Raw genomic sequence first — 144179 nt, 5'->3', positions numbered from 1 at the left:
TTATAAAGCCCAAACACACGGCTGCACGCACACATCACGACACTACAAGCAAGACGCCATGCTGCTACGCTGCTACTGTTGCCGGATTAAAACTGACTACTGTCACCAAGTCTAGCACGCGTCTCAGGAGCTGGCAACCTCGGTGCCTAGCAACGTGGCGGCGCTCTTGCGGTTCCCGATTTCAATGCATGGGCCCTATGGGTAGCTTGGCTTCTAGAGTCAGTATAGTAACTCTATGCGCACGATACCTTTCAAAATAGAACCCGCAGCAGCGAGTGAATTCACCTTCGTGCTAGCTCTCGCTTCAACGCGACCGAAGCGGCGAGAACGCAGCGCTCACGAAGCTCTCAGTTCATGCCGCACTATGCTCTTTTCGCAGATCACTTTCAAGATATGTGTACGCGCGTTTGTTTTCAAAGCGAAGTAAATGGTGAGAACACAGCGCGTGAAGTTTTGAGCAGTGGGCACACTCTGTCCACATTGCAGTTCGCTTTCGAGATACGGTTCGCGCGGCCGTGCCACAAGCAGCCGCCGCCGCCGGAGAACGGTTGATAATGGTTCGACGCGGATGAGAAGTGCTAAAGAGCGATAACGGCTCAAAACGAACGGAACGTCACCAGCGCACCTGGCCCCGCCACCTGCAGTACTTTGCTTGCGCCATTCACTTGGCGCCGCCGACCACAGCAGTTCGTGTCGCCGCAGCGCTGTCGCTTATACTCGTCGGATCAGGTCTCATAACATTGATAAAGACATGGACTGCGTGTAGATGAGGAAGAGTCACAATGCTTACGCATACTCAGACAAATCCCAGAGGAGCTCCTGTGTGATTTTTTTTATCGGAAATGTGCAGTCAGTGGTGATCCAGAGTTGACAATGCATGTAAGACGGGTGCCAAGCTTTTCTTTTTATGAGAGTCTTGCCCAGCTCCCAAAGATCTGCTCAAGCTAAGACTTGCTGATGGCTGTATGTGTTTTTTTTTTTATTGTCGCATGGCCTCGAACAGCCATGAATCCTACTGTGTAATGACATAGAGCAGCATTCACGTCCAAAAGGAAATGCAGCCGGTATATGGCTGCCTAAGGTATGCGGCCCGGCGGCAGCTGCCCTCCCCTCCCCCGTTTCCGTTGACAAGTTAGGGGGAGGGGTCTAGAGCAATCTTACACACCCCCTCCCCACAGTGGCGTAGCCAGAAAATTTTTCGTGCGATGGGGGGGCAATTGACCGTGGAGGGGGAAGAAGCGGGGCCATTGCCATTGCAGCAAAACATTTACTGTTAGTGAGCGTGACAAGTGCCCGGCGTGCCCCACTTGGCTACGCCGCTACTCCCCCTCCCCCCCCCCCCCCCCGCAATCGACGCAAATCGAGCTATCAAAACGTGCATGACACGCATGCATGACATAACATGAATGACAAGCCACGAAGCTGGCATGGATGTCGTCACATCATCATCAGCTTATTTTGATGTCCATCGCAGGACGAAAGTTTCTCCAGCGATCACCAATACCCCTGTCTTGTGCTAACTGGTTCCACGTGTCTTCAAGTTTCCTAATTCCATCATGTCCACATTATTCTCTGCCGTCCTCGACTGTGCTTCCCTTCCCTTAGCACCCATTCTGCAACTCCAATAGACCAGCAGTTCTCTCTCTTACGCATTGCAATGTCTGCCCAGCACGACTTCTTCATCTTTATGTCAACCAGAATATCAGCTATCCCCGTTCGCTCTCTAATCCACATCGCTGTCTTCCAGTCTATTATCATCATGCCTAATATTTTTCATTCCATCGCTCGTTGCGCGGTCCTCAACGAATTCCCAAGCTTCTTTGGTAACTTCCAAGTTTCGGCCCCATACGTTAGTAACGGTAGAAAGCAATGATTAGCAGTAAGCTCCCTTGTCATGATTTACTAATGCCTGCGGTAAGCTCTCCAGCTAATTTTTATTTTTGTTAATTTCCTTGATCAGAGGCCCCTGCGAGTAATTAACCTCAATAAACGTATTTCTGCGCAGGTTCTAGAGGCTGACTGCCGACCATGACATTCGTTCTCTCACCAGGCTGCGGAACATTACTTTTCTCTTCTGCATACTAACTTTCAATCAGACTCTTACACTTTCTTCGCCAAGGTCCTCAAGCGTTTGTTGCAAATAGTCTGCAGCGTTGCTGAGTATGCCAATGTCATGTACAAACCGTAAGTTGGTGAGCTATTTACCGTTAGCCCTCACTCCTAACCATTCCCAGTCTAACTGGTTGCACACCTTTAAGTATTCAGTGATATCATTGTAAATATTTTGCCATTGACCATATGAAGCCTTTTGCAGATATCTGGCTATGCAAAGTCTGCGCGTTAGTGTCATCCATTCGATATCAACATTCGTGGGAAACTTCATTTTTGACCGCTGTTCGGAGTCTGTACGCTGCTGCCTAGATGCCCCGATCTAATCATTCCAGCTACCTGATTCAAGCGCAGGTAGCGCGCGTTTCATGTATAGCCAATATCAACGCGTTAACTGGCAATGTTCATTTATCATATACTGTAAGCTTGTTCCCTTACTCCCTTAGAATTAGAAAGACTGGGGTGTTTCACGGGTGTTTTCTTGTTGAACACCCTTTTCCGTTAAAAAAGGGTGTTTCAAGGGTGTTTACAAGGGTGAAAATATAGATACACCCGCATTACACCCATAAGGGTGTGAAAATTTTAAGAGTGTAGTATGGAGTGATTTAGCATTGAAGCTACATACCTATCGACAGCAGCTCCTGAATCGCTTGAGTGCTAGCTAATCGGCTGACGGAAATGCGCTTCGATATACCTTGGCGACTGCTGCTCGTGTTATGAAGGAATAAAGAAGTGATAATCTTTACTAATGGTGTTTGAATGCGTGCTGCGCGGACGAGGTTAGGATAGAGGACACTGTACATACCTATTGTTTGTTAAGCAGCGCAAGCTGCCTGGAGCGTCGCGAAATGAGGAAAGGAAGGAGCACTGCGCAGGCGCAATAAGCAGGTGAAAGCGCTGTTTCCTCCGCGTTGGCTGCTACGGCACCGAAAGCATTTTACGTTACTAAGCGAAATTCACGCATATGCAACGCACTCACTCACGGATGCGCGTCAACGCAGCCGACAAAAACATATATCCAGCCTCCACTATAACATCGGGATCGTTGCAAGCCCTGCCGTGCGTGACGATATTACCGCGTGATGTCACTCCAGGCAAGACTTATGAAATTAACTACAGAGTGAAATTAATATTGACGAAAATAGGGAGAAAAGAGGGAGGACGCTTAATCTTCGCTTTTAAGAGTGGAACGCGATAGCATTCAAAGATCCCTGACTGCTTCTCACGCTTCCTGGCAACTGGAGCACATGTAACCGTAATATTTGTCGGGAAACGCTGGCCGGGAACGCTATGCACGAAGGCGGGCTTTTTTGTAGAAACGCGGCCTCTTGTGTGGGCCGCGAGGGATGAATGAATGCTATGAGCGTCCCCTTTTAAAAAAAAGAAGTAAATTAGGGGGTTTTACGTGCCAAAACCACTTTCTGATTTTGAGGCACGCCCTAGTGGGGGACTCCGGAAATTTGGACCACCTGGGGTTCTTTAACGTGCATCTAAATCTCAGTACACGGGTGTTTTCGCATTTCGCCCCCATCGAAATGCGGCCGCCGTGGGCGGCATTCCATCCCGCGACCTCGTGCTTAGCAGCCCCACACAAGAGCCAATAAGCAACCACAGCGGGTTCGCGTCCCCTTTGGAACGGGGCGGTGACTTGCCCCCAAAATCTCTTATTATATTGTTTAATGTCTTACCTATGGTAAAAAGAAAAAAAAATGAGAAAAAAGCCCACGATGAATTTCCTTAACCAAACTTTCTGAAGCCCCTATTGTGAACTTCGTTTTTGCACGCCGCCGTTGTTTGTCGTTTCCCTACTTTTCTTCCTCCAATATCCCATTCGCCGCCAACTAATCTCTACTGCGGACATCCTTACTTTGCCCCTGCTCTCGCCGAACCCAAGGGCTTAAAGGAGGCCAGAGGTGCCTAAATCGACCGCTGGGCAGATATCTTCACATTCTAATAAAACATGCTCCATCATTTCCCTAGCTTTACCGCAGCAAGCACGTGCTTCTTGCTTCTTATATCTCGCTTTATAAGTGCGTGTTCTAAGGCATCCTGATTTCGCTTGGAAAAGTAATGAGCTTCCCTTTGAGTTAAATATAAATAGTTTCTTTCCTGATTTTGTATTTTCCTCTTAAGAGTTATTCATAGCAGGTTTCTTTTCCATTTCCGCCTCCCACGAGGTTATCTCAGCCTCTCTGACTTTCCGCTTCACGTCTTTTGTTGCCATTTTGCTCACCATACAGGTCGCATACTTGCTGAAAAGCTTCCCAGTTATTTTCCTCCACTGTGAATCAATGTCTTTCCCGTAGAAATGCTTGAAAACTCTCCCAGCCCATTTACTTACTTCTATGTTAAGAACGCTTATAGTGTCCCTGTGCATCCTCCCACACGCACTCAGTGCTCACTCTCTCACTCTTTTCCTCTTTCTGTTCCCCTTCTGGGGGTTTGCTACCCCCCAGTGTGGGGTAGCGAACCGGGTGCTCGTCTGGTTGACCTCCCTGCCTTTCCTGTCCTTGCTCTCTCTATCTCTCCTCAGTCGCTCTTCATAGTCAATTTTACTGTGAGCTTCTCTCACTTCAAAGCTCCAGACGGCGAGTGCCATCTGGAAGTATTGGAAGGATCCGGGCGCGCCACTCTGTGGCCCCCAAGATACTCACGCCCCGGTGCGCACATGGCGTACGCCATGGCTGGTCTATGCATTGTAGAAAAGCATGAAAAGGGGTTTCTTTGTGCTTTCGCGTAACAGAATTATGTTTTCTCGGATAGTCAAATCCGACCCTATCATGTCTGTAAGGTGTGTGTAAGTGGTACTTTATTTTTATGCGTATTTTAGCTTGAGAAATTCCATTAGTTCAGTAGCTTACTTGCATCACATGGAGAGCATCCGACGTCCGACGCTAGTCGTGAGACGCCGACACGGGGCTCCGACGCCGGATTTTCTGCGCCACGGGGTCCTTAACGCTGTCGCGTTGAGCAGAGGTAGAAGAGAACCAACATTCTCGTCTGCACCACGCGCCAGGTCGCAAACGCCCGCCGATGGAGCGGCGCCGACGCTGGCACTTTCATATTGAGCACGACTGTACGACGTGCGTTTTCCATGCCTTTCCAGACGCGCAGTCCACGGCAACAAGCTTTAAGTGCTTCGCTTTTCTTCTTATTGTTGTTGCAGTTCTTTAAATGCAACTGTCGAGGGTTGGCGACGACGCATATCGATACCTCTTCGGAGCAGCAGACGCCGTTCAGCAATGTGGATTCGCAAAGAAAAAAAAGTACTTCATGGACAAAAGCGAAATGATAGACATAACCTTAAAAGAAAGCGCAATGCAGCAGATGGGACGTACAGTGTTGCAATTTTTTTATAATATCGCGCGAGAGTCTATCGCACGGCGGCAGTAACGGGATAGGCGACAGTATATGCGCTGGCGCGAAGCGTTCGAATTCATTCTGCTGCATTGTTCGCTTCACGAGCGCCCATCATGCTACAAGGCTGGTGATACTCCGTGCAATCGACACTCGCGCTATATTAATTAAATATTGCGTGGGTGTATATGCCCAAGCTGTAGGGGTCGGTATGTATACAGGGTATATAAAATATGAAAGAAAACACTTAACCAGTGTACTGGAGCAGCGATAACTGCAGCTGCAGTGTGCGTGTTTGAACAGGACTTGCTGTCAGTATCGGAGTATCCGAGTCTCGCGTCGCGGAATATGCCCTCTGATGCGTTTTTATTTTTTGAGCGAGAACTCTACAATTCCCGTTTACATTTGCCGACGTACAATTTCATCCTTTAGTAAACGTATCCAGCTTTCCTGGACATCATGGTTTAGTTCGCGTGAGTGCCAGCACGTGGCGTAGTGACCTTAAACTTTTCACACTTCCCGCGGTCACGTGTGATAAGCGTCAGCAAAACAAAACTAAAAGAATTAAAAGCTATCCCTGCGCACTGAACTTCACCGCAATCCTTGTACCACCGGCGTTATCAGTGTTCTTGATAAAGCGTAGCCGCTCGTCGGCTGGAAATGACTTCTCGTCCTAAGAGCCTTTAGTGGCGACGAGCCATGATTCATTCTGGGTTTTTGAGAGGCTTCCCGAAAGGCAGCCGCGATTTCCTTTATGCTACGGAGTAAGAGGGCTAGGGTAATCGTCGGAAGCACCACGGCAGCTTTTCTTCAGTCGGCAAACATTTTTAGCGTCAGAGTCTCGCATAAAGTTCCACAAGAGACGCCATCGTGGACGGCTTTTGATATTGAGCTATCGATTTCGTTACGGTGCCCCCAATTATTCCCCTAGCGACATGGGCTGCCGCAGCAGCTGCAAATTGAGATGTACTTTACTGAGATGGATATAGACCCGTTTTTTCGTAGGCGCCGCCATATTGTGAACGCAGTGGCGCCGCCTATGAGCAGCGCCATACTGGCTTGGGTGAAAGCGGTCTTTTGCACGGCAGGTATACGCTCGGCGGTAGGTTCTGGCGTTTCTTTTCGCGGTCGTACGGTCTGTTTAGTATAACGTGCGTCTTCTACGTGGTAAACAGTCCTGTGAGACATGATGAAGTGGTTTAAGGTGTCATGGCCGGAATTTCTGCTGGCGTTGAGGTGGACGGAACACGCAGCGCGATGTGTGCGCGTATATTTGAGCCTACAATCAGCCTCGGAGATCAATTGTGTATTTCTGAATGTTCCAATCACTAATGTGACCTTATTTCAGTATTATCCTCTATTTCTAGGCTGGGGTTTAGGAGCCATGACACATACGCGACGATCGTAACAGCGTGGATACCGTTCTGCTACGATAGGAGCTGTGCTGTTATACTTTCACAAGCATTCAAACTGTTCGCTGCAGGTTACACTGCGTGACTACTTGGTTCGATGGATGAGGTTTGCACCTATGAATAAAAGTTTTGCCTAGTAATAGCATCATACCTTATTGTCTGAATTAAGCTTGTCCAGCAAAGCAACCGTTTACTAACTGCGCGAGCGTCCTAAGCAGTAGTAGGTGCTGAATTACAGATATCTTTGTTCTATATAGCGCATGGTCCAAGCATACGGCATCAGCGGTTATATATTTATAAACGTTGTGCGGCGTTAGCCCGTTTTCTCTTGCTTTTTAGAGAAAGAGGATGATAACCGAATTTTTTTTTGCGGTTGTGTTCGTTCAGTTCTCTACGACGCACTCACATGTATTAGGGAAATCTTGCGCTCAAACATAGCCATCGCATTCTTTTTATGCGAACCCTCTCATATATTATATGGCTGTATACACTCCAAAAGGGCAATGCCGAAGCACAGCTTATATATATATGTATCGTGCTGGCTCACCAACCGCAGTGATCGCTGTGTTGAGCAGCGCCATGGGCCACACGCAGCAAGGCTAGCGTAGACATATGGTAATTTCAAGCATACTAGACTTGAAATGCGTGAGAACGATGCCAGTGTATCACAAATATTTGATAGCGCTTGCCGCTCACATATTTCGTGGTTGCCTTAGGTTGGCCGTGCACAGCACGCGCTCTTATGTTTTACTCCCTACGCCAATCGATCAGACAATGAGCTGATTTACCATTTAATGCTAGGAATACAGACACGCCGGTTTCCTTTGTTGATTTAAAATCGATATAAGCAAAATAGTAAAGAACACATACACGCACAGCGACTGATAATGTGCGTACACCGCGGCTGATTATGCGCGTCACATTTTTGCGCCCCCAAGATATAATTCCGCCTATAGTAGTTACCGATGCACCGAAAGGCTTCCCTGACGACCTTATATGAACGAACATGGCGTAAATTTCACAAAGTAAGATCTAAAACATCTCGAAATCGTTCCGCAGCACGCGACAGCAATACTTTCAAGCAGCGCCGCGCCGGATCGCCCAAGCCAGAGAGGAGGAAAGGCTCTCCGCGCGCCCTATCCTCCTCGCCCGATGAAACGGTCTATATGGATAAGTTGGTTTTGCACCTTTAGCCAGAAGGCACGACACAAGAATTGTGCAAACTGTGTCTGTGTCGTCGTACGTTAGCATGCTATGGCCGAAGCTGCTCACAATAATACGTCGCATTTACTAGCCACCGGGCCAGGTACACGTTTGGGCATGACATATAAAGTACTTGCAGTTAGTAGTCGAAGTACTGTCCTGGCACGGTTATCCACGTGCGTGAAAGAAGACCGCTATTTAAGGTTATTGTACCGTAATACACGCGGTATTTGTCTGTTCTTCATATTGTCTACCATCTTGCCGTTCTATCTTTTCTAATATAGTCGCGGTGTAGACTAACTGGTATCGAACGCCAGAATGGCTGGCCGCATACACAAAGGCCTTGCACGCAATTCCTCACACTTAGTTGTGTTCAAGGGTTGTGCGACTGTCAAGGACATTATTAAGAAATGTTGGCAGTTCGAGGAAGGTGACAGTCGGCACATGAGATAATTTGCTCGCATTACCATTGCACGCGAATCGGTACCAGCCGTCGAAGGATGACACTGTAAAGTGCATTGTATTTAACGTAATGGAGTGCGTCTCCCAAATAACAGACCCGACTCACCAAGTACCGACTGACAACCAGGCATCTCAATTATATGTGCAGTTGCACGACAGTTCGCGGGCGCTGCCGTTGGCTTCAACACTTGCCGACAATTCTCACATTATTACGCGCCATCAGGCATCAGCTGAACTAGTCCTACAGACCATTTATTCGTCTCGAAATTTGGCCACCCTGTCAACGTTGTGATTTTTTTATCTTTAACTTATCTTTTGTGTATTTAAGTGACTGCTCTCCTGAAATTTATAGCGGTTTCACCTTTGCCAAAATGCACGCACTATAATTCGTAGGCATTCTTTGGCGAGTACTCCAGCAAAATATGTCACGCGAAATGTGTAATGTCTTTTATCTGCACAAATCAGCGTAATTTGAGAAGTTAAGACATTTGAATGGTATAATAGTGTGAGTATGTATTATTGGTGGCATTATAAGCGATAAGGAACAACCTTAACAAAAGAAATTGATCAGAGAGAATACCCAAATGACTGCATTTATGCATATCCTTAAGTATACACAGGGCTCCATAGAAAATACATGGGAAAGCCTGGGTCAACTAAATTTTGTGGCTGGGCCAACTTGAAATTTGGGAGTGGGCCAAGTAAAATGTCGAGGTGGGCCAATAGAAATTTGAGGGTGAGCCAACTGAAAATTTCGGCGTAAGCCAACTTAAATTTGAGGCTGGGCCAACTTGAAATTTGGGGTTTAGCAAACTTAAATTTGGGGATCGCCTAACTTGAAGTTTAGGGGTGGACGAACTGGAAATTTCGAATTTGAGGGTGGGTCAAGTTGAAATTGGGGGGTCTGCTAACTGAAATGAGAAAACTTCATTGGATTTACAGCATACTTTTGGTCCGCCTTTGTTCATATTTTGGGGAATTTTCGAAAGACGTCGTAACCATAGCACGCCACCTGATCATGCTGCTGAACAAATAATTTTATTTACATGAGGCCTTCTGCAAGCTTCTGCCTTCCTGCAGTTCATCAGCTTCCTGAATTCACTATCAATTGTCGCCCATTTTGAAACTACGATACCACCGAACTCCGGAACAATGCAACGGCCATGGGATTGAAGGCGTTTAAATTGACTTTACCGGGGACACGGCAGCCGCTTTTTGGCACTTGTAATGAAACTATTCCATTAATGAGCGCGATTCTTAAGTATTTAAATCACTTCACAATTAAAAAAAATTGTCTTTATTTCTTGGCATACAGTCGCGCGTGGTCATGGTGTCATCGCGTCTTTGCGGGATCACATGATTGCGAGAGCGAACTTGGCCGACTGTGCCACTTGGTTCTCTGCCTTCAGGAGTAACCTTACCCTTTTGCCAACACGCCAATGGTCTATCAAATTCACTACAGACATGCAAGGCTGTGTTTCTTCAGCCTGTTCATTATTTCCGTCTTCCACAGCTATACTGCGAAGGTGCTTCCCTTTTTCTACACTGTACTAATATGTGCGCTTGCCTTCGAATTCTATTCCTTTAATAATGTTGTATCCTTCTATCATGGTCGCACATAATGTGCACAGAATACTCGGGCACCCTCAAATGAAATGCTTTAACTTTCCTGAGCAAGCCCGCCATTGTGATGCAAATAAACGTAACTTGAACTCATTTTCTCCGAACTAAAGGCTGAATTAAACGCTTACGCAATCCGGAACAAGGTCAATAAGGGCCGTAGTACTCGATCTTTTAATTCCTCTATTCGCAATCTTATGTTTTTTTTCTTCAGGATGTCAGCTTGTACCGCAGAAACGTCCCCATGATGTATCTCATGTTTTTGTTGTTATTCTCAAGCACACAATATAAACAGTCGTGCGCAGCTCCATGACGCCCTGGGGTCAGGCCATTATGTCGTGTCACACAAGTATGACCACATTGATTAATTTGGGTTGGCATATACCATTTTGGTGCATCGTTACGTCGCCACATATAAACACAGCCAGAGCTTGAAAAGCCGTCCATCTAACCTGTCTCTCTTCTTCAGTCTCTTGATATACCAGACGAGTTCTTTCATTCATCTAATTTTCAACATACTCGCCCCTTTCCCTCTGTTTAATTGCCAAAAGTTTGTGTCTATCGCTGTGGTTACCAAATACGCCCAACGGTAACCTACCACCTAAGCCTTACTGGCCACCTAAGCAACTGATGTCATAGGCTTTCTCCAACACGGAGTTGATGTTCATTATGGCGATCCTCAAGAACTTCTCGCACACTTAGCTCACCGCTTTCTCACCGATGCCATCGCTGACACTACTAGCGCGTGCTAGACACTACACGAACACGCATCGACCTTAATGAAGTATGAGTTGCATGCTAGTTGACATGCTGCCGAGGTACATTTCTGCTGATCACCGGGATAAGAACGTGGCCCTGTCTTTGACGACATTCGACAACCTCGTTCTACAATACCGCTTGTTATTCATCACTTTTCTTTCTCGACAGGAGTAAACTGTATTTCCTCTGAAATACTTTCGGCTTTAGATGCGACCTCAGAGAAGACTAGATGCTCGTGGTGATGTGCCCTGACTGATCACACAAGCGAACTCACTCGTACCCACTTTTCCGCTTAACAGCAGGACCAAAATGTTTTATGTGGCAGCCACTCCTCGATCGCCTGCTATCACCAGAACCAGTTGTGCCTGTCAGTTGACCTAGTTGCGACCTGCATCTACGTTCGTGTTGTGAGCCTGGGGCCTTACTTACGTACTTGACCCCTACATCGAACGAATACAATACATAACTTCCTTGGGTTTTTGTCGTTTAGCACCTCTCTATTGCCGACAATTGCACTTTTATATACTGCAAAAAACAAAAAAGATAGACATCTGATTTTCAAGCGTACAAACGGATGCGCACTACAGGGCCCTCTTTTTCCTCTTTTCGTTCGTTTTTTTACCGGTGTAAATAACTCGAGTGTAACATAGAGATTGCCGGAGGTGTCTTTCTTCCAGAAGCCTCCGGTCCAAGTAGTGATGACTTTTTCAGTATAGTGAAGCAATAATATACAGCTCATACGCAATAAACTTACAAATGATTATTAAAATCTTCCAAAATTAATATATTATACTGCGATTTCAACAATAATGCTGGCGTCCGGCAGGACGCTGATTTTAGCACGCCAATTATAATGCTATACCTAAAGGCTTATAAGGACCGTCATAATGCTAAAATTTGTTGCCGGAATTCCAACGTGTACCATATGCACAAAACAGCAGTGCACTTTGTCCCAACTTCAACGCCAGGCTTTCCTGTGCCACGTTGGCGACGTTACACTTGTTCACAGATACAGTGCTCACGGAATGCAATGCGTCAATTTAGGGCTAACTAATGCCCATACTTTCGTGTCCACCGGCTGCAGTTCGTGTCACATCGACGTAACTTAGGTGCATACACTTAGACCGGAGTCCAAGTCACCTTTAGTGACCAGATTCATAGCGACATGACATGGTACTCTCGAGTTCTCTGCACATATGCTGGGTTCTACCAAATACTCGCTGTCGCGTTTCATTCTGTGAGCACTGTACATTCTTTACCAGAGAAGAAACTGGGGAAACGCGGTCGACATGGAATCTACAGTGCAGTCTACATTGTGCAGGGAATCTTGTTGTGCTTCCTGCATGATTGCATTCGTATTTACAAGTTTTTCCATATATTCTTCTTTTTTCTATGCCGTAAGGCAGCCCTCCTCGCTATAAAACAAAAGTGCGAACTAGATTCGAAAGAAGCGATTTTTTACTTCCGCGTTGGAGGAGGTCACCGGCAGTGTAATCCCATTATACTGCACGGAGAGCAGGTGACAATGCAAAGAAAAGAAACGAAAGCCGCGTTATATTTGTGTTATAAATCCGAATAAACTGCGAGGCGCCCTTCTGAGGCCATACACCTCGCAATAAATATCCCGTTATATTCGCATAAATACGGTAATATAGCATTGCGATTTAAGCAAAACCTGCAGTTGCGTGAACGCCTTTTTGGAACTACCTGCAACACATACGAAATATTCACTACGGTTTCCCCACATGACCACAACCATGTGACAGCGCTCACGCATGATGAAATCCTGGCACCATTTAGTCAAATGTTCAAGGACGGTAAGTGTATTCAGTTTTTATGCAAGGGGTCTTATAATCTTTCACGCAAATTAGTGGACAAACAGCGCTGAATGTTCCTTAAGGACTCACATCACACAAGCTTGGTTTGTATGGAGAGACCGTTCATAATATAACCAAGCGAGGAAGTGCGATTGGCGAAGCGTCCCGCCGATACCGCGTTCTCAAAGTCGGCGGCAATCAATAGGCGCAGGAGTATTTTTTTTCGACATTAGCGACACACATCAGCGGACTGATATGCTTCTTCAACCGGTTTAATTTTATTTTTCATCGCCGAACCGCAAACGCAGGAAGCGCCGCGCGTATACCATGGCCACATAATGCTGGAGGCGCGCTCTCTTTTTCATCTAGCAATATGGCCGCCGGCGGCTTCACTCGCTCTTCTAGGTGGCGGCTGGGACTGCCACTGAAGAAGTTTAGTTTAAGTATACATTATAACCGCCTTGCATAGAAACGACAGCATGGTTGCTAATAGATTGTGTTGGGTTGGATATGTTTGGCACGAGGCCGAAGACGGCACCCGGCCTTCTTACGCGTTCCTACGTCTGCGTTCGCGTACATTAAACTTTGTCTTGAAGGGATGCGCACCGTAACATGCTGCAAAGGTGCTTACTTTGAGCGTATATAAGGCGACAAACTCTATTCTAAACTGTCCGTTGCCTTCCTTGTGCAGTAAATCCATGTTCATAGTATTCCAGCAATCGGAAGAGTCACGACTATGGCCACTGTAACAGCAATAGTCACGGTGTGGCCTTAAGGTGTCGCTACAGCGCAGTTGTAATCCAAGGAGCTTGCAACTAAAGAATACGCGATGAGGTATGGCCAATAAATATGTAATTGCCAATATTGGTAATAATAATAATAATAATAATAATAATAATAATAATAATAACAACAACAGCAATAAAAAAACCTGGTTATTCCCACTGCAGGGCAAAAGCTTCTATACTTCTTCAACTATCCAGGTCATGCACTAATTGTGGTCATGTTGTCCCTGCAAACTTCTTAATCTCATCCGCCCACCTAACTTTCTGCCGCCCCCTGCTACGCTTCCCTTCCCTTGGAATCCAGTCCGCAACCATTAATGACCATCGGTTATCTTCCTCTTCATTACATGTCCTGCCCATGCCCATTCATTTTTCTTGATTTCAACTAAGATGTCATTAACTCGCGTTTGTTCCCTCACCCAATCTCCTCTTTTCGTATCCCTTAACGTTAGACCCATCATTCTTCTTTCATTAGCTCGTTGCGTCGTCCTCAATTTAAATAGAACCCTTTTCGTAAGCCTCCAGGTTTCTGCCCCATACGTGAGCACTGGTAAAACACAGCTGTTATACACATTTCTCTTGAGGGATAATGGCAACCTGCTCTTCATGATCTGCGAATGCCTGCCAAACGCACCCCAGCCAATTCTTATTCTTCTGATTATTTAAGTTTCATGATCCGGATCCGCGGTCACTACCTGCCCTAAGTAGATGTACTCCCTTACCACTTCCAGTGCCTCGCTACCTATCATAAACTGTTGTTCTCTTCCGTGGCTGGTAAACATTACTTTAGTTTTCTGCAGATTATTTTTAAACCAGCCTTCTGCTTTGCCTATCCAGGTCAGTGTGCATGCATTGCAATTTGTCCCCTGAGTTACCAAGCAAGACAATATCATCAGCGAATCGCAAGTTAAGGTACTCTCCATTAACCCTTATTCCAAATTCTTCCCAATCCAGGTCTCTGAATATCTCCTGTAAACAAGCTGTGAATATAATTGGAGAGATCGTATCTCCCTGCCTGACGCCTTTCTTTATTGGGATTTTGTTGCTTTCCTTATGGAGAACTACGGTGGCTGTGGAGCCGCTATAGATATTGTTACGTGTAGAAAGACACAGATGAAGGAGACTATTTACAGGCTATTTACACTGGAGCCAGAGCGCCAGGCAGACAATAGCTCGCGCCAAGGGCACAGACCCATTTTCGTCTCTTGAGCATCTCGCGATAATATCGTAATACTACTCCCCCCCCCCGGCGGCAAAAGCGCCGTCACGGTGCTGTTAAATATCCAAGGCGCGTGGAGAGGTGTAGGGCTTGAGTCGGGCGACGTGCACAATGTCACTGGTGGTCACAGCGGAGGACGTAGTGGGCGTGACTAGAACGATTTCATACGTGACATCGGTCCCTTGGCGGAGCACGCGATCGGGGCCTGTGTAACAGGGAGCAGTTTTTCACAAAGGCCAACTTTACGCGAAGGTGACCAAAGGGCACGTGGGTACCGGGCGCAACATGGACATCACGGTGACGGAGGTTGTAGCGTTGCTTCTGTTTGTCTTGAGACACTTGTACACGAGCGAGCGCAAGTTGGCGAGCATGGTCAGCATGGGCGATTGCATCACGGTTATAATCGCTAGTTGAAGATGTGGTGGACGGAAGCACAGTGTCCAGTGGAAGCGTCGGTTCTCGGCCATACAAAAGGTAAAACTGCGAAAAGCCAGCAGTTTCGAGACGGAAAGAGTTGTACGCAAAGGTAATGTAAGGTAGAGCCTGGTTCCAGTCACGGTGGTCGTCTTAAAGGTATTTGGGTAGCATGTCTTCAAGGGTGCGGTTCAAACGCTCAGTGAGGCCGTTCGTTTGAGGGTGGTAGGAGGTGGTGAATTTATGCTGTATTGAGCAGGCACGCATGATGTCGTCAATGACTTTGGCTAAAAACGCACGGCCACGGTCTGTTAGCGATTGACACGGAGCACCATGTATCAAAATGATGTCATGTAAGAGCAAGTCCGCAACATCAGTTGCGCAGCTGGTCGGAAGAGCACGGGTTACGGCGTAGCGAGTTGCGTAGTCCGCCGCGACTGCAACCCGCTTGTTTCCTGATGTAGATTCCAGAAATGGGCCGAGAAGGTCCAAGCCGACACGATGGAAGGGCTCGGCAGGGATGTCGAGCGGCTGCAGGTAACCAGCGGGGAGCTGGGAAGGCTTCTTGCGTAGTTGGCAAAGTTCACAAGCGGCGACGTAACGTCGTACGGAATGGGCAAGGCCCGGCCAGAAAAAACGGCGACGTACACGGTCATAGGTTTGAGATATGCCGAGATGGCCTGCCGTTGGTGCGTCGTGAAGCTCTTAGCTCTTCTAGAACGGTGTAGCGGAGGTGTTTAGGTATGACAAGTAGGAACTCAGAGCCGTCCGGATTAAGGTTACGACGGTACAGAGTACCGTCGCGTAGGACGAAGAGGCGTAGAGTAGCATTGGCCGGAGAGTGTTCAAAACGGTTGGTGAGTGCTCTGATGTAGGCGTCACGACGTTGCTAGCCGGCGAAATGGAGCAGCTGTGATACAGAGAATACACAAGCAGCACTGGTAATATTGGAGGAGTCAGAGTCGTCAACAGGCTAACGCGACAGGCTGTCAGCGTCTTGGTCCAGGCGGTCAGACTTGTACATCACGGAATATGAAAATTCTTGTAGCCTCAAAGCCCATCGACCAAGCCGGCCTGCAGGATGTTTTAGAGATGAGAGCCAGTAGAGAGCATGATGGTCAGTGACTACGGAAAAGGGCGACCGTAAAGGTAAGAACGGAACTTCGCAACCACGCAGACAACACAAAGGCATTCTCGTTCCGTAATGGAATAGTTGCACTCCGATGGTGCTAGGGGGCGGCTCACTTAAGCAAGAACGCGATCTTGGCCACGCTGACGCTGGTCTAAGACGGCACATACGCCATTACCTCTGGCATCTGTACGCAATTCTGTAAGGGCATCAGGGTCGACGTGGGTGAGAATGGGTGGCGAGGTAAGAAAAGTGACGAGACGAGAGAAGGCGGCGGCTTCCGAAGTACCCCAAGAGAATTTTACGCCTTTCTTCAAAATATTAGTGAGCGGTCTAGCAATTGCCGCAAAATCTTGAACAAAACGGCGAAAGTACGAGCATAGCGCTACAAAACTTCGAACGTCTGCGGCTGCCTTCGGAACCGGAAAGTCTCGGACAGCGCGTGTTTTGCTGGGATCAGGCTGTACTCCGGCAGCGTCAACGAGATGACCCAGAAGAGTAATTTGGCGGTGGCCAAAACGACACTTGGACGAGTTAAGTAGCAGCTTCGCCTTTCGAAATACATCAAGTATAGTTGTTAGAATCTCAAGATGAGTGTGGAGCGTTGGCGAGAAGACGATGACGTCGTCGAGGTAGCAGATGCATGTGGACCATTTGAAACCTTGGAGCAAGGAGTCCATCATACGCTCGAAGGTGGCAGGGGCGTTGTATAATCCGAACGGCATTGCTTTAAATTGGTATAGGCCATCAGGTGTGATGAACGCGGTTTTTTCTCTGTCCATATCGTCAACAGCAATCTGCCAGTATCCGGAACGAAGATAAATAGAAGAGAAATAGTTGGAACCGTGCAGGCAGTCAAGGGCGTCGTCTATACGTGGGAGCGGGTAGACGTCTTTCTTAGTAATGTTGTTCAGATGACGGTAGTCTACACAGAAGCGCCACGTGCCGTCCTTCTTCTTAACCAACAACACAGGTGACGCCCGGGGACACGAAGAAGGCTCAATGATGTTTTTATCTAGCATTTTGTTTAGTTCACCTTGAATTACTCGGCATTCCCACGCAGAAACTCGATACGGTCGTCGGTGAATAGGCGTAGCATCGCCAGTAAGAATCCGATGCTTGACCGTGAGCGTCTGGCCTAAAGGGCGATTGTCGAAGTCGAAAATATCTAGGTAGGACAATAATACTTGGCAAAGGTGTTCAGTCTGCAAGGAGGACAGGTACGTCGTAACCATTTTCTTTATGTTGGGATCGGCGCCCAAGGCTGGTGCGGGGGGCCTGCTGAGCTCGCAAGAACCATCGGTCGATAACGCTGCCACGTGATGGTCGTCGAGATAATCAACGTTGGCAAGGTAAATACCTTGCGGTAGAATTTGCTTTGCCAACCCAAAGTTAAAGATAGGCATGCGAGTGCGGTTCGCAGCAATAGTAAGTATACTGTAAGGAACGGTAACGTCAAACTGCAGTGGAATGTGGGCAGAGGAGTGACGAAGTACTCGCCATCAGGAACTGGTGGGGAAGACAACAGTTAAATATAGGCTATTGACTTTGGCGGCAGGCGAAGAAAGACGGTAGGGCATAAGCGGCACTGGGGTGCCGCAGAAGGTTCTGCGGGAATCGGTAACTCAAGGCAAAGGGTACTGGCAGAGCAGTCAATAAGAGGAGAATGCGCGGAAAGAAAATCAAGGCAGAGAATTAGGTCGTGGGACAATGAGCAATCACGGTGAAGAGCACAGGAGTGTGGCGGCCGGCGATGCTGACACGTGCCGTACCATTTCCGATGATAGGCACAGCACCGCCATCCGCAACGCGGACGACGCGTGCCGACAGAGGGGTGAGGTTTTCGTCGGAAGGGAAAACTCATAATAGAAAGCTGTGCTCCGGTATCGATGAGTGCCGTGATAGGATAGCCGTCAACGTCAACATCAAGAAGGTTTTGGTTCGTAGGTAACGTGAGCAGAGAATTTGAGTGCAGGGTCGACAACGCAGCTTCACCTCCAGAAGCTGCAGTGCCTAGTTTTCCGGCTGGATCCAGGAGGCGATAGGCGGCGAAGAGAAGCGACGGGCTTGGGCTGAACGAGACTTATGGCGTCGAAGTGAGGGCGAGCGGCTGTAGCGAATGTTCGGAGCAGGAGCATCAGCGGCACTGGGTTCATGGCGGATAGTATAGGGAACAAAAGGTCCAAAGGTGCGGGAATAAACGGCGGCGTATGTCCGAGGAGGTGGTGGCCATCGGTTGCGGCAGTGCCGAGGGACGTGGCCGATGCGACAGCAGTGGAAGCAGATCGGCCTGTCATCAGGGGTACGCCATTCGGACTGGTTGGGGCGAGATGTGGCAGAAAAAGACTGCCGGGGACGAGGAGGGCCGCTAGAGAACTGGGGAACGCTGGGCTGAGAAGTTAAACACACGGAGTTCAAACCCATGTTCTCAAATTCCTATCTGACGACGGCCTGAATCATCGCAATTGTGGTTGCTGGTGGATCGGGAGGCGTCGCTGAGAAAGCTGGCGAAAAGGCGGCCTCGAGTTCGAGCGAGCAATACGGTTTACTACGTCACAGGTGGTAGTCTGACGCGGTCGACCCTCACATGTCGACGTAGCAGCAGTGTTGGGTAGCCGCGTGATGTGGTGTGAGATACGGCGGCTCTTAGCTTGTTCAAGGCGACGGCATTCTTTATGATGGCGTCGATAGTAGCGACTTTGCCGAAAACAAGCAAATTGAAAGCGTCGTCGGCGATGCCTTTTAGCACATGCGCCACTTTATCTGCTTCAGGCATAGCATGGTCAGCTTTGCGGCGTAGAGCCAAGACGTCGGTAACCGTGCAGTAACCATAGCTTTTCTTTGAAACTGTCCCAACTGGTTATCTCGATCGTCGTCATGCGTTTGGTGCCACACGCGTGGGGTGCCGCCGAGATAAAAGATGACATTGGCGAGCATGATCGTTGGGTCCCACCTGTTATTAGCGCTGGCATGTTCATAGAGCTTGATCCAGTCGTCAAGATCCTGTCCCTCTAGGCCAGAGAACACACCAGGGTCGCGATGTTGGGCAAGCGTGACGATTGGAGCAGTCGGACAAGCCGAAGCCGTTGCAGATACGGGCTTGTCACCGGGAGGCTTGGGGACAAGCTCGATGTACCGACCACTTCGGAGTTCCGTGGTGAGGACGGGGATCGCTCACCTCCACCAGAATGTTACGTGACGAAAGACACAGACGAAAGAGACTATTTACAGGCTATTTACACTGGAGCCAGAGCGCCAGGCGGACAATCTCTCGCGCCAAGGGCACAGACCCACTTCGTTGTTCTCGCGGCGGCTCGTCTCTTGAGCATCTCGCGATAATATCGTAATAATATATTTCAGTAATTTTACATACAGCTCAACTACACCCTGATTCCGTAATGCATCCATGACTGCTGAGGTTTCGACTGAATCAAACGCTTTCTCGTAATCAATGAAAGCTATATATAAGGGTTGGTTATATTCTGCACATTTCTGTATCACCTGGTTGATAGTGTGAATATGGTCTATTGCTGAGTAGCCTTTACGAAATCCCGCCTGGTCCTTTGGTTGACAGAAGTCTAAGGTGTTCCTGTTTCCATTTGCGATTACCTTAGTAAATACTTTGTAGGCAACGGACAGTAAGCTGATCGGTCAATAATTGTTCAAGTCTTTGGCGTCCCCGTTCTTATGGATTAGGATTATGTTAGTGTTCTTCCAAGATTCCGGTACACTCGAAGTCATGAGGCATTGCGTATACAGGGTGGCCAGTTTTTCTAGAACAATCCGCCCACCATCCTTCAACAAATCTGCTGTTATCTGATCCTCCCCAGCTGCCTTCCCCCTTTGCATAGACGCCCAAGGCTTTCTTTACTTCTTCCTGCGTTACTTGTGGGATTTCAAGTTCCTCTAGACTATTCTCTCTTCCATTATGGTCGTGGGTGCCACTGGTACTGTGTAAATCTATATAGAACTCCTCAGCCACTTGAACTTTCTCATCGATATTAGTAATGATATTGCCGGCTTTGTCTCTTAACGCATACATCTGATTCTTGTCAATTCCTAGTTTCTTCTTCACTGCTTTTAGGCTTCCTCCGTTCCTGAGAGTATGTTCAATTCTATCCATATTATACTTCCTTATGTCAGCTGTCTTACGCTTGTTGATTAATTTGGAAAGTTCTGCCAGTTCTATTCTAGTTGTAGGGTTAGAGCCTTGCATATATTGCCGTTTCTTGATCAGATCTTTCCTTTCGTCTCCTGCGATAGCTTCTTTGTATGCTGTCTAACGGAGTTACCACCGGCTTCTGTTGGACACTCCTTAATGATGTCCATAATATTGTCGTTCATATCTTCAACACTAAGGTCCTCTTCCTGAGTTAAAGCGGAATACCTGGCCTGTAGCTTGATCCGGAATTCCTGTATTTTCCCTCTGACCGCTAACTCATTAATCGGCTTCTTATGTACGAGTTTCTTCCGTTCCCTCCTCAAGTCTAGGCTCATTCGAGTTCTTACCATCCTATGGTCACTGCAGCGCACCTTGCCGAGCACGTCCACATCTTGTGTGATGCCAGGGTTAGCGCAGAGTATAAAGTCTATTTCATTTCTAGTCTCGCCATTCGGGCTCCTCCACGTCCACTTTCGGCTATCCCGCTTGCGGCAGAAGGTATTCATTTTCCGCATATTATTCTGTTTTGCAAAGTCTACTAATAACTCTCCCCTGCTATTCCTAGTGCCTGCCTATGCCATATTCTCCCGCTGCCTTGTCTCCAGCCTGCTTCTTGCCTACCCTGGCATTGAAGTTGCCCATCAGTATAGTGTATTTTGTTTTGACTTTACCCATCGCCGATTCCACGTCGTTATAGAAGCTTCCGACTTCCTGATCATCATGACTGGACGTAGATGCGTAGACCTGTACGACCTTCAATTTGTACCTCTTATAAAGTTTCACAACAAGACCTGCCGCCCTCTCGTTAATGCTATAGAATTCCTTATGTTACCAGCTGTATTCTTATTAATCAGGAATCCTACTCGTAGTTCTCGTCTCTCCGCTAAGCCCCGGTAGTAGAGGACGTGCCCGCTTTTCAGCACTGTACATGCTTCTTTCGTCCTCCTAACTTCACTGAGCCCTATTATATCCCATTTACTGCCCTCTAATTCCTCCAATAGCACTGCTAGACTCGCCTCACTAGATAACGTTCTATTGTTAAACCTCGCCAGGTTCAGGTTCCCATAGCGGCCTATTCGGACCCAGGTATTGTTAGCACTCTCTGCTGCGTCACAGGTCTGACCACCGCCGTGGTCAGTTGCCTCGCAGCTGCTGGGGACTGAGGGCCGGGGTTTGATTGTTGTATTCATGTAGGAGGTATTGGTATTCAGGAAACATTTATTACCAAGAACAGCGGGCGCCTATTCCCCTGCGAAGGACGCATGCTGGGCGGTGACTCCAATCATTTGCTCGCCACACCACACATCTTCACTGCAATTCAAGTGGTTTCACAAACACTCGCTTATGTTCTTTCGACCATAAACTGTGACTTTGCCTGCCACCAGGATTCCAGATTTCCCTCTTTTTGTCTCCCGCTCCTTTCCCAATGTGCTGAGACATGCTTCCACACATGATTGCACCTCCTTTTCCTCAATAAATGAAGTCATTCTTGATCCATTCCTAAATTGCCGCCGAAGATACCGGGTATTCATTTCCATAACCACCCCCTCTCCCACCTGGACTCTCCCGTCGCAAAACAATCGTGCTGTGTTGCAAATGGCTGGGCGTCATACGTACAATTTCCTAGGTATGCCCAGCAGCGCGGCGCCCAATTTTCGATCGGTGACGAGACGGTAAAGAGCGCTTTTTTCGCGTCTTCCACACTGAGCGCACTGCTCCGTGAGCTACTATTAGCTGTTTAATCGGCAAATCACTCTCAGAGAAAAAAAATATCGCGGGAATTTGGCCTAAGCATTATTCGATGCACAAGGCCACAAGAGATCAACTGTGCTTCTTGAAAGTGCCTGCACTGTGTGTACTGCAGTGTTCACTCTCGCTACCTCTTCATCCTCTTTCTTATCTGATTTTATTTTAATGCGTAGCATTAGGATCGTCAAAGTGGAAAAAAGTAAGCGTGTGAAGTTTGCCAAGCTGGTCACGTGGAAAAGGTAGCGAGGGGATGAGCCCGCTTAGAAGAGTATTTATATATATATATATATATATATACTTACACATACACAGGGTGTCGCACCTAACTTGAGCCAAAATTTAAAAGTGAAATGCGCGTCGGAAGCCAATTGAATCGAATGCATACTGTTCGCAATTAGCTATATAGTAACTCATACATTTTTGTTTTCCCCAAACGTCACTAATTAATTACGTTTAATCACCCAACCTTTTATTTACTGTCTGAGGACCCCAAGTATGATACGCCGATTTGTAGAGCATCTTCACAAACCACCGATCGGGTTGTTTCCTTTACGATTCCGTCTCACGCAGTCCTTTTTTCCGGGTTGCAAAGAAAGCCCGCGAAATATGAAAAATGGCACGTGACGGAGCGTTCGCGCAGTGGTATTGTGCTGCTCTCAAGCGTGCGTTCGGTGAACAGGGTGCGTTGCATCGTGAATGGCGACGGTGAAGTGACAGGGCGTTCTTTATTTCATCGGCAATAGTCGGCCAGCAGCATGCATTTTCGCCGTCATCCGGCGGTAGCTGCTCTTGTAGTCATGCCGGTGCCATCGTGACGAAATCTGGGGCGGCGATTTTCACGACTCGGGCGGTGTTTGTTGTTGCCTTGATTTCGCTTTCAGAAAGAAATAATGCTATAAATGCAGTGTCATTCATTCTTGTCTCATAGAATTAAATATGGGCTTAAACTCTATATCCCATTCATCCCCGAGAGTAGGCCGTAAGCGGGGAAGTGCTCTCTCTCTCACTCTCTCAGAGAGAGAGAAAGAGAGAGCGAGATAGGACACATGTTCGCCCGCATTCACATTTACACGCGCCCACGCATGCGCTTTTACGATCGGCCTGCAGGTGTACTGCTCTGCAAAGCTATCTCAGCCCGCTGCAGTTGATTCGATCGATCCGCGGTGGTGGCGCCCTTCAGAGAACCGGCGAAGACGACAGCGCTAACCGACCATGAACTTCCTTCGGAGAACTGGAGACCACGACAGCGTTAATCCACCATGAGCATCGGCGACGGCAGCAGGGCTGGCCACGTTTGGCGGACCGTATATTGTTTGTTGATTTACCGTGGCCTTCATGGTCTATTTGCAGCAAGAGAGCTCCTCTAACAAAAGGGTGTTTTGCGGTGCGTTGCTCGGGCCCCAGGATTCGTCACAGTCTGCTGATACTCGTGGCGACTACCGAAGAAAGTCAGCTCTGGAATTAAGAGGCACCGGCTGGGGTGAAGCTTGACAATCTGGCTACGAGGACCCGCTCAACCCGGTGGGTTCTGGGAACCCAAAGTGCGTACGTGTGTGTATGAGCCTACCCCCTCAAAGGCGGGTCGACTACGCCCAAACGACTGTGGACGGTCCGATTGGACGAAGGTTGGACAGCAGTTTTCCCTCCCCTAGGGATCTAGTGAGGACAGAGGCGTTTTAAGCAGCAGTTTGTCGGCTGCTAGGAGTGTGCTCGTGGTCGAGAAGCAGTGTGCTTGGAGCTGCGTGCTGTATGCTTCGTCTTGCGTGCTCTATTTGGGAGTCACGCGAAACTGTCGAATGTATCTTGTTTTAATGTAAATATGTAAATAAATCTTGTACGCCTAGTTCCTGACGAAGAGCCTGGTCCTCCCTACAACCCCGACCAGAAACCTTACAGCGCACACGCACAAAAATGTACGCACGCACGCACGCGGGATTCCACGTACACACAAACGCGCGTATGCTCGTACACGCATACACGCACTCATGCGCACGCATATTCAAACACGGAAACACAAACACGCGCGCACACGCAAATGCGAGTACACACGCATGCGCACTCAGACCTGTACACGTATATACACGCTCTCCTTCCCTGCTGCCTCACAAAAACATCCGCGTGCAGACTGAATGCCACTCGCTCTGCAATTACCGTTCTAACTCCATCTGTAACAAAACGCGTTATGGTTTAAATTTGGCGCTTCTTCCGGCCAGTGTGCCCTCTGCCGAGAGGGTGCGAAACCACTTGCTCCTATCGTGTGACATAACCGCCCATCCCCGACCGAAACGCTGCTTTAACGCACCACCAATCTTCCGGCCAAATGCCATAAATGCATATGTTGTTACAAGGGGCTACCCTCTCAGCGCAGTCAGCTGAAACTTGATAATCGGCCGTTGTATTAAAATGGAATTGTCTAATATTTTGCCCATTCAGTTACGGATGTACATTGTCGTGATTTTCCGCAGAACGGTGAAGGTGCAACTGGCGAGTGGTGGGCTCTGGGTCCTTTATGCGTAAGCACGCGCGCAGTCTTGTCCATACCTTGAATATGCCAGCGTATGTCAGAACATTATAAATTCCACTTACAACACAAGAGATCTTTGGCCTCGTTTTATTGACTTCCGTTTCCGAAAACAAAGATTTTCGCATAACTTGTATGATACACGCTCAGAAAATGAACTAAAGTGAAAAATGCATGACAGGTACATGACTACTAATTAAGACAAAAGCTCACATACAGTGAAATAATAAACAATAAATAAATAAAACTCAAGAAAACGCGAAGGCCGTTTTATGTACACATATAAGAAATTATTTTTATATAATGCCCCAAGGACCACAGTGTAGAAGAGCTGATATGTGCACTGAGAACTTCTGATATACTCGCTGAGATATTGCACAAAAGTGGACGACGCGTATCACAATTTAAAGTCGTGACAACTACAGAAAAGGAAAATTCGCTGGTAATGCCAAAGCAATGACACGCAAAATAACTAAAAAATAGAATAAAATGCTAAGATTGTTTTATTGAGAGCCATACCAAAAAGAACAAGAGGAGGAGATGCAAATGAGAGAAAGGCAGGGAGGTTAACCAGACTTAAAACGTCCGGTTTGCTACCCTGCACTAGGGGAAGAGAAAAGGGCAAGTAAAGACGGAAAGAACAAGAACTTACTTATATACCTGCGCAGAAGTATAAGAAATGCGTGGCATGGTCATGACTACTGAACAATATGAAAAAGCATGGCAGAACAAAAATAGTATTGTACTAAAATCGGAAATACACATTATCATATTTTGCGCATGGCCACAACTTGAGTATCAGTGGCAAGGAGGAGCAGAAGGTAGGGAACTTTTGCAGCAGCACATGGAAAGATTCGCAGCAAGGCCTATTTCTCAAAGAGCAGGTAAAATAAGCCAACAACACGAATTTTCTTTCACCATGAATGCAATGCTTAGCAGTAAAATTACATCAGTTAAGGCGCTAAGTCATACCTACTGGGCACTCCTTTGTGTAATAAACACGAAGTGCAAAAATCTGCATATAGGACACTTGCAATGCTCATGCTTTCCAGAATAAAAAAGCATATCATGCCTGCACATGAAGCTATTGTTCGCGCGGTTTTCTCATCAGCCATTACTGAGATAATACATGAACACGAGCAGTAATTTTTCAGCTGTTAGTACGTTTGTACCACGATGACACAGAAAAAGCACTGAAGGCGGAATTGAAAGCTGGGCGAGTTACTGAAGTTGCAGAATGAGACTCAATTGGCACAGAACACCACAAGTCATAGATCAGGTGACATTGAGGAGGAACATCTATTTGTCAGCTTTCTCTACCGGTGAGAGGGAAGTGTAGCACAATCAAGGCGCAACGACGTCCGGAGACTCATGGAGCACACACGTGGACAGGGCCCTGTTCGTGTTCATGCGCCTTCTGATGTCCTTGGGTCTGCGCGCTCATTTGTTGCCTTTAGGCCGCCTGAAGGACCTTGCAGGGCTTGTTTTAGAGGTATTCGTGTACCACTCCACGATGCACGAGCGGTGCGAGTCGTGAAACGGGTGAAACATCGTGGAGCACAAGCACACAGCTATCGATGACCACGAAACCGACGACCAGGGCAAGAAAACAAAAATAACAAAACAAATGTTATCACATATTATTGTGTCATAATTACCATAATGTCCAGCTGATAATCTTTGACAATTTTCGTCGCCCATTTTTGTGCCTTCTCATAGCCGAACCAGTGACGCCAGTTTCAGTACAATAAACTCGCTGCACGGAGTCCTTCAACCAGTATGACTTCAGTTGAAACGCTCCTGTGCGAACTGTATGACGTCACCCATTTCTCTCTCTCCGGTACGCAGTCGGATAGTCACATATACAATGACACCTGTAATGTCATGGATGTCGTGACGCGTTTTCGGTTGTCTCAGTCATTTCTAGCACCAAATACCATGGTCCTCGTAATTCTCTATATAGGTAATCGTCCCTGGGGGTGATATCGGGACACCACCTTCCGTCGTACGAAGGGCGCAAATGCATTTCCTTTAAGATTTGTTAATCCTCTTACTCAGAAGGAGCTGCTTGGGCCTGTCGAATTATCCATCCATGACAGTCCAGTACTGCCCGAAACGCTGGTTTCAGCCAACAAGCGCTGCATATGAAAGCTCTCGGGCAGTCCTGGGCAGCCCAGGATAAGTCGAATAGGCCTACTAACTATATCGCAGGGATGATATATTTTCATCTCTGAATTTACTTTCGGAACTTCCAAGACACAAATGCATGGCTTTCAAGATCTGGCGTTTGCGGCTGTTGCTTCGAGGGGGCCATCGGGGGGAGTGTGATTAGGACACTATCTACTCCAATTACCACCGCCAAAAGTAGCCAGGGAGTAGCCAAATCGCCAAGCCCGATTTCCGGTAGCCAGTAGCCTCTAAAAGTAGCCAGTTTAGCGAGAAATCGCGAAACCTGGCAACCCTACGGCCCACGCCGGTCAACGTACAGCAGTATACGCTTCCCGATAGCAGCAGATAAGGAAGCATGAAACTTTATGTAGCGGACTAAGGTGGCGCCGGGCCGGCGGGCGCGCGCGGAGACAGTCGAAGGTGATGCGGTTGCGAGAGAGTTGTGAGGGAGGGCAAAGGAAGAGGAGTTGAAAGGGGGGAGGGGGGCAAAGGGCCTCCTGGATCGGCGCGCGCGGACAGGCCGTGCAAGGGAAGCGGATTTACTTTCCCGCCCTCCTGATGGATGGCGCCAATTACCTCTGCCATCGAAGCGGCGGAGATTCCAAAGCCGGTCCGGACTACAGACGGTGTAGCGGCTATTACGATAGCAGCCGCAGTTTCATCACAGCTACCGGTTTTGTTTCCAAAATCTAATACAAATTTGAGTCTCTTCCATAGGCTTCCAATGCTGAATCTTTAACCGCTCTGGGGACAAAATTCTATCTTGCCACAGCGTTGTCACTGCATTTGGCTCGTGTGGACTGTCTTCTACAATATTTGTTTCACCTGCCTTTTTGAAATATCGACCTGCAGCTTTAATTATTCGCGAAAAACCCGTTCGTTCCATTGAAAACACGCTAGCTTCGTGCGTCTTGTGCGTCGTGCGTGCTTCGTGTTGCTCTACAGGCCCTCGAAACTAGGCATGAGGAATTTGGCGCCGATCGATCAAATACCGATCAAATTACACACGAGTGCCGGCCAGCCGATCCCCAGAGTGGACACTATAAGAATCCTGGGGCTGCTAATTGAGGCTAAATGCGGCAACACACAAACGGTCATGAGACTCACGTCAAAAACGGAGAACATGCTCCGGGTGATCCTCAGGGTGACGAACCGCAGGGGAGGGCTCAGCGAGAGCAATCTCATCAGACTTTACCACGCCTTCCTCATGACTCGTGTAAATTACGTAGCCTCGGCGCTAAAATGGACCAAGGGAGACGCAGCCAAGATAGACACTTCAATAAAACTTGGTGCTGGGCTAGTTGGTGATGCATTCGTCTTTTCATCGTGTGTCCGTCCTTTTTAGCGCTACCATCAGTTTTAAAGAAAGATAGACCCACTCATGCGCAAGAGCATCAAAAGGGTGCTAGGTCTTCCGATCACTACAAGCACGGAGCGGCTCGATCGGTTAGGGGTCCACAATTCGCTAGCAGAAATCATCGAAGCACAGACCAATGCACAGGTCGTGCGGCTGTCGACCACCATGCAGGGCCGGCAGACGCATCCTAGGAGAAGCAGGCATAAATGCAGAGGCAGAGTGCAACGCACGTAAGGTCGCGCTCAGCGCGGCGGTCAGGGGCACTTTAAAGGTAGAACCGCTTCCGAGAAACGTCCACCAGCAATTCAACGACGGGCGCCGAAAGGCGAGGGCCCGAGCACTGATGAAATCGACCGCCAACTGCCCGGGACTGGCGGCATTTGTAGACGCGGCCCAGTACGGGCGCAGCGACCGGTACGCGGCCGTCTCGATACGCTGGGATGGTACGGTCATTAACGCAGCATCGATCAAGGGGGTAACGTCCGAGGTGTGGCAATAGCCATGGCAACGAGGGACCCTGAACGTCCTTACGTGTACACGGATTCGCGATCAGCGGCCAGAGCATTCGCCTCGGGCTCGATATCGCGGGAAGCGGCGGCCGTGCTCGGCAGCGAGGGAGCCGCGGGTCATCACATGGTTTCCAGCCCACACGGGGGCCGATGTGCACCCCGAATTTCCCAACGCCAACGAGCTGGCGCACGGACGCGCGCGAGGACTCACGCACCGCGGCGATCGTGGCGAGCGAAGTGGCGGGGAGGGAGGGGAGCACCGAGACCCGCTACTCACCTTCAACGAAATAACAACGCACTATCAGCTGTCAAGGAGGACCTTCCCGCTCCCCCACGCTAAACTCACTAGACCACAGTCTTCTATATTAAGAATGCTTCAGACAGGGTCGTTCCCCTCGAGAGGCAGACTGAGCGTTTATTCACCAGAAGTAGAACCGCATTGTCCGGATTGTGGCGAATCGTACTGCTCGTTAGCGCACATGCTCTGGCAATGCTCCGCGTTAAGCGGCACGATGTTCAGTAAAGAAGAAGACTCGGTGGACGCCCTGCGAAGCGACGACCGCCAGACCCAGCTCCGGGCCGTTTAGAGTGCTCGCGAAAGGACGGAGGCTCACGAGCTTCCCGTCCCAACGTGGGTGCGGCCCGCGACCCCTGCCGACCACTAAACCAAGAGTGGGTGGGGAGGGGTCTCTCAGGACTCAATAAAGTTATTTTCTCCTCCTCCGCCTTCGTGCGGCGGCCGCTTGGAGCGCTAGGTGGTGCGCGTCTAGAAAAGCTCGATATGCGTAAGCTATTGCGTAAGACGTTCATATTCAATACAGGATATTCGGGGAGTTCGCAGTCAATGAAGAAGACTGTTCTGATCCTGTATGTTTCGTGCAGAAAAGTTTGAACGATGCGGCAATCGCGCGCGAGACCTCTGCGTCAACGTTTCCCCTGTTGATTATATCCGCTGCTACAATCTAATTTCGTCTCATACTGCACGTGCGCGCCAGATTCCAAGTGTGCATTGAAATATGTGCGAGAAATCACACCAAAGTGAAATTCCCGGAGGGAATGTCCGGAACGATGGCTTACATGGGATACCAATTTGTTATGACGAAACTGGCTCATCAAAGGAAGCGCGAGGTCTAAATGTTTTCGAAAAGCAGCTTTCATAAAAAGCCGCCGGTTTCGTGACCATATAAACGAAGATTACCTACGAGACATGTCGAAAATCCTCAAACTGGTAAATACCAGTGTTTTTCGTTGGGGAGCGGGAACCTCCTAAACTGTTTCGTGGATCTAAATTCGCTCATTTGTATTTACGCTTGCTTGAGTGGGTCACACACGAAACTATTATCTATAAAACGTTTATGCCATTTCCACATATCTCCAATTTTATGAAAAATGTGAGCAATATATTAGCTCTACGCCAGTTCCGCAGAAAGCGAAACTTTCTATGCGCCATTCGCATACCATTGGTGTTATTCTCTCGGATTGTCACTAACCATTCAGCGTCGATGATATAATCACAATAACTTCGAATTAACAGCCCAAAAGGACGATCTCTTGCGCTCCTATGCGCATCGCTTCATTGTTTACAAACGTGTACAGCTTGGTCACAATGGTGGCACGCAACTGGCTCTGTGCGCAGTGTCTGTAAACTCCGGAAACTACTTCCGCCGATTCGTACAGAATCTGGCTTCTCAATGATTGGTCGCTACTCGTGGACATCTTACATAAGCAGCAGCTGTACCTATTACAACTGTGGATGTACTAAGCAGCGGTTAGTGTTCTGCTGATACGTACGCGCGCTAATTGCGTGCGATTCACGCATTAATTTATGTTTGGATCTCGTGTGCTTACCTCCAGGCGTGAACTGACATCATTCTCCGTTATGTTACTGAGCCATACGTTTCTCACGTACGTGGTCATGTCATGCATCAACGCTCTGCGCATGTCTGAACGTGCAGCACAATGCCACTTACTGCAATATTGTCTAAATTTTTGTTATGCAACAAGATCTAGTTGCTGCCACTTGCAACCACCATTACAGCAGTCTCAATTAGAGCATGAAGTTTTTAAAGCAATCCTCATCGTCATCCATATATATTGCGATGGTATATTTTGCCTGGAGTATAGCCAAAGGCGAATCTTTAAGCATAAAATGCGAGACCCCGCGGTTCATAAAAGTCGAATAACGTGTGGCAAGGCCAAGCCTCAGTCCGGGAGGAACAGGTGCTTTATTTTCAAGTGAAGTGGTTGCAAGTCAGCATTTAGGCTCAGGCCACGCCAGTGAAAGCACCGTATAAAACAGATGATTCTTGTAAATAGAGATCACACACACAAAAAGCGAAAGGCATGCGTCACTAGACTTCAATGTAGCAGGTATCAAACTAATGCCCTCTATCAGAACGCAGCGAAAATGTTAAAACGATATTCTGATAACATAACCAAGACGAAGTTTCCGCCTGGTTAGCCGCCGGTTTAGCTGAGATGGTAGAGCGGCTGCCCCGGAAAGGCGGTGGTCCCGATTTCGAGTACCGGATGAGGACGAATTTTTCTTCAACTGCGAGGATTCTACCTAAAAACATGTATGGGTTTCTTTTGTAGCAATTAGCTACGCCTGGGTGGATGTCTCATTTTCCCTTTATTAGCTCTAATGGGGTTAGCGGTTTAATAATCAAGGGCGTGCTTTTATACAGAGTAAATAAACGACACGCGAGGCCTGCAATTACGCTCATTATATAGCCTATTACGCCAGCTGAATGACTGATACGCGTATAGCGTATAGTGGTCTATTAGTGTCTGAGGTAAAAATGGTCTAGAGAGCGCGCTTGTGAGCCATGACAAGCGCTGCTTGGATTAACACCGTCGCACCCTGTCGAGGAGTTCGACGAGGACCTCGTTGCAGATGTCGGGGTAGCGTACGAATCCGTAGTGCGATCCATCCTTCAGCTCGATTGCTTTTACTACGTCGGAACCACCTGCAGGTGGGCACGAAATCGGTGATGTCACCAAGGCATGATTATGGGACAAATACTGTCATGTACTTGGGCCTAAAGCTGTTTTTTTTTTTTAATGCAACTTCAAAGAGCACCGCAGGAGATGGAGAATCGTAAAAGTGTTGTCTGCGCGACTTTCGAAGACAAGAAAGTTCCAAAACTGTACTTGGATATATGTTGAGGCGCGCATTATTTGAGTCGTCAATTAGGCATGCAAACACTTCTGTTTGCATGTGACTTCTAGCGCTGTCGTGCACGGAAAAAAACCAAAGAAAACGAAGGTGTCAGTGCAGGCATCCTTACCCCTCCGGAGGAGATGCCCGCCCGAGCCGTATAACCAGGTCCGCTTGGGGTCGCTGCCCAACCTCCGCAGCAATGTGTGGTTGTCTTCGTCTGACAGGACTTTGTCGTTGTTGCTGAACACCACGAGGGTGGGCATCGAGCGGTGCCGAATTGTGGCCAACTGCTTCTCAACCTGCGAGGATGGCGCCAGTGGTGTTGGCTGATCGAATGATATAGGGCGCCACGGAGTTGCACGTCAGCTACGCACATGGCAGGCGAGGTAATGCGGGGCTCTGAATTGATTTTGCGAATGCTCGGATAGCGAATCAATTTGTATTTTCAGGTTTGCATACGTTTTATGGCCAGTGTTTTATTTTTATTTTCCACTCTGACAGGCTGCACGCCTACGGTTCTTGTCACGCCTACTGTATAAGTATGCAAGCTTTGTTGCATTTCATGCGATCCTCTCAAATCTGAAATAAATGAAAGAATTTTTGCGTGCGCTAGCTCTACCTCATTGGACTGCGGCCAGGATTCAAGTGCGTCAACTTGCGCCGCAGTAACCACCGGGCTCCGTATACTGCCATCTCTTGCAACGCAGGTAAAGCTTCAAGAACTATGAGAGACGTTATCGTACACAAAGGTGATTACAATGACAACATTCGTGGCCTAACAGTCTTTTACGAAAGCTTTGCTACAAGTTTTGGCCTGCTTTCGGTAGATTCCAACAGGTTTCTTTTCTTTCGCTTTTTTTGCATTTTTTTCATCTTCGCTTTTAAGAATGGAACGTGATAGCATTCAAGGACTCCTGCCTGCTTCTCACGCTTCCTGGCAACTGGAGCGTATGTAACCGTAATGTTTGTCGGGAAACGCTGGCCACGAACACTATGCACGAAGGCGAGCTTTTTCGTAGGAACCCGGCCTCTTGCATGGGCCGCGAAGGATGAATGAATGCTATGAGCGTCCCCTTTAAAAAAAGTAAATTAGGGGGTTTTACGTGCCAAAACCACGTTCTGATTTTCAGGCACGCCGTAATGGAGGACTCCGGAAATTTCGACCACCTGGGATTCTTTAACGTGCGCTTAAACCTAAGTACACGGGTGTTTTCGCATTTCGCCTCCATAGAAATGGGGCCGCCGCGGCCGGGATTCGATCCCGCGACCTCCTGCTCCGCAGCCCAACACCATAGCCACTGATCAACCACGGCGGGTGCTTCTTTTCTAATACGAGTTTGTGGACCTCATAAAATTTAAATTCCAACAGTCCTGGTAACAAAATACAATTACTATCCGGGGTTCAGCAGTGCGCTAAAACGCTTAAACAATAACAAACAAGAAAGCTTGTTTCGTGCTGCCATGTCGGTGAATTCCAGTGCTGCTTTGAAAAATTACTTTGCCGCTGCTAAAGACTAAGACATTGAGGCCTCACCTGAAAATTTTAAACCTTTCGTTAATACGCTGCCATATGACGCCGCAGAGTAACCTTAAAACGCTTTTGGTAGGCCATTAATCTTGCAGAAGATTAGTTCAAGCTGGTTGGCCAGTCATAATTGAAATAAATTCACGGTGCAACCTATACGACGACAGAACACAACGACAGGACGGGCGTCTATAATTTGCGCGGTTAACTTCTTTGAAGCATTAATATTGCTCAGTCAAACACTCCTGTTGCACGCGCACTTTTGAAGATACTTGAAACCACATACTAGTAAAATCCACGAATCGTATTGGCTCATTTGCGGAAGCTGACGGAAGGGATCCAATTGGAGTAGCAGATTTCACTCGTCTTCGGTTGAACGCTCTCCGAATGCGTAAGTGTGTTGGTCGTTTTACATGGCTTTCATTGGAAAGCCTTCCAGTTCGTGTCCGACTCCGGATGTCCTGAACATTGAGTTATGTTCCACTTTTTTTTTTGCAAATGGCCTTGCTGTACCCTTCTAGACTTTCACTAGTTTAACGAATTAGTCATGAACGGTACTACATTCGTCCCACCTGGTATTGCTAAAGTTATCGGCACACTGAAAAACTAATCTTCAATAGCTACTGATGGAATTGATTCCAGTGGGGTAAAATATACTAAATACACCTGAAGTACAATTTCGTCACTTATATTCCAGCCATTCATAAGCGGCAATGTTCCTTTCGAATAGCTCTTTTATTTTTTTCCTAGATTTCTCACAACGGCCAGTCGCATGTAATAGAACGCGCGCGAGAGAGCTGGAGACCGCAGCGTACTTTAGACAGGCCCTTTTTCCGGCTATCGGGATCATCGTGCTCTACAATAAGAATATTACACTCTCGGGTCTATTCTAATAAGCCTCGTACAGAGACTGCATCTTGAAGGGTGTTAATGACTGTATTCGCGAAGACATTCGAGTCGACTGTCCTTTACCTGTTGGAACCTCACCGCCAAATTAGTTTTTTTTTCTCCCATTGGTTAAGTGTTGCATTTTGAAATGGGGCGGTGACACCACACTCCAGCATACTATTCAAGGTTTTATGCAACTGTGATGTCACTAGATGCTTCACTTTGCACTCGTTATTGTCTACGATGAGCGCGCGGTTGCATTACATTGCGGCCACGTGTAGCAATTTTCGTCGTCACCCTTTCTCTCAAGTTACACAGGCGGCACTAACCTTCCAAAAGTCTCTTGCGGGCGTTCGCCGCGCCGATGTTTAGTCTTTCTTTAGAGGCTATATGGAGGTTCATGGTCACGGCGAACATATGTATCTACTTCTAGGTGTAAAATCTGGCATTCTAACAGGATATCTGCAATTGTCTCGGCAGCTTCTTGCATGCTGCGTGCAAGTCACGGTTACATCTGTACTGTATGGTTGGTTGGTTGGTCGGCTGCTTGCATAGAATTGCCTATACCGTTTAGCACAAATCTACTTATTGAGCTGGAATGCTGAAAGAGGCATACATTACATAAATTCTAAATACACAAATGACTATACGCAAATAACTACTTAACAACAAAATTTCCCTTTTAAGCTAATTACTTTAGCTTGCATATTGCAATATACGAATTGAAACCGGTGTTTTCACAAGGCACATGCACTTGAAACTAACTCTGAAACTAGCACCAGTTTTAACATAAACGCAGTAAAACTTGCCATGAAATACACTGTTTTTCCACTTACCTTACTGGCAAATGCCTTTTTATGCATTCAAGCTCAAAAGTTACTGGAACACCAACGCAAGTTCGTTGAAAGCTTTGGGAACACATACCTTGCTACTGGTGTCACCCTTAATTCGTTCCAATCGGACACGACTTCAATTTCACCTGCTACAATTCGTAAATTGCAACATGTGGCGTAAAGTAATTAGTTTAAAAGGTAATTAGGAAGATTGTTATTCAAAACTGCACTTACATTTTTTTACATGTAATGTCTGCCCTGAGAGTAATCAATCTGAAGAAGTAGAATTGTGCTAGATGTGATGGTTAATTTTTCAAGCAATGGTAACGACAAAATAAAACACCCTGTATATGCAGGTAGACGCTGTTTGCTTGGTTACTCCTCTATTCAAAAAAGCACTTGCGAAGTTTTTGCGAAGGCGACGCCGTTCTGTGATGCCGCCTTGTTAACAAAGTGTGTGTGTGCGACAGACCGAAAAAAGAATGACTGCTTATTCGCAAACCCGATGTTCCTCGTATCCGATGCACGAGTGGTAGGCGAAGAATACGTCGTGCGCCCGGCCCCTGGTTGGGTGCTTGCTCAACGACGTGACCGCTTGGAAGAACGGCTTGACGATGGACGCTCCGCGTCGACTCTTCATCGCCCATCTGACTGCAGCATTGAAGAGCAGAGGGTTGCGGGAGCCCCTGCGTATAGGTGAACCGCGGAGTCGGCTCGTTGACTTACGCCGACTGCGAACTGTCTTGCACAAATGTTATGAAAATAGGGAGGCATAAATCATCCACTAGCTTTCGCTTTGCGAAAATGGAAATGTGTTAAATTGGTAGATTGCTATGCGAGTTGCTAATGTCTTTTGCTCTATAACAGGCAAGTCCCCCGCAACGAGTTTGGATACACGGTGTAAAGCCTTCGCAAACGGCCCGCCCTTTCTTTCGAGCTGCCAGCTCAAAGGTCAACATATCCACTGCTACCCGGTCAGTGCGCGTAGTAAGTTGAACGCATGGTCATCGTGCTCTCAGCTTGAAGAAATACTCAAGAATTGTAGCAAGTTGGGCGAGCTGAAAGACCGCACGTGTACATACAGCGCGAACGCTATTCTACAATACTAGAAATAGAGTTGCAGTCGTGAAGAATTTCGCCTACACAGGCGCACGCTTGAAGCTCGCAAACAAGCAGGATTGCCGTATCCGACTAAATGCGCTCACCTGAAGTGTCGGGTTGCGACGGGCATCAGCAGGGCCAAGGACTTCACATTAATCTCGGTTTCCTCGGCCACCAGCTGCACCGCGGGAGTACTTCCGGAGCTGTGGCTGACCAGCATGTCGATGCTGCACAAGAGCGCCCCACGAACTTGCATGCGCGGATTCAGCAAACGTCAACAGCTCCAGTTCCCGGAAAGAAAAACTGCGGAGATTTTCACTTGAATTTAGCAAACACAAAATATTTATTAATAACTTATTGCGGTGTTTCGAGAGGCTGTCAATAAGCAACCCCGGTGTTCTTTGTCAGCACAGATAAAAGAGCTCATCGCTGTCGATAGTACTCACTTCTTGATGTGAAGTTTCTTGAGGAAATCGACGAGTAGACTGGTTTTCTCGTCGCAGCTATGCCACCAGTAGCCGGTCTCCAAGCTGAACGCGAAGTCTGGCACGAAAAAAGAATGAAAAGGCTAGGTATTAAGTAGAGTCGCAAGCGTCAACTTGAGAGTGTTCAAACGAGTCGGTTGTTTACCTACCACGCACACTATAGTCGCCACGAACAATAGGGAAAAGGTAAACAAATGTGTAAGCGCTCGAGTGCTTTATAGAGCAACATAGAAATATAGCTAAGAGACGACACCGGACATAAAGCATGTTTTTCCGTTCAAGTGACCACAAAACATGAACAGCGCAGACGACAGGACATTGGGTATACAAACAGGACAGATACATTGCTTGTACGTCTCCTTGCTCTTTCGTCTGCGCTGTCAAACAGACTAGGCTATCTTGAAGCTCTTGCGCCAATTTTTTTTGTTCTTTTTTTTAAGCCTATTAAAGCCGTCCTCCCTAATCGTTTCAGACGTTTTATATATCTGTGTACAGGGTGTCTGCCAAGTTGAGATTTCCAAATTCCCCGAGTTTTCCCGTAGTGCCTTTGCAAAATTTCCTGAATGAGACAACGTTGTTATATGTCAAGACGGGCAGACCATGTTTGCCGATGGTGTTACTCTCTAGTACGCATGTTGAAACAAAAAATGAGTTAATGGAGTGTGAATAGTAAGGTGTAATGTTTATTTTATTCAAAAAGAAAAGAGAAGCAAGGTGTTAGTAAAATGCACAACGAATAAAATATATTTGAAAAAAAAAAAGCAAACCCCATTCCAAATCGAGTCCAACATTTCCACATACGAATGAAAAGTAGGTGCACACAGAAGCAAATATTTCCGAATAAGAGCTATTTCTAGCAACTGATAGCAAGCTCATTAGTATGAGGCCCGAACTTTGTCACAACTAAGATTCTCTCTCAGCTGCTGAAAAGTCAACTTCAAATGCCCTGACATACTCTCAGCCCAGACACAACACCTTAGTGTTGGGTTGCACTGCTTTAAAGTTTATTTTGGTTAGGATGAGGGATACCTGCATCTCGGCGGCAGCCAACACTGTTTTTTGAGTTCAAGCTTCTTCAAAGAGGCGGCAGCACGCTTCCTTTCCCGCTCATTCCTCAATGCATGGATCCTTGCTGTTTTCGTCCCCCTTCTACCACGCGTTCGCCCCACAGACCATTTGAAGCATCCTCTTGGTCAGTTGTAGAGTCAACGTCCAATTTTTCTGACTCCCTAAGGGCCGCGAAAACGTCCGAAAAATCGGGCAGTTTGAAAAAATTATTGGATGTCTTTTACTGCCCTAATGGCTCTGGAGGCCAGCCAATAAACTTATTAGGTATATCGGCGCTCATAGTGCGACAGGAGTGGGGCATGCACGCATGTAAATTAAGGAATGCATACTATGTCCCGTGACAGTTGCCCCTGCCCAAGCTTGTTAAGCTTCCACGCCTAAGAATGCTCCAATGAGGCGAAGCTGACTTTCAAAAATAGCTGCCTTTCGAGCGTAGAGCGCCTTCGAAAGAGCCTCCGGAAGTGTCTCGTGATACATTTTTGTATGCCTACGCGAAGCTGCATTCGTTGCTAGATCTACAGACTTTGTTCCAAAAAAACTTCTCGAGTTTTACGTGTCAAAACCACGTTCTGATTAGGAGGAAAGTCGTGGGGGGGAGTCCGGAATAATTGTGACCACCTGGAATTCTTCAACGTGCACCCAATGCAGGGTACACGAGCGTTTTTGGATTTAGTCCCCATGGAAATGCGGCCGCCGCAGCAGGGATTGCCTCCCGTGACATCATGCGCAGCGGCGCAAGAACAAAGCCACTAAACAACGACGACGGGCTTCTATGTTGTAAATGTTTCTGTTAGACGTACCGAAGTGATTTACCTTGGTGTGGCGGGAGTTTCTGCTGCCGGTGAGGTGGACGGAGCTCCCAGAGCGATGTGTGCGCGCGCGTGTTAGAGCCTACTATCAGCCTCGGAGATCTGTTGCGTATTTCTTAAAATTCTTTTCACCAATGTGCCCCTGCTGTAACATTCTCCCTGTAATTCTAAGCGGTAATATAGCAACACGAGTAGTTAACAATGCACGACGATCGCAACAGCGTGTATGTCGTTCAGGTACGGAGTGAGTTGCGCTATTTACTTTTACCAGCGTTCAAATCGTTATCTGTACATACATTGCCAAATTTTCTCGTTTGTTCGACATGATTTCGGTCCACGAATGAAGCAGTTTTGGTTTGTAGTAAAAAGATACCGAACAGTCTCAACTACACTCGTCCAGTTGTCGAGCAGCCGGCGTACTGCGCGAGCGTCCGTAGCAGTGGTAGCTACTGGATTATAAATCCGTTTGTTCTATAGCGATCTCTGTTCTATAGGTCGAGCATACGGCTCACAATGTGCGTGTTCTTATTGCAGCATTAGCCCTTTGTTTTTGTTTTTCTCGAATGAAGGAGACTAAATCGGCCAATTGACCACTCAAGACAAGTGTGATTCAAGCTTTACAAGCCGGAAGAGGATGAAAACTTTTTGTTCGCGCTCGTTCGGGCCGTCCTCTTCGGCGCACTTACCCATGTTACAGAAATTGTGTCCCCGGAAACAGCCGTCACGTTTTTCTTTATGCGATCGCCTTTGGGTATTACTGATGTACAGGGAAAAGAGGAAAATGCCCAAGCACAAAGCTTATGTATCATTCTGTCTCAACCACCACACTGGCCGCTTTGTTGAGCCACGCCATCGGTCTCATACACGAGGCTAACGTAGGCCACAACCTTAGGCACCAGCACAAAACGATGTTATGCTGGTGCCTGACGCAAATATTCTAACGCTTGGAGCTTAGATATTACCGGGTTGCAACGGGCTAGTTGGACCCTAGCACTACCTTTCATTTCGCACACCAAGCGATCAGATTAAAAGATTTTCCAATTCACGCTGGCAATTCACAAACGCCGTTGCTCTTCGTCGAGCGGAAAACGATGCAGACAGAATGGTTCACACAGACACTATTTCTGATGCATTTTCTGCGGTGCCCAAGGGCTACACAGTGGTTTCCCGACGAAATTGTATGGACTGACATCACGTAAATGTTTTGGAGAACGAGCTAAAACCTTTAAATCTTTCCGCGGCACGCGACGTGAACACATTTATTAAGCAGCGACGCGCCGGCTTGCACAAGCCAGACAGGACGAAAGTCTCGCAACCTTTCTTTCTCGCCAGATGAAAAGGCCTACAGTCGGAAAGAGTGGGTTGCTTTGAGTAGGACATGCTACTCCGAAATCAACTGAATTTGGCGTTATCTTTTTTTTTTTGCACGTGTCATCATCCCGATTCACTGCGTAATGCAGGAACCGTAGTGCACTAAACACAGAACGCAATCCTGGCACTTGCACATAAAACAAGTTTTAGTTAATGTGGCTCAGAGCTTGAAGTTCGTTCTGTGATTGCACGTTTGCACAAAGTTGTCAGGAGGGTCCGTGAATGACGAGGGGTCCATGAGGGTTTGTGACGGTTGAATGTTCCACTGTTTCAGCTGCGTTCTTGCTGTTAATTCCACTCGCTATGCCTCAGCCGCAATCCAGGCGCTCACCTAATGCTTCTTATGTCATCGCAGACGGACGCACGATTCACTGTTAACCTCCCTCAACTTAGATTCCAGCTTCAAGCGACAAATTTTTGTAAAAGGAACGGTGTCCAACACGAAAACACAAAATATATGGAACAGCGCTTAATATCCTAACATTTAACTTCCTTAATTCTCATTATAAATATGCGGAACTATGCTACAGTGCGATAGCCATCTTTATCCGGAACGCTTTTCCACGGACCTGTATCTATTATCTGTAATATTCTTCTACATAAATGTAACTGGAACCACGCGTTTACGCATCGTCCCACATACGCTTTGGATACTTAACCATGGGACGATCCGCATCACGAGCGGTCGTTGGGGAGGTGGCAGTTAGGGCCTGAGTGCGGTGTAGACCAAAGAGGAGCATTATAAGACGGTCGTTTCTTTCGCGCAGATCAAGGACTGAAAGCAGCGTGGTCAAATCTTTGTAACACCACGCCCTGCAGCTGCAGGTGGTTTGTATACGCACGGAGCCGTGTGGCGTACGATGCACGTAGCCACAGAAGATGGAAATCAGTCTTTTTCTTTTTTTTCTTTTTACAGCGAAGCTGTTCATGCGGACATTGTGCCGTCATTGTTGGACTTCGCTATGAAGGGACCACGTGACCTAGCGGGAGAGGAAAACAAGACCTCAACAAGGGAAAGGGGTTAGAGAGACCCCTTTCCCCCCATGAGAATGCTCTCTTAAACGCGAATCATATACGGTTGTAACACACTGCATGTTCGTCGATCGAGCCAGATCGGCATCAAATAATAAGAGCGCGTGGCTGCCGGCATTTCTTGCGCCAGCAAGAATTGCTGGCAGCCGCGTCAATCGTCAAACCGATCCAACCAATCGTCAAAGCGATTGCAGCACCCGCATCTCCAGTGGTGGGCCTTGCGCCCAATATAAAGCGCTTTGGATTAGTGGTTCCGCACATTCCATCCCAGCTACAACTACGGGACGACCACGAGTAGTGCGTATTCCTGAGGAAAGCTGCCTATACCGTGAACGTGAGCGAGAGTTGGTTCGTAAACGTGGTCGCAGGGCCTGCCTCACGCGAAAAAAAAAAAAAAGAACACAGAAGCGCAAAAAAAGCACTCCTACAGCATGCTCACCACGCGAAGCACGAAAAAGCGAAAAGGTGAAAGAGTGGTTAAACAAAAGATTTACAATATAGACTGCTTGCGAAGTTTGTCTTGCATGGTGTAACACTCGGCGTAACTAACACAGCTTCACTGTTCGACAATCTTCACGGATTGGAAGGGGCGGTGATTTTTTAGTTTATTTCTTCCCTCGTGCACTATTTCTTCCCTCGTGCACCAGGCCCCGTAGCTAACTTTGGTTATACGCTGGAAGTTGTTACGTGTCCTCGAGGGAGCATTCCGCCGCAAACATTTTACAAATCGGTTAAATTAATAGCTGAGATAGAAAGCTTTCAGTGCCGAGAACCCATGATTTCGGCAGGCGGGCTCTACTGCCAAGCAAGACGCTCTCTCCACTCGCCCCGTCTAGCCTTCGCAAACAAAATTCCTTCCATGCGTTCTACCATACCTGCCCTCGAGGATCGCATGATACATACGTCATTTTTTTTTCTCCTCGCTTTTTTTTTCACCTGCGTTACGCATTTTGGCTGTTGCCTCGCGAGCTGTTGAACGCGAGCTGCTGTCTCGTTCGCGCAGCGCACGGTTTTGCCCGCTGTGCACAAGGAAACATGACTAGCGGTATAATTCAGTGCTACACGAATACTGAGGCAGAACAGGCGGATCGCAAAGCGTGATCACGCGCTTGAACACGGTAGAATATGGCAGTTTCGGTACCTGAGCACGTGACCGCACGACTGTGGGAATAAGCAGACGAAGCGGAAGTACATCTCTCTTGCTTCGGTGCGAAGTAAAACAAAAACACGCAGACATTCAGTTTGTGTCTTATTACTTCTCTAAACTTCAATTCGTCCATTCAAGCAACAGAACACACAGATAACAGATGTCTTGAATAATTCTCGAAGTAACGTGTCACCGCGAGCGACGTCACACTGCGGACCCGATTACGTAGGCGCAGGAACCCGACTACTCACCGTCCCTCTCCGGGCGGATTCGCCGCGAGTGAAGAGGGAAACGGCGTTCGGATTGAAATTTCAGGCCTTTCCGCGGCGCGTAGCGATGCAATTCTTTGAAAACACGATCGTTCGCGCGCATTGCACGCTGCGTACCTGCAAGATGGCCAGAGAAGATCTGCGGTCGTACCTTATTGAAGGTTTCGCCGTTAAATGCACAGTTCGTCCCGTACAATGTTAAAGATATGCTCTTCCGATGTCCAAGCATAAGCGCTCTACACGTCTGGAGCACACATGCACAATTTCTTGTGCATATTACTCTTAAACAGATCTTAAATGTAGTGATTAGCTCCACAACGGTTGTTGGTAGGTGAGACATCCTAACGAGGCGGGCAACTACGGCTTGCCGCTCTCTTTCTTGCCCGCTGAATCCAGCAGTATAGCAGCAGAAACGGGAAGCGTTCCAATGTCACTGCTTTGTCAAACGGTGAACAGGCTTACCGGGCCAGTTGAAGCAAAGAACGTCCACGCCATTCTGGTCGAGGAAAGGGATGTTGTAGCTGTAGCCCTGGTACTGTCCCGGTGCTCCCGTGAGCAGCAAGCACAGCGGTCGCTCTGTCCGGTCTCCGCGCTCTATGCGGTCCAGCCCAGTGTGGATGTACACAACCGGCACTCGAGCGCCCGTATCGGGTGCCCCCTGGTAGCCGTGGCGACCCTCGGCGCGCCATTTCTGCGTCGCGGAATATGCAAGCTGTTGTGGCTCTATCTATGGAGGACTAACTACTAGGAGGAAGCATATAATAACAGCGCGCAAAAATAAAAAAAGAACGAGGTACGAACATAAACTAGACATAACAGTGTTGTATACGCTGTGTACATGAGGGAGCATTGCGTAAGGCAGCAAGTCTTCGCAAGCCAACTCTCAGTGAAGGTATACCCCTAGCCTTCTCTCTCTAAAAACGTCGGCCATACTCTGCTCGGCGGAATCGGCCTATGTGTTCTTGGTTCCCGGTAGTCTTTAATTGACGCGCACTTGTTAGGCTATTCTGCCAACACCCCTCTTTGTAAGTATCCTGCCGATGCGCTTGTGCAACTTTGGTTGTTTATTACAACGTGTACATTTACCGTCTTCGTTGCAGCGTGCGAGTACGGCAGTCGCAGCCGTTGTCTTTTGGAAAGAGCGCGCACTGAGCGTGGCTATCGGGGCGGCGGAAGACACTTAAAGCTTACCGCGACATGATCACGTGTTGGGCCGACTCGTAGTTTCAAAGGGGCTGCCCAATGCTCATCTCGTATAGTTATTTTCTTCCGCCATGGCCAAAGACTATGTGGAAGACACCGATGTTGTAAAAAAAATTCGGCGGGCCCAAAGCATGTCCCGCTTACAGCCATAGTTCACATGAACTCGGGGCATGTGACGTGGATGCACTTGTGACTTGCAGTTAATGCGATGTCTTGCGAGCGGGGCAGACAACGAAATCTCGGCTATATTCAAGAAACGTTTTAATGCTAGAATACTAAAGATGAGAGGAAGAGGATGGATGACGCCAAGTCTCTGTCTCGGGAGGATTCTTACGATGGCACCCACTTACGCACGCACACGTATCCGCTTCGGAAATTACATTTTGCCTTCCCTACGCGCCCTGCTATATTGCGATACTGCACTAGTGTCTCCATGTGCGCTTTTTATGAAAGTAGTGTTCATCTACGTTTTAATACGAACGACTATTCACCGAATAGTGCAAAGTCAAAAAAGCAACTTAGCTAAAAATAGGTATATTTGGAGAGTACTTATGTAAAGCAGCAAAGTAATCACTCCGATTACCTTTAGCTTCACGTATTCCGAACACAGAGAAGCAGGTTCAAGAGGAAAAGCGAGGGTAGGCAAGGTAGGGAGGCCAACCAGACGAGCGTCAAGTTTGCTACCCAACTCTTGATGAGGAAGAGGACAGCAGAAAAAAAAAAGTGATAACTATCTTCGGAGAGAGTGTTCACTGGAAAGCTCCCGGTTTTCTCCGATGTGCGTCTGGGAGAGGCCTTTAACCCCGCTTTAGGCTAGTTGCAGCCGAACAGTTCCGATCAATTACAAGCTCCATTATGATGTTATGGCACGTGGCAAACCAAGAACACAAAGAAATAGAACTTGAAAAGGTGGTCCTCGATACGTTGAAAAAGGAGTCAGGTGGTCCCATATCGCCAACTTCCCATCAAGTGATTGTCCTTCTGAACATCTGCAACTACCGTAGTGGTCGAGCACAGAACCGGGAGAGCACTTTTACCTATCTTACCAGTAGGCACCCGGCGCCATACTTGAAACTTCCGTATAGACATCGTAAAGGGGTACAGTGTCAAAAATACAAGGGGGACAGAAGAGCGGGCACAACAAGCACTGTCAACGTACATATTGTAAGACTTTTTTTGCGTTGTACTATTCATCACGAGTATGTATCAACCTCCGAAACTTTCCACCTTATAGCTTGCGTAGACAGTAGAGTGCGCCATCGTTCCCTAGTAGTTTTTGCAGGAAACACTGATACGAACATGGCCTCCGAGACTAGATCTCGGAGGCCGCGGTACAAGCAGCCAAATGCGGCTATCTTTTGCAAACATACTAGCCTTGTAGAGGTCACCACACGTGGCGATCTCAATGCGCCGTTCCTTGTAACGAAGCAGAGGCGCGTCACGCATAAGCTGTCGAATGCTCCTCGCAGTGGGCTTAGCAGCGCCAGTCTGATGAACGCACCGCTGGTGACGCGAGCGCGGATCCCGAGCCACGGAATTGGAGCCCAAGCCATTGCTTTTCGCCAAGGCAGCGGGAAGCCAGGCCGCCGCAGAGTGCCGGAGGCGCACTGCGTGTTGTACAGAGCGCTGGAGGAGGGCCTGCTGGCGTGGTGTGAACACAGCGACCCGCACTAGACGGAACGGCACAACGCCTGCGTCACGAGACAGGCACGTTAGAGCACTTTAAACCCGAAGTCAGAGCATAACTTGGCGTGGTTCACGAATCGGTATAGAGCCTGCTCAAGTATAAGGGAAAGGTGCAACTCTTTCCAACCAAAGAATTCAGCACAAGCTCCGCCCACAAAACCGTACTGCACTTACCCAACCTGGCATCTGCGCCTCCCTGTTCCGAAACGTAGCACTCTCAAAACACTCCCTCCCCGTGATCATTCATGTGAAGTCAAACCAATCAGTTGTCGTACATCTGTACGACATCTGTTTTGTTGTGGCACTTACACCCTGTAATAATGCAGCTTTATTCTTTTGTTATTGTTTATTTTTTGTAGAAGTGAACAACCTTTGCAGCGCATGACCCTTACTCGCAGCGGCACCCTAGTAGCTATGTCGTTGAGCTTCTGAGCTTGTAGTCCCGGGTTCGACGCCGGCCTCATTCGATGAGGCGTAATGGAAAAACGGTCGTGTACTTAGATTTAGGTGCACATCAGAGAACTCCGGGCGTTCAACATTAATTCAGAGGCCCCACTTCGCTGTGTCTCATAAGGTCGTGATTTAGGAAGGTAGGGTCCCATATTTATTTTTTTTTGACAGCAAAGCTGTTAGCTTCTCGGTAGTCGCCATTCTTCGTGTCCATCCGTGAGCAAAAATTACCAGCAGCAATGGCTCATACCTCCCTAAGCAAGAAAAAATACAATGGCTCCTCCTCCACGTAATGCAGAGGCTACATGCACTCAGCAACGTGAACAGTGCATATATTCATTGGAATCATGAATAAAACGTACAGAACCTACGTTTCAATAAACAACAAGCATCTATCGTCATTAGCAGCAATGGCTCATACCCCCATAAGCAAGAAAAAAAAACTACTTGCCGCACGTGGGAAACGATCCCACGTCTTCGCATTACGCGCGTAATGCGAAGACGTTGGATCTTTCGCCACCTGCTACAAGTTGCTTTTTCATCCACTTTAATTGCCAATAATGGGGTTCTTATAATAGGATTAATAAAACCCGGCCGCTCGGTTAAACTCATTCTAGTTCGTATGATTTCCCTTGAAATTTGGGATACACTTTATTAATAATTCAATCATCATCACCAGCCTGATTACGCCCACTGCAGGGCAAAGGCCTCTCCCACACTTCTCCAACTACCCCGGTCATGTACTAATTGTGGCCATGTTGTCCCTGCAAACTTCGTAATCTCATCCGCCCACCTAACTTTCTGCCGCTCCCTGCTACGCTTCCCTTCCCTTGGAATCCAGTCCCCAACGCTTAATGACCATCGGTTATCTTCCGTCCTCATTACATGTCCTGCCCACGCCCATTTCTCCAGGTTTCTGCCCCGTACGTGAGTACTGGTAAGACACAGCTGTTATACACTTTTCTCTTGAGGGATAATGACAACCTGCTGTTTATGATCTGAGAATGCCTTCCAAACGCACCGCAGCCCATTCTTATTCTTCTGATTATTTCAGTCTTATCATCTGGATCCGCAGTCAATACCTGTCCTAAGTAGGTGTATTCCCTTACCACTTCCAGTGCCTCGATACCTATCGTAAACTGCTGTTCTCTTCCGAGACTGTTAAACATTACGTGAGTTTTCTGCAGATTATTTTTTAGACCCACCCTTCTGCTTTGCCTCTCCAGGTCAGTGAGCATGCTTTGCAGTTTGTCCCCTGAGTTACTAAGCAAGGCAATATCATCAGCGAATCGGAAGTTACTAAGGTATTCTCCATTAACTCTTATCTACAATTCTTCCCAATCCAGGTCTATTACAATAATATCGTAATTTTTATTTTTTTATTGTCTTCAGTGGCCATCTTGTACCGCGTTAACTCGCGGTTCCTTCCTCTTTGGCTTATCCTTAGCGAAGTACAGGCGCCACCTGTAGTCAATCGTGACAGTGAGGACGACAGCCTCTGACACTTCCAGCAACTGCACCGTGGAGTTGCAGTGGCCATCTTAAACGGCTCGATGCAGCCACAATTTTGAGAAGCATTGTGAATTTGGATCACGACGCGTTGGAAAGCACATTTACAGACAACATACTCGTGTAGTGGCTATTGGAGGTGCATGTTCTAATCCAGGCAGGGAGGAGGGGGAAAAGTGGAGGATGCATTCGTGTACGCTTGCATGTGACGAATGCCTCTTACAGCGGGTTGTATATGCGGGCCAGACACCGGTGGGGATGTGGCAACGCTTGTGTCACTCAGGGCATGGAAGTCAGGTGTATGAACCCTAGTTGGGCTAAATCTGTTGCGCAGCTGAAAGTATACAAGACACAGCTCGGCCGTGTCTGCTGTGATGCTCGGAGGCACTACGCGACGCAGGAGGGGGTAATTTGGACGGCAGAAGGTGCGGGCTCTCGTATACCCATTGAGCTTGTTTCCCTCATGAGAAAAGCCTCTCCGCAACGAAATATAAGTGGGCGCCAGAAAGAAATTCTAAGATTTTCGTGTTTATTCTAGAAATATGTGAGCTCCACTTTCAGTAAGTTTTGTTGCACGCCTGAAAATGTATGCATGCCACTTTTTCTTCACACAGTAATTATGCCACAACTTGTGCCGAATTGCAGCCCCGCTCTTTTCTCGTGTCGTAACGCTCGTGTGGAACCTCAATTGCTTTGAAGAGAGTAATACTTTGTGAAGGAATCCTCACCTGGCGGCAGCATCTTGCTACGAAGTACTGTGAGATATGTCTGCGTTTTCCAGTCTCGTGGATGTTGCTAGGCAGTGCGACACTGTCCGAGAATTACGCCTCCGACGTCCTCTTCATTGGACACGACCCCACACCAGGGACAAAATGCACGCAGTCCAGTTCTGTGAAAAAAAAAAAATAACCATACACATTTTTGGCACGTAAAATCATTAAAGGCATTCTGAAGGCAAGATAAAGTGATCGATAAATGAAGCAGTACATTGAAATCGTCATTTTTTTTATCGGAACGCCACATGTGAAACCTTCGTCTTCCTGATGCAGCGCACGCTCAGAAGTAGCATCTGAACGCCATGGACAGAGCCACTGCGGCAGGTCCGGTGGGTCAGGTATGCCAGTTCACGACAGCAGCGCCAGCGACACGTCGTCGATATACGTCTGCAGGGAAGGATCGCCAGCCTTGTTAGCCAGAAGAGTCATTAAATTTAAAGGGGACGGTGGTTTATCAGAAGACCTACCAAGCCAATTCCTGTTGAAGATTCAGCAAAATAAATTCAATATCTTGGTGGCGCCTTCGAAAACACTTCTGTATATACAGGCGAAGATTTGCGAGAGAGCCTCTGGGACGTGGGCCACCTCTGCAGACATTCGCATTTTCAAAACGAAAGTTGCAAAAAGTTCCATGTGCCTGGTTTTGTCGGAATACGAGACGAGAGAGCCAGGTTACACACTGTCCTCCCCTTCCGTTGAAGAGGCCGCTTCCTCTAAAGAGGGAATGCAAGAGGGGCACGGGTAGGCAACTAGCTAAGCGTGTTAACCGGAAAAAAACTACGCGGAAAACAAGACAGGAAAGAACACAAGCGGCAAGTGTTATGCTACGTGCGCCACAGTGACACGGACCACCCGCTGACGACAAAGAACTGGCGCCCTGCCATTGCGGACTACGTGTCGGCCATAATCTTGAGTCATCCTAAGGTTCATAACAGCGCAGCACGAGACACGGACAAAAGGAAGGTAAACTTATCCAACTTACCGCTTTGATAGTATTGAGTACTGGATGGGCTGTATATTGAATCCACAGATTACTGTGCGTTTTTTTTTCTACTATAAAGCACAAGGATGCAGCGCTCTATAGGCAGCCGTGACAGAGGCTGTGCGTGTGTGACCACTTGGTCTCCGGTTATAGCATTATCTGCGGTGTTTAAAATATTGTGCGTCATTTAACAGTCGTTCAGATCGCCATGAATCATAGCGCATCAGTGCACGGTTGCATGGAACAGGGCATGTGACGCACGTGACAGCTGCCACGTGGCAAGCATTTGTTCTGTTCGCTCCATGGACTATCTTGCTGCCTTTTTCTGTATAGAACGTCTTCTAGCGTTTTGTGTCTGCAAGCGCGTGTGGCTATAACGTTTTTGATGATGGTGATGACTATAGCGTTCAGCGGCGTAAGGCTCATGTATGGCCAAAGAGCCTCTAATGTATTTATACGTAGGTTGTTCAATACAGATTCAGACTGGCACTCTGAAATCTTTATCCCTGAAAATTAAAATTCGGCACGTGTAGGCCTTTGTATATGACTCCCCAGTAAGTGAAATGCCCGCGTCTCACCGTTTACACCACGCCTAGATCGCATAAGTAATCTTTTGACGCCTACTTAGAGTTCGCCTCCACGGCATTTCTACGCCTGATTCCTCTCGTATTCCACGTCAAAGCAACGTTTCTTTTTTCTAACAGTTCCACAAAGAACCGCAACAGCTCACTTACCCGTTTTACAGACCATTTGTGGCACTATCGAACTTGTTTAGGTACCGCAAGGTACAAAGAGATATTTCCATGGGACCGCAACACTAGAATGTTTAGAGTCGCGGCAGCAGTGGTAAACCACACGGGAGAACCAATTAGCTGCGCGACCCTGAGAAACTGCACGGTAACGGAGGGGGAGGAAGTCGCCGTAGCTCTAGCGGCGGTTGATGGTTACCGCAGGAACAAATCTCTGGTAATTCTAACGGACTCCAAAGCTACATGCAGGAACTACACACAAGGCAGAGTTAGTAAGGAAGCACTGAGAATCCTCCTCAAAACAGAGCCTCCTAACAAAAAGATAAAACATAGGATCTTCTGGATACCGGCACACACCGGGATAGAGGGCAACTCAAGGGTGGACCGCCTAGTTCGCGAACTCACGCACCGAGCAGGGCAGTCGGAAACCCTAGAGGCCCCCTTAACGGTGGAGCCGACGTATGCAGAAATACTTAACTACTACAGAGGAAGGAGACTTAAATACCCCCCACCCCACACATCGCTCACACAACATGAGGCAGTAAGCTGGCGAAGACTGCAAGCAGGTACGTTCTTCAACCTGCACACATTACACAAAATGTTCCCTACCCAGTACAGGGATACATGTCCGTGGTGCGGAACAACCCCCACGTTATACCACATCACGTGGGAATGCAAGCGTAATTTCGCATTCCATAAAGTAAATAACCCAAGTGCGGAACAATGGGAGGGTCTGCTCACCAGCAGCGAGCTCGCAGCCCAACGGGCAATTGTGCAGCACGCCTGCGAGGCAGCAAGACTCAGCGGTGCCCTGGAATAGGGGCGCCGACCTTGTGAAGCGGCCAGGACTCCAAACATGAAGACACCGGCCCACCGCTAATCTCTCTGAGATATAGAGAAATAAAGTTTTTCCATTCCATTCGTTGCAAAACACGGCATAGTCGAAACATTGAAGGCGATTTTGAAGTATAGGTATCCAAACATGGCTTGACTCACGCTATCCAAGATTGGTAGAGACGGCGGGAGGCGTCCACTTCCCTTACTGGAGGATCATAAACAAGGAGATAAAAGTGCCGATGAACAATTTTCAGAATATTTCGGAGCAGCCGCCTCAGTCTTTATTGAAGAACCCTCGTATTATGCTTATTATGTGAATGTTGCTCCGATTCAAAAATTATTTTTTTTATGTGACGCCCCCCTTACCCTCATACCCAATGCCTCATACGAGACATGCGAGACATTTAGAAATAAAATAGATAAATATGCATTCAGCACAAGAACACAGGGTTGCCACTAAAGCGTAATCTGCATGCATACTATTCAAGAGTATACTGCCTATCTCTCGTCAAGTGCAAAAAGTGTAGCAAGAATGCAGATACCTGTGTTTATGCGAGTTCGCTGAAACACTACGTTCTGTCGGCATTGCATATGCTTTCCTTAAAAAATAATGCTAGAGTGAGCGTTCCAGTACCACGATCTGATCTTGAGGCGAGTCCTGGGGGGGCATTTCGGAATAATTTTGACCACCTGGGGTTTCTTTACCGCGCACATAAATACAAGTACACGAGCGCTCTTGAATTTCGCCCCCCATCGAAACGCGACCGCCGCAGCCGAGGTATCGAACCTGCGACCTCGAGCTCGGCAACGTGACGCCATCGCCACTGGACGACCGCGGCGGGTGCACACAGTTTCCCCGTTTTCACACGCAGTGCGCTCAGAGTTGACGTGGGCGGCACTGTGCCGTCGGAAGCGTGAATCGTAGGTTAAATGTTAAAAGAAAAAAAAAAAAAGGAGATACACGGGCGCCACGAGCTCTTCAATGACTTTTCTTAATTTTCTTTTGCACTTGAAGTCGAACCGCGGCCGCAACAGAAGAAACAACTCTAAGAACTTTATGTTGCGCTACAGCGATAACTAAGCACAACTGAAACATCGAACACGAAGTGCGCAAGAGCGTCGGTCCACTCCACTGACCGCATCACATGGTGCTTTCTTTTTTTTCTTTCTTTTTAAAAAAGTTTAGTCAGTGAGCCTACCTTAATTAATACCAAAGGACAGCGATGGTATAGTGTTAAACTTAACGCGTTACAAGACAGATTTATGCGGGACTGAAAGTGGGTGGAGCGAGAATGGCTACAAATCAGTTAGGGCACGTAAAAGCTATTGTGTACAATAAGCTAAAGCTTTCAGCTATTTTAGTGCAACGCAACGTGTCACGAAAAAACAATTAGCCCCCCCCCCCCCCCCCCAAAAAAAAAGAAAACAGCTGTTTCAGCTTTACAAGCTCAAACAGCTGTCTTATGGCGCCATAACGACACGCAGAACTAATTGTGTCCAAGAATGGCTGAAAAAACAGAAACATAATTTAGAGTGGCATCGGGAAAAAGTGGTAAGCATTACTTGTCGGCGCGCATTCTGTGATCTAAGTTCGAGAAGAAACGTGACTTACGGGAATATAGTCCGCTGATAGCTCGCGTACGAGCCACCCGCTGCAGCGCTGAAGCTCTGGATGATCGGCCCCCTTTTGCAGTCATCTGGTTACCTCGCGAGCAGTTCGACTGCAGCGCCACTGGTAGTTGCAACAAGTATGTTGAGACACGTGGCACCGTTTTTTTTTTCCCACGTAATAGTGCAGCAATTCAGAGCAGGTGGAATGACGTCACGGCGGCGCGAACTTCAAGCAGGCTAAAACGTTAAAACAGGCTAAACAGGCCAGTTGATTTTATGAAATTAATTAAGCGACTCGACGCGCAACCACTTGAAGAGAGACGCAACTCTTCAGGTAGTTCCGCGGCGAGTCGCTGGCGTTTGGACGCGTTCTCCTGGTTCCGAACCTCGGGATCAGCGCGGACACGACGTCTGGCTTCCGTCTCATTGATGTGATGGATACGCGTTGTCGACGGATCCGGATCCGTTGTCGACGGATACATGGGATCTTATCGTGTCAGACGCCCGTGACCGTTCATAAATCACATGGGCCTATGCAACTTAACGAAATGTATCTTCATTCAACTTCAACATTCAAGAAATACCATCCTAAACAAGTAATGAAATCACATAATCACATCGGGTCGCTCAGCATTTCTTGGGTTCGGTGCGCGGTCGTTCGCTTTGTACTTTGATTCAGTTTGCATTGGGGGAAAGCTTAAGCGTTAAACCTACTTTCTTTAAGAAAAGGGCTTTGATATTTGCTTGTGCGCGTGATACAACGTCGATACGGCCCCTATAGTAGGCAATTTTACTGTTTACAAACAGGTACCCTGGAAAACTACCAGTTTGAAATATTCCGCTGGGGGGATCGAGGATGGGGAGGAGAGGGGGCAGGAATGAAATGACGAACCGTCGTAGTGTGCCAGAACGGAAGCCAGCAGATTTTCAGCACTTTTCCGCGGCCACTATGTCGCAATTTTACAAATGAATTTCGTGGTAATTTCCAAGAAAGTTATACATATCTACACTGTAGGCATGTGGCACACTTGCATTTACCGTGACATCTCCGATCGCTTGTCGTGAGTGTCCGAGACCTGGAAATATCCAAGCGCGCATGCTCAACATGTGTGTGATCGACATTAGAAGCTCGGTCACTCCTGAGCTTCAGCTCGGCAGAACTCGGTGCCATCAGAAAAAAAAGATAGCAGGATTCAACAGCAAGAAGATGACTTAATTGCGATTCCATGGCGGCGTATACCTCTTTTGGCTGGTTAGTTCGTGACATGCAACGGCAACGTTATCTGTCCCTTCTCTCACATCCTCTCCCACTGCGCTGTTTCTTCTTCTTAGTTACGATACTTTGCACGGCTTCTCACTGAAGCCTAAGGGGAGTTGAGGTCTCGAGTCACTGTAGGGCGCGTGGAGCACACTCATCCAGCATTGCCTTCTTCAAGTATAAGGACCCGAATACTCTATAGCGTCGGACGTGTACGACTCCTCTCGCATTCTAAAAAATGCAAAACGCTGCACCGCCCTTGATACAAGCTTACTGTCTTTGCACGTCCGCAGTTTACTAAAGTGAGACGTTAATTTCGAGATAAAGTGTTCGTCATTTGCTTGACCGCCTTACTCTAAAACGCAGAAAGAAAAACCCTATCCACCCTGTGACTGAAAGATAGAAGGTACAACTACTTCAATAGTTTTGGTCGCACCATTTAGTATTTCGTAGAAATAAAGTCTACCGGTTGCAAAGGCAGGCCGGAAAGGTGTTAGTACGACAAACAAACACACAAACAAGCAAACAAGCAGAAACAGAAAAGAAAGAGAAGCCATCGAATCGAGAAACCTTGAAATTGTAGCCAGAGGTCCAATCACCTGAAGGGCTTCTCTGAAATTGAGACTCCGGGTGGACAGCTGGGGTAATTTGGGTATCTAGCAAATAGCGTCACCGTGTTTCTGTTGGCCAATGGAAAATCAATGAGATGTCGCATAGTTGGCTCTATCTTCTGAACCTACGAATAACTGAATTGAAATCACGGAAAAGTGCGTCGAAAAGAAATGTTTCATCGCATTTTCTCTTTTTGGCGTAGTTTTTGTGTTTGGTCGCTTCATTCGTTGCGCCAACGGGCGGCGCTATTGGAATTATCGTTGCTAGACTTCAATCAATTCGGCTGCTATATTCTCTTCGTCTGCTCCTGGCGCTCTGTGCACACGTGCACGCCTTTGTCGTCTACTGCGTGCTGCAAGATTTTGTTTCTGTGTCGGCCAGTGTTCCATCAAACTAAAGAAAACAGAAGAAAGGCCGCAAGCTGTTATGCGCGGCTCTATAGTGGGCCAACCCCGGGAGAGACAGCAGAGCCACGTTTCTCCGCTTCCAAGAAAATAAAAGATAAGCACGCTTTTGATGCAATCGTTATGTAGCGAATAGCCGCTGGCCTTATCGAAAGTATGGGTCTTCCGTACGCGTTACTATTGTCTGTGGTGTGTAAATGCATAGAATAAAGCCCCTGCATCAGCTCACGCGGCGGTAGTAGTATGAAGTGGTTCAGCATTGAAGCTATATACCTATCGACAGCAGCTCCTGAATCGCTTGAGTGCTAGCTAATCGGTTGACGGAAATGCGCTTCGATATATCTTGGCGATTGCTGCTCGTTTTATCAAGGAATAAAGAAGTGATAATCTTTACTAATGACGTTTTAATGCGTGCTGCGCGGACGAGGTTAGGTTAGAGGACCCGGTTTGCTACCCCACACTGGGGGTGAGAGGAAGGAGAACAGAAAGAAAAAAGAGTGAGAGAGCGAGCACTGAGTGCGTCGGGGAGGATGCACAGGGTCACTATAAAGGCCCATTCACACTACTACAAAAATTCGGTGAGCGAAGCGAATTCGCTCACCGGAAGAAAGAGAGCGTGTTCTCATCTGTTGGTGCGTGCATCGGCGGATCCGCCGCCGCTTCAAGCCTTTCCGCGACGACAGCGAGATCTCGCGGCAGTTTCTTTTTTGGTTTCGTGACTTCGCGAACGAGACGAGAGTCCACGTGTGTGCATCTCGTTCGCGGGCTTTTGTTGCGTCTGCTTGTATTGCGCCGTTTCCACGGAGAAGGCCGGTCGCTCAGACATGCTGGCTGCCATGTTGAGATTAGACGGGTTGTGACGTCAAAAGGCAACTTCCGGCGGCGACGAAAGCGGAAAAAATGGGTCCTGGACCGATTACCTTCACCGCGCCGCTTTCCGCCCTCCTCGGCGTCAAAAGCGGCCGAATCCGCTTCGCTCGCCGGATATTTCGTGTAGTGTGAACGGGCCTTAAGCGTTGTTAATATGGAAGAAAGTAAATGAGCTGGGAGAGTTTTTAAGCATTTCTACGGGAAAGACATTGATTCACAGTGGAGGAAAAGAACTAGGAAGCTTACCAGCAAGTATGCGGTCTGTAGGGTAGGGAACACAGCAACAAAGAACGTCAAGCGGAAAGTCAGAGAGGCTGAGGTAACCTCGTAGGAGGCGGCAATGGAAAAGCAACCTAGGGCCAGATCCCACTGCGGTTCCGTTCGAGAACCAGTTCCTTTCGGCTCCTGTCATTGGCCGACCGTCGCCACATCCGGCGTGACGAAAAACGGCAGCTCCGCAGTTTTCGCCTACGTCACGGGGCGCTGCCACGGCGCCGAAAGGAACCGTTTCGCCGTCCGGCACAAGAACCGCACCGAGTAGGCCCACTTCGCGGGAACTACTGTAAACAAACATGGCGGCGCCCATGACTCCGTATGTTTTCGCGGCTCTTTGCGGCCGCACTGGGCAGAGAAGACCTAGAAACAGGGAAGATGCCTTCGATCTGCCGGAGGAGGATTTCCGCCGCCATTTCAGGATGAGTAAAGCGGGAGACACATGGTGCGATTTTCCGTGCGATCTGTCGCACGGCGCGTCGTGTGCGACTTGCCGCATGCGGCGATTCGGGACACATGGTACGAATGACCGAGCGGCGGGTAGCTCCGCCCAGAACCGGCGCCCCTGCGTGGAAGCTCGGAATGCTGCGTAACTTCGAACGGAAAGGGAAAGCAAACGTATTTGCACAGCTCTCTTGTTTGAAACAAACGATGACAATATAAACACGCCTATGCAAGCACTGTAGACGTGTTTCCGCAAGGCCGCGTCAGCAGTAACGGCTCCTTTGACAGCCGCCGATGGCTACAGGAGCCGGCAGGCACAGCTCGCTCGGCCATCGAATCCGACACCGGTGGCGCTTGTGACACGATCGCTTGCAGCTCGTATAACGAAGCGTCTATGTTAGTCGGCACAACGTGTACACAGTTATCGTACGCTTAATTTGCAGCACATTTGATTTCATTGGCGCCGACGGAAGCGAACGAGCATGCCAGGCGAGCTTGCGATCGCTGGGAGACTGTGTAGGCCTAGCTCGCCGGCCGGCTATCCGAGGACGAGGGCCCATGCCGATGCGTCCGCAGCTCGTAATAAAGCGCCTAAATTCATCAGCACAATCAATGCCTGAACATTTATGTTTCTCTTAAGTGAAAATACGGTTAGTTTTCTCGGTGCCGTTAGTAGCGATGAGTAAACACGCCAGTCAGGCGAGCCGCTTCGTATAGGGAGTATGCACTGAAACTCGGCCGCAATGTGGCGCTGCGGTTCCCCGAGCCCGGCGCCATGTTTGTGGTTGTGCCGCAGCAGCCGACGCATGCTTGCAGCTGTGTTCCGTAAGTGTTGTGTGGTGTTCCCTAGCATTTAGGTTTCTCGTGTGTTGCATGTGGCGTTGGTTGTTTGCAATACTGCTGCGTTGGAAGCTTCCTCTACGGATACACGCTGTAAAGACTTGGAAAAGTGCCCACACCGGAGCACGTTGTTGCGCGACAAAAAGCTGCTGTGTACGTCTCATTCGGCGCGACTGCAGTGTAACATGCAACTCAGCGACTACGCAAAGTCGCTGCCTGACCCCGAGCGCAGCAGATACATCATCAAAATCGCGAAATGCGGCGGAGATGACCCGTTGGCGCTGTCCGATGACCACTTTACGAACGATGTTGCTTTTTATCCAAGTGTCGACCGTGCGGACATCAGAGACTATCTAGTCCACGGGACGAGCTTCGTGACGCGGGATCAGCTAAAGAGCTATAAATCCCTGGAGGCTCATAATTACGTCACCAGTGGTCTCGTGGAGCCACCAAGAGTGAAAGTTCGTGATGGCAACGTCGTCGTCGTTGGAAAGGTAGGCTGTACTTATATAATGTACCGCATGTCAGCGGCTTGGGGCATTTTTTCAGTCGTCCAGAAATATAGCGATGGAGCAAGCAATGTATGTGGCGCCCAGTCCGTCGCACTTGTCGCTAGATCGTCGGTGAAGTTGCTGTAATGTTGTTCGTGCTTCATACGCCTGATTTCGTGTTCACAGTGTCTAATCGCGTAAGCTAAACACTGTGATGTATCTTTTCTCCCTGCGCAGGTCCGCCACTCTCAGGCGTTCAGAGATAAGCTGCTGCTGCCGTGGCTGTTGATTAAAGCTGACGGGGAAGTTTTGTGCGCGCACTGTACGTGCATGGCCGGCCTCGGGGAGGCGTGCTCACACGTTGGTGCAGTGCTCTTTTGTTTGGAGGCTGTTGTGACACGCCGGGATGGTCAATCATGCACAGATGGGCAAAATGCATGGCTACCGCCTCATCTCGTCAGTCTGGAATGCCGACCGGTGGCAGAGATGGACTTCGCGTCTTCCGCAATGAAAAAACGCCGCCTGGACGACACTGAGGCTGCCCCCCGCGACCCACCAAGTGTTGAAATGCCCAAGCCGAGAGAGGACGAGATGTTAAAGTTTTTCTCGTCATTGAGTAAATCTGAGGGTAGGCCAGCACTTCTCTCGCTTGCCCAAAAATTTGCTGACCCCTACATTCCCTTGGGCTTGAAGTACCCTAAGCTCCTCCTCCGCAATCTGCAAAGGAAGCAGTGCCCAATTTCCTTGGAGGATGTACAGGCAGAATGCCGTAATGTCTTGCAGGACCTCTCAATTGAGCCTGATGTAAGTTTCTTCGTCTCTTTGTAGCTTGCTTACAGCCATACCTTGCCAAAAAAACTAATTGTGCAGGTTGTTGTTGTAATGTGCCGTGCATCCATGTGTCAGCATCTGTTCACAATTATAATTTATGCTAAACCTGCACATGCTGCCTGGGCACTTTTCAAATGTATGCAATATTGTCATGAATCTACAACATCCTTAAAGCATTACAGCAAAACTAAAAAACAATCGAAAGGATAAATATTTGTGTTTGTTTGCACATGAATTGCAATTTCCTGCAGGTGTGTGTACTGATCGAGAAGCAGACAAAGGCCCAATCTGCATCCGAGAAGTGGCATTTATTTCGGACTGGACGCATCACAGCTTCAAATGCAGGAGCGGTATTTGCAACTTCATTGACCAAGCCTTCAAAGAGCCTGCTGAAGAGACTGTGCTACCCAGAGGACTGCAAATTCCAGACTGCAGCAACTCAGTGGGGAAAGAAGAAAGAAGCTGCTGGGAGGGCAGCTTACATAGAGGCGATGCAGAAGCACCATCTAGGCTTTAAGTGTGAAATGTCTGGCCTCCACATAAGCATAGAGCGACCATTTCTGGCTGCAACTCCTGATGGCCTTGTACATTGCAATTGTTGTGGAGACGGCCTTCTGGAGATAAAATGTCCATACTCTGCAAAAGATGCACTTATTTGCGAAATTCCAGAGCGGCAACGATCTTATCTTGTAGTTGATGGCAATGATGCAAAGTTATTGAGAAACCATCATTACTTCAAGCAAGTAATGATGCAGATGTTTGTCTGCAAAAGAAACTACTGCGATTTTGTAGTATGGACACAGAAAGATATTTTTATTGAAAGAGTAATGTTTGATAAGGAGTTCTGCAACGAAATTGTGGATAAGTGTGCATTGTATTTTGAACGAGTTCTCCTGCCTGAACTTTGTTTCCGTTATTGGACCACTGCTGCTGAAGAAGTAGTAGTGGAGCAAAGTGCAGGCAGTCAGGATGATAAATATTGCCACTGTCAGCAGCCAGAATATGGAGACATGATTAGGTGTGATGGGAAGCATTGCAGTCGACAATGGTTTCACTTTCAGTGTGTTAATTTGAAGAGGGCACCTAAATCGCGGAAATGGTTTTGTAATGACTGCAAGAAGTCGTAAAAAAAGTATTCTTATTATCTTATTATGGGGTTTTACGTGCCAAAACCACTTTCTGATTATGAGGCACGCTGTAGTGGAGGACTCCGGAAATTTCGACCACCTGGGGTTCTTTAACGTGCACCTAAATCTAAGCACACGGGTGTTTTCGCATTTCGCCCCCATCGAAATGCGGCCGCCGTGGCCGGGATTCGATCCCGCGACCTTGTGCTCAGCAGCCTAACACCATAGCCACTGGGCAACCACGGCGGGTGTAAAAAAAGTACTGTACATTTACTAGATGCTTTGCACTAAGGACACATGTCAGTCAAATGGTACAACAGAGTCGCACAGGTTGGTAAGTGCGGCACACACAAATACAACCTTGTCAAGTGCGCTGACTTTTATGCCGTTAAGCACCTTCGGCTCCAAAAATTCAGTGGGAAGAGTGCTTTTGAGAATGGAGTACTTGTTCCTGACTAACCCAATAACTCTTTCAACATGAATCCTAACATTTGCTAGCCTACGTGTTGCCTCAACAGAGTATGCAGTAAGCTGCGGCTTCCCTTTAGTGAAGGCTGGGATTTCCAGCTTCGCTCCACACATGCCCACGGCATCAGAGATCAAGAAACCCCTGTCAGCCAGCACAGAGTCGCCAGGTAGCAGGTTGCTAAGAATGCCACACGATTCTGTCAGCATTTTGTCACTGGTACGCCCACCCCACCCTCTTGATATGTACGTAATTACACCTTGTGGAGCGATGCCAATTAAGTACTTCACGGTGTTTGCATGCTTGTACGTAGACCATGTTAATGATCTAGGTTCCATGGCTGAAGGTCTGTCCACAAAGACTTCAAAACAATCCAGAATCACAGCTACTTTCTTGCCAAATGTTTCTTGGAATGCCATTGGCATCGTTCTTTGAAGATCTTCACGTTCTGGCCATTTGATCAGACTGCTGAGCCTAATGTAAGCAGCATCAAGCCACCTTTCTACTGTCCTCGTTACGGTTGACTGGTGAATGCCAAACCTGTAAGATAAAACTGCTGAGTTGTTATGTGCTTTAGTAAGTGTTATTGAAGCTAATGCAATAAAGTTCACCAGCACAAAATGGCTATTGCATGCTCAACTGCAGTTCTGCGTAGTGCAGGAACCTTAATGTTACAAATGAATATAGGTATGGCTGTTGCCCAGAATAAAATACCTGTATGCAAGATCTTGTAACGGGACGTTAAGCCGCAACCTCATTAGGAAAACGACCATTTCCTGAAATTTGCTCAGGCGGTTTCGTAATGTATGCCTTACATGAGGCTCAACTAAGATGTAAACAGCCTCCAAAACTGCATAATTTGGCAGCCCTGTGTAAAAAACAACCATGTCTGGGTTGCTGCGGAGCACATCCCTGTCTCCAGGGGCTGCCTTTGCCAGGCGACTGCGTGCAATATCCAGGTCATGCTGAAGGCGGTGGTTTTCTTCCTCCAGTGAAGAGATGTGGGCTGACAGCAGGTCAGCTGTCACCTCTTTGTCTATCATGCCTGCATGATAAATTGAATGTGTGATGACCATATGAAGGGAAAGCACTGGTGTCAACACAATGTATAATGATGTTACTTGTTTCAGCACCTTTACATGAGGATTTTTATTATTGTAATAAATAATGACCTTGAATCTGCCTGTCAGACTGAACTGTTTGTTATACGATTAGCTTTCAGTGCAAAAGAAACCGCATCCCTAATTTTCAGACCCATAATGGTCAGATTGTACTGCACATATCGCACCTACACCAACAATAAGCAAAACGAGAACAAGATGAAAGCCGGAGCCAATGTGCCGACATGTGGACTTGCCTTTCTAAAAGTGACATGTTGCCTTGAAGAAGACAAGTCCACTTGTCGAAATGGCTCCTGATTTCATCCTGTTTTGTTCATCGTGTTGAATTTCCATCTCCCGCATTCCCTGTGTTTTTTCCACACCAACAATATAATTTTTGTTAAATATTTGAAACATTTCCAGCTTAAAGGATTGTGTTTTAATCAAGTACATTAAAGACTTTACGTCTGCTCACACCGCTTCGGCCAAAATCAGGACATGCAGGAACACAGGATTTGCAAGCCCTAGAAACAAAACTGTGCGATACTTGCATGCAGAAGCTTGGTTATTCTGCAGATCCGCTTGCAGGTGGCACTGAGCTGTGGCTAGATTTTCTTGTAGAACTGGACATTCCAAGCATGAAGGCTCCTCGGGAGCTGCAAAATGAAAGCACGCAGAAAGGAAACAAACTAGTTGAAAAAAAGCAGTCTTCAGTGGAACCTTCGCAACAAAACACTTTGCTTGCGTGCGCAAGTCTTAACGGGCTGACTAAATGGTTTCTCCATTTACAAATTATTTTGTGTTGCATCTGCATGCACCGTTACTGTTAACAGCTTCAAACGCAGTATTCGATCAGCTGTGAGAATTCAAAGACAAACGTCCTTGCGCACATAACACAGAAGCCTAAATGAGCAATTGCCATGCTCCAGAGCTCCATACTCTCTTAAGTACGAATGCATAAATGTTTACTTAGCTTACATGCATGGCCTACAAGGTGTTGCATTGCAGTTTGTTCTGATGAGGGGGATTCTTCGTCACCTGCACAAGAAATGAACACTGTAATTTATGTGAAAGCAAGAGCGTAAACTGGACGTTGCCCCCGGCACCCTCGCCCCCCCCCTTTTTTTTTTTAATGTTGTGCACTGCAGTAAATGCGTGCTGGCTCGCGTATATTAAATTACACAGACGCAGTACACAAGGTTCAATAATGGACAGCTTAAGGTTGGTCCAGTGCAATATGCAAATTAAAGTAGAAGAATGTAAGTGTGAAGTGACGCCTTCGTACTGAAAGAAATCTCCTCGGCCGCCGTTCCTGCAGCGATGGGCGCCGCGTTCGTGCTCGCGCTCTCCGGTCGCTGCCTTAATTCAAAGGCGTTGGCTGCAGAACTCGCGCGCCTTCGTTGCTTGAGTCGCATATACCTGTAAAAAATTAGTTCGATTAGTTCATAATCACTTGTTTGACTGCGTACAAAATTAATTTGCACCTGTCGCTTGCGCTTCTTCCAGCGTGCGTCGTGGACTTGTAGCCGAGATTGAGGCTCGGCGCCCAGTCGGGATTAGCCTCATCCATCAAATAAGCTGGTCGTCCTGAAAAATATAGCCCACTGGTACGTTACAGAGCTGCATGCAAAGAATTGCGCTAAAAAACTAAGCTTTAATGCCGCTGCCGTGCTTACCTGTGATGAAATGCGCCCCGCAAACTCGGTAATGCGTCGCCAATTCGTCCAGGTCTTTGCGACGAATTCTGCTCAGCCACAGAGCTCTGCGCCTTGAAGACAGCTCAGCTGTCCTAAGACACTGTCCTTCTTTGACTTTGGGCACGACATAGAAGCCCAGCGGTTGAAAGTTCTCATCGTTGGGTTTGTTTTTTGACCGGTTGGAACAACCGTAGACGGCGCAGTTCACCATTGCGGCTCGGCGCGCAACAACGTGCTCCGGTGTGGGCACTTTTCCAAGTCTTTACAGCGTGTATCCGTAGAGGAAGCTTCCAACGCAGCAGTATTGCAAACAACCAACGCCACATGCAACACACGAGAAACCTAAATGCTAGGGAACACCACACAACACTTACGGAACACAGCTGCAAGCATGCGTCGGCTGCTGCGGCACAACCACAAACATGGCGCCGGGCTCGGGGAACCGCAGCGCCACATTGCGGCCGAGTTTCAGTGCATACTCCCTATACAGACGATTGCTGGCGCGTCTGCGCTTACAGCGTCCGATTACAAATCACGCCAACTGTTTACTATATCGCAATAACGTTTTATAACATGCACTCTTTCGAGGCCACTTTATTCTATCAGTTATTTCGTGTCAGAAACAAATTGCAGCTTATTTATGTGCCGCCGTCACCGGCGAGAAAGGCCTTCGTTTCGACCAGGGAGAAAAAAAAAAACAGACATGATCGGAGCGGCGAGGCGCTTGCTCGCCGGCCCCGCCCCGTCGGGTCTACGTGGCCGTGACGTTCGCGCTACCGGCGCTGTCATTGGCTGCGGTCGCCCGACCGATGCGGCAGTCGCACGACAATATTCAGCGAGTTGGTCGCATGCGGGGCGTGCAATTCGGCGCCGCGTGCGGCGGAGTTGGTTGAGAACCTGTTGAGTGCGGCTGCCGGTGCGAATGGTCGTACGACCGATCGCACCCAAAATCGCACCATGTGTCTCCCGCTTAAAGCGGGAGACACATGGTGCGATTTTCCGTGCGATCTGTCGTACGGCGCGTCGTGTGCGACTTGCCGCATGCGGCGATTCGGGACACATGGTACGAATGACCGAGCGGCGGTTAGCTCCGCCCAGAACCGGCGCCCCTGCGTGGAAGCTCGGAATGCTGCCTAACTTCGAACGGAAAGTGAAAGCAAACGTATTTGCACAGCTCTCTTGTTTGAAACAAACGATGGCAATATAAACACGCCTATGCAAGCACTGTAGACGTGTTTCCGCAAGGCCGCGTCAGCAGTAACGGCTCCTTTGACAGCCGCCGATGGCTATAGGAGCCGGCAGGCACAGCTCGCTCGGCCATCGAATCCGACACCGGTGGCGCTTGTGACACGATCGCTTGCAGCTCGTATAACGAAGCGTCTATGTTAGTCGGCACAACGTGTACACAGTTATCGTACGCTTAATTTGCAGCACATTTGATTTCATTGGCGCCGACGGAAGCGAACGAGCATGCCAGGCGAGCTTGCGATCGCTGGGAGACTGTGTAGGCCTAGCTCGCCGGCCGGCTATCCGAGGACGAGGGCCCATGCCGATGCGTCCGCAGCTCGTAATAAAGCGCCTAAATTCATCAGCACAATCAATGCCTGAACATTTATGGTTCTCTTAAGTGAAAATACGGTTAGTTTTCTCGGTGCCGTTAGTAGCGATGAGTAAACACGCCAGTCAGGCGAGCCGCTTCGTATAGACGATTGCTGGCGCATCTGCGCTGACCGCGTCCGATTGCAAATCACGCCAACTATTTATTATATCGCACAACGTTTTATAACATGCACTCTTTCGAGGCCACTTTATTCTATCAGTTATTTCGTGTCAGAAACAAATTGCAGCTTGTTTATGTGCCGCCGTCACCGGCGAAAAAGGCCTTCGTTTCGACCAGGGAGAAAAAGAAAACAGACATGATCGGAGCGGCGAGGCGCTTGCTCGCCGGCCCCGCCCCGTCGGGTCTACGTGGCCGTGACGTTTGCGCTACCGGCGCTGTCATTGGCTGCGGCCGCCCGACCGATGCGGCAGTCGCACGACAATATTCAGCGAGTTGGTCGCTGCGGGGCGTGCGATTCGGCGCCGCGTGCGGCGGATTTGGTTGAAAACCTGTTGAGTGCGGCTGCCGATGCGAATGGTCGTACGACCGATCGCACCCAAAATCGCACCATGTGTCTCCCGCTTAAGGCGCTGGTGCGTAGCCTGTGTGCTGATCTTGAGGGTGAAATCGGGATGAAGGGGCCGACCGGACTGCCGACAGAAGCGAAAGTTCTCTGTGCGCTTCGGTTTTTTGCGACCGGGAGCTTTCAGACTTCTGTCGGCAGTGAGGTGACCATCCAACTCTCGCAATCCTCAATGAGCCGCTGCATCAGCGCAGTAGCACTAGCTATAACTCGCGTAGGCAAGCAAAGAGGGTGGGTAATCTTTCCGTCCACGCCAGCGGAAAAGCAGCAGGCAGCGGCAGAATTTTTGCACCGCGGCCGAATTCCTGGTGTTGTTGGCTGTATCGATGAAACCCTCGTTGCCATCAGTCAGCCCAAAGGCCTGAGCCCCGGTTAAACGCAGGCATTCATAACCAGAAAGGGCTACTACGCCCTAAACACGATGTTGGTAAGTACAAGTCTGTCCACTCGTTAAAAGAAAATCATAAATCGCGTATTTCAGCCGCCTACGTGGATTGCGTGCATTTGTATGCTTAAATTTGAATGCACTCAAAATCGGAATGAGGAGACGTCATTGACATTGTCTGGTAACATGTTAACGATACTTATGAGAAACAAATTCTGCCGAGGTTTCCGCATTACTTTAATATATTGCATTCTGCGTCGCAATGCGGTTATTGTGGCCCTACATGAAAGACGTTAAAATTAATGTATATAACAGGGATGCTCGGCAAGGCAACATATAGAATGTCACCTTCACTATCTTTACAAACACTTAACATGAATAGTTACTAAAATTATGCCCATATCATGTTCCAACAATGTGCTGCTTTTATGGAAATTAAAGAGTGCATTACAGCCGTGGCTTTTTTTTCTACCCATTAGTTTGTCTCCAGCATGTGTGAATGTTTACACTACCTTTGTATATTTGCAGGTCTCAGATTGAAGACTGAGAATCCTCGCTATTGATCCGCGGCGACCAGGATCCACTCACGACGCCTTTGGCTGGAAACACTCATTCCTGCGGAGGAGAATCGCCAAACAAGGGCTACTTCGTCCTGGGGAGTTTCCGCTTGGTGAGCCGTCTTATTCGAAGCAGGCAAATGCAGAGACTGAGCACGGTTTTATTTTTATTTTTGCCCAGGTGACAGTGGCTACCCAATTGAGCCCTGGCTGATGACCCCTGTGCCTGGCCATCCAAGCCTCCAGACACCAGAGGGGCTTACAATCATGCACACTCTTCAATGAGGACCGCTGTGGAGCGCTGCATTGCGGTGTTGAAAAACAGATTTCGGTGCCTTCAACGGTATCGAACTCTGCATTACAGCCCCAAGCGTTCAGCTACCATTATTGCAGCATGTGCAGCGCTCCACAACCTGTGCCTTGAAGAAAGTGATCCTTTTGACGGCTCATGTAGCAGTGACGACAACAGCGACAGCGAAGATAGTGAGCAGGAGGATGACACTGCTGCACAAAATGCACCGCCATCTTCCACTCACTCTACACTAACGAAAGCTAAGGCAGTGCGGTGCCGCATTGTACATTTCTTCTCCATACCACGCCTTCAGCACACTGCTTATTTGAGGAGAGTGCGTCAGTGTGTGATAAGGCAGCTCGCCAGGCAGAGACAACACACCTCACAGTGATGCATGCACTACGGTGACCCAGATCTGTACTCACACGCAAAAGTAGTGATTTTTGGAAGTCTTGTGCTATGTGTTTGCAGCTGGTAAGGAAATAGTAAAGAAGGCAGGCCGTTCAATTTTGATATCCTGTGATATGTCATGATAAACAATATCAGGTGGCTTTCCAATACACTATAGCATATATGGTTTGACTCAGATTGGTGGGTTGAACTTCCCCAAACAATTCAGTCTTTGAGAGATGCCATACTGAAGGGCTCCACTAAATGTTTTTTAACGTGCACTGACATCTCGTGCAGTGCATGGACCTGAAACATTCCACTTCCATCGAAATGCGATCTTTGTGGGCACGTTCAAACCCACGCCTTCCACATTAGCTGCCGAGCACCGTAACCACTGAGCGTGCGCAGCGGTGATAATTTATATAAAATGCATATAATTGAATACCATATTTGTAAGGTGCTGTTGTTTTGCTGTTAGCTCTTTTATTTATTTTCATTCCCTCATTTTCTTTACGAAGCAGTCAAAGTGACATCAGCTTTTCCCAAGAATGTCCGGCTTATGCATATGTTGTCGTGTGAGAGTATCGGCAATGTTCTGTTCAGTAACAATTTATACTGCACCTATATTGCAATTCGTATTGTTGTTGTCTTCTTTATTTGTTTAGATCTTTGAGTGCTTATTACTGTTGTATTTTTCCATATTTAATTTGTATCCTTGAGTGTAGAACACAGTTTCATCTGTACCGCACTGTTTCCCCTGTGCACATGTTGTATGGGGCCCTGAACTTAGTCAGGTGCAAGGCTGCACCTTTTGTTCGGGGTCCTTTAATTTCTGTATAAGGAAACAGAATAAACTTCAACAACTTCAATCTCAACTTTCAGCACTATGATTGTTGTTTCTGGTCCTGTTTTCCTTTTGCATATGAGTTACACCATTGTAGTAATAGCTGCTGTTAGAAGACCTAGCACAAGTGCCTAGTTTGGTATGAATAATTGACACTGAAAATAAAATCTTGCTTGCGGCTACTTATGATGCACTGAGCCTCTTCATCAGTGGTCATCTTCGGCACAATCTTGGTAGAAATGAATAGCACTGCTACAAAATGTGCTCGACTGAATTATTAAGACGAGAGCATTCTTTCTAGCCAAATTATATGATATCACATGGTGCTTCTTGATGACCTTGCTACTTATACAAAAAATCACAGCGGAACTTGTCTCTACGCAATGCCTACAGCAAGAAGCTGTGGCCAAATGTACGCACTACTGCCATAACATCACAGAGTATTTCGCTGAGATAGGATAACACTGCAAAAGAGAATGGTATAGTGAGCTAAAATTACAAATTGCAGTTATTATTGGTTGCACACTGCCCAGAGGCTATTACAGCTGACAGGATTAACTGTGCCATAACATCACAGAGTATTTGGCTGAGATAGGATAACACTGCGAAAGAGAATGGTATTGTGAGCTAAAATAACAAATTGCAGTTAATATTGGTTGCACACTGCCCAGAGTCTATCACAGCTGACAGGATTAATAATGTAAAATAAGGGTAGTAACAAGAAATGTGCACAAAGTAATCTAGGCTATTTTGGGTAATATGACATAACAAAGTGATGCAAACAGAAATGAATGAAAGGCAAATATTCTTGCCTACACACAAAATGAAACTATTGTCTGGAGTAGGTGGTTTGGATAATATAGCAAAATAAAAAGATGTAAACCAAAATGAATAAAATTGAAAAAACTTTGTCTACACACAAAACCTCAGTTGTCTGGACTAGCATAATAAAGTAGGACGGCAATAGTAACATTTAAAAAGAACCTTTAGAACTTGTAATGACAGAAGTGGAATAAAATAAAATATCCATGACGCTATTTCGCTGGAGGTTCAGCACTGATAGGGGCGACGGTGGACAGCCACTGCACTTGCTGCAGTATCAACTGCCCTGTAATTGCTAGCCGCTCCACTGCAACAACAATACGAGCCTGGTACGCAGATTCGTTGGCCAGTGTGTTTTCTTGAACAGCTGCCATCCGCTCCAGTGCTGTGGCCTGGCGTGCTTGCGAGTCAGTCAGTGCCTCTGTAACAGCAGCCAGGCGATTCAGGGTAGCTGATTGGCCCAGCAGCGTCTCTGCCTCTCGCTGAAAGGTTGTCGCAACTGCGCCCACCACGTCTTTAAGCTGCTGCAGTTCCTGTTTGTAGAATAGCACTGACTGTTATATTACTCGTTCTTGCTAACAACCATGCAGCAAATGGAATATGTACATACAGATTTGATTTCAGCTCCCAAGTCTAAAGACTGTTCATAGCCAGCAGCAATTTCTGGCAGGAAATCTTCAGCAGCTGGCCTGCGCGATGGTGTGCACCGCTCCTGTTGCTGGCTTGTCCGTGAGGATACCCACAGAAAAGACATTGTTTCAGCGCTTCACCTATGCAGTCTAGATCTGATCATCAGATAGCGGTTCATAGAATGGTATGCAATAGGGAAGCTTGATATCACTGGTGACGAATCGTGTGCATTGCTGAACTTACGTGACAAGCCACTCGTACCGGGTTGATCTCCAACAGAAACACGTGATGTATATCGTCGCCCTCGTGGAGTGGCTTGGTCAGCAGGAGCTGTGACGGGCTGCACAGCAGTTGTTGGAGTGAGCTGGGGGCTTGGAGCACGCACATCCAGGGATTGTGCAGAAGACGGCAGGGTGCTATCCTGAGCACACAAGGCCACCACAATAACCTCAATAACCTCAGCTTGAATAACCTCAATAATTAATATATAATTGTAGCAAAGTGTAAAATGAATGAAAACCAAATAGGCTACGTTTAAGTAAATTTTTTACCTCTTCCTACTCTCGTAGCAAAGAGTGCTCCAAGCTTTCTTCAGCTGTCGTCGTTTCTCCTCTTCCATCAGGGTAGGACGCCATAGACGTTTGCGTTTAGAGAAAAGACTTTATGTACACAATATTTACATCGACAGCTATTTATAGTGGGTCTGACGTATCAACTCAACATAGCCGATAGTGCATAACACCGTTCGTACGTCATGACCCTTCGGTTACACTGGGACCGGCGCCTTAACTCGGCAGAGCCGAAAGTGCAGAGCACCTTTCCTGCGCCCGGCACCCCGTGAGAGGTCGGTAGCCAGGTTTTAACCCTTCAGTTGCTCCTCTCAAATCCCCTCACGGCAAATCACGACACCCCAGCGACCTGATTGGGTCAACTGGGCTTTCACTAATTGGACACTCTCTCTCTCATTCTCCCTGCGTTCCTCGGAACGTTCAGAGAGATAGAGAGAGAGAAAGGAACCACCAAACGACAAATAAACAAATAACATCCCAAACATCCTGCTCTGCGACATGTATGGGAAAGTCTCCCAACACTTTGAAGAACCGATGAATACTTTGTTTAGCGCAAAGCGACAAACACAAGAAAGACGACAGGACAAGGCGCTACTCTCAACTTGAGAGTAGCGCCTTGTCCTGTCGTCTTTCTTGTGTTTGTCGTTTTGCGCTGAACAAAGTATTCATGGATTCGCACCAACTAGCCCACCAACGCATTGTGCTGAACTTTGAAGAACACTTACGGGGAATGAACATCTGCGTCGCCCCTTCCTAGCACCTTAATTAAAACCATCGCGCACTGCGTGCCGCAAAGGGCACCCCTGCCGAAGCGCACGCACCGATTCACCATGCCGTCTCGTGCATGGTTCGTCTCCACCGGCGGGCCCATAAAGCTAAGTGCAGAGATGGATTGTGTCTCCGGTGCCAGCCTGCATTTCAAGAGACCGCGCATCGGGTCACCGATACCTCTGGCTTTAAGTTACCCCTTTGTACTCCAGGCATGCCCATTGACGCCCTAATGACGCTTTGCCCGTGGTCCGTCCCAGGCAGGGCGCCTCCGTCCACGCTTCCGGGCCAAAGGGCCCCCAACGTCGCACCCTTTCCTACGTTTCAAGACCGCACGTGCGACAGGTTAAGATGTCCCGAGGTGGCGGCGCGGGCTATCTGCCGCCAAAGAGCGCCTCCCGACTCATTACCAAAGCGCCCGGCTGGTTTACTCTCGGCGAAGCCCGAAAATGGCGATCTCCCACAATTCTGGGGCGAAATTACCTCTCAGCGTCCATGCCGTTTGTCAACATCCTTTACAGTTGAGAACAAAATATATTTTTTTAACATGGCACTCGACACAACATTTTGAAAATGCTTGCAGTTGAATTTTTGCAAACTCAAACTGGATCAATTGGACTCTGCATAATTACCCTGCAACGTTGGTCTGCATAAATAGTCTCCCAAAAATACATGTGCGCTGTTGTATATATACAGTGTTCAATTATAATGCATTGGGAACTTTGTACCTGACTATATGTTTATTACTACTCCAAACAAAGGTGCATTCACAGTAAACAGAAAATTACTATTAACTAACGGGTGTTCTTTTTTTTTCAAATGACGTAAAATGGACCGAGAGAAGTAACGCTGAAAGCATACCGTCAGTTCACCAAATAGTTAAAACGTAGTCCCTAGTCTAAGGATCGCGATTCTTTGCAACCACCTCCACTTTTGAAATTACTTCTGTTAGGAAATATGCAGTTCATGTCAAACATACCTCTTCGAAAAATCCGTCACACACGCCTACTGCACTTGAGTGGCCGACAAGATCGAGGATGCGGCCCCGCAGCCCGCACAGACGGCCGCCGCCGGTACCCCTAAGGAGTAAACGAGCTGCTTGTTGCGCAAAAGCAAACGTGCACTCTGGATCATTGCACTCACCTGTGTTCAGCGGCCACGACGGCTGCGTCGTGGCGGGAGTTATAGACTTCTTTTTTCCAGAACTGCCGCCACTGGTCCGCTGTTTTCGTTGCTTGCCCCTCTGCATTTAAAAGCTCTGCGAGCTCACGCCACAACCGCGCTTTGCTTGCTTCTGTAACTTCTGGCGTCAAAACAGATGACCCTTTCACGAGCCACGGGTGTTGCTCCATGAACTCTATAAGCAAAGTACGCTGTCGCGGCGAAACATCGGGGCCAAGAGGCCGGCGAGTCGCTGCTTGTGCCATTGCGAATCTTTGTGTCAGAAACGGAACCAAAGATCAGACGAAACTTCAACGCGCGCGCCAAAGAGCCCACAATTTCCCAGATGGCACCGCGCGCGCGCGTATGCGACACCGTCTACCGACAGAAACGAGAAACATGTATCAAAAGAAACGTCAAAATAGTTCTTTACTGCACTCTCTCGCACGTACGGTGACTTCTTATTAAATAATATGTATTACCATTTATTTGTGATATTTGATTTCTTTTTAAAACAACCTATCTTTTAGTGTACGGCCCCCGAAAAGCCAGGCAGTCATGGGCCGGGCTCCCGCGAGGTCGGGCGCTCACCGATTGGCCGTTCGCTTCCCCTTCTTTCTCCTCGCGTTCTCTGCTGTCGTCATTTTGAGGTCACTCCGAAAAGGAACGGTTCGGAGACGGAACCGAAGTGGAATCTGGCCCCTGCTATGAGTAACTCTTAAGAGGAAAAAACAAAATCAGGAAAGAAAAAATTCACGATAACTCAAAGGGAAGCTCACTACTTTTTGAAGCGTGATCAGGATGCCTTAGAACACGCACTTATAAAGCGACATATAAGAAGGAAGGAGCGCGTGTTTGCTGCGGTAAAGCTAGGGAAATGATGGAGCACGTTTTATTAGAATGTGAAGACATCTGCCCAGTGGTCGATTTCGGCACCTCTGGCCTCCTTGAAGCCCTGGGGAAAGTAAGCATGTCCACAGTAAACTTTAGTAAGCGGCGATTGGGAGATTGGTGGAAGAAAAGTAGGGAAACGACAAACAACGGAGGCGTGCAGAAACAAAGCTCACTATAGGGTTTAAGAAAGTTTGGTTATGGGAATTCATCGTTTTTTTTTCATTTTTCTTTCTTTGTAACATAGGTCGGACATTAGGCAATGTAATAACAATCTTTTGCCTCCAGGTGCAAATCCAACTTGTTCATTTGTCCATCCTAATACATAGGCACATCTTTCCTCGGTTTGCAACTGCTGCGGCAGTCCATGAGTGCGGATAGAAAAATTGCTAGGGAAATAATTGGAGCACCTTAACGAAACGGATAGGTCAAAACCGTCCACGACGGCGTCTTTCGTAGATGCTGTGAGATGTTCGGACGCTGAGAATGTGTTCCGACAGAAGAGCTGCCGCGGAGTGCTTCCGACGATTATCCTAGACTGCTGACTCTGTAGCATTAAAAAAAAAAGAAAAGAAAACGTGGCTACCTTTCGCGAAGCCTCGAAAAATCCGAAATCAACAATCGTTGGGTTTGCCTCGCCGCGTATAAACGCTCTTAGGATAAGTCATTTTCAGCCGACGAGCGGCTACTCTATCAAGAAAACTGATAACGCCGGCGGGACAAGTTTTGTGGAGTTCAGCGCGCAGAACTAACTTTTAGTTGTTTTATTTTTGTTTCGATGACATCATCACTACGTAAGCGCGGGAAGTTTGAAAAGTTTAAGGTCACTACGCCACGGGGTGGTATTCCCGCGAAATAAACCCTGACGTGCGGAAAAGCCAGATACGGGCAGCGTTGTGCCTGATAAGAGCGCTGAATGGGAGCCTCATCTAAATACCTACGTCTCATATTAGTCCAGACTTTCGTGCTCAAATTAGGGTTGTATATATTTGTGTAGCTGCAGTTTCAGTGTTTTTCTCTGGCAGTTGTGGACTGAAAAGTCTTCGTTTTGTGACCTACTTCGTTGCTTCTTTTTGTGTAGTGTGGAGCAAATAGATTCGCGCCATTGATCGAATTATCGGGTGGGCCACATTAAAAAGAATAAAAAGCCTCTGGACACACCATTTCTTCATTTGGCAGTGTTTGCCCGATTCTAACGAGTCCTCAAATCAAATGCACGTCCAGTTTTTATGGGTTAATCATACAAAACAATGTGCACGCAAGTCTAACGCGCACCAGATTTTGTAAAACAAAAATTTCACCTAATGTCCATCATCGTCAACCTCAAACAGGTTTTTATTGCTATATACGGACTAAAACGTGTCCCCGTGCAGTTCACTGCATTTGGTATTCCGCAGAGTGACTCAACAACTATCGCGAACGGGATGGCCTATATATGCGTTTTGACTAACCGCTTAGTCACTTCGTTCTGCGATGCGTACAAGAAGTCTCCGGAGCGCCGAAAACACTTGACGGGACTCTGTTGCCTTCGTAATCAAAGCCTGAAAGCAGCATGTCGTCATCATCTTACGTGAAAACTTGTTCTGCCGCCATTTTGCGCTGATAATGGCTCCAACCATTACCATTGCAAACTACGCGACAGTGATATCGGGTTCATATGCGATTGCAACACGCAGGCAATTTGCGCACCACTTGGAAAAAAGCGCCCATTAGAATCGGGTAGACAACCGCGGTAACCGATTTTGAGCGACCATTTTCGCTCGAACTCTGCCGAAGGTTGGGCCGAAAATCGACGTTATCCGCAGGAGATGTCTCTTTTTTTAAATATTGCGGAAAGCAAAAGAAAGAGATGTAGTCACTATATAATGCTTACGACCCGCCGTGGTTGCTCAGTGGCTATGGTGTTGGGCTGCTGAGCAGAAGGTCGCGGGATCAAATCCCGGCCACGGCGGACGCATTTCAGTGGGGGCGAAATGCAAAAAACCTGTGTGCAAATTTAGGTGCACGTAAAAGAACCCCAGGTGGTCGAAATTTCCGCAGTCCTCCACGGCGTGCCTCATAATCAGAAAGTAGTTTTCGCGCGTAAAACCCCATAATCTTACATAATGCTTGCTACATTTACCAGGCCATCGGTACTGACGCCAAGGGGGAAATAGATCTGGCAAGAGTTTCGGCCTCCCAGCCAAAGCCAAGCGAAGCCAAGCATATGAGCTTTACCGGGGGCACCGCGCGGTGGCGTTGCGGTGCCGGTCGCCGAAAGGTGGCCGGCACTGCAATGCCCCCGTTTCTTGCCACTGGTGAAAGCAGTGGAAAAAACCTTAAAAAATAGACGAATACCAGACAGTTGGCGACAAAGTAGAATGAATTTATTTATAAAGGTAAGGGGGAGAAAGATAGAATTCACTGGTATGTATAGACTGTTGAACATTACATAGGTAATATACAGGCTAGCAATGCAGGCAATCAATTAAAGTTTCAATCATGGGCAGAGAAAAATGGTATTTTGGGAGAACTTCAGAATGGATTCAGAATAGGTAGGCGTTTAGATGATAACTTATTTGTTGTTACTCAGTGTACTGAAATATCGAAAGTAGTAAGCAGACCGTTATATGTGGCCTTTTTAGACATTAAAACGTAGACCGCAACATTTGTGGGATATTCTGGAAGGGGAAGGCTTAGGTGACGATTGTCTACAGCTTTTGAGAGAGATTTACCCAGAAAACACCGTTTGCGTTGAATGGGAAGGGGCGAGGGGAAAGTTCATATCCACAAGGGACTAAGGCAGGGGTGTGCCCTTTATCCCCACTGCTGTTTATGATGTACATGGTGAGGATGGAGAGGGCGCTAGAGGGAACTAATATCGGGTTTAATCTCTCAAACAAACAGGTGGGTACAGTTAGTAGAGAAGCAGCTTTCAGGTTTATCATATGCAGACGACATTGTGTTGCTAGCTAACAAGCAAAGTGATTTGCAACGTCTGGCTAATATCTGTGGACAGGAAGGCAACAATTTAGGTTTGAAATTTAGTGTTAGAAAATCAGGTGTTATGGCATTCAATGAAAACAGCGAACAGACACTGGCGATACAGGGCCAGGAAATACCTCGGGCAACAGAATATTGTTACGGAAGGATAAAAGAATACAGAGGAAGAAGAAGATCGCGAGACGCTGGCTGCTGCGAGTTGTTGGTGGTCAGCCATCTTGTGTACGCTGACTCATCCTATATATATATATATATATATATATATATATATATATATATATATATATATATATATATACTGTAAATACAGTCTTTATGTACCTTTAACATCCTCCTAACATATTGGTGGAGGTGCGGGGTACCCCGGCTAGAAACGGAGCTCCGCAGTGGACGTCGCATCACCGTCCGCACCATGAATGACGGTGAGCACGCGGGATCAACGTCGTTGCCTCCTCCAACGTCACCGTCGCCACCTACGTCGCTGTCGCCTTCGGTTGTGGTTGTGCAACCCAAAGATCCTGGAACTTTCTGCGGGACCAATGGCACCGACGTTGAAGAGTGGGTGGCTATGTATGAACGCGTGAGTGGAATCAACATATGGGACCCTACGCTTATGCTAGCCAACCTGTTGTTCTACTTAAGATGCACGGCAAAGGTGTGGTACGAAAACCACGAAGAGGAGCTCACCAGCTATGACCAATGCAAAGAGAAGTTGACAGAGTTGTTTGGCAAACCAGCTGGTCGTAAAATTGCCGCAAAGCAGGAACTGGCCTCCCGTGTCCAATCCCTCACGGAGTCCTGTCTCGTACATCCAGGACGTGCTGGCACTTCGTCGTAAAGCCGAACGCGACACGACAGAAGCTGAAAAGGTCGGGCACGGGCTTAAGGGCATTGCTGACGACGCCTTTAATCTGCTCCTGTGCAAAACCTGTTCTGCAGTTGATGCCCTCATTAAAGAGTGCCGACAATTCAAGCAGGCAAAAAGCCGACGCGTCTTGCAACCATTCGCCAGACTTCCCAATACTGCCGCAACGTCAACGTATGAAGATCAACAAGCACAGCAGCATGCGTCGCTATCAGAGGGGGTGGTGCGAATCGTTCGACGTGAACTGGATGCGATGGCGCCCGCAGCTTTCCGTTCGTGTAGTCCTGATGCTACCACTTTTTCGGTTCCCCTCGTACAAGCCATCATTCGCCAGGAACTTGAAAACATTTGATTACATTCTGTCTGTGCTGTCGCCAATCCTAGAGCTAACGAACGCCCTTCTACTATTTTCGCTCAACCCCGACGCTTCTCTCCGCGTTATCGCAACCCGACTGAGTGGAGAACAGCGGACGACCAGCCAATATGTTTCATCTGTCGCCGCATTGGTCATGTCACCCGATACTGTCGCAACTCGTGGCCTTTAACACCTCAAACGCCGACTAACCTGAGCCGTTTTAATGGAAATGCCCGCAATGTTTCGCCCACCGCCGAGTTCAACAGCGCCGACAACTCTGCTAGGAACACGTTGTACAGTCGCTCATCATCGCCGTTCGGACACCAGTCGCGCTCACCGCAAACACGTCGCCGATCTTCTTGTTCGCCGCAGCCACGTCGCCTTTCGTCCCCTGTGGCTGGCCGCAACTTTTCGGAAAACTAAGAAATGCAGCCCCCGGAGGTGGGGCTGCATTGCCTACTACTGCAGCAAATCCTCTGTCTGTGTCACAAGGAGAAGCGTAATTGACGTTAAAATAGGCGGCGTACCTGTCCAAGCACTCCTCGACACTGGAGCCTATGTTTATGTGATGAGTGCTAGCTTACGTAATCGTTTAAAGAAGGTCATAACCCAAGCAGATGCCCGAGTGCTTCGTGTGGCCGACGGCGGAGTGCTGGTTGTTCTTGGAATGTGTACTGGGCGTTTAAGTATAGCCGGCCGCCCTACTTCTGTTCTGTTTGCTGTAATCGACAACTGCCCTCTTCACGTTATCCTTGGATTGGACTTTTTGTCCACTCATTCCACTCTCATCGACAGCGCCACCGGCGTTCTTCAGTTAGAACTGCCTCAACTCGCCGATGCTCCGAGCACCGCCCCACCGCACTTGTGCTCGGTTCACGATGTGCGTCTGGCACCCGCGGCAGTTACTTACGTCACTTTGAACGCTCAGCCACAGGTTCCTGACGGTGAATATGTGCTTCACCCTATCGTCGACGTGCTTTTGAACCGGAACGTTGCTGTTCCGCATACGGTGGTCACGGTTTCTAATAACGACGTCGTTCTACCACTTCTGAATTTCAGCTTGTGCCCTCAAGTGATCCCTGCCGGCATGTTCTTGAACAGCGTTTCTAGTGGCTCCGAATTTGACATTGAGAGTCTGAATGCCGAGAGTAGTTTCTTGGCGCGAAATGCAGCTCCCAGCTCGTACAGTGACATCTTTGATTTCGGCGACAGGCCTTTAGGCCAAACATCTGTTGTTCACCACCGTATAAACACCGGAGACACGAATCCTATTCGTCGGCGTCCCTATCGTTTATCGCATGCTGAACGTCGAGTAATCCAATCAGAAGTGGACAAAATGTTCCGCAATGAGGTCATCGAACCACTACCCAGCCCTTGGGCTTCGCCTGTCGTCCTTGAGAACAAAAAAGATGGTACCTGGCGTTATTGCGTCGATTATCGCCACTTAAACACGATAATGCCAAAAGACGCTTACCCACTACCACGCATCGATGACGCCTTGGACTGCTTGCACGGAGCTAAATACTTCTCGTCCATCGATCTTCGATCCGGCTACTGGCAGATTTCAGTTGATGAAATGGACCGCTAGAAGACGGCCTGCATCACGCCGGATGGCTTATATCAGTTCAAAGTCATGTCCTTTGGCCTATGCGATGCTCCTGCGACATTTGAACGTATGATGTACTCTCTTCTACGAGGCTACAAATGGAGCACCTGTCCTTGTTACCTTGACGACGTTATTGTTTTTTCTCCCACGTTCGGCAGCCACATTACCCGACTCGCTGCCATTCTTGCGGTCTTCCGAAAAGCCGGCCTCCAACTGAACTCCACGAAGTGTCAATTCGGGCGCCGTCAGATTACCGTGTTGGGACACCTGGTTGACGCATCCGTTGTCAACCAGACCCGGAAAAAGTTCGCGCCGTACGCAGTTTCCCTGTGCCACGTTCTGCTTCGGACGTGCGCTGCTTCGTCGGCCTGTGTTCTTACTTTCGCCGTTTCGTCAAGAACTTCCCCGACGTTGCTCGGCCTTTGACAGATCTTCTAAAGAAGAACAAGCCATTCTCATGGGGACCGGAGCAGGCTCATGCGTTCGCCGCCCACATCGGGTTTCTGACCACCCCTCCCACACTTGACCACTTTGATCCATCTGCACCAACTTAAATCCACACTGACGCAAGCGGCCATGGCATCGGCACTGTTCTCGTCCAACAACAGAATAGTACCGAGTGTGTGATAGCCTGCGCCAGCCGCCTGTAGTCACCTGCCGAGAGGGATTACTCGATCACCGAGCGGGAGTGCTTGGAGTGGGAGTGCGTTAGTACTGTCGCTAAGTTCCGGCCATATTTGTACGGCCGCACATTTTCGGTTGTTACAGACCACTATGCACTCTGCTGACTGTCTTCTCTCTGGGACCCGACAGGACGGCTTGGTCGCTGGGCTTTGCGGCTCCAGGAATTTTCATTTATTGTCAGTTACAAGACTGGACGCCTCCACAAGGACGCTGACTGCCTCTCTCGTCACCCTGTGGATCCTCCTGATCCTGCTGCGCATGATCCGGTGACCTGCGTGATGGCTCTTACTGACATGACCGACATGCGCACTGAACAACAACGCGACGAATCTTTACAGTCCATAATCGCCGGAGTGCAATCCGGCAGTACTGACGGCACATACCGCATGTTCGTGCTGCACGACGGCATCCTCTACCGCCACAATATGAACCCTGACGGCCCTGAGTTGATTCTTGTCCTTCCTCGTCATCTGCGATCCATCGCTCTCGAACAACTTCACGATGCGGCGACGGCGGGACACCTTAGAGGTTTCCGTACATACGACCGCGTGCGACGCCGGTTCTTCTGGCCGGGTCTCTACCGCTCCGTGTGTCGCTATGTCGCAACTTGCAAATTGTGTCAGCGCCGGAAGAAACCACCCCTGCCACCTGTCTGACGACTCCATCGAATTGAAGTTCCCTCTGAACCATTCTTTCGCGTAGGCCTTGACCTGCTTGGCCCTTTTCCGACGACGACTAGAGGGAATAAGTGGATCGCCGTCGCTCCTGATTATGCGACACGCTACGCGATAATAAAGGCGTTGCCGACTAGTTGCGCAACCGACGTCGCCAATTTTCTCCTTCATGACGTTAATCTCCAGCATGGTGCGCCTCGACAGTTACGGACTGCGGCCGCTCGTTCTTGTCTCGAGCTGTCGACGACCTCCTCCGCTCTTGTGCCACTGAGCACAAGATGTCCACCGCCTACCGCCCACAAACGTACGGTCTTACGGAACGTCTCAACCCAACAATCACATAGATGCTGTCGATGTACGTCTCCAACGATCACCGTGACTAAGACGTCACGCTGGCCTACGTGACGTTCGCGTGCAACTCGTCCAGACATGACACCGCAGGATATTCACCCCTTTATCTTTTGTATGGTCGTGACCCTACATTGCCGTTTGACACCATCCTGCCTTCTGTGCCACCTGTTGCAACTGAGTACACTCGTGAAGTCATCCATCGCGCTCACATGGCATGTCAAGTCGCCCGATCTCGTTTATTAGCCTCGCAGCATATACAAAAACAGCTTTATGACCGGTGCCATCGCGATGTCAAGTTCGCGCCACGTACTTGGGTGCTCCTTTGGTCACCACGCATGCATGTCGTCGGGTTAGCCTGTCCCGGAAGCTTCTCTCTCGCTACAAGGACCTTATGAAGTCCTACGTCAAGTTAACGACGTAAATTACGAGATTGCACCGCTACAGTTTGATGCATCCTCAGGTCCGATGCCTGTTGACGTCGTGCACGTTTCGCGGCTGAAGCCATACTTCGCTCGCAATTCTTCGCCTACCATGCGCCGAGACGGCGCTTTACCACCCGATGGTCCTGTTACGGAAGGATGAAAGAAGACAGAGGAAGAGGAAGATAGCGAGACGCTGGCTGCTGCGTGTTGTTGGTGGTCAGCCAACCTGTCTACGCTGACTCATCCTGTATATCTATTGTAAATACAGTCTTTACATACTCCTAACATCCCCGTAACAATATAAATACTTTGGTATATGGATAAGCGAAGGCAATAGATATATTGCGTTTGCTCTGCTTGATATCTTGATCTTGATATCTTGATCTTGATTGATATATTGCTCTGCTTTTTTTAGCTTTTAGATAACCTTCTGTCATACGTAAATGAAAGCGGCTATCTGCTTATACTGGGCGGGGATTTCAACATTGACATGATGACTAATTCAACACCTACTGCGCAATTTGTATCTATCCTAGAGTGCAATGACTTCTGCAGCATCATCAGATCCCCGACACGTGCAACCGTCACTACATCATCATTACTAGACACTTTCATAATAATTTCGACTATCGATAGCACGACATAGGGAGTCATAAGTTGTGATATCAGCGATCATATGCCTATATACCTTTTTCCAGAGCGTAAAGGCACCGTTAAAAGCACGTGCACTGAAAAGACAACGTACCGCAAGATATCGGCTCAAACACTAGATAAATTCAGAGAAGCCGTGCGCGAAATGAAATGGAGCGATATTTATGCCATTGAAGATGCCAACGAGTCATAAGATAAGTTTATGAGGAAACTCAAAACGCTGTACTTCAAATGATTTCCGCTTGAAAACTATCGGAGTCGAAGAAAGTCGCGCAAGCCATGGATTTCGAAAGAAATCATTTGGCAAATGAACCGAAAAAATAAGCTTTATCAGTCGTTTATCAAGTCGAAGGACTTGTCAAAGTGCAAAGAACATAAACAGTTTCGGAATAAATTGAACAAAGAAAAAGAAAAGGCGAAAAATGACTACTACAGCCTTATATTTAACGATTGCATGCGCAGAAGTGACAAAGTATGGAAAAAAATAAACGAACCACTAAATCGGAAGTCAGTCGATGCACGAACAGATACGTTGAACATTGATGGCACTTTTGTAGGTGGTAGAGAACTTGCGAACCATTTTAACAATTTTTTTGTTAAAGTAGGATGCGTAGATCACGACATTCAAGATACAATGCATGCAGATTCATTAAGAGAATGTTTATTCCTAAAGCCTACTAGCATCCCTCAGGTGATTACAACATTTTCATCCTTAAAAAATAGCCACAGTCGAGACGTAGATGATGTAGAAATTAGGCCAATTAAGTACGTGATAGACTTACTTGCACCTGCAGTAATGCACATTTTTAGTATTTCCCTGTCAACCGGAGTTTTCCCGCGTAATATGCAGGTAGCGAGAGCAATCGTTGTTCACAAAGGAGGTGACAAAAATAATATTGGCAATTATCGGCCTGTATCTATACTTCCTGTGCTATCAAAGGGACTAGAAAAAATTGTCAACTTTCGTATTGATAATTTTTCCCTAACCGACTGTCAACACGGGGTTAAGAAAAAGCGGTCTACGGAAACTGCTTTAAGTACACAGAAGGAGCTTATTTTAGAGAACATCGACAAAAAAATGTCTGACTTTAGGGTTACACTTAGACTTCGGCAAAGCCTTTGATAGGGTGAACCAGAAATTGCTGCTGATAAAGCTGGAAAAATATGGCTTCCGAGGAATAACACTTCAACTTATCCGATCTTATTTAGAAAGCCGACATCAGTTTGTTGAAATTAATGAGTACAGGTCGCAGATAAAACCTTTCACAGCGGGTGTGCCCCAAGATAGCATCCTTGGCCCGAAACTTTTCCTATATTACATTAATGATATTGTACAAGTGAGCGATATGTGTAAATTTGTCGCGTATGCAGATGATTGCTCTGTTTTCTTTACAGGTAAAGATTTAAAAGAAATAACGCCAATAGCAAGCTCCATTTGTTATGGACTTCGAGCATGGTCTAAGACAAACGGCCTCATCCTCAATGAAACCAAAACAAAATGCGTTATTTTTCATGCTCCGGTAAGTTCTACTACATTGCCAGATAATATTGTGTTGGGTCCGTATAAAATTAACATTACGCCATCCATAAAAACCCTAGGCGTAATATTCACAGCGCATATGTCCTGGAATGAACACGTTAGTCATGTTTGATCAAAGGTACGAAAAGTTGTTGGTGTGTTAAATCGGAATCAAAGTGCACTACCTTTTAAACTTAAGCGTCTTATTTATCATGCTCTTTTCCATTCACACGTCAGTTACTGTTCACTTATATGGGGTAGCACTACAGCGCAAAATATTCAAATGCTGGAAATACTTCAAAAGAAAGCAATTCGGGCGATAGCGAACGTTTCTTTTTTCGAGCATACGCAAGAGCTTTTCTAACAAAACAGAATAATCAGAGCCCGTGACATATATAAATTCAAAACGTTACTAAGCTATAGAAATGCTATGCTGGAAAAACTCGACTCATTCCTAACGCTGGCAACTCTACAACAAAATAGAAGTGCATATTCATATCGTCACCAGGCACCATGGCAGATCCCTTTCTCACGTACTAATTATGGCTGCCAACGCCTTAGACATACACTACCTTCCCTACTTAACTATTTCAACCAACTAAATATTGATGTGTTATCTCTAAACAAAACTAAAATATTGGATTTCTTCTTATAGACGTGTATTGTTAACTGCTCTAACAGTTCCGCAGAACTTATCATGTACTCTCGTTGTGTTTATACGTTCACACTTGTAACTATTATTCCTAGAATCCAGGATTCCGCGGCAGTGATTGTGCCCGGACCTCGTGCCAGGGTTTGGGTTGTAAACTGGATGCTGCAAAGGGCGTCTTCGCGTTTGCGAAAATTCGAGGATGTGACGACGTCCTGGGCTACGGCCGAGGTGTCTGTCGCGAAAGCAGCAGTCTATATGCAGACAGACAGACAGACAGACAGACAGACAGACAGACAGACAGACAGACAGACAGACAGACAGACAGACAGACAGACAACGAACTTTATTTAGTCTATATGCAGATATTCTTTTTTTTTGTTTTTTGACATGGATGCACATATGTATTTGCAAGTATGTAAAATAATTTCTAAAAAGAAAAGAACGTTTCCTGATGGTAACTTGTGTTTATTGTACACTTCTGTGAGATTGGTTATATATATTATGCGAAGCATATTAACGTAGGTTTCAGGCCTTCGCGCGACGCCCGGCGGTGGCCACCATTGACCCTGAAGTGGGGTCACGTGACATGACGTCACGTGATGACGTCACACCGGCTGCAGATGGGGCCTCATATCGCGCCGTCGGTCGCCTCCCGGCGGTGGCCACCATTGACCCTGAAGTGAGATCACATGATGTGACGTCACGTGATGACGTCACACCGGCTGCAGATGGGGCCTCATATCGCGCCGTCGGACGTCGCCCGGCGGAGGCCTCCACGCTTCGGTTCGCGCCGTCGCGCGCGACGCGGCGGCGGCGCGTTGCCGATGCCGATGCAGCGAGGAGAAGCTCTCTGCGTAGAGATCCCGGCTCTCGACTTGGTCGTCGCGCCCCAAACGAGCAACCAAGATGCAATCAACATCATGGCAGACGGACTGCCGCCGCGCACCGACAAAAGAATGTTAGTCTGCACGGGAAACTTCAATAAGGACCCGGTGAGAGACAGGACATTTCTGCAGGCCGTCGAAGAAAGATATGCCCTCGGCTTGTGTCAACTACAGCCAAAGTCCACGACTCAGTGGGGAAACAGTTTAGACTTGGTGTTGTGTAGAAATGCTCAAAGACAATACAGAATAAGTGACGTGCAAACCAAGAGTCATGCATTTACGGACCATAAGAGTGTGTTTGTCCGGCTGCAAAGAATAAAGTACGACGATTAACCTAAAACCACGTCTCCGTTACTTAGCCCCATCCACACTGAGGCAGCTGCTTAACATGCTTCGCATCCACTGGGCTTAACCTTGATAAGCCTCCAATTTTATATATATATATATATATATATATATATATATATATATATAGTTGAACAAACGAAGGAGCACACTTACGAAAATTCCATTTTAATGTTGTAACGTTTCGGCCGTGGCACGGCCTTCGTCAGAATACACGTCAGAATCAGTGTATTCTGACGAAGGCCGTGCCACGGCCGAAACGTTACAACATTAAAATGGAATTTTCGTAAGTGTGCTCCTTCGTTTGTTCAACTATCTATGCACCGGACCTACAGAACTTTTCCTTGAGATATATATATACATATATATATATATATATATATATATATATATATATATATATATATATATATATATATATATATATATATATATATATATACATTGCTTTTGCATTCTGATGATATACGCGACTGAGTCTGTGTTAAATGCTAAAATGCAAGATAACAGATTGTAATTGTATACTGGGAGTTATTTGACACAAGTGTATTATAACTAGTTTCTATGTAATAACACGAAAATGTCTATGTATTTGTGTTTCAAAATACTCTTATATCCACACTTTATGAGTGATTGTATTGCTACACCAGCCGCTACCGTGCCTGTCTGTGAGACCGGAGCTTTGTCAAGCCGAAGAATTCTCGGCTTTTTTTCCGGCTTTCCCTTTTTCATCTTGTATCGAGTGGTGAAAATAAAAAAGCATCATGATGATGATGATATGGAAACACAGGAAAAAAGACAATAACAGTGAAGGGGAAGAGAAATGTAGCCATAATGAAGCACAGAGCGCTATGGGGATACAATAGGTACGAGGGGCTCCGAGGTATGTGGAAATGTGTAATGGTTCCAGGACTTACTGTTGGAAATGCGGTTGTTTGCTTTAAATGAGGGGTAGAATCCGGACTCGATGGGAACTAAAGGTCAGTGGGTCGCCTCGCATTGGGCGCTCACGGGAAGACTACAAATGAAGCTGTGCAGGGTGATGTGGGCTGGACTAGTTTTGAAGGGAGGGAAGCTCGCAGTAAAATTGAGTATGAAGAATGACTGAGGAATATGGAAGAAAGTGAATGGGCTGGGAGAGTGTTGAGGTATCTTTACAGGAAAAACATTGATTCACAGTGGAGGAAAAGAACTAGGAAGCTTACCAGCAAGTATGCGGCCTGTAGGGTAGGCAACACAGCAACAAAGAACGTCAAGCGGAAAGTCAGAGAGGCTGAAATAATCTCAACGGTGGCGGCAATGGAAAAGAAACCTGCCATGAGTAACTTCTTAAGAAGAAAAAACGAAATCAGGAAAGAAACAATTTATAACTCAAAGGGAAGCTCATTACTTTTCGAAGCGAGATCGGGATGCCTTAGAACACGTACCTATAAAGCGAGATATATGAAGGAAGAAGAAACATGGTGCTTGCTGCAGTAAAGCTAGGGAAACTATGGAGCATGTTTCATTAGAATGTGAAGACGTCTACCCAGCGGTCGAGGCACCAGTGGCCTCCTTGAAGTCCTTGGGTTCAGCGAGAGCAGGGGGCAAGTAAAGATGTCCGCAATAGGGATTAGTAAGAGGCGATTGGAGGATAGGCGGGAGAAAAGTAGGGAAATGGCAAAAAACGGAGACGTACAAAAGCACAGTTCACAATAGGGGATCAGAAATTTTGGCTGTGGGAGTCCATAGTGTTCTTTTTTATTTGTTTATTGTTTAACCTAGGTAGGACGTTAGGCAGTATAATAGCAAGAGCTTGGTGGGGCAATCCACCGCGCCGTTCCAAAGGGGACGCTCATAACATCCATCCATCCAACTGACGCCCCCTGCAGCAAAAACAATTTACAACGACGGGGTACATCGCGCGTTCCTCTGCTTGCTGCACTGGGCAAGCACGATTTTCTGCGCGCACCGACCTGCGTTCGTGATCTCTAAGGCAACCGTTTGCCCCAAGTGCTTGGTGTTCGCAGTATGTGTAAATTCACAGTAGCAACAAGAGTTGCATAAGGGCCGTCATGGAGTGTTTGAGGAGCACCGGACTAGACTCGAGTCTTTAAGGAAACCGCTGTGTTACGTGGTTATTGTATATACGCATCCCTAACTCCTGCTCTCATCATAATATTTAATCACTCTCTGGTCTGCCCCTTTCCTTCTCCTGTGCAGAGTAGCAGGCCAGAGCGTACTAGCTGAGGACGACCTTCTTTGCTTTTCTGCTAATAAAATATCTCTCTATTCTTTTCGAATAATAGTAACAACAACAATAAAAAAATACATTGTATAGGATAAGAAGAAACAACGTCATAGGGTCGAACACGCCTAAAGCATACAGTCTTATAGACACACGAACATACAGATATAAGACGCGAGGACAAGTTTTGCGACACCGAGTCCCTTCATACACACGCACGCAGAGTTCCAAGCACATATACACCCGTATGAGATGCAGTATGAGATGAGTAGGTAATATACGCATTCACTCTCCTATAAGAGTCTTCAAGACAAACGCTGCCGTTATTGGGGTCACAACTATGTTCACCATTTGGGTCAGACGCGTACGTGCTGGCCAGCGAAGTTTGAATTATGCGGTGAAGACCTATCTCAGAATTGAAATGACGAAAGTTCGGACCAATAGAAACGTACGGTCATGATCAAATGCAAATGGGAATCGAATTAACGAAAGCCTACTCTACCGTTAACCAGAACTTGAGGCCTTAGGCAGGGATAGAGTGCAGAGAAATATATCGAAACGAACTCAAATCAAGGAAACAACGTGATTAACATAACATCTGCATATTAGAAACAACGTAAGTGTTCCGACGGGCAACAGACAAGAAAAAGGGTTCTGTAACGTCACCTTTTTCAGCAACGCGCTTTTCACAGCAACGCGCTTACACCTCAATTCGATGCGACTGCCTTCCAAATCAAGAGTATCACTCGCGTATATTTCTTAGTTGCATCGCTGTTAGTAAAACGTGATGCATGGTTTGGGAATAATTGTGCGATGAATATGCTGGGTCTTTTTAAAGAAAATATTTTTGAGCGCAATTCTGACAGGCACTGAAGAGGATGATTGGCCTAAATGTGCCTTTTTTGAGCGCGGTTTTAGAGCTCTGCGCGTGAATAACAACGATCTCGAAAAAAAAAAAAATGCCAGCATTGTGAGGGTGCCGCAGCTGTTATATAAATAAGAGACACCCCTCGCCCTCAAAGTCGTTTCGTCGGTCTCGTTTTTGTTGAATCCATCCGACCGTAACACCGTTTCTTCTCTACGATTTTTAAACATGAGTGCAATGAGTAATATATCTGTCCGAGGAGCAAATGAGCGACTTAAACCGCGCGCGTTCGAGGCACGTTGTCGGGTTGCGTACGTCTAACTGCGAACTTCAAGCAATGATGAAAGCGGGATACTTTTTACCAGAGTGGGGAGCGGTGCTAACATGCGTGGCTGTGGTGTGGGCCAACGAGTGAGTACGGCATAGTTATTTCCACGCACACGCTACCAGTATATACAGGGTGATAATATTTAAGTTTTACGGAAAAAAAATAGCCTGTTACAGATAACATCATTGCTAGTCCTTGAGCTGGATTATTGAGAGAGGCGGACATTAGTTGCACAAGAAATCGTAACACTTATTCAAAGAATAACCAGAACATCACTAATTATATTTGAATTAATTACTTTATGGCACATTGCAATTTACGAATTAAGCCGGTGAGCTTCCAAGGCGTATCCTTTTGGAATGAATTTCTACAATGACGCCAGTTTTGAGATATGCTCCATTAAACTCGCCGTAGAAGTGCACTGTTCCACTTAATTTTTTAACAAAACGCTTCTTCATGTATTCAAGCACAAAAGTAACTGGAACGCCCATGTATTTCGTCCAACACTTTGAGAAATATTGTCTCGAAACTTGTGTCATCCTGGAAATTCATGTCAAGTGGATATGGCCTGCAAGCTCAACGGCTACAATTTATAAAGTGCAATATGGGCCGTAAATAATAGATTAAGAAGTTAATTAGTTGAATATGTGTTTCGATTTATCGTGCTAGTAATGTCCGCTTCTTCGAATAGTCCAGCTCAAGGACAAAAATCATGCTAACTGCCACATGCGATTGTTAAAAATTCCATAAAGCTTCAGAATGATCACCCCGTACACAGCGTTGTTGCAGCAGTTATAGGCAATGCACTTACTGTGTTATTCAAATGCCACGCTTATGCACGTATACGAAAGACGCGCGCACGCACACGTGCGCGTGCACACACACACACACACGCTCGCTCACACACATACATACATACATACATACATACATACATACATACATACATACATACATACATACATACATACATACATACATACATACATACATACATACACACACACACACACACGCACGCACGCACTGTAAGACGTCAATCCCCCTCCTCGATCACCTACAGGGTAGCCAACCATAACTACCTCTGGGGCGCTATGACGTAAAGCTATTCAAAACGGTTTCGATTGCATTTCTGCAGTCAACACACCACGATTGGTCATACGTTTTTCGGTCCACCCCCAATTCGCTTGTCTGTCACGCGACGTCGCGGAAACCGCGATACAATGTGTATACACTGCTTATCCATGATTAGACCGAACAAAAGAAAAATAATTGTCCCAGACGAGGGTCCCGTTGCAGTCATTGACTTTGGGACCCTCGTTTGCATACTATTAGTTGCTTACTTATTGTTTTTGGAATGGCGAATAATCTGAAACTGAAACTGAAACTGAATTATTTCCCATTTACGCCTTTTTTGTCATTAGCTCTCCGACATTGGTGAAAAGATCTACTTCGCTTGTCTGTCAAACGACGTCGCAACACCGCGAAAACGCACCACGTCAAGTGCGGACTCCGTGTAAACCTAAACTTGCGCACCTGAGTGCGACATGTGCCGCTTTTCGCAGTACGTATTAAAGATGCATCATTATGCTGAACAAAGTAGAAATTTTTTTCGGTATGGCGGGAGGCTGCCCCGTTTCATGGAAAGATGGCTGCCCACCGATCCCTCTGGCACTGGCTACCTAACCGGAGGAGTAACCGGGCAGAATGGTTTTATTTGTGTTTAATATTTTTTTTTGCGTGGCATTGTATAATGTTGTCGAGCCCCTTAGGCACGTATACTACATCGTTCTGCCAACTGTTCTTTGCTGAGGATCCGTTTAGCGGCGTTCTTAACTTTCCGTTGCACACCACCGCGATTTTCTGCCGCTTGTCTACCTTCACTGCGCTATCTGAGCCCCATCGAAACCCTCTCCACTTCTTGCTCCTCGCCTCTTGTCAGCCAATTAGATAAGAAAAGCTGTAGAGGTAGGCAATACTTTTGCGCTTTTAAAGCAAAAGCAAAAGTGACCTCCCATAAACGAGAAGAGCGTTTCATTGGGCTGTTCAAACAATGCTGCGGGGTATACCACCCGATCCTCGCGTCGCCGGTTACGTAAATGTGACGTCGTAAGATTGGAATATAGTCAGAATGGAATAGTTTTACGTCACACGGCCCCGGGTGTGCACTCTCGGCCGCTATTCTTTCTCTCTGCTTCGCGTGCGAGTTCGTGGTATTGTGCTTTCGCTGGCGTCATAACCAAGTCCATCTTTGTCTTTCCTTTTCAGCCAAACAGCCGGCAACTGCGTGGATGACTCGCTCTGCTCGTTGTCCTGCGTCGAACGGCACATGCACGAAGCGCGCTATATTGGTGTAGCTGGCCACTGCAAGAACGGTAGCTGCGTCTGCACCTATCTGGAACGTAAGCATGCACCGATATTACAATTGACCTTTTTTATAACGTTTTTCAAGGAACCACGTAAAGAGAACGTATTAACCACACGAGCGTTCTGGCATTTCGCCCCCATTGAAGTGCGGCCGCCGCGATCGAACCCGTGACCTCGTGCTCAGCAGCGCAACGCGGTAGCACAGCGGCAGGTAAATGTAACCTTAATGAAACGTTAGAATTTGTTCCAAAACCACGCAGCACAATTTGTTTTCTCAGCTTACTCATATCAGTCAAGTGCCACCGTTACCACTCAAGACTCAATGTCAAGTTGCACTGAAGAACGTAACTTTCGATAACATTTGCGGCAGCACTATTCTATCTGATGAGTCAAAGACTGCTTTCACCCAAAACCATATTTGTAGAATGAATATTATAACGTAGATGGGAGACGGAGTCTTGCAAAATAGCCGCTTCTCTTTAATGGCGGGCCAGAACAAGAGCGTGCAGCTTACGCACTTGATCGTCTTTCGAGGCGCCGACCTTTGCGCGCGCAGTCCTGCCGTGCAGGAGCCCCACATCTTTGTGTCAATTGCCCCCCCCCCCCCCCCCCCCTTGCGAAAAGCGACCGTCTCGGTCGTGCCAGAAAGTTCTTTCAGCGACATAAGAAATGGAGCTCCTCAGGTGCATCTCGGCGTTCACGTACGCGCATAGTACGGTTTCATGCGCACGACATCAACAACTTCAGCGCGAGGAAGATGACGGAGTGAACCGGGGTCAGAACTGCAGGGGACGACTTCGTAGGTCACGTCACTGAGGCGCCGTGTAACCTAGTGGGGACAAAAATACCGGCGGATCAACTTGTCCTAGAGTCCACGGCGACGGACGGGCGTCCAGACCCATACGTAGGCGCCGGTATTGTAATGGTCGTCGCGTCGACCCTGGTTTTATCGAAGGATGTCGGTATGCTGTTGGCTCCGGATACGATGCCGAGCAAGCTGGCGTGCCTCTTCGGCTCTTTGTACGAACTCTTCCGCGTCTTCGCTGGTCGGGCTATTATCAGCCAGAGGTAGCAGGCGTCAAGTGTTGACGTGACGTGGCATCCGTATACAAGTTCGAACGGCGTAAACTGTGGTCTCCCGTACAGCAGTGTTATACGGTATTGTAATGGTCGTCGCGTCGACCCTGGTTTTATCGAAGGGTGTCGGTATGCTGTTGGCTCCGGATACGATGCCGAGCAAGCTGGCGTGCCTCTTCGGCTCTTTGTACGAACTCTGCCGCGTCTTCGCTAGTCGGGCTATTATCAGCCAGAGGTAGCATGGCGTCAAGTGTTGACGTGACGTGGCATCCGTATACAAGTTCGAACGGCGTAAACTGTGGTCTCCCGTACAACAGTGTTATACGCGAAAGTCACATAGGGTAAAATCTCGTCCCACGTCTTGAGCTCTACGTCGACATACATGGGGAGCATATCAGCCAGCGTTCTGTCAGACGTTCCGTTAATCCATTGGTTTGAGGGTGATACGCAGTGCTCTTGCGGTGACAGCTATGCCTCAGCTGGAGAGCGCCATGCATAAGTTCCGCTGTAAATGCTGTACCGCGGTCGGTGATGAGAACAGACGGTGCACCACGTCGTAGGACGATGTGACGTACAAAGAATTTGCTTGCGGAATAGCCTCGGTTCCGGCGTACCAGGTTAAGTAGTCGGTAGCGACGACTATCCATCTGTTGCGCGAAGAGGTCACTGGGAATGGCCCAACTAGATCCATTCCTATTTGTTGGAATGGTGCTTGAGGAGGGTCCACAGGGTGGAGAAAGCCAGCCGGTTTAACTGATGGTTGCTTGCGGCGCTGACAATCGCGGCAGGTCTTCACGTACCGTTGCACAGGAGAATAAAGCCGGGGCCAGTAATGCTTCTGTCGTATCTTTGCTAATGTCTTAGTAAGTCCTAGGTGTCCCGCGCATGGCTCATCATGGCAGGCTTGTAAAATGTCTTGGCGTAGCGCCGACGGCACGACAAGGAGGTACGTATTGGGACCGCTTCCGCAGTTTTTCCTGTAAAGGACGCTGTAGTGCAAGTAGTATGATGATAAGCCGCGCACGAGCGAGCGTGGCAAAACGGCTTCAGCTCCTTGGAGGTGCTTGATCAGCGGCAGCAGCTCAGCGTCAGCGCGCTGGTGCTCAGCCATCCTTGTGGTGGCGATAACGCCGACAAATGGCAAGTCATAGTCAGGGTCTGATGACGTCGTAGGGAGGGGTGCGCGTGACAAACAGTCAGCCTCAATGTGCTTCCTTCCAAATCGGTAGACAACTGTAATATTGTACTTTTGTAAGCGCAGGCTCTAACAAGCTAGTCTGCCTGAAGGATCCTTGAGTTTGGCAAGCCAGCACAGGGCGTGGTGATCGCTGACAGCCTTAAAGGGTCTACCGTACAAGTAGGGTCGTAATTTGCCAATTTCCCACACAACCGCTAAGCATTCTTTTTCAGTGGTTGAGTAGTTTTTCTCAGCCTTGGTGAGACTGTGGCTTGCGTTCCGCACCAGCTTGCCACTGCACAAGAACTGCGCCGAGACCTGCATTGCTGGTGTCAGTATGAATTGCAGTGTCAGCGTCTTCGTCGAAATGAGCAAGTATTGGGGCCTCTTGCAAACGCTTGCACAATTCATTGAGCGACTGCTGCTGCTCGTGCGCCCAAATGAAAAGCGCATCGTTGCGTGTAAGCCGTGCCAGCTGAGGCTCAGCAATTCTCGAGAATCCCTCGACGAAGCGCCTATAATATGCGCACAAACCAAGAAAGCGTTGGGCAGCCTTCTTGTCTGTGGATGGTGAAAACTCGGTGACGACAGCTAACTTGTCGGGGTTTGGTCGGACGCCTTGAGGATCAACAATATGGCCAGGAAATTTGAGCTCTTGGAAGCCGAAGTAGCATTTTTCAGGCTTGATGGTGAGGCCGGCAGTATGGATTGCAGCGAGGACACTCTCGAGTCGTGCGAGATGTTCGTCAAACGTGCTTGAGAACACGACGACGTCGTCCAAGTATACGAGGCAGGTTTGCCGTTTGAGTTCAGCAAGCATGGTATACATCATGGGCTGAAAGGTGGCAGGTGCGGAACAGAGATCGAAGGGGACAACTTTGAACTCATAAAGCCCGTCAGGTGTCACAAACGCTGTTTTTTCACGATTCTGTTCATCAACTTCAATTTGCCAAAAACTTTGATTTCAGATCCAAAGAAGAAAAAAACTTGGCATGTTGTAGACGACCCAATGCGTCGTCGAAGCGTTGTAATGAATAAACATCGCGCTTGGTGACACGGTTCAACTTTCTGTAATCTACACAGAGGCGTAGTGTGTTATCTTTCTTTCTGACTAACACTACAGGGGAGGCCCACGGGCTTGTGGACGGCTGGATCACGTCGTCTTGGAGCATCTCTTTCACCTGATGCTTGATCGCTTCCCTTTCCACTGGAGACCCCCTGTAAGGATGCTGACGAACAGGACGTGCAGGCTCGTCCGTAATAATGCGGTGCTTTGTGATGGACGTGCGCCGTACTTTGGACGACATTGAAAAACAGTCCGCAAATTCGTTCACGAGACTCAGTAGATGGTCTTTCTGAAAGTCTGGCAGAGCAGCGCTAACATAAATCCGTTCTTTTAGGCTGGGTAACCTATATTGCTGAGACGATGCGGTTTTCAATGTGGCAATGTCAGTGACATCAATGATTTCGCGAAGAAATACGATTGTCGTTCCTCGCGGTACATGCCGATACTCGTTGCTAAAGTTTGTTAGCAAAACGACTGAACATTTGTTTCGCACCTGAAGAAGCCCTCTGGCTATGAAAATGTGGCGCTCAAGAAGCAGGGGTATGTTGGCCTCAGCGATTCCTTCGGCGTCGCCTTCCATGTCGCATCGGACAAGGGTAAGCACGCTGCTCTTGGGTGGCAACGCGACGTGATCGTCAGCAACGCGAAGCGCGATGTCACTGTCGTTGTCATTACTGTTCGCTATGGCTTGCGTATTAGCGAAGCTAACTCTGGACTCTTGCAGGTCGACGATGGCACCGTTCGCCTGAAGGAAATCTATGCCGAGTATAAGGTCCTGTGAACATTCAGGAAGAATGACGAAGTCGCCGATGTACGAAAAGCCCCGAATGTTGACTCGTGCCGTGCACCGACCCATTGGAGTTATGAAGTGCCCTCCTGCAGTACGAATTTGCGTCCGGTCCATTACGTCGAAACTTTTTTCAGTGTGCGCGCGAGATTCTGGCTCATAACAGACGTGTCCGCACCCGTGCCGATTAGCACCGTGACTTCGTGGTCATCTATGGTATCTGGTACGTCGCAAGATACTGACACCGAACTACACTGCTTTGTCTGCGTCTAAATTACGTCATTTCGCGGTCGTCCTAATGCAGGATCTTCAGCGTTCGCAACACCAGCGACGTCACCTCCGCAAGTCGCTGGACTCAGTTTTCCCAGGAGGCAGGGCTGGGTGAGCGACGCCTTGTTGCGCTCGGCGTGAAGACGGGGCTGGAAGACCTGTATTGGGCAGGTGACGGTGACCGGGGGTCACGGAATCGTGGGCCAAATGAGCTCCTGGCGTCCGCGAAGTAGGCTTCAATCTCGAGGGGGCGTTCAGCATTGCGTGGGCAAGGTGCATTCAGTGAAAATCCACGCAGCCCAGCTCGGGGGTAAGGAGAGGCCCTGTAGAGGTGATCGGCTTCACCGCAATGAAAACACAAGGGTCTCCGGTCTGCAGTGCCCATACGTCGCTCTTGCGGGGTGGTCGTGTTTGAGTCATGAATGGCGTGCGGCGAGTCCTGAAGTCGGCAGTTGCTTGTTCAACGGCGCGTACACCATGAAAATCCGGGACATCGCGCGCATCGTGAAAAGTCGGAGACAACGAACTTCGCGCAGCTTCCGCATAAGACATGCGAGGGCGTGGCTGCCGTACCTCGTGCTGTGGTGCCTCGCTTCGCTCCAGTACTTGTACTGCCCGCCTGATTTCTTCACGGACAACCTCACCCAGAGCGCGTCGCGGTACCGATACCGGAGCCACCTGAAGCCTTTGGAGCTCCTCTCGGACAAGCCCAATGAGCTCCCGCAAGGCATCGGTATTGTCCAAGGGTATAGCGAGAGGCTCACGCGATAGGGTCGACACGTCGCGGTTGTACTGCCTTGTTCGTTACTGCAGTGCCTTTTCCATTGATATGGCTTCTGCGAGAAACTCTGCGACGGTCTTTGGTGGGTTGCGTATTAGGCCACCGAATAACTCTTGCTTGACACCGCGCATCAAGTTCCTGAGCATAGCTCCCGTCTCCTGTAATCCGGCTTCACCGCGGGGCCTGGTGTCCGCGGCAGTCGGTGTGGTTGAAGCGCATTGCGACAGATGGCGCGAGTGTGGCTGAGCTAATGCCACATAACGGCTGCGTTACTTGGGCGCGAAAAGGAGAAGGCTCTTCCTCTTCGGCTCTAGTGGGCAAGCGGCGCGGATGTACCGCGCGTGCGCCGACCCATGCTTCTGTGAAACCGTCTCACGAGGCCTCGTCCGAACGCGCCAGCGTTCGCGTGACCATGCGCGCGAACGACCAGGCGTTGGTGTCCAGCAGGTGGCGAACATATTCGCTCGCTATCCGGTCGCGGTGAGTCGGACTTCCGCGATTTGTCGCGCGCCCATCGGCATGTTTTGTAGATAGCAACTCGGCTAGCAGGCATTGATCTATGAAAGGTGCAATAAATGCCCTTGTGATTGTTTGCACTACTGTGTTGTTTCTTTGTTCCAAGAGCACGGGAGGAGAACCCCACATCTGGCACCCAACGTCGGGCCTCTTGGGGCATCGGACGATAGTTTTAGCAGTTTTACTTCTTTCGAGACCTTTGTTTGAACCGAAGCTTAGGGCTAGCGTGGATTTTGAAAGCTAGCTTCGGCGGCATGCTTTCTTGAGCGACGCGGTGGCAAATGTAGTGTGTTTGAACTTTTTAACATGCTAAGCCTTTTCGCAAGTGGTTTTTAATGACATTCGTCGGTACGAGAACCACGTTGTCTGCATCCAGGGAGAGCGAGGCTTAGCGCCCGCGGAGCATCAGCAAGCTTGAAGCGAGTGAGTACGGAAGCCGCGTGGGTGGTCCGAATTTCTTATGTAAATAGCTTCTTCTATCTTTTTGACTCTGATGAAGTCGCGGCTCTGGGAGCCGGGTGGCCGCGGGCCACGGGTGCCGCTACGGGCTGACTGGTATTGCGGCCTGGCACCGGGCGCTCCGACACCGTCTGGGACGCTGGGCGCCGTCAACTCGGATGCTGTGTGCACCGAGCGGGGTAGGACCACCTAACAGAGCTGACGTCTCCTCGCGGCTGCCTGTCTTGTGCCCATTTTGGTGTTACTTGTTTTTTGGATGCCGGTTGTTGTCAGGGTCGCGACGCTTTAGGCCTAAGGCTTTACGAAGGTACCTGTCGCACGTGGAGGGACACAACCTGATGGAGCATGGCGTTGAGGTGTTGCACTTTGCTCCCCTCATTCTAGTTAGCCTCGCACGAATTGAAATTACTCGTTCGACTCAAGGAAGCGAGCTTCGTTCACGTGAACTTGACATCTGAGTAGCCGCGCGATCTTATGCTAGCCGAGTTTAACATCGTACCACGTGGGCGATGCGCATGCAGAATAGCGGCGGGCTTACTTGGGCGCGAAAAGGAGAAGGCTCTTCCTCTTCGGCTCTAGTCGGCAAGCGGCGCGGACGTTCCGCGCGTGCGCCGATGCATGCTTCTGTGAGACCGTCTCACGAGGCCTCGTCCGAACGCGCCAGCGTTCGCGTGACCATGCGCGCGAGCGACCAGGCGTTGGTGTCCAGCTTGGGGCGAACATATTCGCTCGCTATCCGGTAGCGGTGAATCGGACTTCCGCGATTTGTCGCGCGCCCATCGGCATGTTTTGTGGATAGCAACTCCGCTAGCAGGCATTGATCTATGAAAGGTGCAATAAATGCCCTTGTGATTGTTTGCACTACTGTGTTGTTGTTCCTTTGTCCCAAGAGCACGGAAGGAAAACGCTACAATATATATATATATATATATATATGTTGATGTGTATGGTTGGGGCTCAAGCAAGTAGTACGCTCCAAAAATATCAGTTCGGATTCGAGTTCAGTTCGTGCCGAAATTCCGGTTTGGGCACGGTTTTCAGCTCGGATTCGGGTTCGCTTCGACACCTGGTCTGCCACGAATTTGAAAACGGTGTTATAACTCATGAGGACGTTAAGTTTGAGGGGTCACGGGTGTGCAATGTTAAAATTCACCTATACCTAAGAATATGGAGGCAGAAACAACAGGAGGCGATAAAAGAAAATAGAAGTTTGCAGCAAGGCGCATGGGCTTCCGAACTTATTAATTATACGTCAGCTTCGAAATTTCTCCGTTCAATCACCTTACTTGCGGTGCCCTAAAATCAGCGCCATAATTGGCCAAGATTACGAAAATTTACACTACCTGTGAGCAGGGAGGTGGCTATACGATCTACCTATCAACGAAAGTTTAGTAGAATTGCCTGTTCTATAAAATGAGATATATAACGCCGTACCAAAATTTAATCGTGTTTCTGACGGTCTAATAGTCAATGGTGCGCAGACACTTATTTCCCGCCTCGATGGTCTCGCTCTAGACTTGGTCGAAACAAATAACTGATTTCAGTACTAACAATAAAACAACACTTATAGTTCGCGTTCACAGTGAGATGAGACTAAGTGATGACTGATTTTATCATTGATATCTTGCTTTCGCGACGAAGAGCAAGTGCGCATAACATGTGCTCATTAGGATTGAAGCAGGCAGCCCGGGGACTGCCACGTTGCTATACGCCGTCCCGGTGACCGATGGGAACCGACCGGTAGACTATGTGCGCGTGCGCAGATACTAGAGCCGATGTTGGTAACGTTTAAGACGCTTAAGCTATGCTGAACTTCTTTTGTAAGGCAGTTGTCTTGAAACGGCGTTGTTCATGGAGCGAAGGCACTGCCAGTCCCATTGGAAACTCTTCTGTCGCGAGACAGGCTCAGGAGCAGAGTTTCGTACTGAGGTTACCTGACTTAATTCTATAAGCCATGTGGTTTTGCTATCTGACCTTACAAGCCAGTGAGCCTGATCGAGTGACTGAATACAAACGGCCAGTGGCCGCGTTCTACCATCCTCGAAAAATAAGAATTAGACTTAACTGGAACGTTCCACGCATAATTGGCACGCAAAATGCCAGTAGCTTCGTCGTCGCGGCCGCCCATGAAGACCGATGGGGCATACTTATGGCTTGCCAGCACGCTTGCCGCAATGTTGAACATTCCAATATTGCCGCAATGGGCCATATGAGAAATTTGGGAAAAAGTGAAAGGGCTGATATATGGTACGATGGCGTTATCAGGATTCTAATCTGTACATTACCTGAATCTCCTCGAAGTGTCATCGTGCACCCGCTAGTGTCGCCATAGTTTAATAGTTAGCAATAACTAGGATTCCTACCACTAACTTCGCGAAAATTAAATCACCTTCTTCATTCGACATACTCCGGCACGTTACATGTAACACTTTTTACGACAGATATTTTCTTGCTTTGAACTTACCGGATCTGATCGCCCCCCCCGCCCCCCTAATCTCTTTCTCTGTGCAGCCTGTGAACCCAAACGGTGCGTGGAAGACTGCAAGAAAAAACACCCGGACAAGTTACACTTGAAGGCGGAGTGCAAAGATAAAGGCACCTGTCAATGCACATGGAATTCCAGTAAGCCATCGCGTCTTTATATGCGCGTTATATATACTGCCCCCCCCCCCCCCCCCCGCCTCCATCCTGCTCCTTTTGTTTTTACAGTGAAGCTGTTAAGGGCTAGTTCCCCCAGGATCGTGTCCGTGTGTAGACACAAAATCCCGAAGATAGTGCAATGAGGGGCCGACCTGCGGCGGAGGTGAAGCAGGCTTTACGCACTCCCCATACGTGCGCCAATCCCGAAGATAGTGCAATGCCGGGCCGACCCATGGCGGCGGTGCAGTTCGCCATTAAAGGGCCCCTCGCCAGGTCTAGCCATATTGAGCTGACAAGTGCAGAGCATACAATGCACGATAACGATCGTGTCTGCAAAGTATTAAATCGCTACGCGCCGCGGAAAGATATGAAATTTGAAACCGAACGCCGTTTTCCCTTCTTGTGGCCGCCGCGCTCCAAGTCGGAGGATGACGTTGATGTGCTAGTGCGCCTACGTACACGTGTTGGCTGTGACGTCGCTCGCGGTGACACGTGACTTCGAGAATTATTCTAGGCAACATCTGTTATTTGTGTAATGTGTTGCTTGAATAGACGAATTAAAGTTTAGAGAAATAATAAAACACACAAACCGAATGTCTGCATGCTTTTGTTTTACTTCGCACCGCAGCAAGAGAGATGTACTTCCGTTTCGTCTGCTTGTCCCCACGTCGTGCAGTCGCGCGCGCAGGCACCGAAACTAAGTCATTTTCTACCGTGTTGCAGCGCAAGATCAGGCTCTGTGATACGCTGTGCCAGCCTCGTTATTCGTGTAGCACTGACTTATACCGCTAATCAGGTGACCTCGAGGACAGCGCGCAAAATTGCGCGCTGCACGAGACGAGACAATCACAACAGCTCACGCGCGCTGCCGTCAGCGGAAGTGCGCCGCGCCGAAAAAAAAAGAAAAGCGAGGAGAAAAAAAAATTAAGGTTAGGCCCGTGACGAATGCGTCAAACGATCCTTGAGGTCCAGTCTGGGAGCACACAGAGAAGAAATTTCGCTTGTGGAGGCTAGACAGGAAAAGCGGAGAGAGTGTCCCGCTTAGCAGTGGAGCTTGCCTCCTGAAATCATAAGTTCGCGGCACTGAAACATTTCTATCTTGGCTATTAATGAATCGATTTGAAAAAAATTTGTGGCAGAACGCTTCATGGAGGACACATAACAAAGTCCAGCGCATAACTAAAATTTGCTATGGGGCCTGGTGAGGGACCCTTTAGGGGCCCATATACACAGCTTCGCTGGTTATCCTTCTTCACAGAGTAGAAGGGCACCGAGCTTTTTTTTTCAGGTGTGCGTAATTGTCTGCTTACATTTCAGTTTTTCTTAGGTCGCGCTACTATATGGTCTCGTCTGAGTGAGAGCGAGAGAGAGAGAGGGGGGTAAGAATAAAAGGAAATTCAGCAATGTTAACCAGATTGCAATATTAGGTTTCCCACCCTGCGCTGGGCGAAGTGAAAGAGGGGGGAAGGGAAAGAGTACAACACCGTCAGGGGGTACACAACACATGCATGAAACCAAAACCTTCGGGTACATGCGGCACTGGAGGGGTAGTAAGTACACTGAGGGTGTAGATGTCTCCTTCATAGAAGCCGCAGTCTGCCTGGAAGTCCGTCGGTGTCGACTGTCGACGACTCCGGACGATTTCAGTGGCTTCTCTGTGGCTCAAAATCTTTCCTGATCATTTCCTTGAGGATAACGATCTCGTTCTTGACTTGAGTGTATTCTTTGGAAGTGGTGTCGTGTGAGCTCTAGCAGTTCGAGCACTTGAAGATGGTTGCACAGCTAGTGTCTTTAATGTGGTTCTCCACACACTGGGCGCGCACGACTGAGCTGTACACACGGCGGTCGCGTGTCCAAGCTTCAGGCACTTCTGGCACTGAAGTGGTTTTCGAATAAGCGGGTGAACTACTTATAAAGCCTGCTGCCGAAAATGTTGACATCGTGCACATTGGCCGACTCGAGAATGCGCCCTGCGTCAAGGTTATATTTAAGGGTGACTTCATCCCCACATATCCCGAAGTCGAGCACTTAAAGCACATAGTTTGATATCGTCGCGTCTGATTTTTCTCCATGTATAGGAGAAAAAAGTTCACATGAGCAGACCGGCAAAAACACTGTTTTTGGATAGAAGTGTGCACGTTGGTGGAAAGCGTGAGACATAAATATACTGATGCAGACATGCTGCTGTTCGGGGCTGCACGGAGCCGGCCTTTCACGGTGAAACTCGCCACTGCAGAAGACGCGGCGGCGTGACGAAGAAAATTCGCTGGCGTGTGCTACTTGGACCGAGGCAGGCGCTGGCTCGCATTTACCCCTGGGCAAATGTGTTTTCGTGATATGACGGATAAAAATGATTTTACAAGCTCTGCTTTAGCTGCTTGGAATGATGTACGACGGTGGTCGTAGTACATATGTCAGCCGCATGTTAACTCGAACAGACCCACAGTTCTTCAGGTTTCGACACTGGGTTCGCTGCGTGCCAACCGAGAGCACACTATCATCATCATCATCATCATCATCATCATCATCATCATCATCATCAGCCTGGTTACGCCCACTGCAGGGCAAATGCCTCTCCCATACTTCTCCAACTACGCCGGTCATGTACTAATTGTGGCCATGTTGTCCCTGCAAACTTCTTTATCTCATCCGCCCAGCTAACTTTCTGCCGCCCCTTGCTACGCTTCCCTTCCCTTGGAATCCAGTCCGTAACCCTTAATGACCATCGGTTATCTTCCCTCCTCATTACATGTCCTCCCATGCCCATTTCTTTTTCTTGATTTCAAATAACATGTCATAACTCGCGTTTGTTCCTTCACCCAACTTGCTCTTTTCTTATCCCTTAACGTTACACCCATCATTCTTCTTTCCATAGCTCGTTGCGTCGTCCTCAATTTAAGTAGAACCCTTTTCGTAAGCCTCCAGGTTTCTGCCCCGTACGTAAGTACTGGTAAGACAGAGCTGTTATATACTTTCTCTTGAGGGATAATGACAATCTGCTGTTAATAATCTCACGATGCCCGCCAAACGCACCCCAGCCCATTCTTATTCTTCTGATTATTTCAGTCTTATGATCCGGATCCGCGGTCACTACCTGTCCTCAGTAGATGTATTCCCTTGCCACTTCCAGTGCCTAGCTACCTATCGTAAACTGCTGTTCTCTTCCGAGACTGTTAAACATTACTTTAGTTTTCTGCGGATTAATATTTAGACCCACCCTTCTGCTTTGCTTCTCCAGGTCAGTGAGCATGCATTGCAATTGGTCCCCTAAGTTACTAAGCAAGGCAATATCATCAGCAAATCGCAAGTTACTAAGCTATTCTCCATTAACTCTTATCCCAAATTCTTCCCAACCCAGGTCTGAATACCTCCTGTAAACACTCTGTGAATAGCATTGGAGAGTTCGTATCTCTCTGCCTGACGCCTTTCTTTATTGGGATTTTGTTGCTTTTTTTATGGAGGACTAAGGTGGCGGTGGAGCCGCTATAGATATCTTTCAGTATTTTTACATACGGTTCGTCTACACCCTGATTCCGTAATGTCTCCATGGCTGCTGAGGTTTCGACGGAATCAAACGCTTTCTCGTAATAAATGAAAGCTATATATAAGGGTTGGTTATATTCCGCACATTTCTCTATCACCTGATTGATAGTGTGAATATGGTCTATTGTTGAGTAGCCTTTACAGAATCCTGCCTGGTGCTTTGGTTGACAGAAGTCTAAGGTGTTCCTGATTCTATTTGTGATTACCTTAGTAAATACTTTGTCGGCAACGGACAGTAAGCTGATCGGTCTGTTATTGTTCAAGTCTTTGGCGTCCCCTTTCTTATGAATTAGGATTATGTTAGCGTTCTTCCAAGATTCCGGTACGCTCGAAGTCATGAGGCATTGCGTATACAGGGTGGCCAGTTCTTCTAGAACAATCCGCCCACCATCCTTCAACAAATCTGCTGTTATCTGATCCTCCCCAGCTGCCTTCCCCCTTTGCATAGCGCCCAAGGCTTTCTTTACTTCTTCCTGCGTTACTTGTGGGATTTCAAATTCCTCTAGACTATTCTCTCTTCTATTATGGTCGTGGGTGCCACTGGTACTGTGTAATTCTATATAGAACTCCTCAGCCACTTGAACTTTCTCATCGATATTAGTAATGATATTGCCGGCTTTGTCTCTTAACGCATACATCTGATTCTTACCTATTCCCAATTTCTTCTTCACTGCTTTTAGGCTTCCTCCGTTGCTGAGAGCATGTTTAATTCTATCTAGCTATACATAGCTATATAGTACATAGTACATAGTACATAGTACATAGCTATATTATACCTCCTTATGTCAGCTGTCTTACGCTTGTTGATTAACTTCGAAAGTTCTGCCAGTTCTATTCTAGCTGTAGGGTTAGAGGCTTTCATACATCGGCGTTTCTTGATCAGATCTTTCGTCTCCTGCGATAGCTTACTGGTATCCTGTCTAACGGAGTTACCACCGACTTCTATTGCACATCCCTTAATGATGCCCCATAGGATTGTCGTGCATATCTTCAACACTAAGGTCCTCTTCCTGAGTTAAAGCCGAATACCTGTTCTGTAGCTTGATCCGGAATTCCTCTATTTTCCCTCTTACCGCTAACTCATTGATCGGATTCTTATGTACCAGTTTCTTCCGTTCCCTTCTATAAGTCTAGGCTAATTCGAGTTCTTACCTTCCTATGGTCACTGCAGCGCACCTTGCCGAGCACGTCCACATCTTCTATGATGCCAGGGTTAGCGCAGAGTATAAAGTCCAGTGGCAGTCGGTTGTCTAGTGGTCTAGCGGAAACATGTGCTGTAAGTAACCGTAGAAGGTTGTTGATGGAGGTGCGATTCTCTTATCACGTCTCTCTGCCTGCTTCCAGAATGTGAGGAGGCTTGGTGCGATGCCGAGTGCCGACGAAAGCACGCGGGGAAGCAGCATCTGCACTCGACGTGCGAAGGGTACAAGTGTATGTGTCGCTGGCAAGCAGGCAAGTTGAGCGGCATGTTCGCTCCGTGCTGTGGCGTTCTTTTCGATGCGAAGCACTGAAGACTGCCTCGTAATTAACATTGTTTGTAAAGCTCCGTGTTTTGTTTGTTTTTATACTGCACGCACCCTTTTAAGGTATTTATCCGAGGACAGAATGCAATTTATAGTTTTTTATTCAGTTACTATGTGTACACATTTGCAGTATTTTTGTACCGCGTGTCCCAAATAACGCGGGCCAAGCTGTCTATAAATTAAGGGCTGCGACCGAGACGAGACGATGGACCCGCAGTGTTTTGTTTGCAGCCACCCTACGCACACTGGCGATTTTTTTTCGTCGTGTGTTCTAAGCACAGGGTGCTTACCTGTACACGAGTCATCGGTTTCAACCGCATCCCTGCATTTGACTTTTGCAAACGACAGGAAAGCTGCAGTCGCGATGGAAGTAAAAGTTCCTTCCTTCATCGAATAAGCTGTCTTAAATTCTTTTTGTGTAAAATTATGGAAAAACAATATGTACGGTATTTCGGCGAATGAAGAGAAAAACAGGCTAACAGAAAACAAAACAGAAAAGATAGCTTGCAAACGTTGCCATGCTCCTTCGCATTATATTATACAGAAAGTTTAACAGTGTTCGTACGCACGTTTGATGCCACACATGTTTACCTGACGCTGACATTTTGCGCAGGTTTATGTGCAAATTTAGAAACATGTAATTATTCGTTAAAAAAAACAAATTCGTGTTTTGTTTTCGCTACGAAAGAGCAAAATTTGCACGCTGGGACGACAACCTCGAAACACATTCCGAACGGTTGATAGCAACTTAAGGCTACAAAAAATTCCGAGTGGAATTCTGTAGCTTAGTGATTACTTCGTGTGCCAAGTTGTCCTCAAGTACAGACCTCTCTTGCAGTTAACAACTAATATTGAAAGACGAAACTGCGACTGTATATATTCAGGCCTAGTTCTGGCTTGACTGCTTCATTTGATGAGTGCACAATGTTAGAAGAAGTAGATGTAAATTATTCTCTAAATTGTAGAATAAGCGCCATCACGGAGTTAACAGAATTTTTAAAAGTCACGTGAGTCATGTGGAATACATATACTCTTTGAGGTGGACTACTACAGAAATCTACATGCATCATCGATTACCTACCAAAATAAGCGCAGATAACTTTTAAGCTAATTACTTCTAGGCATGTGTTACAATATACGAGTTGTAGGCGGTGAATTCACAGGCACTTACCCACTTGGAACGAATTCTGAAGATAATACCAGTTTTGATGTATGCGTCACCAAAGTGTCTGACGAAATACAATAGGCATTCCAGTTATTTTTTAGCTTAAGTGCTTAAAAAAAAGGCGTCTTGTTGAAAGTGTCAGAAGAACTATAGTGCGCAAATTTGCACCGCAAGTTTCACGGCGCTTATCTCGAAACTGCTGCTAATTTCAAAATTTGTTCCAGGCACTGGATCCTATTCGTATATTGCAATATGTGCCAGAAAGTAATTATCTAAAAAGGTATTTAGGAAATATTTTAATACGCTTGTGCAATTGGATTTCTTGTACAAGGAATGAGTAATATGGCCACCTTTTCTATAGTTCAGCCGAATAACTTCACAGTAGATTTTTAAAACATTGCGTTAACGTATATAAAAAACGAAAAATAAACGTACTATACGTTTTCAGAGTTTTTCATGTAACTCGTTCCACTTTTATTTTTCTTTGTGTAATCTATACTTCAAATTGGGGAAGGGAGTACATTGCAGCTCTGTTCTTTGCAGATTCCGCATCAAATTCAGGTGTCGGAGGTAGTGTGAACGAAACTGTTCCAGGACCAGATACGATTCACGGTGCACAGAACGGCACCGATGAACATTCAGGCGCTGGTAACGCGGCTGAACGCCCTTCAACTTCTGCAGTGCCTTAGTTTGAAGAATGAGGTGGTGAAGGTCACGAGCGCTTGAGATGCCACCGAAGGCCTGGCGACGCGCCAGCTCCGGCTGAGCTTGCGGCGATGGGCCAATTGTAGCCACCAGGTGCCGCAGACACTGCACTCTAAACCGCATCACGCGTACCTTCACACTAGAACCGCGCTTCAGCGCGAAACAGTCGACGTCCTCGTGGAGACGTTTTACTTGGCTCCACCATAATTTCGTACGATTTCCATATGACTATCCAAGAGATGGCGGGTATTTCATATGGATTTCGCCTCAATACAGTATGAATAAGACAAAAAAAAAAACATATAACGTAATAGAACAACATTCAGAAAACTTCAACGAGGATTCAGGCCCTGCGGGCCTTTTTCACTGTGTTTCAATAAAGACTGCTCGTCGCTCTAATTTACTGAACCATTCACTGGTCTAGCTCGTATTGTGTGTGACTTCTTGTTTGCTCCACGCTTCTCAACGACTTGCTGTGCTAAAGCGCTACACTAGCCTGATACTCAAGGCCATGAAATGCATCAGACCAACGATACAATCGCATCAGAAAAGTCAAGGGTTTTACCACAGACAACGCCATATTTAAGATGAAACATATCAGTCTTCTTCAGGAAGGCATCCAATGCTGTGTGTGTGTGCGACAGCATTTCGTGCGGTTTATAGATAGCAGGAAATGCCGCTCTTTATTTTGGCTTTAATGTGAGGTCTTGCAAGGTCCTTCATAGGGTCCGCAGTTAGGCATTTCCCTAAATTGAGAGTATGACGGAATCCTATCGAGACGGGAGGGAACACGGTGAAAGATGAAGGCAAGCACCGACCATAAAAGATTTAGTCATGCTGGCGTTCCGATTCCCTCGCGGGAGCCTCGTTCACAATAAAATAAACGGGCGACGAAACAACCATTTGAGTACATCGTATGATGCCACCGAGACACCTATATAGCGTATACTAAGGGCAATTAAGTACAATATTGTCTTTTGAGACTGCGCGCCGTAGAGAGTTTACATGTGTAGAGACTGAATAAAGACGCGTGGTTAGATTCCTGTCTTTCGAAATCCCACGCACCTCTTACCATTCGATATTATGACCTGACGCAACACTCGAACTTTTGTGGTTGGCGTTTGTGTTTGGCTTTTTATCTTAAGAGGAAGCTTTAGCTCGGGTGCTCCTATCTAAATACATGTAAAAGGAAAATTCGTTTTTCTCGGCAACCACTGCACCAAATTTGACAGGGTTTGCTGCATTTAAAAGAAAAACTTAAAATCTAGTGACTGTTGGTTTCGAATTTTCGATTTAGGTTGTCATATTTTGATAAAAAATTTGCAAAAATCTCAAATTTTCAGAAAACGAAACTATCAAGTTTACAACTCCGTAACCCAGCAAGAAAAAATGATATCGCAATTCTGTGAATTGTAGCTGATAGCACATCTAAAGCGGACGAAATTGATATGTTACACATGAACCTCAAAAAATGTGACAATGTGTTATTACAACTTTTGCAAAACCCTCGTAAATAACGTAACAAATTTACGTAGGATGTAAAATGACATATCAAATTTGTCCGCTTTGAATGGTCTAATGGATGCCGTTTACAGAATCGCGATATCTGTTTTTGATGCAGAGCTATTAGTTTGTAAACTTCGTGCTTCTATTTTTTTCAAACTTCTGAATTTTTGAAAATCTTTTTAACAAAACTCAAGCCCTAAATCAAAATTCCGCTTCCAACAGTCACTAGAATTTAACTTTCTCTCTTAAATGCAACAAATTTCATTAAAATCGGTCCAGGGGTTATTTTAGAAAAACGTTTTTGCGTTTTTACATGTATTTCAATAGGCCGCGTCGGAGTTGGGCCCGAGCTAAAGCTTCCTCTTAAGCATTACCCGTGAAAAGCAGGGACAGATGCCACTAAAACGCCGATAGTTGAGCATACCGCGAACGGCGGTTGTGCCTAAAGTTTCCCACAAAACAATTACTGGCTGTAACATAAGTTAGGCACGCCAGCTTTCTAATGCGTGAATAAGTGTAACTTGCGTATTTGGCTGCGTCGTTTCTATACCCTATAGCGTTTGTACACCCTCTGCGGCACGCTCAAAACATTTCACTTATCTCTCTGCGGCTGCGTCTCCCATACAGCCTAGCGGTTTGTATTTCTTCCTGTGCCCTTTCCTCGTTCTTAGTTCTTGTGAATATGGGATCATCCCTGATCGTAGGCAGCGTTTCACTGAAGGCTGTACGCTACATGTGTTCTTAGTTCACTCACCTGATTTATTACGTATTCGGACATCGTCAGCCAGGGATCTTTCGGCAGTACCAAAAGCAAGACAGAAAGGGGGTGAGTTTGAATTCATGCATGCTCTGAATCAGCGCGGAAGAAAACGACAGCATTAAAAAAGGAAGGACACAGGACAGCGCTCGTCTAGTTTATTGAAGTCCGTCGCAAACGGCCAACAGCATTTTCACGTTATCGAACCGAAAGGCGTCACTTCCTGCATCTAAAATTTTATGCATTTTAGTTTAAATACGTGCGTATCGATATGCAAGTTTTTTTTTTTTCGCGGCTATGACGAATAAGATGTCCATATCTCATTGCGTTAAACTAAAATTCAGGGGTATTGCGTGCCGAAATCACGATTTGATTACGAGGCACGCCGTAGTGGTCGACTCCGGATCAATTGTAACAACATGGGGTCATTTAACGTGCACCCATTGCATGGTATACGCGGGTGTTTTTGCCACCATCGAAATGCTGCCGCAGCATCCGGAATTTGATTCTGCGACCTCGGTCTTAGCAGTGCAACACCAAAGCCCCTATTCGCCATCACGGTTGGTATCTTTATGCGTTGCTGTATGCCGTGCACGCCCCCCCCCCCCCCCCCTTAATTCCGCTCTCCTCCAAACGCGCATATTCCAGAATCGTTCCAATCATCTCAACGTCAGCCACGTTGTGTTCCTGAGCGTACAGAGGTACGCCACGTTTATGTAATTACTGCTTCGCCGCATATATCATCATATAGTCTAAAAATACACAAACCCATTCGAGCTTATGTCTTGCATAAGCTGCCGAATTATTCTATCTACACCTTGCGTACATTGTTACGCTTGCAGCCCCTCAGTGCAACTCGCCGATTCCGTGAAAGAAAACTATGCGTCTCATTCGAAATGGGTATACGTATACATGAAGTGGGCTAAGAACATTGATATCGTTCCGTCGAAACACTGATACTGGGTCTTAATGGTGACTTTGGTCACTGGGATGTCTTCTACTTTGGCTATACCCCCAATTGGCTTTCATGGCACTCTCACGTTTTCAAGAGTTCGCTCAGTACGCCGTACTTTTCCTGACTTTGCTCCCACGCTAAGAGACTTATGCAACTGATACCACTGCGGCCTTGCCTGGCGCTCAGTTCCACCGTATTCAGGTAAAACGTAGCCCCATTGAAAATTTCTGAACTTCAAACCATGTGGTTTTACCTGCCGAAACCACAATCTTATTATGAGGCACGCCGTAGTGGGGGACTCCCGATTAATCTTGAACAGCTGGGATTCTTCAACGTGCACCTAAATCTAAGTACACGGACGTTTTTTTGCATTTCGCCCCCATCGAAATGCCGCCGAGGCCGTAATTTGATCCCGCGACCTCGTGCTTAGCAGCGCGACATCATCAAGCAACCACGGCGGGTCTAAAAAATTGTATAGATTGAGTCTATAGACTTATTGACACAAGCGTGAATACCATGCTGTGAAGGTCACATATTATTACAGGGTGAAAATTTTTAGGTTATACGGAATTTTAAAAAATTGGCTGTTGCAGATAACGTAATTCTATAGTCCTTAGATTATTGGATACGTGCCGAAACCACTTTCTGATTATGAGGCACGCCGTAGTGGGGGACTCCTGAAATTTGTACCATCTGGAGTTCTTTAACGTGCACCTAAATGTAAGTACACGGGTGTTTTCGCATTTCGTCCCCATCGAAATGCGGCCGCCGTGGCCGGGATTCGATCCCGCGACCTCGCGCTTAGCAGCCCAGCACCATACCACTAAGACACCACGGCGGGTAATTCTAGTCCTTGAGCTGCATTATGTAGAGAGGCGGACATTACTTCCACGCGAAATCAACTCATATATTCAGATAATTAACAAAATCACTAATCAACTTCTTAATTATATTATGGCCGATATTTGCGAATTGTAGCCGTTGAGTTTACAAGCCGTATTCACTTGGAATGATTTTTCAAAACGACACCAATTTAGAGGTATGTGTTATTAAAGCCACATTAAGAACGCACTATTGTTGCACGTAATAAAAAATAAACGCTATCACATTGAAGCACAAAGGTAACTGGAACGCCCACGTATTCCGTCCCACATTTTGGGCAAAAAAATTTCTCGAAACTGGTGTCATCCTGGAAATTTATTTTAAGTGGATACGTCTTGCAAGCTCACCGGCTACAATTTCTAAATCGCAATATGTTCTATAGGGTAAATAATTGAGAACATAATTAACGAATAGTTAACTATCTGAATATGTGTTTCGATTGATGTCATGTGCTATAGTAATGTCCGCCTCTTTGAATAATCCATCTCAAGAACAAGAATTATGTGATCTGCCACAAGCGATTTTTAAAAATACCGTGAAGCTTAAGAATGATCACCTCTTAGACAAGGGTTGAATAAAAAGTTTGCAACCTAACATGGAAGGAGTGCAGATAGATTAGTATAATTGGTGTATGTGATAAAGTGATCCTTGTAAGTACTTCTGTTGCAATTTGAACACCGCAGTGCAAATAATCTGTTTATGATTACTTAGTTATTTCGTGAAAACACGATTGAGCTGTTGTAATTGTGCTCTTCTGCGGCTGGGGCGGATTCTTCTGGGGAGTCCTCCTGCTTGTGTCATCCCCGGAGGTCTTCACCCACTGCTTCGTCCGTTCTCTATCGCAATGGTTGGCTGCCCTCAGTCCAGGGCTCCGCTGGCTTCTGCTGTCCGTCGTGCACGCCGCAATAGACCTAGCTGGTCTTCGCAGCGGTCGCTGGACAGCAATTCCCCCGTTGCTTCACACTTGGGTGTGACATGATTGCGACGACGTCAGTTTGTTGACATGCCCATGCTATGTCGTTTAATGTGGGTTTCTCCCTGCAGCACGGATATTTGTCCTTATGTAGTGTGGGGTGCATTTTACTTAGCACGTTGGGGACGACGACGAAGTGCCTTCTTCTTAGAACGCTTCTATCTGTGTTCTCTGTTTTCCGACGAATTCTTCGGAATTTCCTGGTGCCTCGGCTCCCGGTTTTGTGGCCATTGACGCGGAGCCTTCCAGAGGCCCTCCTGGCCAGAGGTCATCAAGGCCGTCCCTCACGAGGAAGAGAGGAAGCGTGCTCAGTGACACCGAGGACACTGAGCTATACTCAATGTCGGATGAAGACTCATCGGATGATAGCTTCATCACTGTCCGCAGAAAGAGGGCCAAAAGGAGGACTGTCAACGCGAACCCATCAACGCAAGCGAGCATGGCGACTCTGAAGTCAAGGCCTGAACGCTGGCCTCACGCCATCGTGTTCGTACCCGAAGAGCCCTCAAACAACCTCCGACTGCGAAACAGGCAAGAACTATCTGTTTTCTTGGAAGGGGTCGTGCCGAATGAAGTTAAGGACATTCGTATAAATGCACGCAAAAATGTCCTCGCAATTGATGTTACCAACGGGAGTGCGCTTGAAAAACTGAAGCAAATCTCTGTGCTAGGGCGCATCAAAGTGCGTTCATATATCCCGATGGATGACGCATCCACAGCAGGTGTCATTTATGACATCGATGTCGCCATTCCCAACGCGGACTTGCCTATCCTCGTCAAACCAGCAAGTGAGGGCGTTGTCATCACGCGTGTGAGCCGCCTTGGAACATCGCGCTGCGTCAAACTGATCTTCAAAGTACATTGCTTACCAACACACGTCAAAGTCGGTCCCTTCCGACACCCTGTTCGGCCCTTCGTACAAAAGCCTCTTCAATGCCATCAGTGCTTTAGGCTGGGACATGTCAAGGGTGTCTGCCCAAACTCGATACTGTGTCCCCGTTGTGCTGAGCCTCACGCGGAGGAGACGTGCCGGGCTACTGTCCTAAAGTGCGGCAACTGTAGTGGCTCCCATGCTGCCTCGTCTAGGGACTGCCCTCGCATCAAGAAAGAGGTCGCTGTTCTCAAGCAAATGGTTCGGGACAATTCGACACACAGGGAGGCTGCTGCAATGATCCGGCGTCGGCGTCGGCGTCACTGAACCTCCTCAAAAAAGGCAGAACCGCGAAAGGAGAGGGCCGCTTCCATTGTAGCACCCACGTTCTCCAATCAGGCCAAAAAGGGGCTGAACAGCAGAAGGGAGTCGCCTGAAAGGAATTTGTCTCAAGAAGAATGGTCTGCGCTTCCGAGCCAGCAATCTCCCACAGAACTACAGATTGTCAAGCCGGCTCGGGAGCCTACTCCTGCCGCTGATGCCACGCCCAAAGCAGATCGTCAAGTCCTTTCAATGCTGCGTCCCCTCATAGATGCCATTCGAGTGATTCTGTCGAACCTTGGAACTACGTCTGCTCAAAATGCACTGAAAGTACTGGACGCCTTAAGCCCAGTGCTTGAGTCCCTCGAATAGAGACATGGCCAGCCATCGCCCATCGTTTCGAGTACAGTGGAACGCAAGAAGAAGTGGAATCATACAGTGGAACGCAAGAGGACTAAAATCACGCCTTTCGGACTTTCGTCAGTATATATATACTAATTTGTTCCCAGTCATTGTCATATGTGAGCCTAATGTATCAAAACCAGTCAGATTATCGGGATACGAAGCTTGTATATCCGCAACAACTAATGCATGCAGCAAAGTCATCGTTTTTATTCGTCGAGAACTGACCTATGTTCGCCAGCCGATTCCGTCTCATGATAAAAATCAATACGTTTGCCTAACAATTAAAAAGAGCAAACTCATGTTTACACTTGTAGGCGTTTATATATCGCCTTCAAGTATTTTTGATCCCAAACGATTAACGAACATCTTGTTTGTGTGCCCTGCCCCATATGTCATCATCGGAGATTTTAATGCGCACCATATAGCATGGGGAAGCGCAAGAACAAATGCAAGAGGGCAAAGACTTGAAAACTTCGCCTGTAAGCACGGCCTTTCACTCCTGAATGACGGCAGCCCAACGTTTATACGAGGCGTGAATTATGGCAGCTGTCTTGACCTAGCTTTCGTCTCCAGCACTTTCACAAGATATGTTAAATGGTTTTTGGATATCGAGACACACGGGAGTGATCATATTCCCACATACCTTGTCATCAAAGGAATGTCCAGTCCCACCCCACGGAACACTATTCGATTAATTGATTGGACCACTTTTACTTCCACCATGGAGGATGCTTGTCGAGAGGGCTTGTCCTCTGGATTAGAGGAAGCAATCAAGTCTGCAATGCTACACGCCGCGCGCACGGTCACGGTTTCGTCGAAGCGCACGGAATTGGATATAGAGTTGGAGCGACTTCGTGCACTCCGTCGTCGTGCGGAGCGGCGTTACCGGCGTACAAAATCCATCGAAGACCTTAGGACAGCCAGACGACTACAAAAGAAAATTCAACGTCGCATGGATAGATTGGCATCTCGACGTTGGACAAGATTTTGCCAGTCACTAGACCCCCGAAAACCACTTTCCCACATCTGGAGAACCATAGGTGGTCTACGTTCCCTCCCTGAACAACGCTTCCCATTCAAAGCGCTGGCGCTCTTCCAGGGGCGGCTAGAAGCTGATGTTGCAGAGGACTTTTGCGCAAGGATCGCTGGCCAAGCAACCGGTCCAGGCTTTCCAGCCCCCAGTCGCATCCCTGTTTCACGTGACGGCCGCATGGATCTTCCTTTCATAAAGGAGGAACTAGAAGCGGCTCTTGCTCTATGCAGGCGTTCTTCATCCGCGGGACCAGATGGAATATCCTACCGCGCCTTGAACAACCTGAGTGATAGCGCATGGAGAGAACTGTTACATCTCTACAACTTATCTTTGCAGGATGGCATGGTTCCCGAAGAATGGAAGATAAGCCGCTTGGTCCCTCTCCTGAAGCAAGGCAAGTCCCCACTTGAACCCACCTCATACCGCCCAATAGCGCTGGCCAGCTGTGTGGGAAAGATAATGGAAAAGATGATCCTTGCCCGCTTGGAGTGGTACCTGGAGCACTACAACATGTTACCGAATTGCATGGCTGGTTTTCAACGAGATCGCTCTTCAGTAGACAGTGTTGTTGATCTCGTAACGTACGTCCAGCTTCAAAAGTCACGCAAAAGACTATCGGCAGCTTTGTTCTTGGATGTCAAGGGGGCATACGATAACGTATCTCACGAGGCTATCCTCGATGCTCTTGAGATGGTTGGCCTAGGTGGTCGAGTTTTCCAATGGATCTCTCATTACCTTTTTATGAGATCGTTCTTTGTCTGTACCGGTGATGGCAAAACCACACTACACTACACGTACCGAGGTGTTCCTCAAGGCGGTGTACTAAGCCCTACCCTATTCAACCTCACACTCATTGGTCTCGTTGATCATCTGCCAGCAGCGATCAAGATATCAATGTACGCCGACGACATATGTATATGGACCTCAGGTGTGACACGTCCTCAGATACGTGCAAGACTTCAAAAAGCTGCTACTCTAACAGCTATATACCTCCGCAACCAAGGTCTTGAAATCTCGTCAGACAAATGTGCACTGCTGGCGTTCACTCGCAAACCAATGACACCCTACGTCATATCAATAAATGGCCAGATAATTTCTTACGAGAAGACTCACAAATTTCTTGGCATAATCATTGATAGAGATCTGTCATGGAGCCCGCACGTGACCTACTTGAAAAAGCGTCTGACAGCAATCTCCCAACTTTTCAAGTTTCTGGGAGGAAAGACTTGGGGAATGTCAGTGCATGCAATGTTGGAATTGTACATGGCTCTTTTTCTGGGCTTCTTGAGATACAGTTTGCCCTTACTGACCAACACCTGCCAGACAAATCTTCGTGCTCTACAGGCTATTCAAGCTCGGGCTCTCAGGGTTTGTCTTGGTTTGCCAAAATGCACATCGACAGCAGCGACTATTGCGATTGCTCGGGACCAACCTATACAAACACACATTGCGGTAGAGGTGTTGAGAGTGCACATTAGGCACGTTGCCCGTGCCTGTTCCCACCATCTGGCAACACTACCGTCAGAAAGGCTGCAGGCGGCATTTTGTACTACGATTTCGAAGTATTATACCTGCCTCCCATCAGGCTTCACCCCCGCAACTAAGCCATCGATTCCTCCATGGTGTTTGGCTCGACCCGCAGTACACCTCACCGTACCAGGAATCAGGAAAAAATCTGAGCTGTCATCACCTGCTCCTAAACAACTAACTCTGCTCCTTTTGCACGAGAGGTACGCCGAACACGTACATATTTATACTGATGGATCGGCAACTCTCCAGTGTTCCTCTGGAGCCGTGGTCTTCCCAGCGAAAGCCACCACCATCAGTTTCAAGACATGTCACCCAACGACACCGATGGCCGCGGAACTTGCAGCCCTTCGCGCTGCACTTCGTCTCGTCAGCCAAGAACAACCTCGAAGATGGTCAATATTCAGTGACTCGAAGGCTGCACTGCAATCTCTGCTATCGGCCCTGCGGCGCGGACCAAACGAACAACTGGTATTTGAGATTAGAGAACTCATTCATACCTTAACTGAGAAAGGACACCACGTGACATTTCAGTGGCTTCCAAGTCACTGCGGAGTCATAGGGAACTACACGCTGATAACGCTGCTCGGTCGGCTCTTCAAGGGGACGAAGAGGAGCCGATACCGTTATCAAGGACAGATGCCGCTCGAAAACTTCGAATGATCAGCCGTGACATCACGTTCTCCTTGTGGAACGCTGGAAGTTTTCACGACTACCGACTCCACAATCTTGACTCCTCTCTAAGCCTTTGTATTCCACCTGGACTCTGCCGTCGCGAAGCTACCCTGCTTTGTCGACTATGGCTAGGGGTGGCTTTCACCAAGTCTTTCGCTTACCGAATTGGATCGGCCGACGACGCCTCGTGTGAGGACTGTGGTGACGAGGAGACTTTTCAACACCTTCTTTGTGACTGTCCTCGATATAATTTACAGAGACAATCACTCGCAACCGCGATAGCACGCTTTGACCAAAGACCTCTCACAGAGGAACTTATTTTAAAATACCGCCATCATAAGCCTTCGCAGCAGAGGGCGACGAGTGCACTGTTGCGGTTTTTGAGGACGATAGAATTGGACAGGCGGCTGTAGCCTGAACAGATGTTGACAGTGCTTCAGCTGTCACTGTGCTGTGCGATGACAGTATTCGGTGACAGTGACCGATTGTGATTGTGTGTCTATGCTCCTTCCTTTCCTTATCTCTACTTTGTTACCACTTTACCTCCCCCTCCCCTCTCCCCAGCGTAGGGTAGCCAACCGGATCTTTTTCTCTGGTTAACCTCCCTGCCTTTCCCTTTTCCTCTCTCTCTCTCTCTCTTACTTAGCACGTTAATGTTAGGGTACGACCCAGTTCCTAGTCGTCTCCATGCGACAGCTTCTTTCCTGCTAAGACACCTGTGCGGCGCGGGGTACCGCTTCCTATTGCCTCTGTAATTGACTAAAATGGCCGAGTACTCTCGGGGTACAGGCGAGGGTTCCTCGAGGCTGTTGACGTTGGATGCTCGGTAATACATACATATATAAATTCCACTTTCAACACAACGGATCTTTGGTCCCGTTTTATTGACTTCCGATTCCTAAAACAAACATTTTCGCATAACTTGGTATGATACAAATCCAGAAAACCAACAAAAGTGAAAAATACATGACGAGCATGACTACTAAACAACACAAAAGTTCAGACAGTGCAATCACAAAAGAAATAATAAAACTCAAGAAAACGCGAAGGCAGTTTCATGCACAGATCACATAATTCTATATAATGCCCTAAAGACCAAAGTGTAGAAGAGCATCTGATATCCACACAGAGAGCTTCTGATATACAATGTACTCACTGAGATATTGCACAAAACTGGACGACGTGTATGACATAGTCATGACAACTAAAGAAAGGGAAAATTCACTGGTATATTGACAGAAACAATGACACGCAAAATAACAAAAGAATAGAATAAAATGCCAAGATTGTTTTATTGAAACACATACAAAAATAAATACCACAACATATAAACCTGCACAAAAGTATATGAAATGCGTGACATGTTCATTACTACTGAACAAAATGAAAAGTACATGGCAGAACAAAAATAACGTCCTAAAAACAGAAATACACATTATCACATCAGTTCTCACTTGGACACAACTTGAGTAACGGTGGCAATGGGGAACAGAAGGTAGTCAGCTTTCGCAGCTGCACATAGAAAACATTCGCCGAAAGGCCTATTCCTCAATCAAAGACCAGGTAAAATAAGCCAACAACACGACTTTTCTTTCACCCCGAATGCAATGCTTAGCAGTAAAATTAGGTCACTTAAGGCAATAAGGCATACCTACTGGGCACTCCTTTCTGTAATAAACACGAACTGCAAAAATCTTCATACAGGCCTCTTGCAATGCTCATGTTTTCCAGAAGAAAAAAAAAAAGATATGCCTACACATGAAGGTGGTTGGCGCGGTTTTCCTTTCGCGATGTCTGAGATAATACGCAAACACGAACTAATTTTTGAGCTGTTAGTACGTTTGTAGAACGTGACAAACAGAAAAAGAACTGAGGGCGGAATGGAAAGCTAAGCAAGTTACCGAAGTTGCAGAATGAGACTTGGCACGGAAAAACACAAGTCGTAGACCAGGTGACAATGAGGAGGAACATCTACTTCTCAGCTTTCTCTACCGGTAAGGGGGAAATGTAGCATAATCAACGCCCAACGACGTCTGGAGACTCATGGCGCACACACATGGACAGGGCCGTGTTCGTGTACGCGCGCCTTCTGACGTCCTTGTGTCTGCGCGCTCACCTGTCGTCTTTAGGCACCCTGAAGGACCTTGCAGGGCTTGTTTTTGAGGTATTCGTGCACCACTGCACGATGCACGAGCGGAGCGAGTCGTGATACGGGTGAAACATCGCGGAGCAAAAGCACACAGCTATCGAGGACCACGAAACAGACATGCCCACGCTGGTCCAAGCACAGCAGCGCACGCTTCCCGATAACAGCAGATAACGAAACATGAAACTTCATGCAGCAGGCTAAGCTGGCGGCGGGCCGGCGGGCGCGCGCGGAGACAGTCGCAGGTGAGGGAGTTGTGAGGGAGGGCAAAAGGACAGGAGTTCAGAAGGGAAGCGAAAGGGCACGGACTCCTGGATCGGCGCGCTCGTGTGCACGGCAATCTAGGAAGTCGTGCAAGGGAAGCAGATTTACTTTCCCGCCCTCCTGATGGACGGCGCCAAATACCTCTGCCACGTAAAACCCCTAAATGATCTAAAAGTAACGACATCTCTCTCCTCCTCCTATGCCGGCGCTCCTTCTCTCGGCTACTCCCTGGCGCCGACAGTGGCGGCACCTCGCCCGGGTACAGCTAGCAGACGCTCCCAACGTTCGCCCCTTTGGCGCGCAGTGTATTTAGCGCGTGAGCATTTGGTTGTTGCGTTTATGACAAGAGAGGTTCATAAATGAGTAACTCCAATAACGGCCGGGATCCACGTTGCACTGCATTATTGAAGCTCCTTATAATGCGGTCACCTCGATTGCGGTGTCAACGTTGGATGTGGTGCGCGCAAGCGAGTGCTTTTTCCCGAAGGACGCCTGTTTATCAGCTTCATTTGAACTTCAACGCCACCAAAAGAAATTGGAACAACATACGCTCTGTATGCGGTTATTTACTTCTTACTTTTTTTAGAGACAGACGTGTGGCCTAGGCTTTATATTAACCGATGGTGGTGTACTACTTCCATAATATGATCTGTCGAAGGCGCGTTTGCTCGTACTACAAGGAGGCTTGGTAATGCATCTGGCCTAAATTTCTTGATTCCGCCATTCCGAAGAATTTGGCTTTCAATTTGGTCTTCGGTGAAGTGATCCTAAGATGAATAAGCTAAGGTTTGGTATGGCAGAACTTTTTGAGAAATCGTACAGGGCACGGAAGAAAATATGCATGGTGACATTTCACAAATAATTTCGAAAGTAAGAACGGTTGATATGCCAGCTCGCCGTGTGCATGGCCACAACAATTTTATCAACGTCGAATGTTGAAAATGGTTGAATACCAGCTTAGATTTACAGGACATCTCTGAACCCAATATAATTTCGGCTGTGTTTACCAGATATCTGTATTCCGATTTATTATGCGCGCAGCTATGGCACACTCGAGATATAGCTGCCGTTACTGCGCCTAGGCACCGTAACTGCCGACTTTGGTAACGTCCCCGCAAATACATATACGTGCCCCAACGCGCGCTACATAAAAACTAGAACTGCACCGCATGTAGTATGAACAGCGGGGGCTCAAATGAGAAGAACCGCCGTTTTAGTCACGAGTTCGACAGCGGAGTCCAGCTCAAAAAAAAAACAAAAAAGTCTAGTAATGCGCATCACTTCGGTACGCATCACGCGTCACTGAACGGCGGGTCGAACTAACATACGAAGCGCAACTTTCCTATCCGAGCCCAGCAACGGTTTCAACTACTACGAAATGATTGCGCCAAGCAATGTGCGCAACATCATAATGAAGCCTGCCGAACCACAAGCGTGAACTGCGAGGATCAGACAACATGAAGCACGGATTTCATAGAAGCGAGTGAACATTTCCAACTACAACCATGCCGAACGTTAATTAGTGCGAGGAAAGGCTGCAGATGCTCGCGCGTCTCGCCAAATCGTCCGAAAATACACGAGTGACTTCTGATGAACGGCCACTTCCCGCACAAAGGCGCGGGTCCCGCGCATTTTCAAAGTTTGCCCGCCAGATCCTGTGCAGCCAAATCTTTCGGCGAGAAGCGGTGCTTCTTCCGGATGGAATAACGAAAAGTCGTTTCCCCTAGTCTCCTCGGTTGTTGCAACCATAAGCACAACATAGGCTAGGAAACGCCGCAATACGTAAACGGCGCCAGCGCTAGCGAAACGCTTCCTGCCAAAACTACGCCACCAGAAAGAAACCAAAGCGCAATTCGATACCCGGGTATGGCGCCGGCGTCTACTACGGACCAAAAAACGTGCGCGAGCACGTGACCACGGCGATTCGACCAATAGGAGGGCCAACCCTCCTGAGGCGTGGCAGGCGAGAGATAAAGCTGCAAAGTTAAGAGGAAGTCGTTACTTTTTTTCTTCAGGGCTTTTACTGCCACCGAAGCGGCGGAGCTTCCGAGGCCGGTCCAAGTGCTAGACATCTCCCCATTTGCCGCCTCACGGAAACGCATGGCGCGTGCCGCCTCTGAACTCAATACCCCCTCCTAGTACGCTATAACCTTAAACCACGTGTGTTCAATCGTTTCGTCTGTACCTTTTAATGCGCGGCACAAGATACTGGTCACAAGCACTGTCGTGTATGTTTTCATGCGCACAAGTGTTCGAAGGGCTCCCGTTCTCGCCTCGAAGAGCAGCGCGCTTCCGAAGCTGTTGTCGTACAAGCGCATGGCGGCAATATTGCAATCCAGAAGTACATTTTGCTGGGCTAGTGGTTCGCATTGCTCAGTAGACCATAAATATTTATGGTATATCGGACAATAATGCGCTTGCTTTGATGGTATAAGGCGAGTATGGGTTTGTCATCGTGCCAATATCGCCATCTGCGTCCCTCCTCTTCCGTCACCCTCCGGCCCACCACGTATGCGTAAGCCTGTCCGCCCTCTGCGTTTAGTTGTTCCTTGAAAAAATCAAACAGCTTCTCCAATCGGTAGACACGCTTCAGCCACGCCTTGTGAAGGCATGTCACCGTCGGATATTCGAACACGCGTCGTGCCCATAGATCTCGCTGCATGAAGAGCAGGCACCCGCGAACTGTCTGCTTACTGGCCGCCTCTCGGGCTTCAAAGCTCCACCACCCTAGATCCCCTTGCTTTTCGTTCGCCACTTTCCCATGGCAGCCGAAGGCAACACGTCCCACCTCCCCTCGCCGCCACTCAAGCCAACCACGGGTGGTGGCGGAGAGACAAAAACAAATGCGCCTTGTGGCGCCTTGTATCGAAAAAAAAGCAAGTATTTATAATGCACGGCCTCTGAGCTCTGACGGCGCGTATAATATCAGAGGCTAGATAGGCCAAAATGGATTATAAAAACGAGAATGGATCTCAGAAACAGCGCCCAGTTGTCGCTAATTCTTTGTTGTCGAAGGATCAGCACACAAATTGAAAGCAAATACAGGCACCTGCTGGGAGCGCCAGTTCGAAACAATGCAAGACGACGACTTGATAGATGCGAAACGGCCGTCTTTAGCTTCGTAGGCGCCGCCATGTTCCGCCGTGCAAAGTCTTGCCGTTGCAGCGTGAAAAGAAAATCGCCCGACTGTCTGCCGACGAGTCCGTTCCCGCCGACGCACCACCGACACGGCCGTCAGCGATCCCTCTGCATACTGTTGGTGTCGGTGCCGTGCGACAGGAACGCCGATAGGAGGGAAAACGCTTTCGCCAAAATCGGCAGAACGGCAGACCAAAATCGGTGTCTTGTTGGCACCCCAGTGTGATCGTTCGTTGCACGCCAAATAGCGCAACGGCAACTTAGCCTTTAATTTGGTCCAACTAACCTACACATTCCCTTTTCTGCCATAGTGCCGCAAAACATGACTATTTCGCCCTTGACTACTGGCCTTTCAATTTCGCAGAAAGCTCAGGTATACGTGCACAAGGCGAGGTTGCCAAACTTTGAAGTAGTCCTGACATTTAAGTAAAAATTCACATGCAGTTTCAGTGTTGTTTACGTGTTGGCGAGTTTATTATACCTCAGTTGGGCTACTAATGATCTATTACACGAGAGCTAAGTTGTTATACTTCGTACAAGATGTCTACGATGGCTGTCCGGAATATTATGCGGGATGAGGTACTGCATGACGTTGACTAGAAGGGCTTCATTAAAAAGATGGTGTGTGCAGAATAAATTAATAATGAATAAAGCCTTTCTTTTAAGGAAGGGGACGGCTCTAGGCGGCTGTTGGGGATGAGGAGGGAAAGGAATGTGGATTCCCGGACTGTTGGCTGAAGCACATCTTCATCTCAGTCTTGGATCTTGCGCTTTATGCAGACTCAGGTGCATGTTCAGTTCCGCCGCTCTCACATGTGCGGGTCGACCCCTTCTACGCTACTCGACACAGGCCACTTTGTCTGCCATATGTCGCAAAGGCTTGCTGTGTTTCAGGGTTAGTTTGTATTCCAATGCCTAGTGTTCTAATCTCTCCGTGCAGTATATATAAAAAAGAAGTGCTCAGTGGCAGTCTCCGTCAAAAGTTTGCGCGGTCGAGGTTCTGCAACGCAGCTAGGCCCACAGTCAGTAAAACTGTGCAAAAGAGTTGTTTATTCTAGACCAGCGTATGCTGTAAATTGAAATACCAAGCTGGCCGCCTAGGGTGCGGAAATACCTTTTTTTCTTTTTTCTTTTCAGATTCCGCGGTCCGTAAGCTTTTGATGCTGGCTATGCGTTCTAAGGGTGGTGAAGTGCTTTTTACAGCGAAGCTGTTTACTCGGACCCTGTGCTGTCGTCGTCGGATTTCGCTAAAGTTATCGTCATCAGCAATGGCTCGAGCGTCGTCGTCTTCTTCCACAGCTGTCTCCGTAGCTGCTCGTCATTCCAGCTTAGCGCTTCACAAAGATATTTATAGTGACGAATTAAGCATGTGCGTTTATCTGGGGTAATCATAACCAGATTGTCACGAGAAGCATGCACGATTGTACTAGGAGAAAAAGACGTGTGTACCGCCAAGTTCTTCGAAACATGGTTATACTCGCCGTGTCTGTGGCTAGCATTTCGTACATTTCGCTGGTTACTATCATGCCTAGGAAGTTGTGCCAGGTGCATGTGGACATGGCTTTGGATAAGTGAAATTTCCTCGCGCGCATCAGTAAAGAAAAACAAGGAAGGTACGCAGACGTACCGAGTATTGCTTAGACACAAGCCCTAAACGGTACAAACAATCCTTAGGGCTCATTGAAAAAAATAGGCAAGGTTGTTCACAGCGACAAAGCATTCGAAATGATCTAGGAAAAGGTCTAAGTTTCCGCTGTAACCGGATCGCACTCCGGGAGCTTGCCTAACATCGGGCCTCTTCTGGTTTCCACCTTCAAACCCGCAGCTGGTATCCCATCCCTCGTCCATTATTACGCCGTGACCACCGGGCAGCCCTCGGAACCACAAATACACATTTGATAGGGCGCACGCACATTTATACAGGTGGAACCAGGTTGCACATGCGTAGCCCGCTTTATCCGTTCGTCGCTGCAAATCGATAACATATGACAAGGGTAACACATTTCACGATGTGAATGCAACAAATACCGGTGGTGCCATTCGTATCGATACTACCGCGAGCACCGGTGCTATCAGTACCACTTCGATCTGCGGAATCTCGAAACATTTTGAAGATGCACCATATCTGGGATTGTACCCACGAAATAGGGTAGAAACATATGCACCCAATACGGAAAAGTGGGGGTAACTCACCAAAAAAGCTTTCGTCTCTAAAATGACGTCAGTCCACTTTGATATGTCTGGCTTGCAGCGCACTTAATAATGTTACCATTGAACGAAAGCCGGATATTTCTTTTGTAAAAAGAACAACAGGGTGCGATGCCGTGGCATCCATGTAGCCATGCCATCACGGTCCAACGTTAACATCAGGCTGGCAACGATATCTGATCGAAACATACTTTCCGGTTTATTTTATGGCAGAAAAAGCGGGTTTCGTTCTGTTTTATGGTAATTCAAGGAACCACAAGTAACAGATGGGGACGAACACTTGACTTTTCCCTATATTATTTCTAGTTTTGCGTTTGTTGGTGAGAAGGCATAGCTTCAGACGAATGCTGTATTAAAGCAAACACAAACAGCTAAAGAAACGAAAGAGGCTGTACAAAAAATGGCATTTTCTAGCCTGAAACTGTATAAAACCTGCGACACGAAGTATGAAATCTCTTGATTCAGCTTTCTTCTACGCGAGCAAATCCGAAAGTCTTTGACCCTATTTTTTTAACCAAATTACGGCTGCAAATGCGAAGTCGACATAACCATTCCCAGTGGTGGACCTTCTTGGGGACCGGCCCGGCCTTATCTGCCGGTACTTCCACGGCACGGCGCTGCTGTCAGTTGTTGAAGATGGCGGTTGTGCTTCACACGTCAACGGCGTACGAGGAACGAAGTATGACTCATTTTCTACGGAGCAAGGGACGAACGCCCATCGAAATCAACAGGGGATTGCAGCCACGTATGGGGAAAGGGGTCTCGCTTTGAGAAGTGTGAGCTGGTGGTGTTGAGTCCGCAAAAGGCCGTGAGGACTTGCATGAAAATGAGCGCTCGGGGAAGCCGCGTGCGTCGCTGACTGACGACAGGGTCCTCTCAAATTTAGACCTGCGATGGGACAAATGTCTGAATCGATGTTCGGGCTATGTGGAAAAATAGTGCGTATATTCGTAAGTACCTGTATGTACCTTACTTTGGCTAATAAAAATACGGACAAAGACTCTCTGATTCGCCCTCTAAGGTAAATGCAGCAATAAAAACATGCCGCGCAACCGGTTGTCATGTCGCAAATTTCTAAAATACAGAACGAGGGCTGCTTGTTCATTCCGATCTGCTTATATTGCTGTGAGATGAAGAATACTAAACGATTTGTCGATAAAATCCTTCCATTCGTCCAAACATGCTACCCAGTGCGGGAACTATGAAAAAGGCGTGCGCGCGTAACTTTTTACCACAAACTGTCCCGCAGTGCCAAGGTGTACTGCGCGCTCTTTTTCATAGAAGGAGTGGCTGGTACAATAGACAGGCCCACGTCCGGCTGGTCTCCACAATAATGGCGCAAGGCGATTTTCGTTGGCAGTGATCACGGCACTGCGCAGACAGGCACATTCCATAAAATGCGATTTCTGTGCAGGCACTCGCAATACTGAAAGTAGCATCCCCCAAAAAACGCACTTCTAATCACTCTGCACAGCATGCACTCGCCTGTGGCTAGTTAGGCTTCTTTTTGAAAAATATATGCGGCCGCACTCGGGACACTCGTGTGTTTTCTCGTCAGAGTGCGTTCGCCGGTGTCGACTGAGGTTACCTGTCTGCGAAAATTTGCGGCCGCACTCGGGACACTCATGTGTTTTCTCATCAGTGTGCGTTCGCCGGTGTCGACTCAGCATACCCATCTGCGAAAATTTGCGGCTGCACTCGGGACACTTGAACGGCCGTTCTCCTGTGTGAATCCTAATGTGGGCGTCCAGCGTAGACTTCTCCTTGAAAGCTTTTGTTCACTCATGGCACGTGTATGGTCTGCTGTCTGTGTGGCTACGCAGATGTCTCGTAAGATCACTTTTTCTGGCAAATTTCCTGTCGCACTCACTACACTCATGCGGCCTTTCGCAACTGTGCGTGACCTGGTGCGCTCGGAGATATGCCTTCCTGGCGAACGTCTTCCCGCACATTTGGCAGTTGTGGGACTGGCCATCCTCCTCGTTTCTTTCCGGGTCTACTTGGGCTCCCTCGGCTTCACTTGTCACCCTGCAAGTAAATACTTAGTTAATTGATGATGTGTGGTGTTTTGTGGCGCAAGGGCCAGGTTTGGCCAAAGAGCGCCATGACAGGTGGTAGTGTTAACGATGTAATATGGAAGATGTGACTTGGCTGTAAAGTGGCCTAAAAATAGTCGCTGTATATGCGTAAAATCTATGTACTATAAAATTATGGCGATGACTAATGACGACTACTATGAACATTAAAATCCATCGTAAAAGAAGGATGCATTGTTTAAAATATGCGAGATGTTAAATTGCTTACAGCACTACTGCCTCGCCAGAGCCCTTGAACAACAAGGGCCTAGAGGCATGTGCTATTCAAAATAATTATCGCAGTGGCATCCTCTGGAGAGAGGAAGCGCTACGAACGTGTGGGGCTAATAACATGCAACACAACATCTTTCAAAAAACCTAGGACGGCGTTGCTGTCAAAGAGTGGTTCTGGACCAAGTAGCATAGCAGGATGAAGGGGGATGTGGTGCCGGTATGCTAAGAGAAAATGTTTTTTTTCTTTCGGATTCGGCTTCCCGACACTCCAGTAGGACGTGGAGGACGGTCAGCCTCTCCCCGCATCTACCACAGGTTGGAGGCTCGTTTCCCGTGAGTAAAAAGTTATGTGTGCCAAAAGTGTGCCCTATTCTTAGACGGCAGAATAGGACATCTGTACGGCGGGATTTTGTTACAGGAGGCCAAAAACCTAATTGTGGCTTTATTACATGCAGTTTATTATTTATTTCTTCGTCCCACATGCGTTGCCAATGCTTTCGTAGTTTCCTTCTTTAGAAAGGCTTCAGGTCTGTGACAGGGACCGAAGCAGTAGAATTAACTGCATGAGATGAAGTTGATGTGGCCATCTGGTCGGCTAGAATGTTTCCCTCGATGCCCCTGTGTCCAGGCACCCAGCATATAATCAAATGTTGGTTAGATATATATGCTTTACACAGTGCGGAATAGAGTTCATTAAATACTGGATTTTTGTGATTACAGAAAGACATCAAGGCCTTCACAACACTGAGGGAGTCTGTATATATAACTGATTTCTGGAGTTGTGATTTATTTATATGCTTTACGGCCGACAGCAGTGCGTAGGCCTCAGCCGTAAAGATACTGGTTTCCGGATGCAGTACGTCGGATTCCGAGAAGGATGGACCGACGGCTGCATAGGACACCCCGTCGTGTGACTTCGATGCGTCTGTGTAGAACTCCGTGCAGGAGTATTTGTGCTGGAGTTCCCGGAAATGCATTTGAATTTCAACCTCTGGAGCGTGTTTTGTAACTTTCATGAAAGATATATCGCATTGTATCAGCTGCCACTCCCAAGGAGGTAGCAGCTTGGCTGGATGCATTAGGCGAAGGTCGAGGAGTGGGACATGCATTTCATGACTAAGGTCCCTCACACGCAGCGAGAAAGGCTGTCTTACGGAGGAACGATTATGAAAGAGTGTAGCATATGTCAAATCATTAACGGTAGTATAACACGGATGCTGAGGATTAGAGTGGACTTTCAGAAAATATGTTTGGCTGATGTATGTTCTCTGGAGATGAAGTGACCACTCGTTCGATTCGGCGTATAAACTTTCAACAGGACTTGTCCTGAAAGCGCCCGTGGCTAAACGGATACCTAGGTGGTGAATAGGGTCTAGCATTTTTAGCGCACTCGGGGCGGCAGAGTGATAAATCACGGCACCATAGTCTAGGCGTGAACGAATGAGGCTTTTATAGAGTTTCAATAAAGACATCCTGTCACTACCCCATGTACTCTGGGATAGGAGTTTCATTATGTTCATTGTTTTTAGACATTTTTCTTTAAGATGTTTAATGTGGGGGACGAAAGTGAGTCTGTAGTCAAGTATGACACCTAGAAATTTGTGTTCTTTGTTTACAGGTATTTGTTGTCCACCCAGTTCTAAGCAAGGGTCTGGGATCATTCCTCTTTTTCTTGTAAAAAGAACGCAAGTGCTTTTGTTAGGATTGATCTTAAATCCATTCCTGTCTGCCCACATTGAGACTTTGTTCAGGCCATGCTGTACCTGTCTCTCGCACACTGCGAGGTTACAGGATTTGAAAGCTATCTGAATGTCGTCCACGTAGACAGAGTAAAAGATGGCTTGAGGTAATGAAGCGCGAAGCGTGTTCATCTTCACGATGAAGAGCGTGCAGCTGAGCACGCCTCCTTGGGGTACACTCGTTTCTTGCGTAAAAGGACGTGAGAGTGCATTGCCTACTTTTACCCGGAACGTACGATTTGACAGATAGCTTTCCATTATGTTAAGCATATTACCGTGGATGCCCATTTCTGACAGGTCTCTTAAGATTCCGTAACGCCACGTTGTGTCATAGGCCTTTTCCATATCGAGAAATATCGATAGGAAGAACTGTTTATGTATGAATGCCTCCCGAATATTTGCTTCAACACGTACGAGATGATCAGTTGTGGACCGCCCTTCTCGAAAGCCGCATTGATAAGGATCAAGCATTTTGCTCATTTCAAGGAAATGGATGAGTCGCCGATTAATCATTTTTTCAAATACCTTACAAAGGCAACTTGTGAGGGCTATCGGGCGGTAACTTGCCACTGAGGAAGGGTCTTTACCTTGTTTCAAAACAGGGACCACAATAGCTTCCTTCCATGCGGTTGGAAGGTACCCTGCATCCCAGATGGTGTTGAAAAGTGTGAGTAGTGTAACTTGCGTGTCATCGTGTAAGTTTTTGAGCATTTCATACATGATTCTGTCAGATCCGGGTGCAGAGCTCTTGCATGAGCTCAAGGCAGCTTTCAACTCAGCAATACTGAATGGGCAGTTGTAGGATTCACTCTGTGGACATTTTCTTTTGAGTGGCTTACATTCTTCTATTTGCTTATATTTCAGGAAGGATTTCGAATAATGTTTTGAACTTGACACACTCTCATAGTGCTCCCCAAGTGAGTCTGCCTGATGTTGCAGCGTATCACCCTGTGTGTTTACCAGAGGGAGTGAATATGTTTGTCTCCCTCTAATTCTATTTACGCGGTTCCAGACTTTCGCCTCATCTGTAAACGAGTTGATGTTCGATAAAAACTTTTTCCAGCTCTCTCTTCTGGCCTGTCGGCGGGTTCTCCTGCCTTGAGACTTAACTTTCTTAAAGTTAACGAGATTCTCTGCAGTGGGCGAAGCGCGTAGCAACCCCCACGCTTTGTTTTGATTCCTACGTGCGACTCTACATTCATCGTTCCACCACGGGACATGCCGTTTGCATGCCGAGCCACTTACTTCACGTATGCATTTATATGCGGCATCTATAATAAAAGCTGTAAGGTAATCCACAGCAGCATCAATTTGTAACGAGGACATGTCATCCCATGATATGCTAGTTATGGTTCGGAATTTCTCCCAGTCGGCTGTGTCAACCTGCCACCTAGGAGCCTGTGGTAGATATGAGTTTTCTTTAAGTGTTCTTAATAGTATGGGGAAGTGGTCGCTTCCGTAAGGATTGTTCGCAACTTCCCACTCCAGTTCAGGCAGTATAGACGGGGAAACTATGCTGAGATCAATTGAAGAAAAGGTATTATTTGCAAGACAGTAATAAGTAGGTTTCTTCTTATTCAAAAGGCACGCACCAGAAGAAAAAAGGAACTGTTCAACAAGACGACCTCGCGCATCTATACGACACTCACCCCACAGGGAGCTGTGCGCATTGAGATCGCCAAGAACAACATAAGGTTCTGGCAATTCGTCTATAAATGACTGGAATTCATGTTTGTTTAATTTGTAGTGTGGGGGTACGTAAAGCGAGCTAATGGTGATGAGTTTGTTTAGGAGGACAGCTCGAACTGCCACTGCTTCAAGAGGCGTTTGGAGCTGTAAATGTTGACACGCAATGCTTTTGTGGATAACTATAGCTACACCTCCCGATGATGTGATAGCATCATCGCGATCTTTGCGAAAAGTTATATACTGTCGGAGAAAGTTTGTGTGTTTTGATTTTAGGTGTGTTTCCTGTAAACACAGCACTTTTGGATTGTGTTTGTGTATGAGTTCTTGTACGTCATCCAGGTTTCTAAGAAGACCTCTGACGTTCCATTGAATAATTTGTGTATCCATATTTATTTTAAATAAGTACTGTGTCTACGGAAAGGGAGGTGATGCCTTAGGTTACAGAGCTCTTTCGAGGCCCTGTAACCGGGGTTTTGTTTTTTCTGGAGCGCTCGAGGGAACCTCGCCGCTCCTTAGGCGCTTGCTGCGCCGTAGGTATAGGTGTTGTGTCCATTGCCTCTTGTGAGGCGCCGGACACGCGCTCTTGCGAGCGAGAAGTTTTTCGTGAGAGTCTCACCTCGGAAGGCAAGACCCCTGCGCCCACCAGCCCTGAGGTCGATGGGGCTCCCTGTGGGATTTGGCTGCGCCGGCTGTTGCCAGCGCTGGGAGGGGCCGGGGAGGTCGAGGCAGCCTCAGCTGCGCCTACCTTCGTCGCCGCTATCGGTCCTGCGGGATCGCTGCGTGCACCGCAGGTTGCCGCAGATAACTCTTGTGGGACCGGCAACCCAAGGGTAGCCGGGCCTGGTTGCTGGTTGGATGGAGTAGGCTTACCTACTTCCACCCTGGGGGCAGGAGCCAAAGGTGCCTGCTCGCTGCACGCGTGCAGGGCACTCGGCGATTGCCGCTGCGACGCTGCCCCCCGACGCGCCGCATCAGCATAAGGTGTGTTGTGGAATGGAGAGCACCTTTTACGGGCTTCCTTAAATGAAATGTTTTCTTTGACTTTGATGGTAATTATTTCTTTTTCTTTCTTCCAATTCGGACAGGAGCGTGAGTAGGCTGGATGGTCACCACTGCAGTTCACACAGCGAGGTGTGCCACTGCAGTTGTCTGAGGGGTGGCCCTGGACTCCACACTTTGCACAAGTTATTTGACCACGGCAGCTCTGCGAGCCATGGCCGAACCTCTGACATTTGAAACACCTTCTAGGGTTGGGAATATATGGTCGAACATTTAATCTGATGTATCCTGTTTCGATGGTTTCTGGCAGTACGCTGGATGAGAATGTTAGAATAAGATGTATAGTGGGAATTTCCTTGTTGTCTCGTCTAATTATAATACGTTTTACGTCAGTGACATTTTGTTCTTTCCATCCTTCCAGGAGTTCAGCTTCTGTCAAGTCTAGGAGGTCTGCCTCTGACACGACTCCCCGTGAGCTATTCATTGTTCGGTGTTGTGTAACAGAAATTGCTATGTTGCCAAATGTCACAAGACTGCCAAGCTTCTCGTACTGATGTTTCTGAGGGATCTCAAGGAGAAGGTCCCCGCTAGCCATTTTCGTTACCTTATAACCTGGCCCTAAGGCTTCGGTTAAAGATTTTGCTACTGTGAATGGGGAAATGAATCTGGCTTGCTTTTCAGGATTTTCACTATGGACAACATGGTACTTCGGTTAGTTCTCTTTTATGCGGGTCAGACATGTGCTGAAGTCTTCGGTGCGTCCCCTCTTCTGAGGGTGACGATCAAGTAGGCGGGGAAATGCGGGTGTTCCCATGGTGTTTCGGTTTGTGTTCGGCAGCAATGGCGGCCACCCACCACGGAGCCCAACATGGAGACGCTGCAGGCCTTAACGCGTAAGGCTGCAGGCGCCAGCCGTACATTGCTACTATAACCTAATATATTATACCCAAGGGAGGGCAGATACACAAGGTTAACCCTTGCCGCCGTGGAGAAAGGAAGTAATAAGAAGTGAAGAGAAGACAGGAAAGATGTAAAAGTGCGAGAGAAAGTCGAAGATTGCAGAGGAGGACAGGAAGAGGCGACTACCGATTTCCCCCGGGTGGGTCAGTCCGGGGGTGCCGTCTATGTGAAGCCGAGGCCGAAGAGGTGTGTTGCCTCCGCCGGGGGGCCTTAAAGGTCCAAACACCCAGCATCGGCTCAACCTCCAGGATCCCCCTTTCCCCAGACACGGCTAAGCCGCGCACGGCTACACGCGGGAGGGTCCAACCCTCGTGTGCTCGGGTCCGTGGTGTCGCAACACACCAAACGCCTGCTTGCGCAGGCGCCCCTGCGGGGTACTTAGTTAATTGTACCACGTCGTAACATTACGATGTCTGTAGCTGACCGAAAGGGTCTACGTGTGCGCAAAGACTACTCCTGTTTTTAAACAAGACTTTGTTGTAATGGAAGCAAGATATGATGATTGCCTTCGGAAACAACTAGCACTAACAGCGCGGCTCCAAGGTAAATGAATGCGTATCAGCTCGAGGGAGCTGCCTCGTAACTTTAAAGCAGATTTGACCACTGGTCTTTTAGCCGCAAATTGTGTTCAGGGGCATAAAGCAACTCAAGTCATCGGGCACATTACACACTACACTGCGGTGATGGCTTCAAAAGCAGTTTGATAACTTTAAGTTCTAGGGCTTTACGTGCCAAAAGTACGCAAGATGATGTTGCGTGTCGTAGCGGGGGAGTTTGGATTAATTCAACCAGGGACGTCGAGCTCACTAGCGTAATGCCTTAGTGACTAAGGTATACTACGCCCTCAGCGGCGTAGCCAGAAATTTTGTTTGGTGGGAAATTGGGGGGGGGGGGGGGGGTTGCTCACGTTGCAGCTCGGCCACCTTATAAAATTTGTCAAGGAATCACATACACGAATAAGAACTGCATTGCCATTGACGACGATGCTGCAAAACAATCCTTAAACACTATGCACTGCCAAGAGAAGTAAAATATGTATTTTTCATAAAACAATATACTCGTATGTTCCAAAAATTTTGCCCTGAAGAACTGTTAGCAATGCTTCCAAGTTTTTGGTATATTTAATAATTAGAGGAAATATCACACGAACTTTACAACTATAGCATCTCGAAACCAGCAAAGCAGTGCATGCCGCTGATATGAAAAATGTGATATGATGTGAAAGGCCATGAAATGAACAAGTGGAAGACAAATATGCTAATGAAGTTTTATAATTCTACAACCTTGTTTACATTTTTGTACATATCCAACCAGTAGGCAAACATTTCAATGACGTTCCCTTTGTTACAATGTATAGCGCAGGTGCAAATGTCACCGGTAGTGTAGTGTGAGTTATTGCACCAACATTAAAATTGCCACAGAGAGCACATATAATAAGCCGGAGTTCTGCAAAATATACGAGGGCGAGTCAAATGAAAGTGAACAAACGTGAATATATGACAAACGAGGTACTTTATTTAAAAGTACCCTCTATGAGCATTTACAGATTTGTCCCGCTGACTAACGAGTCGCGTGATTCCTGTCTCATAAAACTCCTTGGGTTGCTGCTTCAAAAAGTCGAACTGACATTTTCCCGTCATTGTCCGACACGAATATGGACCCCTTAAGCAGTTTTTTTCATTGTCTCAAAATGTGGAAGTCGCAAGGCGACAGGCTTGGGCTGTGTGGCGGATGTTGCAGCGTTTACCATTTGAACTTTCCCAGTTTTGTGTTAACTACATCTGCTACATAGGGACGGGCATTGTCGGGGAGCAAGATGACCCCATTCGTGAATTTTCCAAGTCATTTGTTCTTGATTGCGACACGCAGGTGATCCGGCGTTTCACAATATCGGAAAAGATTGATAGTCTCTTCAGGTTTTGGAAATTCGATCAGTATAATATGGCACCTGACGATAAAAAAAAAAAAGTGAACAACACCTTTCCGGCAGAAATGACGGCCTTTGCTTTCTTTGGGGGTGTTAAATTCGAAGTTATCCACTGCAAGCTTTGCCGTCGTGTTTCAGGCTCGTAGTAGTGGCACCATGATTCGTCCCCGGTCACAATTGCAGACAAGGAGTCGTCACCCTCATTGTGATACCGGATCAGATGAGTCGGGGCAGTTTCGAACCTCTCCGTCTTCTGGCGGCGGTTCAAGATCTTGGGCAGCTATAGCGCACACCGCTTACAAAAGACGATAACAGAGACGTTCATGTATTATGGTGTGAACCGAACCGCGACTGATGTTCGCACGCTCTGCCAGTTCATTGATGGTTATGCTCCGTTCTTGTCTAATCAGCTAATCTAATCAACATTTGCAATTGTGTGTGGGGGGATTGTACGGTGGCTTTGGCCATGTCTTCGTTTGTCTTCGCAACTTTCACGTCCTTTTTTGAACAGTTTGCTCCAACGCTTCACAGTGACCAATGAAATGCAATGTTCAACCTACACGGCAGCCATACGGTGGCTAATTTCTTTGTGGGAGACCACATTCAGCTGTCAAAAACCTTACGACACCACGCTGCTGAACTTTTGGAGCGTCCATTATGTCACACAACCATGTTCAACCCCAGTGTATGAAAGCATTAAAGAAATTTTGTCCTGACACCTGCGCGTCCCTTTTGCAAATGAGAGATGCTTGTGTGCTACATGCATGCCTTGGAGATGATGAACCGAACCATTATTGCGCAGGGTCGGGTGGCTCACTTACATTTCACTCGCCTTCGTGCATTAGAAATGCGAAAATACAATGTAATATACAAATGCAAAGATACAGCTTGATAAAGGTAAAAGAAGTGTCACTGGAAACAAAGTTCACTGCACGTATACACAAAACCTCGCAACAAGGTATTAAAATATACGTATAAGTCTCCAATTAGTCACCGTATCTAAGCAAAATTCACTGTATATAGCGCATCAAACAAGGCAAATGAACATGTTGCGCAATCACAGATCCACAGATCACAGAATCCTAAGGCCCGCCCCCACTCCCTCCATTCCCCCTGACGTATCGCGTGCGACGGAAGGCGGCGCGCTTCCTACCCGCTTTTCTCCCTTGAGCACGCAAGACTGAGCCACCACCGTCGGTTCACCTTTCACTCGCACATACAGCATGCGGCGCGCGGTCACGATGTTATCGCATACGACCTCCTTATACGGAAAATGAGGACGACGGTGACGGCAAGAATGAGCCTGGAGTATCCATATAACTGCTATCGCAATAATATAATAAGAGTATCCGGCAATTGAAGCGTCCCGTGGCCCATTACTTTCCGCAAAAGAAGTAACAAAATCGGACTTTCACCATGCGACAATTCACTGCGCCCCAACAATGTTTTTTTTTCTTTTGTGGGGCGGGGGAACCAAAATAAAAAAAAGAAAACGCAAGGGAAAGCATGTTGGCCACAATCAAACGCCTACTTTGGGCACCTAATGTGCCTATCGAAGGATAGGCACATTAGGTGCCCAAGAAAACTTGAGACACTTGATCCACAAAGAACCATACGCATACTGTTCGGTATCCTACACCGGTATTAGGGTTGGCGTCTGGCACCACGTAACGAAAGGAATTTCATCCGACCATCTTCGTTGAAGTGAGGCGTGGCTTCTCCTGCGATGGTTGGCGTCCCGCACTTCGTGCACAAAGAACTTTCTCTCAACCGACCTTCTTCCACCAGGCCTCGTCGAAATGAAGCGTGACTTCCTAATTCGCCATGACCGTTTCGAGTGTCTAGCTTTCTGCCGGAAGCCCCGCAGTGTACAGGGCTCTTTTGTTTGTGTGTGTGTGTGTGTGTGTGTGCGAGTTTAGAGAGGCCCTTTCCACGAATTGGACCTAGAAGTGAACTTCCACGAACCCGCAACGCGCAGCAGAGGCGAACAAGCGTCTACAATTCCAGGAGGCGGGACGACTTCTTCCTTTCAGCAGGCTTGGTATACCCAGAGGAGGAGGGGCCCTCTTTCTGTGCCGGTCACGTGACATCGACGGAAGCAAGATCCCGCCCACGATTGTAGAGAGCCTATTTAATGGGCTCCGAAATGTACTTTTAATCACTTCAAGCTCTCCTCATTTTCTTTCATCTACCTTTGAATAAACCGTGCAAGTTTCGCACTAGAAAATCGTCTCGCCCTTGCTTGGTCGCCATGGACTACTGGATGCCTGCAGCCCACCGACAACGCCACGCTACCCAATAAGTAACGTCGGTCGAGCTTCGATAGGCAGGCGCCGCTACTTCTCGGCAGCAGTACGATACGCTACCCTGGAGTACGCAACAACGGCGAGACAAGACTTTCTGGAGAGGTTGCCCTTAAGCGAACGCGTTGCAATGCGTCGAGTCCCTACCGTGATGCCGGCGAACGTCGATTGTTTGTTTTTCTCTACTGCTAGCCAGTGAGCGTCGAAAACTTTGCCAGCCGAAAATTCACTCGGCTAGAGAAAAAAGAACGCGCACCGAAGTGCGCCGCGCGGTGTCGGGCAACACGAGAAAAACGCATGCGCTCTGGCTGTCTCTGGCATCCTGCGGGCAGCGAGAACAACAAAATTTAAGAGGCTCAATGTGTCCTCGCGTATAAAAGTCAAAGTAGAAAAAATAATTAAGAACGTAGTTACCTGTGCTGGCGTTAGCGTCTTGACATGGATGCTTTGGCGCAGGTGAAAAAACAATGTTGATATTCTTTTCTGTGACATGATGGCACAAATGAACCACCACAACGCTTCGTCTCATCGGACCTCGTTACGTGCTTAGTCAACTTGGCTGATAGTGTGTTGATTTGGCTTGTCTCGTTGTATGGTCGGATGTACAACTTTAGAAAAGTCAATGCACCTTTGGCGTCAAGTGTTTATAACAATACTAAACCCACAAAGTTCCGCTCTTGAAAATATAAAGCAGGACTTTGGAAATGCCAGTGCATCTTTCGCATCAGAAGCTTATGGGAACTTTATACCTATAAAGTTCTGGAATTGAAATTCATGCGCTCCGTAGATTGCGCGGCCTCCGCGAGATGCTGCGACGAGCCCTCTCGCCATCAAAACGCCATTGAAACTTTCGGCTCAGATGGGGCTCCTTGAGTAGTGTGACTCTTGGTGCATGATCGTTTCCGAGAAAGTCGGTCCAAGCTAGCAATGTTTGCGCGGAAGTGTCTTTTCGAGCGTCAAAAAGACATTCTAGACAATATCCAGAATGATTTCCGGCGCCGGGGGTTGTTTTGGCTGGCGGTGCATGACAGAACGAAAAAAAAAATACGGGGTGGGGGGGGGGGGAGGGGCGAGGGGCTGAAGCCCCATAAACACCCCCGCCCCCCCCCCCCCCCCCTGGCCATGCCCCTGTACGTCCTCTAACTTCAATTTGTGGGACAAAATGAATGTGTGTTGTTTAGTGGCGCAAGGGCCAGGTATGGCCAAAGAGCGCCATGACTTATAATGTTGGGTTAAGTGCTGATTTGTGAGTTGCGATGGTGGGATGTAGCATGGCTGTAAAGTGGCCTAAAATCAATCCGTATCATAGAAGCGTAAAATGATATATAGAATAAAATTATGATAGTGATACATGTAGTTGTCTATGGATATAGTACGAACGATAAACGAACATGGAGCTAAAATGCAAGAACGTGGAAATAGCACCTATGCCTCCGGGAGGCCTTTGAGCCCAAAGGCTGGGAGGCTGGTGCTTTCTCTTAATGCAGTTACCGCAGCAGAGACCTCAGTTAAGAGGCCGTGCTACGGACTTCCTGGTGATATAACATGAAAATTGTGTACATCTTTTAAAAATTCGAACAAGGATTGATATTTAAAGAGCGGTTCTATACCTATGATCATAAGAGGATGAAGTGGAATTTGTTGCCGGTGTGGTAATAGAAAATGCTTTTTCCTATTTGCGTCTAATTCAGCGCATTGCAGCAGGATGTGAAGAACGGTAAGTGGCTCACCACATTTATCACACATGGGGGGATCGCCACCGGATAAGAGGTATGTGTGTGTGCTGTATGTGTGTCCTATCCTGAGTCTGCAAAGTGTTACTTCTGTATGGCGATTTTTTGATACCGGCGGCCAGTTACCAAGATACGGCTTGATAACATGTAGTTTATTTTCTGTTTGTTTGTCCCACAAGCGCTGCCAGAAAGCCCTCAGCTTTTTTCTTATTGAGGGCTTGAGGTCCATTACAGGGACAGTCGTGGAAGTGTTGGAAGCGTTCGCGTGGACGGATGTGGCTAGCTGGTCAGCCAACACGTTTCCCTCTATCTCTCGGTGCCCCGGCACCCAGCATACCACGATATGCTGCTTGGACGCATAGGTGGTTAGTAATGCTGAGTAAAGAGATACAATGATAGGGTTTTTATATTTTGTGACAGTTTTCAAAGCGTTTACGACGCTCAAAGAATCTGTGTATATAACTGCCTTTGGGATATTATTTTCTTTAATGTGTTTAACGGCGGCCAATATCACGTAGGCCTCTGCTGTGAAAATACTTGTGCTAGGATGCATAACACCGGTATCCGAAAAGGATGGGCCGACCGCTGCGTAAGACACGCCGGAATAACACTTCGATGCGTCTGCAAAAAATTCAGGAGAGGACTATTTGTGCTGTGATTCGAGCAAGTGCATTCGGATATGCGCGACAGGCGCGCGCTTTGTAACAGCTACGAAAGATGTATCACAGTGTATAGGTTGCCACTGCCAGGGCGGGGGCCGTATAACAGGGGGCATAAGGTGGTATTCAAGCAGTGGAACCCTTGTTTCTTCAGCTATGTCTCTAACACGCAGTGAGAAAGACTTTGCCACTGTGGGCCGGTTGCGGAAAAGTTGAGAACTGAACAAATCATTTATAGTGGAATACGCGGGGTGCTCACTGTTTGCGTTCACTCTCAGAAAATACATGAACGACGGATCTGTTCTCTGCAGATGAAGTGACCACTCATCCGATTCAACGTGAAGGCTTTCCACTGGGCTTGTTCTAAAGGCCCCTGTTGATAGGCGAATTCCTAAGTTGTGGACAGGGTCTAGCATCTTCAGAGCAGTTGGAGTAGCCGACTGGTAGACTATGGCTCCATAGTCTAGTCGTGTGCGTATGAGGCTTCTATATAAGTTCATGAGACATTTTCTATCACTGCCCCAGGTTATGCGTGACAGCACCTTTAAGATGTTCATTGCTTTCATACATTTGTTTTTAAGATACTTTATGTGCTGTTAAGGCAGTTTGTCGTGTGCGTATCATGGCTACGCACGCTTATATCGCATTCCGTTTCTCTACCACGGGTGCGCTTTAAAACCACGGCGCTGCAGTTTTTGCTTTTCTCTTCTTTCTTCTTCTCCGCCCTTAAACTGGCTCTCTTCACTGTACTACACGCAGAGACAAAGAAACAGCGCGCGCATGCGATCCCATAGATGAGATGAATATATATATATATATATATATATAGAGAGAGAGAGAGAAAACTATCAGTCATAGCTCTCGTAGTATAGCCCTCTGGGCCGTTTCCTTTTTTTTCGAAAGTAGTCCTATTAGGGTTATTATAATTACACGAAGGTATTTCGCCCTCATCAGCAGCAGTCCTTGGTATAGTTATTCTGGCGGCTAGCTTCCCACGCTATGCGTGCCGCCATCGCACCTGGTTAAGCTTTTCCTAGACGCTAGAGTTAGGCTTTGTCCGCGCAACCTTGAGCGATCGGAAAGCGCGTTCCCCCTCTTGGCCGGCGGAGAAGGGAAGCTTCGTTCCGGCCGCGAAGCTCTCCACATCTCTGTAAGGTGCCTTGGGGATGTCTCGTGCCGAAGATGCCCTCTCGGTGAGCGCATATTTCACCCCTCATCTTTTAAGAGGTTCAATACATACAAGCATTTGCCTAGCAAACCAGATTTTTTTTTCAAGGGAATTTTCCACGTCTCAGTAATTTCTCTCGTCGTATTCGAGTGCTGATTGCCGTGTTATAGTTTGTTAACGAAGCTTTCCCTCAAGTCTAAATATTTTAAGGCAGTTTTCCTAGCCTCTAAAGCCGCTCGAGTTGGCTCTTCTCTATGAGCGGCCATTTTTCCTAGAAAGTATGCCTTCCAACCAACCGGACAACATGAGTCTCTTTCCACGTAAGTGTGAGGCTCGGAGCAGGAGCTGTGGCGCTTGAAAGTAGCCTGGGGCCTGACGAACCAACCGACTGAGCTATCTTTCTGGGCAACATCGAAGGGTCACGAGTTCAAATCACCTGTTATGTTCCTTTTTTTTTCTGCCCCTTTTTCTTTCTTTTTTTTTTCTTTTTTTTTCTTTCTTTTAATGTCTTTTCCTTTATTTTATCACTGTACGGGAACCCTCCTAAAAAAATATATATATATATATATTTATATAGATCTTCAAATATTTATGGCCTCACACTCACATGTGCAGGTCATAAATACCAGGTTCTCTAGCCGAGTGCCATCCATGCGGTATAACCGAGCTCAGATTGGTCCACCTTGACTGACCAAGTAGGGCACCACTGTAGGTTAAATGAGGCGTACAACTCCTGCGGGACCCGCCGTGGTTGCTCAGTGGTTATGGTGTTAGACTGCTGAGCACGAGGTCGCGGGATCGAACCCCGACCACGGCGGCCGCATTTCGATGGGGGCGAAATGCGAAAACACCCGTGTACTTAGAATTAGGTGCACGTTAAAGAACCCCAGGTGGTCGAAATTTTCGGAGTCCTCCACTACGGCGTGCATAATCAGAAAGTGGTTTTGTCACGTAAAACCCCATAAATTAATTTTTAATTTAACTCCTACGGGGACGGTAGAGTATCCGTCTCCAGTGCAAGAGGACCGTGATTCAAATCCCGGTGCCGCGCTATTCTCCACCGGAAAATACAAAAAAAAAAAACGTGTGTTGAGAAAATTGCACAAACAGGCCTGGAGTGCGGCCTGATCCCGGTGACCAGAACCGGTAACGCACTCTCTCACCAGAGCAGGATTGGCCACCCTGGTGCAGTACTTGGCCACAACCTCCTATATGAATACAACAATCAAACCCCGGCCCTCAGTCCCCAGCAGCCGCGAAGCAACTGACCACGGCGGCGGTCAGATCTGTGACGCTGCAGAGGGTGCTAAGAATACCTGGCTCCGGACAGGCCGCCATTGGAATCTGAACCTGGCAACGTTTAACGTTAGAACGCTATCTAGTGAGGCGAGTCTAGCAGTGTTATTGGAGGAATTAGAGGGTAGTAAATGGGATATAATAGGGCTCAGTGAGGTTAGGAGGACAAAAGAAGCATATACAGTGCTAAAAAGCGGGCATGTACTGTGCTACCGGGGCTTAGCGGAGAGACGAGAACTAGGAGTCGGATTCCTGATTAATAAGGAAATAGCTGGTAACATACAGGAATTCTATAGCATTAACGAGAGGGTGGCATGTCTTGTTGTGAAACTTAATAAGAGGTACAAAATGAAGGTTGTTCAGGTCTACGCTCCTACATCTAGTCATGATGACCAGGAAGTCGAAAGCTTTTATGAAGACGTAGAATCGGCGATGGGTAAAGTCAAAACAAAATACACTATACTGATGGGCGACTTCAATGCCAGGGTAGGCAAGAAGCAGGCTGGAGACAAGTCAGTGGGGGAATATGGCATAGGCTCTAGGAATAGCAGAGGAGAATTATTAGTAGAGTTTGCAGAACAGAATAATATGCGTATAATGAATACCTTTTTCCGCAAGCGGGTTAGCCGAAAGTGGACGTGGAGGAGCCCGAATGGTGAGACTAGAAATGAAATTGACTTCATACTCTGCGCGAACCCTGGCATCATTCAAGATGTAGACGTGCTCGGCAAGGTACGCTGCAGTGACCACAGGATGGTAAGAACTCGAATTAGCCTAGACTTGAGGAGGGAACGAAAGAAACTGGTACACAAGAAGCCAATCAATGAGTTAGCGGTAAGAGGGAAACTAGATGAATTCCGGATCAAACTACAGAACAGGTATTCGGCTTTAACTCAGGAAGAGGACCTTAGTGTTGAAGCAATGAACGACAATCTCATGGGCATCATTAAGGAGTGCGCAATAGAAGTCGGTGGTAACGCCGTTAGACAGGAAACCAGTAAGCTATCGCAGGAGACGAAAGATCTGATCAAGAAACGCCAATGTATGAAAGCCTCTAATCCTACAGCTAGAATAGAACTGGCAGAACTTTCTAAGTTAATCAACAAGCGTAAGACAGCGGACATCAGGAACTATAATATGGATAGAATTGAACAGGCTCTCAGGAACGGAGGAAGCCTAAAAACAGTGAAGAAGAAACTAGGAATAGGCAAGAATCAGATGTGTGCGTTAAGAGACAAAGCCGGCAATATCGTTACTAATATGGACGAGATAGTTCAAGTGGCTGAGGAGTTCTATAGAGATTTATACAGTACCAGTGGCACCCACGACGATAGTGGAAGAGAGAATAGCCTAGAGGAATTCGAAATCCCACAGGTAACGCCAGAAGAAGTAAAGAAAGCCTTAGGAGCTATGCAAAAGGGGAAGACAGCTGGGGAGGATCAGGTAACAGCAGATTTGTTGAAGGATGGTGGTCAGATTGTTCTAGAGAAACTGGCCACCCTGTATACGCAATGCCTCATAACCTCGAGCGTACCGGAATCTTGGAAGAACGCTAACATAATCCTAATCCATAAGAAAGGGGACGCCAAAGACTTGAAAAATTATAGACCGATCAGCTTACTGTCCGTTGCCTACAAAGTATTTACTAAGGTAATCGCACATAGAATCAGGAACACCTTAGACTTCTGTCAGCCAAAGGACCAGGCAGGATTCCGTAAAGGCTACTCAACAATAGACCATATTCACACTATCAATCAAGTGATAGAGAAATGTGCAGAATATAACCAACCCTTATATATAGCTTTCATTGATTACGAGAAAGCGTTTGATTCAGTCGAAACCTCAGCAGTCATGGAGGCATTACGGAATCAGGGTGTAGATGAGCCATATGTAAAAATACTGGAAGATATCTATAGCGGCTCCACAGCCACCGTAGTCCTCCACAAAGAAAGCAACAAAATCCCTATAAAGAAAGGCGTCAGACAGGGAGATACGATATCTCCAATGCTATTCACAGCATGTTTACAGGAGGTATTCAGAGGCCTGGAGTGGGAAGAATTGGGGATAAAAGTCGATGGAGAATACCTTAGCAACTTGCGATTCGCTGATGATATTGCCTTGCTTAGTAACTCAGGAGACCAATTGCAATGCATGCTCACTGACCTGGAGAGGCAAAGCAGAAGGGTGGGTCTGAAAATTAATCTGCAGAAAACTAAAGTACTGTTTAACAGTCTCGGAAGAGAACAGCAGTTTACGATAGGTAGCGAAACACTGGAAGTGGTAAGGGAATACATCTACTTAGGGCAGGTAGTGACCACGGATCCGGATCATGAGACTGAAATAACCAGAAGAATAAGAATGGGTTGGGGTGCGTTTGGCAGGCATTCTCAAATCATGAACAGTAGGTTGCCACTATCCCTCAAAAGGAAAGTGTACAACAGCTGTGTGTTACCAGTACTCACATATGGGGCAGAAACCTGGAGGCTTACGAAAAGGGTTCTGCTGAAATTGAGAACGACGCAACGAGCTATGGAAAGAAGAATGATGGGTGTAACGTTAAGGGATAAGAAAAGAGCAGATTGGGTGAGGCAACAAACGCGGGTAAACGACATCTTAGTTGAAATCAAGAAAAAGAAATGGGCATGGGCCGGACATGTAATGAGGAGGGAAGATAACCGATGGTCACTAAGAGCTACGGACTGGATTCCAAGAGAAGGGAAGCGTAGCAGGGGGCGGCAGAGAGTTAGGTGGGCAGATGACATTAAGACGTTTGCAGGGACAACATGGCCACAATTAGTACATGACCGGGGTAGTTGGAGAAGTATGGGAGAGGCCTTTGCCCTGCAGTGGGCGTAACTAGGCTGATGATGATGATGATGATGATGTGCTGTATAAAGGTTAATTTCGTGTCTAAGATTATGCCTAAAAATTTATGTTCCCTATTTACAGGTAGACGCACACCATGGAACACAATTTCAGGATCAGGGTGCAGGCCTCTTTTTCTAGAGAAAACGACACATGTGCTTTTTTGTGGGTTCAGTCTGAACCCGTTCTCATCCGCCCATTTGGAAACATTGTTTAGAGTAAGCTGGACCTGTCGCTCATAGATTGCGAGAGAACTTGATTTAAATCCTATCTGCACATCGTCAACATATGTTGAACAGAAGATGTTACGTGGTATGTGTAGACGAAGAGAATTCATTTTTACTATAAAGAGCGTGCAGCTGAGCACCCCGCCCTGCGGCACTCCAGTTTCCTGTACAAATTTTCGTGACAGAACGTTGGCCACTCGAACACGGAATGCGCGATTTGACAGATAACTTTCGATAACATTGAACATATTACCGTGTATACCTAACTGTGAGAGGTCTCTCAATATCCCAAACCACCACGTAATATCATATGCTTTCTCCATATCTAGCAATATTGATACGAAAAACTGCTTATGAACAAAAGCTTCACGGATACGTGCCTCGATACGTATGAGATGGTCATTGGTGGATCGACCCTCCCGAAACCCGCACTGGTATGGGTCGAGCAATTTGTTTGATTCGAGGAAGTGTAGTAGGCGACAGTTAATCATTTTTTCGAAAACTTTGCAGATGCAACTTGTTAATGCTATCGGTCTGTAACTTGATACAGAAGAAGGATCCTTTCCGTGCTTTAGAATTGGAATTATAATAGCCTCCTTCCAAACAGAGGGGATCTCGCCGGAAAACCATATAACGTTGTAGAGGTAAAGGAGGGTTTTTTGTGTTTCGGAGGATAGTTGTTTCAACATTTCGTATATTACGCGGTCTGAACCTGGGGCGGATGCATTAGAACAGTTCAGTGCTGCCTGCAAAATGGTTCGTTGTACGCCACACTTTTAGCACATTTTCTTTGTAACTTTTGCTGTTCTATTCGCGTTTTGTACTTTAGGAAGGTTTCGGAGTAGTGCGAGGAGCTCGATATGTATTCAAAATGTGCACCAAGAAAGTTGGCTTGATCTTCCAGGCTTTCTCCGTGGCTGTTTACTAAAGGTAAGGAATACGTTTGTTGCCCGTTAACTTTCTTAACTCTATTCCACACCTTTCTCTCATCTGTATAAGAGTTAAT

General features: G+C 47.6%; 5 protein-coding genes across 6 annotated transcripts; 2 read left to right on the top strand and 3 right to left on the bottom strand.

Moving 5' to 3' along the window:
• Window positions 1–30846: 30846 nt before the first annotated feature.
• On the bottom strand, window positions 30847–52341 carry LOC126516884 (uncharacterized). 2 transcript variants are annotated; one of them, XM_072285530.1, is made up of 9 exons: window positions 52249–52341; window positions 48021–48455; window positions 45022–45338; window positions 42907–43135; window positions 36710–36806; window positions 36368–36490; window positions 35665–35848; window positions 32044–32215; window positions 30847–31722 (listed from the first exon to the last, which is right to left on the bottom strand). In XM_072285530.1, exons 2-9 carry the CDS (start codon window positions 48031–48033, stop codon window positions 31601–31603), a joined length of 1257 nt encoding a protein of 418 aa, XP_072141631.1. In that variant the 5' UTR covers window positions 48034–48455; window positions 52249–52341; the 3' UTR covers window positions 30847–31600. The 2 variants fall into 2 exon arrangements, with proteins under 2 accessions (XP_072141631.1, XP_050022932.3); XM_050166975.3 differs by having other exon boundaries at window positions 48021–48181.
• Window positions 52342–56854: 4513 nt separating this feature from the next.
• On the top strand, window positions 56855–59397 carry LOC126526024 (uncharacterized). The gene is made up of 3 exons (XM_050174027.3): window positions 56855–57442; window positions 57677–58243; window positions 58522–59397. The coding sequence occupies exons 1-3, from the start codon at window positions 57134–57136 to the stop codon at window positions 59395–59397; spliced, it is 1752 nt and encodes a 583-aa protein (XP_050029984.3). The 5' UTR covers window positions 56855–57133.
• On the bottom strand, window positions 58560–60486 carry LOC140214168 (uncharacterized; the record flags this gene model as incomplete). Its single annotated transcript, XM_072285528.1, has 1 exon — window positions 58560–60486. A coding segment is annotated over one exon (789 nt), but the record flags the coding sequence as incomplete, so codon positions are not given.
• Window positions 60479–63122, bottom strand: LOC140214163 (uncharacterized). The gene is made up of 6 exons (XM_072285525.1): window positions 62640–63122; window positions 62448–62550; window positions 62249–62382; window positions 61942–62001; window positions 61515–61619; window positions 60479–60908 (listed from the first exon to the last, which is right to left on the bottom strand). The coding sequence occupies exons 1-6, from the start codon at window positions 62869–62871 to the stop codon at window positions 60535–60537; spliced, it is 1008 nt and encodes a 335-aa protein (XP_072141626.1). The 5' UTR covers window positions 62872–63122; the 3' UTR covers window positions 60479–60534.
• A 24192-nt stretch (window positions 63123–87314) lies between these two features.
• LOC126516906 (uncharacterized) lies at window positions 87315–105866 on the top strand. Its single transcript, XM_072285948.1, has 5 exons — window positions 87315–87645; window positions 89831–89964; window positions 98574–98684; window positions 103590–103697; window positions 105477–105866. Exons 1-5 carry the CDS (start codon window positions 87500–87502, stop codon window positions 105620–105622), a joined length of 645 nt encoding a protein of 214 aa, XP_072142049.1. The 5' UTR covers window positions 87315–87499; the 3' UTR covers window positions 105623–105866.
• The last annotated feature ends 38313 nt before the right edge of the window (window positions 105867–144179 follow it).

Source organism: Dermacentor andersoni, chromosome 1, assembly GCF_023375885.2.
Source record: "Dermacentor andersoni chromosome 1, qqDerAnde1_hic_scaffold, whole genome shotgun sequence".
In the NCBI taxonomy this organism is placed as follows: domain Eukaryota; kingdom Metazoa; phylum Arthropoda; class Arachnida; order Ixodida; family Ixodidae; genus Dermacentor; species Dermacentor andersoni.
Note: the sequence above shows the minus strand (reverse complement) of the source record. Positions and strands in the feature narration are given on the sequence as shown.

Excerpts from the sequence above, each read along its gene's own strand:
- LOC140214163 (XM_072285525.1), bottom strand. The coding sequence starts at position 62,871 with ATGGTGAACTGCGCCGTCTACGGTTGTTCCAACCGGTCAAAAAACAAA. Across the intron at positions 62,383-62,447 it reads GGAAGAAGCGCAAGCGACAG|GTATATGCGACTCAAGCAAC; the intron begins GTGCAAATTAAT and ends AATTTTTTACAG. Across the intron at positions 62,002-62,248 it reads GGCCGAGGAGATTTCTTTCA|GTGACGAAGAATCCCCCTCA; the intron begins GTACGAAGGCGT and ends TTTCTTGTGCAG.
- LOC126516906 (XM_072285948.1), top strand. The coding sequence starts at position 87,500 with ATGAGCGACTTAAACCGCGCGCGTTCGAGGCACGTTGTCGGGTTGCGT. Across the intron at positions 87,646-89,830 it reads GCTGTGGTGTGGGCCAACGA|CCAAACAGCCGGCAACTGCG; the intron begins GTGAGTACGGCA and ends TTTCCTTTTCAG. Across the intron at positions 98,685-103,589 it reads TCAATGCACATGGAATTCCA|AATGTGAGGAGGCTTGGTGC; the intron begins GTAAGCCATCGC and ends GCCTGCTTCCAG.
- LOC126526024 (XM_050174027.3), top strand. The coding sequence starts at position 57,134 with ATGCAACTCAGCGACTACGCAAAGTCGCTGCCTGACCCCGAGCGCAGC. Across the intron at positions 57,443-57,676 it reads ACGTCGTCGTCGTTGGAAAG|GTCCGCCACTCTCAGGCGTT; the intron begins GTAGGCTGTACT and ends CTCCCTGCGCAG. Across the intron at positions 58,244-58,521 it reads ACCTCTCAATTGAGCCTGAT|GTGTGTGTACTGATCGAGAA; the intron begins GTAAGTTTCTTC and ends AATTTCCTGCAG.
- LOC126516884 (XM_072285530.1), bottom strand. Across the intron at positions 43,136-45,021 it reads CGTGTGGTGACCTCTACAAG|AAATGGCGCGCCGAGGGTCG; the intron begins GCTAGTATGTTT and ends TCCGCGACGCAG. Across the intron at positions 32,216-35,664 it reads TCGGATACGAGGAACATCGG|GTTGAGAAGCAGTTGGCCAC; the intron begins GTTTGCGAATAA and ends CCATCCTCGCAG.